This window comes from Schistocerca piceifrons, chromosome 2 (genome assembly GCF_021461385.2).
Source record: "Schistocerca piceifrons isolate TAMUIC-IGC-003096 chromosome 2, iqSchPice1.1, whole genome shotgun sequence".
NCBI classification, from domain to species: Eukaryota; Metazoa; Arthropoda; class Insecta; order Orthoptera; family Acrididae; genus Schistocerca; species Schistocerca piceifrons.
In genome coordinates this window covers 382,634,945-382,779,123 of record NC_060139.1, presented here as the reverse complement: position 1 = coordinate 382,779,123, position 144,179 = coordinate 382,634,945, and the positions used below count along the sequence as shown (strand labels likewise).

General features: G+C 41.7%; 1 pseudogene; it reads right to left on the bottom strand.

Moving 5' to 3' along the window:
• Positions 1 to 55,472: 55,472 nt before the first annotated feature.
• LOC124778635 lies at positions 55,473 to 55,590 on the bottom strand (annotated as a pseudogene).
• Between the last annotated feature and the right edge of the window lie 88,589 nt (positions 55,591 to 144,179).

Here is a 144,179-nt window from a genome sequence, read left to right as displayed (position 1 = left end):
ATCTACATTGGTCCTTACTAGCGACAGTATTGAACGAAGCACTTATTTAGGAAAGTATCCGGAACTTCGGAAAGTGGCTAGAGCTGTGTCAATAAAGAAAGGGGAAGACGAGAATCCTACCGAACCAAAAAGTTAAAGACCGATATGTCTGCTTAATAACCTGCCTAAAATGGAGGAGCGTCTTTTTTGCGACAGGCTAAAGTAGCACAGGGAACTCTTAGGCTTCAGTCAGACTCAGTCTGGTTTTCGAAATGGAGGATCAGTTGAAGACCCCATCAACCAAGCTCTTTAAGTAGTGGACTCGATCCTCCACAGGTATGCGACTCCAATATTAACAGATATAGCTGGGACTTTTGTGGATGTATGGTGACCGAGAATCCTTCAAACACTCAGTAATATCCAGACTCGTAAATGGCTCTACTGCAGTCTTTTGGAGTATTGTAGGGTCCGTACTGTAGAGTGGGCTGCAGGACTGACGGAAGACCAAGATACTCAAGAAACTTACTAAAACCTGACCAGAGGCGTCGGTTTGCGACCCCATCTTTCGGGATGTAACTATTGAGGCGCTTCTGCAAGTACTCGAAAACGATGAAGACGTAGACGACGTGGTGACGTACGCCGATGATGTTTTAGCAGTAGTATGCAAGTTCTACTACCAAACTGAGAGGAAAGCAAGTCGTACGCTCTCTGAGATACAAGCTTCGTGCACTGACTATAAATCAACGCTGTCCATAGGACAACATATGTGTTACTAAAGGCAAATTTGTCATCTACGATAAATTCCGCATTAAACTGAAACGCGTTCCAAGTAGTCCCACTAACACAACCCGATGTCTCGGCGTGCTACTGGATTTCACGGCGCTTATGACACCGACAGTCACACAAAAAGCACAGCACATTATGCACAAATTAGCATATATAACCGCAGCTCAATGCAAACTTTCACGGAATGGTGTGGGAACATATTATAGTGCAATTTTCTCTGCAACAGCATAGTTCGAAGAAAGAGACTGGGCGCACCAGTCCCATTTTGCCAATGTTACAGAAGCGCCCTAAAATTGGCCCAGATGGTGTACTTCTTCGGCTGACTGGTGTCTTCTGAACGAGTTCTTGCGGAGTATTCTTGGTTATAATAGGAACTGAACCTGTGGACGTAACTGTTCAATACCAAGCAGATAGGTATTGGCAAAAAATGGGAAATCAGGAGAAGGTCTTTTGTATTACCAAAAGTAGAGTGGATATCAAGCTAGGCCTGCGGAACTGGAAGATATAGGAGTGGCAGTGTGGGTAGGCCCTATTGGATACAGGGTGCAGCGTTCACGCTATATTTCATAACATCAGAGAAATACTAAAATTGAATCATATCAATCTCAGTAGGGGTATACTTCAGAACAGGACACACCCCAGATCCCATTTACTTAAAAAAGAATTAAAAAGGGCACCACAATGCTTTGTGGCTGTGGTCACGAGGGAACACCAGATCACGTTATGCTGCAGTGTACGAACTACGATGCAGTCAGAACGGCAGTAACATGCAATATCACAACGGATCTGCAGTTGATATGAGTAGACACCACCAGAAATAAGGTACCTTAAGAATAAATTTAAGTCATCAGAGTTTGTGAGAAGTGGTGTCTGAGGAGTCATCATAGAAGACAGAGGGAAACACTATAGAGCCATGTACTGTCATAACAAGTCCTGCTAGAAGGCTGAGCCTCCTGCAGCTCCGACAGCACAAGTGCTGATGTACGCGAATCGCAAACGCTTCCTCTGGGTCACACTCAGAGGAGGTTTGCATCCTCCATGAGGCCGACGAAATCTTGGAACTTGAAGAGACAAACAATGATTTAAACATTCCAGAAGACGAGGACAGTACATAAACCGTAATGTGAAAGTTTCCATTGTTTATTGTCCTATATAGTAGTTCTAGAAAGAGCTGTAGACACAGAGATGGGCCTCAAAGACCTTGTAGTGGCTTCTCCCAAGAAACACACTCCAGAAGTTCGTAGTAGTACAGCTGTTGGTCGTAGTGTAACGGGCATTTGATGGAAATGGCAAGACCTGAGACACGTTCCAGGGCATCCATTAGTTTCATTGAGTTCAGTCTAGATGTGGAATAGTTGTAAGTTTAAGTTATCATTGTAGTACATGCTATGTTATACATAACGTATATAATGTACAATTGAGTTCTTTTTTAAAGTTGCAAATGTTATATACAGTTATGATTTGCTATATCTTTCTAGCGACCACGTCACTGTAGTGTATAAGAAAGTAAACAAAAAAATATACCTATGAATATGTCTTCCAGCAAAAAAAGCCCATTTCCTAACTCGAGGTGCGTGCCGCGACGTAGAGATCCTATTCAGCAAGGTGGTGCAGTGGTTAGCCCAGTGGACTCGCATTTCGGAGGACGAGGGTTCAAATCCACATTCGGCCATCCCGATACAGGTTTTTCTTAAATTGCTCCAGGCAAATTCTGCGATAATTCCTTTGAAATGATAAGGCCGAATTCTTTCCCTGTCCTTGAAACATTCCAAGCTTGCACTCCGTCTCTGACGACCTCAGTACATCATTACTTGATGGCGAAATAGATCCATGGTAAAGGCAGGCGACGATTCAGATTTGGCACAACTTTGAAATATAGAAAGGTCTTAATCTCATAGTTCTTTATTAAGCGATACATGTTTCAAAATTTCATCGTCAGACTGAAGCTGTGTAACAAAGAGTACAATGAAAATATCTACAGCAGATATTTACATAATAACATAAATACGCATCTTAGTAACCAATATACAGAATTTTCAGTTGAATCAAACTTCAGTTTTATTTCAAATTGTTGCCACTCATTTAGTGTTGCCTAATTGGTTCTGTTGTATGCTATCCATTACATGTTCAATTATTGTAATTTGACTACAGTTGATCATGCTCTTATAATATCTTAGTCTCTGATAGTTTTAAACGGATAAAAGCTAGACTGTTTTATGATCTAATACTATACCATTAAGATGTTTTTAAAAAATTAAAGAAATCCTTTTAACTGTAGTAATAGCTTCCTTTTTGTTTCAAATTGTTGGCACTAATCTAAACTTAGCTAAATGATTCTGTTGTATGTCATTTATTATATGTTCGACTATTGTAATATGACCACATTTGGTGATACTTATTTTTGCATTTTATACATTTTATTTTGTGACAGTTGTAAACTTATTCTTTCACAATTTGTATTTCCTTTCTGATCTATATCGGTTTTATGTTTATATTGTGCTACACCAGTTAATGGTTGCAAACATGTTTTCTGGTTTGATTACTGACTAGTGGCTATCTCTGTTACGCTGTTCACCATGCTACCTAAAGACGCACATTTCAAGCTATCTAAATTTGATCTACTGTCAATATATGAGTTACTCGTCCATAAAAGTAGCAAGAATTTATCTTTGCTCACTACATTCTAACATGTAGTTCACCGCAATGTGTAATTCTTTGTAAAGATGGCTCCTTGACTTCATTTCTATGGTCAATGATAGAGCCACCTACCGTCATTCGTTTACTTTTTAGACAGCTTAGTCGCCACAGTGAGTATGGCACCGGTTGTCTTCAGATAGACAGCAGCACTGTGAAATATCCCAATATGAGGTGACATCTGTATTATATTCACATACAGACTCACTTTCGTGAGCTTTTTATTAAAGTTTGATTTAACTGTAAGTAAAATATTAATTGAAAATTCTGTACATTGTTTACTAAAATGCATACTTACGTTATTATGTACATGTTTGCTAACTTTAATTTCTTTGTACACTTTATTCCATAACTTCAATCTGATGATGAAAGTTTGAAGTGCGTAACGCTTAATAAAGAATGTGGAATCAAAACATTTCTATGTTTCGAAGTTGGACCTCATTATCGATAGGATTTCAAACCCCAGCTTTCTTTCTCCCTTTTTTCGATCCTGCATGCCAAAGCAAACAATGTCTGTGTCCTCTCCGGCGCTAACCGCTTGGGGCCGTTGTTGTATAACGTGAGTATGGCCCTCCTGAACTAGTTAATTCCATATTTGCGTGACTGTCGAGGGACATGACCAACGTAAGCAGAAATATCGCGAAACGATAATCTGCAGTCTCCATAAGTTACGATCCTGCTGCAGTCGAACTCAGAAACCTGGTGGTAGACCTTCCTCTTCCCTACGTGAGACATAACATGATCTTCTCTCAAACACTCAACATTCTAATACCAGTTACGAACGAGGAACCGGCTGTGTAATATGGCGTTAACCCTTATTTTGTGCAGCTGTGGTGAAATACTAATCATTTACACTGCAAGAGGCCTACTTGAGCTAATCAACCTTCTAGTCATTTAAATAACCTGTCCCACCTGGGTCAACAGAGAGACAGATTGCTCCCCATATATCGAAGTAGATCTGTTGCGCAACTGTCTGAATAGTGAGAAAGATTGATCCTCGGATATGAGTTGTGGTTGTCAGTTTCTACAAAAATATTGCGGGTTATAAATTGAAGGGAGTTTACCATCTACTGGATTGAATGTCTTGCTCCGAATTGACTCCAGTTTCATTTGCTCTTTGTCAGTACACAAGTGAAAAAGGAAAAGACTGTACACATTAATAAAAATAGAAAGGATACAAAACAAACTAAAAGGATGACAAGCATTAAACATAGGCACAATTTAACTGAATATCGCACTGGCTTGGCAAGGCCGACAAGGGATAGGTAGGATGCAAATAACCATCACATCAACAGGCCGTTCTCTAAAATTCATAATCACAGCTGGATGCGTATTTAAACAAGGTGCAGGTTGCACATGCAGATATCTCAGCCCCCTCAGTCGTGTATAAGCCCACGGCTATGAGACTAGGTTGAACTCCGCTGGCAAATTATATTTAATGTGGGACAAACTGTATGCATATAATCCTGATCCTCCCGTGATACCCAGATACTCTCACCAGAATCGACGACTAGTGGAGACAAGATCTTCATCTGCTGTGGTCTGCCAGTGGCTGCAGCTCGTCAGTAATGGTATGAAGACTTGATTCTCAACATACCAGTCTGAGACTCTGGCCGAACCTCCCAACCAAGTATGTCCTCTCTGCATCCGTGCCTAGAGCCTGAGTGTCCTCTATCACATTCCCATGAACAGCGTCCTTAAGATTCCACACTTTACATCTGCGCAGTTGAGTTTCCACCAGTGGGCCAACGATTAACCTACAAGATTTTCCTAAACTGCATTCTAACGTCCTACCCAGAAAATGTCGTTCTAGTCGCCGAATGAAATCTCTTACTGCACATGAATTTTTGGAAACTGAAGTTGAAACGTCCCCTAAGAAAAATTAATGAATTACTGTGCTGATGAACCTCTTACATTATTTGCTTTTCAAACAGCAACTGAACGTACTCAGACATTTCTCTCTTTACATATTCTGATCAATACTAAAATGACACACAATATACACTCCTGGAAATTGAAATAAGAACACCGTGAATTCATTGTCCCAGGAAGGGGAAACTTTATTGACACATTCCTGGGGTCAGATACATCACATGATCACACTGTCAGAACCACAGGCACATAGACACAGGCAACAGAGCATGCACAATGTCGGCACTAGTACAGTCTATATCCACCTTTCGCAGCAATGCAGGCTGCTATTCTCCCATGGAGACGATCGTAGAGATGCTGGATGTAGTCCTGTGGAACGGCTTGCCATGCCATTTCCACCTGGCGCCTCAGTTGGACCAGCGTTCGTGATGGACGTGCAGACCGCGTGAGACGACGCTTCATCCAGTCCCAAACATGCTCAATGGGGGACAGTTCCGGAGATCTTGCTGACCAGGGTAGTTGACTTACACCTTCTAGAGCACGTTGGGTGGCACGGGATACATGCGGACGTGCATTGTCCTGTTGGAACAGCAAGTTCCCTTGCCGGTCTAGGAATGGTAGAACGATGGGTTCGATGACGGTTTGGATGTACTGTGCACTATTCAGTGTCCCCTCGACGATCACCAGTGGTGTACGGCCAGTGTAGGAGATCGCTCCCCACACCATGATGCTGGGTGTTGGCCCTGTGTGCCTCGGTCGTATGCAGTCCTGATTGTGGCGCTCACCTGCACGGCGCCAAACACGCATACGACCATCATTGGCACCAAGGCAGAAGCGACTCTCATCGCTGAAGACGACACGTCTCCATTCGTCCCTCCATTCACGCCTGTCGCGACACCACTGGAGGCGGGCTGCACGATGTTGGGGCGTGAGCGGAAGACGGCCTAACGGTGTGCGGGACCGTAGCCCAGCTTCATGGAGACGGTTGTGAATGGTCCTCGCCGATACCCCAGGAGCAACAGTGTCCCTAATTTGCTGGGAAGTGGCGGTGCGGTCCCCTATGGCACTGCGTAGGATCCTACGGTCTTGGCGTGCATCCGTGCGTCGCTGTGGTCCGGTCCCAGGTCAACGGGCACGTGCACCTTCCACCGACCACTGGCGACAACATCGATGTACTGTGGAGACCTCACGCCCCACGTGTTGAGCAATTCGGCGGTACGTCCACCCGGCCTCCCGCATGCCCACTATACGCCCTCGCTCAAAGTCCGTCAACTGCACATACGGTTCACGTCCACGCTGTCGCGGCATGCTACCAGTGTTAAAGACTGCGATGGAGCTCCGTATGCCACGGCAAACTGGCTGACACTGACGGCGGCGGTGCACAAATGCTGCGCAGCTAGCGCCATTCGACGGCCAACACCGCGGTTCCTGGTGTGTCCGCTGTGCCGTGCGTGTGATCATTGCTTGTACAGCCCTCTCGCAGTGTCCGGAGCAAGTATGGTGGGTCTGACACACCGGTGTCAATGTGTTCTTTTTTCCATTTCCAGGAGTGTATTTTAGCGCAACGCAATCTGACTTTCAATAATCCCTACAAAAGAATGGCCCTGACTAACAATAACCTATACCTTTCACAAATCACTTACCTCATAAAAATCTTCGTTACTCGAACTACTGCAATACAGCGAGTGTCACTACTGCCAGCTAAACAAAAGATTCAAACTACTGAAGGCACTAACTACTGATAGGCATAGTTAGCAAATGAAATATTTTGATAGGGAACAAACAATGTATTTACCTTAATAGTGTTCAAAAGTCATATATAGCAGTTCATGACATCCAGTCTTACAAATGTACTGTCTCTGATGGATACACGTCCAGATCATCCGCTCTCAAAATTCCGCCATCTCTCTTCCCACAGCCACCACTGCTGGCGGCTCACCTCCAACTGCGCAATGCTATGCGCTGTTAACATCCAGCTGCCCAACACTACAATGGCAGACAACAATGCAAACTAGCCACAGACTGCACACAGCACAGCCAGTGATTTTCATACAGAGCGCTACGTGGCGTTACCAATAAGAAAACCTAAACAGCCTACTTACATAGCCCCCATGCTCCCCACAAAAAATTTTACAAACTGTTTTGGGCACTGGCCAATACATATTTGTTAAAAATTTTTTCGCAATTACACTAACAAAGAAATCGTATGCACACACTTATTGATACAATGTTGGTCAAAAGCTAATATTTTCTCACAGTCCATAAAGACAGTCCTGATCGTTCATCACAGTAAAAGTTCAGTGTTTTTCTCAAAGTCTGAGCAGTAAAAGAAAATGCACGCTGAAGTAGTGGATTTCCATGCAGTCTTGAAGAAGTAGTGTTGTCCTTCCAATGGAAAGACAGTGCTGACTCTTGACATGCAGACAGGTAATGGGCGACAACAAAGCAAACCCACAGCAGAGTCAGTCGAAGTTTGAAGAATACTGGTAGGTAGGTCATCACAGAGCAGACCCACTGTAGTCCTGGTAGAGATTATGGTATTAGTGGGCCACCAGAGGTTCAGACCCACTGAAGTCCTTGTAGAAATAATGGTACTGGTGAGTCAGCAAAGGTGTACACCCACCGTAGTCCTTGTAGAAATAATGGTATTGATGAGTCATCAAAGGTGTAGACCCACTGTAGTCCTTGTAGAGATGGCTAGCAGCCATCTGCTGTGACTGTGCGGGTGCACAATCACCATTGTAGAGTCTTGCAGAGAATATAGCAAGTCCATGAACCACCACTCGTGCACTCACTAAACTTTTTTTTAAATGTCCTTAGAATCAGCAATGCTGTTATCCAGTCCCTTGCTGAATTATTAACACACGTGCAAACACTATCAGTCCCTACTTCTCACATATTGCCCGTATACTATGACCAACAGAAACGTGTGCACTGAAATGAAACTTAATTTGAAGAACTGGTGTCTATACAATTATAAATTTACAACATAAGAATACAATTACGAAGGTACAAAATATATCATTAAAGAACATAACAGTACAGATAACATTTGTAGTAATACATGATTTACAAAAGAATCGAAATGACATGTACATCAGTGTTACAGGAATTATGATATAAGTACATACATAAAAGATCAGAATAACTTTTGAAACATCAATATCACACATGAGCAACAAAACAGAATAAATAATGTCTAAACATCTTTACAAAGTAAATAACATATTTTAAATGCAAATTATATTTGAGGATAACAGTATTCCTCATCATAGTGAATGTAGCTGAGTACTAGAAAAATTCTACAACATAAATCTTATCAGCTAAACACATAAAGATACGAAAAACACAAATACACAAGAGTACACAAACACATAGCAGAATAACACAGGAGGAAAGGACAGGGTTTGTTTTCAGTGTAACATTTGGTACTGCAGTCCAACCCAAAATCCAATCCAAGCATGCTTTCTGTATTTATGTTCACATATTTCTTACCTCATTAATTATTTTCCATTATCTTACCTCATCATTTATTTCCAAGAAAATCCTACCTAAACCTGTTGTCCCTAAACCCTACTTTTTTGTTCATATCCTCTTTCAAAATACCTTTTTGGCCAAACCATTTTCTTATAGCTTCTCAATGCATTTCTTCCAATTCATCACAACTCGTTCTCTTATATAGCCTACCCCATCTTAAACTAACTTAAATCTACTGACATCAGATGCATAAACTAAGGGATGAGGCAATGCAGCAGCACAAAACAATTAATACAAACAACAATGAAAAAAATGGAAATTGTCAAAGCAAGCAGCAGCAAATCTAAATTAGCAGAGGAAATGAAACATTACAACTAATATGAGCCAATGTGCAGCAACAAGAAAAGTAAATAAGTAGTAAGACTAGCTTAACAGAGTAATGCTAAGTGACTTTCAGTAGCACTATGCATGGCAAACAGCAGCAGCAAATGCTATAACTTATACCTAAATATGGTAAAGCTCAAGCAGAAAAAATATTACACTAAAGACAACAATGCATATAAGGGAAATGTCTATTCGCATGTTAATGTCTATGTAATTAAAGTGGTGCTCCACGACTTATTCTACGAGAAATATTACCAAGTAGTTGAAAAGAAAATTATGTATGCTAGTCCTGTAAAGGGAAATGTCTTTTCATGCTCCTTCGTTTTTTTTTAAGTAGATCATAAAGTTATTATTTGCTGGATCTGTAGGCATAAAATATCTATATTAGTGCATCTATAAAATTTTAATTTAACCAATGCTGCAGTGCAGCTAGAAACTAGATATTAAACAAAATGAGCAAACTCTCAACTAGAAAGACAATAGATGTAAAATGTTTCTCATCATTTCATTAGGCATTTTAGTAAATATCATAAATTAAGAGCTCCACAGTATAATCATATGTTTTCAAGTTTGAGCGTGTCGTATTTGTGATGCTTTCTACAAAGAAATGTCAATAGCGAGGTTAATGGCCTCCTTTTTTCTCCACCTGTACCTCTGAAAGGCACACACTAACGACTTTTTTCCAGGCGACTGTCACTCAGCCGGGTGCCCACTACGCATTACGTGAAGGTGTTCACTTAACTTTCTTACCGAAATATTTACGACACCAGTTTGCACTACAGTGACAGTCTCATATAAAAATTTCACGGGTCGAGAATTTGCGTTGCAAATCTGTAGAAACAAAATCCTATAAATATAACAGTGTCCAAAAAATTTTCGCCGGCATTGTGATAAGTTCACACATTTACACACATTCATAACTCTTAAAGTACAATTCTTGGTTTCCAACATCCTTTTTCACAAGTCAGAGTCCCTAACCATTACCTATTATTCCTTACCTTATTACACATATACATATTCGTCGACACTTCTTCAATATTTCATCATAATAAATATGTAGCATAACCAAATTCCTGATATAGCATCAGCTTATTGGTCATAAACATACCTCAACAGCATAATACACATTGTCATCATAGTAATAACATCATAAAAACTCAGTCAAATCTCAAAATCGTCGTAGCTTCCTCCAATAATTTCAAAACCTAAAAAAAAATTCTCTGCTCATTTCAATAGTGTCATCTACATTAAACATACTTTAAAAATCATGATCCCATACCAAATACATCATTCAAAGCTATCATAGTATCACAATGGTGCCAAAAAAAATATGAACAGTTCACACAGTGCAAACAAAATACAATTTCATAAGTGTGAAATTATCCAACTGTGTAATTGCGTAAACATGTGTCACTGACATAGTAAAAAATTTTTTTTTTCTCTGTTAAATAATCAGATAGCTGTGTAATTCAGTGTTAGAGAAATATGGTACCGATGTGTATAGTTGTATAAGCAAATATCATATTAGCTAGGGCTCCTTGTGCTTGCCAAACACATGGTGCACAAAGTAAGCGTGTACCCCCCTGAGGAATAATGTAATTGTACCCTCAGGTGTTACAGATTACAGCAATGAAATGAAATGTATCACGGAAAACCTATGTATCATTGTAATTCAATAATCTTTAAAAATAAATGTTTTAAGTACAAGATTAATCACTCAAATGCGTGTCCTGTACCGCTAAACTGTGCGTCTTGTTGTAAGATAATCTCTGTGGAAGTGTCATAGTTATCGTCCTCTGAAAGGTAAGTTCAACAGAAGTCAATGTACTTACCTCATGATAAACAAAAGTGAAATGCTTTGCGTATAGATATCTTACTTATTACGCTTATTGCCGTGATGAAGAAAGTACTGTGCTGTAACATATTGTTGTGCTACGGAAAAGGCTGTCTCATTGTAGCTATACCACAAAAGTTACTACTAAAACATGTTTTCCTCTCCAGAAGAATTCAGGAAAACTGTGCAGATATAAAACAGAAATACCGCAAAAGCAACATTGTAAATTGTCATTCATTAGTAGCGTCGTGATAAAAACGTGTAGCTGTCACATAAACTAACCACTGTGTCATCTGGTATCTCACAGAAAGTACTTTAAATCCAGAATGTATTTTCAAGTAAACCAAAATGTTGCATTAAAATCTCATTAGCAGTACCAGTATATGTTCTAAGTATGTAAGCCTGATAGTCGTTACGTAATCGTGCAACTAACAAGTAAGAATGTACAAATAACAACAATGTGTCGTCCGTTCACTATAACAATGCATTCGTATTTTCTGTTTAAAAATATTCTCTAGGTTCTAGACTGGATAGTTAACTCCAAAACATTGTTGCATGTTAACAGTTTCTCAGTGTGACAAATTGTACCAGTAGCGTGAAGCGAAAAGTTTTATGGCAAAGACTAAGTTAAAAAACAGATTATCTCTCAATAAACGGTTTTACATGTGAAATGTGCTGCAATCCTTTACCCTTTCTAGTGCACAGAGTTTCAGCTTCAAAGTAATTATCATGTTGTATACGTCAGTAAGGAATGCTAAAATTTTTCTCAAGGTTAGCGTCTATGTTATTTTTCTCTGAGCCAGACGGCGCACGTGCCTGCCTGCGGTGCGAGCCATTGTCTGTCTCTTTGTTGGCGTGCGTCGTTCCCGGAATTTGGAGATCTAACTTCTACAAATTCACCTTGACGAGAAGGCCCGGCCCTGTTTGAATCTCGCCAGTTCTGATGAAATTCAGGTCTGTCGTTATGGTTATATCGTCTGTCGTCATGTCGGTAATTTCTGTAATTAATTTCTTGTCGGTCACGTGGTGGAGAACTTCTCCCTGAGTCGTAACTGCGCGGTGGACTGTTGTGTCCGAAGTTATTCTGTCTCCCTTGATAATAATTGTTTTGGTTCCCATATTGTCTGTTTCTATGGTTGTCTCTGTCACATTCATTACTATGGAAATGCGATCTTTCTCTGTAGTTATTACTACTCTGCCAAAGGTTATCATACGGGTGGTGTCAGCTTTGTCACGATTTGCGTTGTAAGAATAGCGTTGTCGTGTCCAGTTATTATTTCTTTCATCGCGGAATCGTGATGGATGTGACCTGTAATTGTTGTGTTCCTGTTTTCGCGTCCCGCGATTGTCAGTGTCAATTTCCAGTTCTTGTAACAGTCCCTGATAAGCTTCAATGTCGTCTTTGCAACATCCTGCCAAAATAATGTGTCGTAAATGTTCAGGCAATTTGATTAAGCAAATGCGGATGAGTTCTGAGGGGCTGTATGAGTTTGATAGGTACTGATTCTTATGCAACATGTCTTGAAAATATTTCACAAGACTGGAAAATTCAGATTGTTCGAAATATTTCATCATTATGATGCTATGTTTTACTCAGTCTTGTGTAGCTTGAGACCAATATGCTGAGAGGAAGGCATGATAAAATTCTCCTTCACTGTGACAATCGTGAGTGACCGATCGCATTCTTACAGCTGGTTCATTCTCTAAGTAGCCACACATAATTTCTAATCTGTGCTCTAATGACCAGTTGGGAGGAAAACAATGAGAGAATTGGTGGAGCCACGCTTGTGGATGAATGTCGTTGCCAGAATTCTTAAGTGTTTTGAATTTACGTGTAGTAATGAACAGCTTATAGTCAAAATCATCGTGTCGGCGAGTAGCATATCGGTCATTGTTACGTCGTGTCGGCGGTTCCATCTCAAAATTCAGTACACCTTGCCAACTTCTTTCATAATTTCCGAAATGCCCTGTGTTATTATTTTGCGGCTTTTCCGTATTTCTAAGTCCCTCTTCCCGTGTTGAAGCGCGAGTGTCCTCTGAAATATGTAATTTTTGTATTACATGTGCCAACTTATCTTGTACTTCCCGGATTTCTCTTTTGTGTTGCGTATTAATTTGATTCTTATTTTGTTTGAATTTCTTAATTTGTTCATACTCTTCTGTGTCAGTGATGGCTACAGGTCTTGTGTCATTCAGATCATCATCTACCTTCGCAGATTAGTTAGTGAAATGATCCGAAATTTCGGCTACTTTCTCCGATAGTGTATTTATTTCCTCAGTGTGTCCATTTGTGTTGAAATCGTATCTACTGTGTCCTTTAAGTTTTCCTGAGTTTTTGCAAGTTGCGTAACCGAATCGGTAGATGCAACTGAGTCAATTTTAGCTTGCAAGGTCTCATGATTTTCACGAACAATAGTTTGCAGTTCTTTTATGGCTGCTTCGTGATTCTGTAATGTATTTTCATGCCGCGAAAAAATAGGTTGGAAATGCTGACAAATTTGTGTTCTTTCGTCATTACAGACTCTTTGACATTTCGATTCGATTTTATGTAACTCAGTAGTTAAATCTTCACGTGTTTGTTCAAGCGTATGTTCCACTGAGTCTAACTTTTGAAGCTTTTGTTCCATTGCGTCTAACTGTTGCTGTGTTTGCCTCTGGTGTTGTTCCATTGCGTCTAACTTTTGAAGATTTTGTTCCATTGTGTCTAACTTTTGAAGATTTTGTTCCATTGTGTCTAACTTTTGTAGCCTTTGTCCCATTTGTTGTATTAACTGAAATAACAATGCACTGGTGTCTGAAACATGTTCCTCAGTGCTTTTCGGCAGTGAAGTTGCACCGGCAACATTCACATTTTGACAGGCAGAAAATGTGTCTTGACTTATTTGAGGAAACGGTAAGGACCCAAAATCTGAATCTGCAGTATTTGCAAGATTGTATCCTGTCATTCCCGATTCCTGAGGCGGGCTGTTGCTGGCCGATCGATCGATAATGCTTCCCTGCTCACTAATTGTTTCACTGTCTACACCATTGTTTGCCGCCCGCTCCATTTCCCTATGCACAATTACCAAATTACTATGTTGAACATTAGTTAATTCATTACACGGTGGCGCTAACACACTGCTTTCGTCTTCACTGTCATTTCTCAGTTTACTTTGGAGCCTAGTATTACGTTTTTCACACGCCATAATTGTCACAATATTTCACACGATAACACAGAAAAGCACAATTTGAAGAGCAAAAATAAGAAAACACATTAACATAACACTGAAAATAATATCTAGTTAATTGCAAGCGTAGCTGCGAAATACTTGGTGCAAATCTACATGCATGTCACAACTGTTTTACTGTACAACAATGAAAGACTGCAACTACAAAGGAGTTTCTCTCTACAATTACGCGCTAGCAATAAATAAAAGCTACACTAATTACACAAACAATAAGAAAAAATCAGAAGATTCCAGTGATGTATCCTCGGCTAAGGGTCGACATATGAAACGTCCCCTAAGAAAAGTTAATGAATTACTGTGCTGATGAACCTTTTCGCTTTTCAAACAGCAACTGAACGTACTCAGACATTTCTCTCTTTACTTATTCTGATCAATACTAAAATGACACACAATATTTTTTAGCGCAACGCAATCTGACTTTCAATAATCCCTACAAAAGAATGGCCCTGACTAACAATAACCTATACGTTTCACAAATCACTTACCTCACAAAAATCTTCGTTACTCGAACTACTGCAATACAGCGAGCGCCACTACTGCCAGCTAAATAAAAGATTCAAACTACTGAAGGCACTAACTACCGACAGGCATAGTTAGAAAATGAAATATTTTGATAGAGAACAAACAATGCATTTACCTTAATAGTGTTCAAAAGTCATATATAGCAGTTCACGACATCCAGTCTTACAAATGTACTGTCTCTGATGGACACACGTCCAGATCATCCGCTCTCAAAATTCCGCCATCTCTCTCCCCACATCTACCACTGCTGGCGGCTCACCTCCAACTGCGCTACACTACGCGCTGTTAACATCCAGCTGCCCAACACTACAATGGCAGACAACAACGCAAACTAGCCACAGACTGCACACAGCACAGCCAGTGATTTACATACAGAGCGCTACCTGGCGTTACCAATAAGAAAACCTAAACGGCCTACTTACAAAGTTGCAAACTCCACATAGCTGATATTTTTGAAGTTAACCAATGACCTGCCTTTCTGAGTTGTGAGACACAGAAATTTGCAAGCGGCTTATAATGGCACCAAACCTCCACCACTAGTAGTAGAAAAAATGTTTTTAACTATGGCTGTCCCATAGCTTCCCACCATAATTTACCGTAAACTCTCAGCAGCCGACATTATTACTCCCCAATCATCGAACCACCCACACTCACAAAAGCAAGCAGCACTTCGACATATGCTCCACAGACTCAACACATTGTCGTTCAGTAACTATCGAAAAGGATTTGACATAATCATGCACATAGCCAAATACAATGGTTACAGTACTAACATAGTTACAAACCTAAAAACCAAAATTAAAAGAAAAATAGAAACAGGAAACTCCATACCACAGGCAACAACACAACACAACCAAATACATACACTCTGTACTGTAACAACTACACTGAATAATCAGGAAAAAGTAAGAGAAGACCCAATATGGTACACAATGACATACAAACACAAACTCATACATAAAATTAGCAAAATTTTCAAAAGACAGAGCTTAGATATAGCATACACAACAAACAAACCAAAACAGGAAGACTTTAAATCGCAGGTTTCGGTAAAATGTTTACAACTAGTGACAGAAGACTAATAGTGCTCCAGTAATTAGCGCAAAGAACATGGATACTGGGGGAAGTTCGTAATATGAAAATGGTTCAGTTTCATAACTGAAGTTATAGTGCAACCTTCAGCATGTGACCAGATGCCAGCCAAAAACTCGAAAAGCTGTAATTAATCACGTATTTACGTAAAAAACAAGTCGTGATCTGTTTTGGTTCAAATGGCTCTGAGCACTATGGGACTTAACTGTTGAGGTCATCAGTCCCCTAGAACTTTGAACTACTTAAATCTAACTAACCTAAGGACATCACACACATCCATGCCCGAGGCAGGATTCGAACCTGCGACCGCAGCGGTCGCGCGGGTCCAGACTGTAGCGCCTAGAACCGCCGGCCGTGATCTGTTTTACAATGCGCAAATATCGCATATCAAAACAAAACTGTAGCATTCTAAATTCCATCGAAGATGCCTTAAAGTAAAAAACGAAAGTTGTCTGGAGCAAATACAATACATTGAAGGCGGTTTTTGTTTACAAAATGAATATTTTATGAATGAGTTGGTGAGCATCATAATATGTGATATAAATGACCGTATCTCTTGACTGCACTGACTTAGAAGCTAACGTTTATTATACCGCCAAGGAAACATAGACTTTAGAATGTGAGATAAATTTCAACTTGATACATCGAGCCGTTCCTAAGAAAACGGTATCGCAACAGACGGACGTACAGACAGAGCGTCTGATAAGAAATGACGATACAATCGTTTCTGGTGGGATATATTTACAAATTTACAGTTTTAGAGTTTTTCCTTTAGTTGTAGTGTGAAACCTTGCTTCATGGTAAATTTACGATTCTAGGCCAAAGAGCAGTACACTGTAGGTTTTGATGAGTGAATTTGCGAATATCAAAATATGAGACATAAATGTCCGTATCTTTTGTAACTTTGACGTTGAAGCTTCACATTTTTACATCGCCAAGGGATCGCGGACCTCAATATCTGACAAAATTGTCAAGTTGATACGTGTACTCATTCTTTAGAAAAACACTTGTGAATAGTCGGATAGACAGACAGATGGACCGCGAAGTGATCCTATAAGGATTCCGTTTTTGCTGACTGAGATACGGAACACTCATACAGAATGCAAAATGAACTGAAGTGCATATTAGCGACTTGATTCTTGCAATCAATGACGCAGTCCATGATATCAGCACAGAGATCTAGCAGTGGGTAAAATCTTTATATGGATTTAAATAAATTGATATAATAACAGTGACGTATGAAATGTATCACATTAAACCTGACTGAGGCATTTCAACATAACCAAGTATATCCTGACAGTTTGCGGTTGTTTCATGCCGCCTTCACGGTGTTAAAGTTTTAATGGCCAACAGTGTATAATGCCGGAGCTCATGTCAAGCTATGAAAAGAAGCTTTGTCGAATGTACTGATATCAAGTTTCACACCTTCGAATAATATTACAGAAGTTTCAGATACAATAAAATTATTTGCATCACTGAAAAAAATCCTTGATCTTTGCTGATAGTTTTGTTGTTTGCATAAATCAATACATTTACAAAACATATACAAACAAATTGGCCAGGTGCGAGTAGGACATAAATTCCCATTCCGGGAATCGAGAGTATCGACCGTTTTTGTCTGTTATCGACGCTGATACTGCCAAGATATCGGTTCCAGGGATTCCGAGATTTTCGAGAATGTTTTAATTTCAATAATACAAATGTGGCTCGAAGACTTCTTAAATGATAGAATCCAGTGTGTTGTTCTAGACGGCGAGTGTTCATCAGAGACAAGGGTATCAAAAAAATGGCTATGAGCACTATGGGACTTAACTTCTGAGGTCATCAGTGCCCTAGAACTTAGAACTACTTAAACCTAACTAACCTAAGGACATCACACACATCCATGCCCGAGGCAGGATTCAAACCTGCGACCGTAGCGGTCGCGCGATTCCAGACTGAAGCGCCTAGAACCGCTGGGCCACCTCGGCCGGCCGACAAGGGTATCGTGAGGAGTGCCCCAGGGAAGTGTGACAGGACCGCTGTAGTCCTCTATGTACATACATGATTTGGCGGGGTGGGCAGCAATCTGCGGTTGTTTGCTGATGATACAGTGGTGTACGGTAAGGTGCTGAAGTTGAGTGACTCTGGGAAGATACAATGCGACTTAGACAAAATTTCCAGTTGGTGTGATGAATGGCAGCCAGCCCTAAATGTGGAAAAATGTGAGTTAATGCGGGTGAGTAGGAAGATCGAACCTGAAATATTCGGATACAGTGTTACTAGTGTCCTCCTTAACATAGCCAAATCGTTGAAATATCTGGGCATCACATTGCAAAGCGATATTAGGTGGAACGAACATGCGAGAACTGTGGTAATGAAGGCAAATGGTTGACTTCAGTTTATTGGGAGAATTTTAGGAAAGATTGGTTCATCTGTAAAGGAGATTGCATATAGGACGCTAGTGCGACCCAATTTTAGTACTGCTCGAGTGTTTGGGATCCGTACCAGGTCGAGATGAAAGAACACATCGAAGCAATTCAGAGGCAGGCTGCTAGATTTGTTACTGGTAGGTTCGAACAACCCGTAAATGTTACGGAGGTGCATCGTGATCTCAAATGGGAATCCCTGGAGGGAAGGCGACGTTTTTTTTTTTCGAGAAACGCTATTGATAAAATTTAGAGAACCGGTATTTGAACCTGACTGCCGAACGACTCTACTGCCGCCAACATACATCCAAGATGGTAAGATACGAGAAATTAGGACTCATACGAGTACGTACAGACAGTCGTGTTTCCCTCGCTCTATTTGCGAATAGAACAGGAGTGGAAATGGCAAGTAGTGCTACACGGTGCCCTCCGCCACACACCGTACAGTGGCTTGCGGAGTATCAGTGTAGATGTAGATGTAGATGTGGATGTGACATAAAGCCCTGTAGGAGGCAGGCGACCAATGTTACAATAATGAGTAGTTCTCCGGTCAGGCTGACTCGGTCGCTATGGTAAAAGTCAAACATCAGGCAGGAAATAACTTTGTAGCTCGTGTGACGTGTTTCGGAATTTAATCATCATCAGATATCCAGGAGCGATTACTGCACATTGACATGTATGCGAAACAAACATTCGCACAATATTTAAACAACATTGAAACGACATATATATGTGTACCAATATTCCTGCGTATCTGATAAATTCCGAAACGCGTCATATGTGCAATAAAGTCATGCCATGCCTCATGTTCGACTTTTGCCATTGCGATCCAGTAAGGTTTACTGGAGAACTACCGATTGTTTTAATTTCAAGTTTGATGTCGGATAACAATTGACAAAAGAAATTTTTTTTCGTGCGATATAATTACATATCAGCAATTTTCGAATTTCTTCCTTTACTTGTGCTATAAAATATTGCTCCTTGCAACGTTTCATTATTGTAGGTCAACGGGAGGTACCCTACAGGCTCTGATGAGTGATTTCGTGATTATCAAAATATATGACATTAATGGCCGTATCTTTTGACTACTTGACTGACAATCTTCAATTTATTACACCCTCAAGGGACCATAGGCTTTAGTACGTGACAAAAATTTCAGCTTGATACGTCTACTGGCTCCTAAGAGAAGGGAGACCTAACAGGCGGACGAAGAGACGAAGAGTTAGATCAAAAACGACAAAACAATTTTTTCCTGTGATATAATTACAAAATTATAGTTTTCGGATTTTTTTCTTTGCTAAAAATGTAAATGTCATGTGTCGAGAGCCTCTCGTTGGGTAGACTGTTCGCCTGGTGCAAGTCTTTTCAGTTGACGCCACTGCGGCAACTTGCCTGTCGATGGGGTTGAGATGATGATGATGATGACGACAATACAACACCCAGTCTCTGAGTGGAGAAAATCTTCGACCCAGCCGGGAATCGAACCCGGGCCCCTTAGCATGACATTCCGTCGCGCTGACCACTTTATTTCGTAATCTGATTTTGTTCGTTTTCGTTCGTCGCTACCGCTCGGGGTGGACGTCGTAAGACATCCGTTTAAGTTCGTCGTTGATCCATTAACTCAGTTTTTTTTTATTACAGAGGGCAGCTAACCCTCTGACCGAACACGCTGAGCTACCATGCCGGCATTTTTGACTTACACATTACTTAAACCAACTTATGCTACGAACAACACACACACACACACACACGCACACCTATGCCCGACAGAGGACTCGAATCTAAGGCGGGAGGCCACTCAGCTACCGGGGCGGACTTTCCTTTCGTTGTGCTGTGAAGCTTTCCTTTCTACCAAATTTCATTACTCTAGTCCAACGATAAGTATCCTATAGGTTTTGACGGGTGAGTCGCATCTTTTTATTACATGGTCTAACAAGCTTCAATGATTTACACGCCAAGAGACAACAGACCTCCATATGTGACACAAATTTCAACTTCATACGTCTACCCATTCCTGAGAAAAACCGTTTTTAGCTTTCGGAGAGACAGACGGACAACAAAATGATGCTTTAAGGTTTTACCGACTGAGATACGGAATCCTAAAAATTAATGCCAGGAAAATGAAGAAAATCACAAATGAGGTGTTAAGCGATAGATGAAGGTGTCGATCGTCATCACTGATCGCCTAGTATAATTATTTCAAGTACAATAAATATTTCCGCATATATTAGTTATGTTTGATTATGCATTATACCAAGGGCGGGTAACTAGCGGCTCGCGGGCGGGATCCGGCCTGCAGTTACTTTTAATTCGGAGTGCGATCAAAATTCGTTGGACAGAAAGCGAGGCGCTCGCATTGTACTCCACGCGTAGACTGTAGTTGGTGAAATGGAAGATAATTTATAATGAATTAGCTGCAAGCAGTTGCTTTTACAGGCATTTATTTTTCCATGATGACATTTCAAGATGCTTGGCATCTCATCTTCGAATGTTTAAATTTACTGGGTGATAAAAAAGTCAGTATAAATTTGAAAACTAAATAAATCACGGAATAATGTAGATAGAGAGGTACAAATTGACACACATGCTTGGTATGACATGGGGTTTTATTAGAACCAAAAAGTACAAACATTCAAAAAAATGTCCGACAGATGGCGCTTCATCCGATCAGAATAGCAAAAATTAGCATAACAAAGTAAGACAAAGCAAAGATGATGTTCTTTACAGGAAATGCTCAATATGTCCACCATCATTGCTCAACAATAGCTCTAGTCGAGGAATAATGTTGTGAACAGCACTGTAAAGCATGTCCGGAGTTATGGTGAGGCATTGGCGTCGGATGTTGTCTTTCAGTATCGCTAGAGATGGTCGATCACGATACACTTGCGACTTCAGGTAAACCCAAAGCCAATAATCGCACGGACTGAGGTCTGGGGACCTGGGAGGCCAAGCATGACGAAAGTGGCGGCTGAGCACACGAGCATCACCAAACGACGCGCGCAATAGATCTTTCACGCGTCTAGCAATATAGGGAGGAACGCCATCCTGCATAAACATCGTACGTTCCAGTAGGTGTTTACCAGCCAGGCTGGGGATGATGCAATTCTGTAGCATATCGGCGTACCTCTCACCCGTCACGGTAGCAGTTTTGCTGTCCAGCACCTTCTGTCGGAAATTGTGTGAACTTTGTCTTTTTTTGTCTCTAATAAAACCCCGTGTCATTCCAAGCACGTGTGCCAATTTTTACCTCTCTATCTACATTATTCCGTGGTTTATTAAGTTTTCAAATTTATACTGACTTTGATCACTCGGTATTTACTTGTCTTGAAACTTTTGTTTTTTGCTAACGACGTTTAAGATTTTGCTACAAAAGTTTTTAAGGCAGCTATTGTAAAACACTAGAAGTAAAGGAACAACGTTTCTGACGCGTAAAGCAATGTAAAAATCTGAAGACTGGTGAAAGAAAATGAATGTACTCTCTAAAAAGCCGGTTTTGGGGTATAACTTGTTTACGTGGCTTGTGGGGAAAGAGGTTCCATTCATATCAGTGTGTTACTCCATGAACATTGACGTCATGGGCCTTATAGTTTCCACTTAATGCGCTAGGAGCACTTCTGTTGCGTCACGTGACGAGGCTGATCGCGAACGTGAATGAAATCCGCAGCTCACCAAAGGTTTCAATGCCAGCATTATCCTGTACACCACTGTGTAGCCCTAACCAACCCTTTCCCGCTGATGTATCATATAGATTTAATACATATTTAGTATCAAAAAATTTTAATGTAATGTTTATTTTTTCGTCGTTGTTGCACATACCATAAAAATGTGCAACTGAGATAGAAAAAATAAAATAATAAAATTTTTTTAAATATCAACATAGTTGCTGAATTCTCTCGCTATGGATTTGTCGGAAAAGGGATATATATTGCGGCTAATAAGTCATTTTTCATTCTGACCAGTACTACAGAATTTCATTTGAATATGGCGCAACCTGTGTGAATCCTGAGAACACCATTCAAAAGACCTCAAAGAGTTGCTCAATATAACCAGGCCATATTTATCTATATTTAAGTATTTAATGGGCTTCTACTGTTTAAAGCGATGAGCATATGTGTCCGAAAGAAGTATTTTTATTCTTTATTAACGAACCAACAAGTACGTGTAGGATAACGTTAGAGGTCGGAAAATGACCAGCGAAGACTGGCGCTAGTCTCATATTAGCTAAAAGCGTCACTATCATGATAATTAAAGCCTTAATTTATTCTAAATGTGAGTGGTAGACCATTTTGCTTAGTTCTTGCCGGATACATTGAAGCTGGGACGATGTGGTTTCCGTAGGTTTATTGGGCGTGTCTGTTCATGCTCCCTCGTACTTTCACATTTTATGGTCTCAGGACAAAGAACTGCTGTTGTGCCATGACCCTATCCTTACATATTTTGCGATTGGCTGAGCAGCTAACGCGTCTCGACGAATATCTATGTTGCTTTTGCTGCTAGACTAAGCTATTAGACTTCGAGTTGTGTTTTAGAGTATTAAAATTTGAACCTTTGTGAAGCACAGGCTCTTTTAATCAGAACACTACTTCTTCAATAAGTCCACTGCATAATCTTTAAATCCGTATTGCTGTAACTGATACTCTTGCCTTCATTCTGTTTCCAATTTTTTGCGCATTGGCTACATTAACTACTATTGCTGTTCCAGCGTGACCATCTTAATATTCTGTCTCCACCCACTCAAATGACACACTGACTGTATATGAAAATGCACACGAACTCGAATGAAAAACCATGCTTTGTCAGCACTACAATACCGAATGCGTGTCTGCTAGTTTACATAAGAACGTACCTCGATACGTGAGACGGAATGTAATGTATCGTACGTTTAAATTTCAGATCGATGTGCGCTTAAGTCCTTGAATAGTGTTGGATTTCCATTGTACAATTTATTTTCATTATTTTCAAAACCGTTGATAGCAGTTTGTCAGTGGAAAGTCTCAAAGGCAGTATAGTTTTAAAATATTCACATCCACGCAGTGCTTAATGTAAAAAAACAACACAGCACCAGAAAATATGTGGTGTATCGTTGAGTGAGGAAGTCACAAATCTTCCAGAGATGATATAAACGTGAACAATGAGTTTACTTGTTGACTATTAAAACCGTCTGTTCGTATCTACGAGTAATCCTGCGATATCGGGACGGAGACAACGTCCAACGCAGTTACCAGCACAGAATGTGTTGATTCATTCCTTATTGGAAAAAATATTAAATTATGCTGTTGTTTAGTGAGGCATGAAAGGACTGACAAGATACCTTGTGATCTCACGTTTCCAGCAGTCTGTTGCAGTACCGTGCATGGAGTGGTTACGTAAATGTGACTCATTTTGAGGCAAAAGGGGTCTTACGTAACGGATATCCTGGCCACGGTGAACTGTGCTGGATTCTCAGGCGGTGTGGAAAGTTTGCCGTCCACTACTTGAGAGATTAGCGACGTGAATGATGACTGAAGCAGAAGTCCTAGAAAAGTGAATACAGAAACCGATACAATACAGTAAATATTCCGCCATCGAAAGCAAACTGCCTTGAACATACAGAGCATGAACTAATGTAATATTTTGTGCAATTCCATTTATCAACCAAACTCTTAACGTCTTTAATATAAAACGACAAGGAACTGAACTTTTCTGGTATCCAAGCGAACTGTAAGTGAAACTATCAAATAAAACACATTCATTCTATGGCAAAGTGATATGCTGCACAGCCATTTGCTGTGCTATCTGGAAATTCGCCAGGAACGTTTCGTATGCTGACGTCCAATGAAGGTTTCGAATATGACTTGCCTATTGCAGCCAGCACTCATTCAGACTTTTGAGACTGACTGCAGAACGACCCTACTGCTGCCAACTTACATTTTGCATATGGACCACGAACATAAGATAAGAGAAATTAGGGCTCTTACGGAGACATATAGATAGTCTTTTTTCCCTCGGGGAGGGAAATGACTAGTGCTGGTACAGCGTATTCTCGGCCATACACCGGACGGTAGCCCGCGGAGTATGTCTGTAGATGTTGATGCTATCGTGTTCGCACACTACGTATTTGATGCTAAGCATTGCCTTGAGTGAAATAGGGCGTCAAAGAGAGAAGAAACGGAATAATGGATATAAGAAGGTTACAGTTTAACGTTACATGTATCCAGGGCCGGATTGGAGAGGGTGGACGTCGTGTCCCCATTTTTCCATGAGGGGTGTCCCGTTCCAGTACTACTTTATATGGAGAAGATTTTCTTACATAGTAATTCACTTTCATCGTCTCTCTTAGTTAAATTATTCTCAGTGCTGATTTATAACTCATAGATCACATTAGCTGCGAAGTCAACTGAGAATTGATAAATGGCCCAGACGATCAACGCAATAAAAAAAGAACAACGAACATGAGGAACGTGCGGTCGGGCATACGCCGAGCTAGTGCACGATGTCACTTTAGGAACATGGTGTAAGATAAATAGTGTTCTTCGTCGCATTGATGCTGTATTCTTTAAAAATGCTACCAAACTTGACCCCTAACTGAAATCTATGGTGTAAGACATGCATTCTTCAAGGATATAACAGCAATGTCAAATATCGCCTTTTGACCTGACCGTCTGCTGTGATATTATTACCTTAACAGTAGGCCTATTTATTATTTTCTGTTGTCATCTTGCCTTTCGTTTGTGCGTCTGATTGTTAGCAGCTTTAGTCGTTAGTTACGGCACGGGTACTGCGACTCAGTTTTTTTCTCAGTGAAGTTAGAGGTATTGTAGCCAACACTTCTGTTGACCTCTACGGCTTTAGGTATTACTTTGCTGTTTTAAAACCTGAAATAATGTATTTTAAGTGATAATAATTGAAAGAGTCATTTTTCAGACGGACACTCAGTATAGCAGGTTATTTCAGAAATCTAGTTCCGGCGTTTCAGCTACAGAATATGGTCCAAGTGGTTCAACAGAACGTGAAACTGATAGCGGCCTATCTACATCTTAAACGAATAGTAGCACCGGAACGGGTATTGAGGGAGATAAAAGCCTATCATGTATCCTCGTTGAACATCTAATTATTGTATATTCTTGACACTGTCAGTACGGGGTCGATCTCCAATGTGTAACTAAAGAAAACTTCACAAGCCGAGATCGATAAAAAAGCATTTTATTGGATGTCCGATCTCGACAGAGCTATACTGTAATATTTTGAAGCATAAGATACGAAGATGACAGCATAGCTCTGTCGAAAGCGGTCGTCCAAGAAAATGCTTTTTTAGCGATGTTGGCTTGTGAAGTTTTCTTCGGTTACCATGTATCCAAGTATCCTGTTCGTTGGAACGACTGTAAATGGAAAGAATGTAAGACAAATTCTGGTGTGTAGGGAAGACAAGTTGGGGGGCTCAGTGTGTAAGGATTTCCATAATATAAGAGTGAGTAAATCACGGGGAGGGTACATTCATAAAGAATGGACTAATATTCGGGCGAATTCAGTTTGGCTAAGTAAACAGGCTCAGTTAACATCAATGCGATGTATGATACATAAACATAAGAATTCCAAAACCCATTTACCTGCATGCAGACAACGAAAAAAATACAAGACAATGTTATAGAAAACCTTGCAGTTGAACAGTAGAAAGACATTTTTGAAAGTACAAGGAAGTGTTTCGCACAACCAAAATTAACATGTTGTATACAGACATTCGAAAGCTTGTGAATTTGAAAATTCGCCAGCCAGAGTGGCCGAGCGGTTAAAGGCGCTACAGTCTGGAACCGCGCGACCGCTACGGCCGCAGGTTAGAATCCTACCTCGGGCCTGGATGTGTGTGATGTCCCTGGGTTAGTTAGGTTTAAATAGTTCTAAGTTCTAGGGGACTGATAACCACAGCAGTTAAGTCCCATAGTGCTCAGAGCCATTTGAACCATTTTCTTTTTTTTTTTTGAAAATTCAAAGTGGTCTCTACCCGGGCAAAACAGTGTACAGTAAACTCAGTTGTTCCAACATCATAGACTGCATTGCGAACAATATGAGGAAGAAGCTCTTTCCACCCATACTATCGAAGAATTCCAAGATCTTTATATTCATTGATGGGTCTACATTCTTGGCCTCACTATCAACTTCAATATTATATTTAAGTGAAGAAATCAGTGATGGTAATGTACGACGGAGTACTAAAAGTAATTCCACCGAAGTTATTATGAGAAAACTCTCAAAGCTTTTAAAATAAAACAAACGTCTTTAAATTTCTACATCTTTATTCTCTGCCGCTAGAGGTCTCCGAATTGTAGCGTGTAACATGGCGGCGTGTAACGTAACTCTCAGTACTTGAGAAACAGGCTGCTATAATAGTTTCGAATTCGTATAGTTCATCCACACAGGGAGCTCCCTGTGTTTCAGCATGACAATGCACGAGCACACACAAGCCCTGCGACATCTCTAACAATCCGATGCCTTGGGTTCACAGTCATCGATCATCCTCCGTACCGTTCCCGATACGATTTCCATCTCTTTCCGAAATTGAAGAACACCTTCGATCATTTCAGTTTGTAAGTGATGAAGCTGTGTCAGCAGAGGTGAGGTTTCGGTTGCATCAACAAAGTCAAACATTCTACAGTGACAGTATCAACACACTGGCCTCTCGTTGAGAGAAATGTGTTCGTTGCCGAGGTCACTACGTTGAGAAATGAATATGTAGATAGGAATAATAAAGATGTCGAATGTTAATAACATCCGTTTTATTTAAAAATATTTAAGAATTTTAACATGAAAAATTCGGAGGCATTACTTTTCAGCATCCCCTCTTAAATACCTTCTTCTTAGATATAAACGAATTTCAAAACACAGATAGCAATAATAGAACCTGAACTTTAAAAAGCCTCTCGAAGCATGGTTTTACTTCAAGTTATTTGAATTACAATTTGACTGGAGCATGCAGTGATGGTACAAGTGTAGTTCTAGGTACGAATTCAGGTGTTTTATAACGACTTGAGGAAAAGCACAAGAAATTATTCAAATGGCTTTTTTGTGCTACCGAACTGAATTAGCAGTTGCTGATGTTTTGAAGAGATCCCTGGAATAAATCATATTTTCATTTTTCTTAACAAGCTATACGCATTACACGAGCAGTCTCCAAAGAATCAACATGAACTGTCAGCTGTCGCAGACGAGTTAGGTGCAGAACTTCAGAAAAAATCTTAAGTATTCTCAGTCTATTGGGTAACCACAAAATTTAGAGCAGTGCAATCCTGTCGGTTTTGTTACAGTCGATCAATCGAAGCGATTGCCATACCAGACAACCAGGAAACATTATAATTCGAAGTTACCGGATTTATAAAGCTCCGTAATTCGAAGTGTTTCGTAAATTGTTTCCATATTTAATTCGTCACTCAACTCTTGCAACATTCCTTTGTTTTACTTAACAACGCATAACGAACTACAGCAAGAAAGTCAGTTGCAAAAGTGACTTAAAATTAATACTACTGTTTGACTCTTGCGGAAAAGGAGCAGTTTCTTTAGCCCGTGGATGTGGAATGTAAAAAGACAGAATGTGATTCCGCCATCCATGCAGTCGACAAAGCTGAAGCAAACGTGGCAGCGTGAGTTCCTGTATGTTACTGTAATTGCTTTAGCCACTGTAGAGGACGAAACATACCCGTCGGAGGTTATACACTGGCGGGAAAAAAAATCACAGCATCAAAAAGGAGTCGTGCGACGTAAACGAAAGCTGGGAGGCGTGTTTCTACATCTGAAAGGTGATGTGTATTCAAATTTGACGCCAATCGCTCGAGGATAGTGATTGTAGCGCCACTATGAGGATACAAATCAGGTTTGCTTTAAATACACGCTGTAACGGTCGTGAGCATTAGTTACCTATGACATTGGATGTTGTAATTTGACGTTAGTCAATAATGCCTTTAAGGCGTCAAAGACGACATTATCAACACCTCACTGAGTTTGACGGCCGGAGTGCCCGAGCGGTTCTAGGCGCTGCAGTCTGGAACCGCGCGACCGCTACGGTCGCAGGTTCGAATCCTGCCTCGGGCATGGATGTGTGTGATGTCCTCAGGTTAGTTAGGTTTAACTAGTTCTAAGTTCTAGGGGACTGATGACCTCAGAAGTTAAGTCCCATAGTGCTCAGAGCCATTTGAACCTCACTGAGTTTGAACAAGGTCGCGTAACAGGGATACGAGAAGATGCATGTTCCTTCTGCAATACTGAAAAAAGACTTGGCAGGAATGTAGCCACTGTACATGACTGCTGGCAGCGATGGTCACGAGAACGTACAGTCGCAAGAAGACCGGGCACCGCACGGCCACGAAACACTACCGAGAGTGAAGACCATCGAGTGTGGCTCTGGCGCAGCGTACTGCACCTGCGTCAGCATCAGCAATTTGAGGAGCAGTTGGGACCACAGTGACACAACGAATTATCATTAATCGGTGACTTCGAGGACAACTGTGAGCCAGACACCCTGTTGCGCGCATTTCCACTGACCTCAAACCACCGCCATTGGCGGCCTCAGTGATGTCAAGCGTGACTTCACTGGAGGGCAGCGCGGTAGTCTGTTGCGTTTTATGATGAAAGCTGGTTCTGCCAGTTATGGGCAGTTGAGGGTCTGCAAGCAGCCTGTCTGTATGCTAGACACACTGGATCTACACCTGGAGTTATGGTCTGGGGTGCGGTTTCGAATGACAGCAGGAGTACTTTCGTGGTTATCCCACGCAACGGGACTGCAAATCTATGCGTTAGTCTGGTGATTCGACTTGTTGTGCTGGCTTTCATGTACAGCATTGCAACATTGTTTTCCAACAGGATAACGCTCGCCCACATACCGCTGTTGTAATGCAACACGTTCTACAGAGGCCTTGGCCCGCTAGATCGCCAGATCCTTCACCAATCGAGCACGTACGGCACATCATCCGACAACAACTTCAGTGTCATCCACAGTCAACATTAACACTTTGCCGACCGGCGACACCACAGTGGTGTCGTGCGCGAAATAGAGGTCAACGGCCGGCGACACCACCGTGGTGTCGTGAGCATAGTATCGGGCAGTGGGTGGCAGGTGACAGCACTTTAGTATCTTTTTCATTCTGTTGGTGTTTTGTTTAGGTAAAATAAGTTACACACGTCAACAAGTTTTTTGTTTTTATAAGTATATGCGCACTTTCGTCATGGCATACGAAAGAGACGATACGATTATTTACGATGAATGCGCGGACGTCTTGTCTGACGTTCCGGACGTCTTGTCTGACGTTCCGGACGATTTGACCGATTGGGAAGAAGACATTGGATATAAAAAAAATGAAAGTGAAGCAGAATCGTCGGAAGATAATGAAATACGTCCAAGAAGAATTCGGCGAACGCTGCGGTTGCCATCTGATTCGGATGAATCAGACGAAGAAGACAGACTATGATTTACTGAGGACCAATAATAAATTTGAAGGATCTCCGGGTCCACACATATTTCTCAAAGAAACACAGAGCGTCGTGGATATCGTAGAATTATATATTGGGAACGATCTATCTGAATGTATTAGGAACGAAACCAACAAGTATTACAGTCAAAATTGCAACACAAGGAAACTGGATTAAAAAAAAATGCCATATTCATCGACGTTACGGGATCCGAACTTAGAAAATGGTTTGGGCTTGCTATTCTTATGGGAATTGTAAAAAAAAGCAAGGATCGATGATTTCTGGTCAACGAATCCGTTGATAGACACACCGATATTTCGCAGAACGATGTTCCGCAACCGATTCAGACAAATATTGTCATTTTTACATTTTTCTGACAGCAACAATAAACCGGATAATGCCGACCGGCTTTTCAAAGTGCAACTCGCAACTGATTATTTTTCCAAAAAGCGTAAAGAAACGTTTGGATTGTATTGTATTGTAACCGGGGACCTAGAAACGACGGAGAGGTTCCGTCCCCGCCGCAGCCGCAGTGGTCCACAACCTCACGACGACTACCGCAGTCGACTTCACCCCTCCGCCGCCCCACACCGAACCCAGGGTTATTGTGCGGTTCGGTCCCCCCCCCCCCCCCCCCTTCCCTCAGGGAACGTCTCACACCAGACGAGTGTAACCCCCCATATTTGCGTGGTAGAGTAATGGTGGTGTACGCGTACGTGCAGAACTTGATTGCGCAGCAATCGCCGACATAGTGTAACGGAGGCGGAATAAGGGGAACCAGCCCGCATTCGCCGAAGCAGATGGAAAACCGCCTAAAAACCATCCACAGACTGGCCGGTTCACCGGACCTCGACACAAATCCGCCGGGCGGATTCATGCCGGGGACCAGGCGCTCCTTCCCGCCCGGAAAGCCGTGCGTTAGACCGCACGGCCAACCGGGCGGGCTAAAGAAACGTTTAATCTAAGCCAAAACATCTCAGTTGACGAAGGAATGATACCATGGCGTGGACCGTTAAATTTTAAACTTTACAATCCTTCGAAAATTATGAAATATGTGATACTCATTCGGATGCTGTGTGATTCGAATATCGGATACGTTTCCTCGTTCAAGATATATTCCGGCGCTGGACAATCTTTAGCAAAAACAATGATGGAACTATTGACACCTTCTTATGGAAAATGGCATCACCTCTACATGGATAATTATTATAACAGTGTAGAACTTGCAGAGAAGTTACTTGAAAAGGAAATTAGAGTTTGTGGAACGATACGGCAAAATAGAGGATTTCCGGAAAAATTAAAGCGCGCAAAAGTCAATGTGTTCAAAGCTTGTCATCAACGGAAAGGTGACAAGCGGCCGGCGACAAGCCAAATAATCCGAATTAGCGCCGCCGGCGCCAAGCGAATAAATTTGCACGAGACGTGCGGAAGGCAAAGTGTTAACAGGCCCTTTAACGTCCGACAAAGTGCAACAGGCATCGAAATCCGTCCCATAAACTGACGCTTGCATCCATCATCATTCAACATCCTGGCGGTTACTCCCGTTATTAATGTACCAGGATTACACATTTGCAATGGCTTATCTCGTACTGAAATTAATCTGTGATCTTAACAAAGTTAATAACTTAAATGTTACCTGGACAAATTTATACCTGCAGTTTCATTACTGTACACTAGTTTTTTGGTGTTGTAATCTTTTTTTCCGTCGGAATGCCTCAACAAAAACCTAAGTCGTACGCTGTTAGTATCGGCACTGAGATATCCTCCTTAGCGAGGATGGCTCTAACTTAGAAAAAAAAGTGTATGTTGATAGTGAGCGTGGTATTTTTTGATGAGAAAAAGGCTGTTGTTGTCGCAGTTCAAGGTATTGAATTGTCGGCAGGAAGTAATACAAGAAGAGCCGAAATTTCGGCTGCTGACATAAAAAGTAGTTTGCTCGTACTTCTGCAGAAGGCGCCTTGCTACGCCATAGCACTAGATGAATCATGCGACGTTGTTCATAAAGAACAAATGCCCATTCTAGTGGGATTTTTCGATATTGAGAGTAAAGAATTTAGGGAGGAATTACTAACAATATTGCCGTTTGAAAGGCGAGACTCGCGGAGAAAATTTATTCAAGGCTTTTGATGACTTCATGACAAAATCAAACATTAATATGATGGAATGGTGTCTCTTTCGACTAACTGGCCCCAGCGATGATCGGCAAAGAAAAAGGACTAGTAAAGAGAATCAAAGATAAGAATGCTGGGCTACTGTCTAACCAGTGCACAATTCAACAGGCAGCCCTTTGTGGAAAACTTAGTGTGACTCTGAAAGACATAATGGACAAGTTGGCCAAGTTAATTAATATTATGAGGTCTCGTTCTGCTCTTCAACACAGACATTTCAAAGAGTTTCTTCTGAGTGTGATTCGGCACGTTTCTGACTTACAGCAGTCCAACGGCGTTTGTTGGCCAGGTAAAGGTCAAGTGATGAGACGTTTCTGACGAATAAAAAGAGAAGTAACATCCTTCTTAGAAAACTTGGATTCACAAGAGGCGAGAAACTATTTGGAGATACTAGCAAACGAAAGCAACACGCTATCTGTGGTTTTCTTAAGAGACATTCTGGAACATTTAAATGCGCTCAATACCGAGCTACAAGAAAATGGCAAATTAATATACGATTTGATACAAAATGTCTCATCTTTCCGCCGCAGCTGGATTTCTTTGAAAAAGACATTCCAAGTCACGACTTTTTTCACTTTCCAACAATTCTTGAATGTAAAAATAATTCTGAAACAGACGTTTTAGGATTCTCAAATTCTGTGTCATATCTTAAGCAGAAGTTTGCTGCAAAATTCCAAGACTTTTCGGAGATAGAGAAGTTGTCGCAGTTCTCAAAATCGCCATTTGAAGTTTTCCAGCTGCAGAGTGGACAGATATGGCTGTGAAATTGTTCTGCTTTCAAAACCTTAACTCCAAACGGAGATAATTACTTACTGGAAGATGTTTCCTTGCAAACGTATAAAACTGCATCCGCTGAAGAATTTTTTAATAAACATGTCCCAGAAAAACATGAAAATTGCAAAAAATTAGCCATATACATGAGTACTATGTTTGGCTCCACATATATTTGTGAAATTTAATTTTCAAAAATGAATTTTTTGTAGAATATGCATTGGCCTTCCACCTCGAAGACACTATTCGCATAAGCTGCTCCCCACGTGAACCTGAAGACCGCAGATGTAATTTCTCCCTTTATTTTTTAATACAAATATTCCTATCTATCATATATCACATTATTTTGTGAGTGAGAATTTAAAAAAATAGTGAGGAATATGAGGTTTTTCTTCTGGACATCGATAAAAATTTTCTAACCTCAAGTTGCTTCGCTGTAACATCTTGCCCGTCATAGCTATTGTAAGAGGTTCACTTCTCATTTCAATGGAACATGGTGTTCGTGAGTTTCCACTTCACAGTGATACAATTGGTCCACTTAAAATACAATTCCGTCAAGTGGCTTATGAGTATTGTATTATATGTGCAGATGCAGTAAAACTGTTGTACTTAGCCGAATAATTACCTACTGCGTTGTATTTCACTTAGGAAAATATTTGTAAAGACACGCCAGGTCAGGAACAATGACGTACGTCGTGGGTTATATGTCGCCGACGCCAGGAATAAGACAAGGTCGAAGTGGAAAGTTTTCCCTTACTCGGCATTCTGCATTCTGGCCAAGAGGAAGGTCAAAGGAAAAAAAAAAACTTTCGTACTGTACCGTGTGGACACGGCTTTGTCAAGTTAACAGCCAGGGGCTAACTGCCCTTGATCGATCGGAAAGACGCTTCAGTGAGCGCGGCTTACTTTTTAGATGTGATCGCCTTCTTTGGAGGGAAGGCAGTCTGTCAAAGGAGATCAAATTAATACAATTGCAGGTCAGGGTGAGCCGGCCGCGAACCAAGGCGTGACGCGAAGGCATGTTGTAGAAGGTGCCTGCTGCCCACCGCTGAAGGGGAAAGACAGGTTACAGAATATGCTCGCCCAGTGCACGTGCATTGGTAGCTACATACTTACCATGGTGGAGAATTCTCCAGCCACCTATCCTCTATAGGCGTTACAGACTCCCCATCTTCTTTGTGGGATTCTGCTTCAGAAGACAATTTAGATCATACATTGTTTTAGTGTGAGTGTTCTTGCGATCAGCAAATGATTTCGTGTGAGGGAGAAAAAAACGAACTGAAACATCGGTTTCAGATAATATCACCTCTACGTTAGCGGTAGAAAATGCCGATACTTCCATAATAATCATAGACTTTTTAAGAGACTATAACTTTCCCTTTTAGTTGAGCGCAATCCCACGGTAAACATTTGAACTGCCTATCAAGCAACAGTGCCATACGCATATATTGCTTAATTTTTTGGTTCAAATGGCTCTGAGCACTATGGGACTCAACTGCTGAGGTCATTAGTCCCCTAGAACTTAGAACTAGTTAAACCTAACTAACCTAAGGACATCACAAACATCCATTCCCGAGGCAGGATTCGAACCTGCGACCATAGCGGTCTTGCGGTTCCAGACTGCAGCGCCTTTAACCGCACGGCCACTTGGGCCGGCAAATTTTTTGGAATCCATGGTATAACCAGAATATAATGCCCCGATAGGACTCCAGAAAATCTTTTCCAAAAAACGGAAGTGTTGCCCGTTAGCATGACGTGCTGCTTTGATCATTTATTTGTATGTAGTGGCAAAATTTTAATTTTGTTATAGTCATTAGATATACTACTACAGCAAAATTGTTCTAGCTGCTTTGTATACTCACCAAATTCCAGAAAAATAAAACAAATACATATAAAAAAAGGCAGCGCGTCGTATACTGGAGATAAATGCATCGCTTTTCCTTGTTGTAATTCAGAGGGAGGCAGATGGAACAAGTCATGTACTGAGAGGAAAATAGAACTGGAAACATGAGTGAAACATTTTAAGATTCCCCTGATTTTCTACATCTACATGATTGGTCTACATTTCACATTTAAGTGAGTGGAAGAGAGTTTTTTCGACGACCTTCAAGCTAGTTCTCTACCGTCCCAGTCTCGAGCAGCGCTCGGGAAAAATGAGCACTTAAATCTGTGCGAGCTCTGATTCCTTTTATTTTATTGTGATGATCATTTCCCCCTACGCAACTTTGCGACAGTAAAACATTTTCGCACTCAGAGGAGAAAGTCGGTGATTGAAATTTCGTGAAAAGATCTCGGCGCAACGAAAAACACTTTTGTTTTAATGACTACCACCACAATTCGCATAATTTAATATGTGGTATTGTCTCTCCTATTTCGCGATAATACAAAACGAGCTGCCCTTCTTTGAACTTTTTCGATGTCCTCCGTCAATTCAGTTCGTTGCGGATCCCATACCGCGCAGCAACATTCCAGAAGAGGACGGTCAAGCGTAGTGCAGGTAGTCTCTTCAGTAGATCTGTTGAATCTTGTAAGTGTTCTGCCAATAAATCGCAGTCTTCGGTTCGCTTTCCCCGCAACAGTATCTATGCGATCGTTCCAAATTAATTTGTTCGTGATTGTAATTTGTAAGTATTTAGTTCAATTCACAGCCTTTAGGTTTGTGTGAATTATCTTGCAATAGAAATTTAGCGGAAGCCTTTTAGTACTCATGGCTGACTTCATATTGTCCAATATTTAGAGTCAACTGCCATTTTTGCGCCATACAGATATCGTGTCTATATTATTTTGAAATTTATTTTGATCATTCGATGAGTTTACAAGATGGCTGATGACAGCATCATCTGCAAAGAATCTAAGACGGCTGCTCGGAATGTATTCTAAAGCGTTTATGTAGATCAGGAACAGCAAAGGGCCTATAACACTTCTTCAGGGAACACCAGATGTTGACTTCCTGTCAATTGCTCTGTCTATTACAGGAAGGAAAATGATAGCATCATCAGCAAACAATATAAGAGTGCTACTCCGATTCTTTCCTAAATCGTTTATGTAGATCAGGAACAGCAGAGCGCCTGTAACGCTTACTTGGGGAACGCTTGATACTACTTCTGTTTCACTCGACGACATTTTGTCAATTACTACGAACTGTGACCTTTCTGACAGGAAATCACGAATCCAGTCGTACAACTTAGACGATACCCCGTAGGCACGCAATTCGATTAGAAGTTGCTTGTGAGGAACGGCGTCATACTCCTTCTGGAAATCTAAAAATATGGAATATCTACATCGACGTAATTTAAAGGAATAAAGAGAACTGTCGTCTGCGACGTCATCATCAGTCATTTGATATTCATTGTTACATTATCACATCGCCAAGACATTCCCTTGTATTACGGTCCTTTGCAATAGATATCCGCATTGTCCCCGCACGTTTTACACAATGTAGAATTTTGGAACACGTATTATGTTCGAGTATAATGACTTTTCTGGAGACTAGAAATCTACTCTATAGGAATCAGCATGGGTTTCGAAAAAGACGGTCGTGTGAAACCCAGCTCGTGCTATTCGTCCACGAGACTCAGAGGGCCATAGACACGGGTTCACAGGTAGATGCCGCGTTTCTTGACTTCCGCAAGGCGTTCGATACAGTTCCCCACAGTCGTTTAATGAACAAAGTAAGAGCATATGGACTATCAGACCAATTGTGTGATTGAATTGAGGAGTTCCTAGATAACAGAACGCAGCATGTCATTCTCAATGGAGAGAAGTCTTCTGAAGTAAGAGTGATTTCAGGTGTGCCGCAGGGGAGTGTCATAGGACCGTTGCTATTCACAATATACATAAATGACCTGGTGGATGACATCGGAAGTTCACTGAGGCTTTTTGCAGATGATGCTGTGGTGTATCGAGAGGTTGTAACAATGGAAAATTGTACTGAAATGCAGGAGGATCTGCAGCGAATTGACGCATGGTGCAGGGAATGGCAATTGAATCTCAATGTAGACAAGTGTAATGTGCTGCGAATACATAGAAAGATAGATCCCTTATCATTTAGCTACAAAATAGCAGGTCAGCAACTGGAAGCAGTTAATTCCATAAATTATCTGGGAGTACGCATTAGGAGTGATTTAAAATGGAATGATCATATAAAGTTGATCGTCGGTAAAGCAGATGCCAGACTGAGATTTATTGGAAGAATCCTAAGGAAATCCAATCCGAAAACAAAGCAAGTAGGTTACAGTACGCTTGTTCGCCCACTACTTGAATACTGCTCAGTAGTGTGGGATCCGTACCAGACAGGGTTGATAGAAGAGACAGAGAAGATCCAACGGAGAGCAGCGCGCTTCGTTACAGGATCATTTAGTAATCGCAAAAGCGTTACGGAGATGATAGATAAACTCCAGTGGAAGACTCTGCAGGAGAGACGCTCAGTAGCTCGGTATAGACTTTTGTTAAAGTTTCGAGAACATACCTTCACCGAAGGGGTGAAGCAGTATATTGCTCCCTCCTACGTATATCTCGCGAAGAGACCATGAGGATAAAATCAGAGAGATTAGAGCCCACACAGAGGCATACCGTCAATCTTTCTTTCCACGAACAATACGAGACTGGAATAGAAGGGAGAACCGATAGAGGTACTCAGGGTACCCTCCGCCACACACCGTCAGGTGGCTTGCGGAGTATGGATGTAGATGTAGATGTAGATGTAGATGTATAGTCAGTGTTTTGTCACTCCGAGAAAACGTTCTTCAGAGATTCTATCCGCCCTGAGGCTGCGTGTTGTGTTGTCCTCATCATCATCATCATCATCATAGTCATCACTGACACGCAAGTCGTCGAAGTGGTGTCAAATAGAAACACTTGCACCAGACTGCCGAATTATCCCATATACTATCGCCCGGCCAAAAATACCGCACAGACATCTTATTTCTGACTGGAGTCATGTGGCCCACCACGGCTTCCTGTCTTATGCCAGCGTCTCCATCTCGTTGTAGTACTTTCTCTCAACGTACCCAATTATTTGTTGAACTTATTCCAGTTTCTGTCTTCCCATATAGATTGTATCCTCGACAGCCCCTCCTAGAATAGTGGTCCCCAATCTGATAATTCTCCCTTGAAGGGTAAAATGTAATTTTCAAAGGAGTAAAAACAGAAGGGTTCAATTGTATTCCCGTCAAAAAATTGAATTATTTTTAAAAGATCATTAACATTATCACTTTTTCGTAAGACGGTAATACCGATTACATAAGTTACCAGAAACTTTTTCTTTTTTTTTTTTTCAAATGCTTTCATTAGCACGCAGCACAATGTAGTGGAGGTTACTCCATCCACTACATATATATTTTGCACCATGAATCTCTGACAGTGAAACATATATATATATATATATATATATATATATATATATATATATATGTATGTATGTTTCACTGTCATATATGCAAATGACAAATGATTAGCTTTTCAGACCATCCACACAAGGTTGGCGCCGGTGGCGACACCTACAACGTGCTGACATGAGGAAAGTTTCCAACCGATTTCTCATACACAAACAGCAGTTGACCGGCATTGCCTGGCGAAACGTTGTTGTGATGCATCATGTAAGGAGGAGAAATGCGTACCATTACGTTTCCGACTTTCATAAAGGTCGGATTGTAGCCTGTCGCGATTGCGGTTTATCGCATCGTGACATTGCTGCTCGCGTTGGTCGAGATCCAATGACTGTTAGCAGAATGTGGAATCGGTGGGTTCAGGAGGGTAATACGGAACGCCGTGCTGGATCCCAACGGCCTCGTATCACTAGCAGTCGAGATGACAGGCATCTTATCCGCATGGCTCTAACGGATCGTGCAGCCACGTCTCGATCCCTGAGTCAACACATTGGGACGTTTGCAAGACAACAACCATCTGCACGAACAGTAGAACGACGTTTGCAGCAGCGTGGACTATCAGCTCGGAGTCCATGGCTGCGGTTAGGTTACCCTTGACGCTGCATCACAGACAGGAGTGCCTGCGATGGTGTACTCAACGACGAACCTGGGTGCACGAATGGCAAAACGTCATTTTTTCTGATGAATCCAGGGTCTGTTTACAGCATCGTGATAGTCGCATCCGTGTTTGTCAAAATCACGGTGAACGCACTTTGGAAGCGTGTATTCGTCATCGCCATACTGGCGTATCACCCGGCATGATGGTATGGGGTGCCATTGGTTACACGTCTCGGTCACCTCTTGTTCGCATTGACAGCACTTTGAACAGTGGACGTTATATTTCAGATGTGTTACGACCCGTGGCTCTACCCTTCATTCGATCCCTGCGAAACCCTACATTTCAGCAGGATAATGCACGACCGCATGTTGCAGGTCCTGTACGGGCCTTTCTGGGTACAGAAAATGTTCGACTGCAGCCCTGGCCAGCACATTCTCCAGATCTCACACCAATTGAAAACGTCTGGTCAATGATGGCCGAGGAACTGGCTCGTCACAATACGCCAGTCACTACTCTTGATGAACTGTGGTATCGTGTTGAAGCTGCATGGGTAACTGTACCTGTACGCGTCATCCAAGCTCTGTTTGACTCAATGCCCAGGCGTAGCAAGGCCGTTATTACGGCCAGAGGTGGTTGTTCTGGGTACTGATTTCTCAGGATCTATGCACCCAAATTGCGTGAATATGTAATCACATATCAGTTCTAATATAACATATTTGTCCAATCAATACCCGTCTATCATCTGCATTTCTTCTTGGTGTAGCAATTTTAATGGCCAGTAGTATATATATATATATATATATATATATATATATCCCTGTGAAATCCTACATTTCAGCAGGATAATGCACGACCGCATGTTGCAGGTCCTGTACGGGCCTTTCTGGGTACAGAAAATGTTCGACTGCAGCCCTGGCCAGCACATTCTCCAGATATATATATATATATATATATATATATATATATATATATATATATATATATATATATATATATATAACATCGAGTATGCTTAAATATCTCTTGGAAATGCCTTCACCACCTTTTAGGTAGTTCCCACAATATATCAGAATTTGCTTCATTATTCGCTTCACAAAAATAAACTAATTGACAGCACAACACAACAAAGACCACCATAATACACTGCTGTGGGGCCTACGCCGTATTATTCTTGTTATTAGTGGCAGTAGTCAGACCCAAAGCTCTGGCAGCCTGAAGTCTTCCAATTTCTGCCAGTCAAGTGATTTAGAAACAGTAGGTCAAAGTACAGTTGATATTCACTGGAGTACTGGGAGTAGGCGAAGCAAGAGTTGGTGAGGAGAGGACTTGTGTTGTAACAAGTGTCTATCTTCAGTGTGAATGGCTAACCTTCTTTTCTGAGGCTAGTTTCATCAGTTTATAAGAAGGATGTTAGAAATAAACAGTACCAATTATCTCATTAATTCATCAGTTACAAGTTTCATAAAACACCTACAAAAACTAAATACGTACATTTTGGCTATTTTAAAAATGAATATGTTCAAAGACAATTCTTTTTGATTTTTAAAGTTAAGTTACAGCTTCTTCTTCTTCCCAACAAGGAGTAGGCCTTCGTGACCTATTTAGACTTCATAGTATTTATTCCCATATTTTCTTTACTCGCCCCTCATTTCTTCTTCCGACTAGCTTTTAACTATTTGCTGCTTTTGGTGATATTCTTTCACTTGCACGTCCTAAATCAGTGGTCGCCACACTGCAGCCCACGGGCGGCATGTTGTCCAATCAAGTATTGGTGCGGCCCGCGGTTCTCAGCCGTATTTTATAACACTACGTGTTAATCAACTAACAGCCGAATGCAAAATCGTCATCTAATTTTAAGAGCTTCTTAAAATTGTATTCTTCTTGCTTAGTAACAAACAATAATTCTTGACATTGGTGAAATCAGCAGTGAGCTAAGTAAAGTTTGCCGCTTACGTCAGGGGAGAGTGGTACTAGAGCGGCCACTGCAGGGTTAATAGAAGTGAGAGGAGAGGGAGCACCATTTATTGTTTTCTTGCAATGTTGTCAGCTCACGAGCGTGTGCAACTAGCACCGATCAGAAAATTTGGTATAAATGTCAACCGGAAGAAACATGGGTTCGTGAATGTAAATTACAGAGAGGATGATCTTCCGATGTGGTACATGTCTTTAGCAAGTAATATGGAATCAAATTAAGGCTGCTGTAATACAATGCAATGAGTAAAAGAAAGGTTACACTTAAAACATTTAGTAAACATTTTGATCGTGTCTCATAATGCAATTATTGTTATCAATTAATATTGTATACTAATTTATGTAGGACAGTAAGATCAGTAGGAGGAGATGTGATAAAGTGGCCAGGACGATAAAACCCTCACATATAAAAAACCATCATCCACCATTCTGTTCCTTTGTGACAGTTTTGAATTAATAATGTTATATTACTTAAAACTGTTATTGTTGTGTTATATTTGGCATAACACAAATGTTCGACTGAAAACGGTCTGCCGTTTGCTCTCGGTATTCTTCGAGACAGTAGGGCTTGATAACGCCTACAAAATGTGCCCAGGAATCAGAAAAACAAACATGGTATGCTGTTGCAATGGCACTGGTCACAGTACCCGCCTTGGTACAAAAAACTGGTCAGTAAGTAAGCCTTCAGCAGAAATTCTTGTAGTTCCAATATACACTGAAGAGCCAAAGAAACTGGTACACCTACCTAATATCGTGCAGGGCCCCCTCGAGCACGCAGACGTGCCGCAACACGACGTGGCATGGACCCGACTAATGTCTGAATTAGTGCTGGAGGGATTTCACGCCATGTTTCCTACAGCACTGTCCATAAATTCGTAAGAGTACAAAAGGTTGGAGATCTCTCCTGAAAAGCACGTTCCAAGGCATCCCGTATTTGCTCAATAATGTACATGTCTGGGGAGTTTGATGGCCAGCTGAAATGTTTAAACTGATAAGAGTGTTGCTGAAGCCACTTTGTAGCAATTGTGGACATGTTGGATGTCGCATTGTCCTGCTGGAACTGCCCACGGCCGTCGGAATTCAAAATGAACATGAATGGATGCAGGTAATCAGACAGGATGCTTATGTACGTGTCACCTGTCAGAGTCGTACCTAGACGTATCGGGAGTCCCATATCACAAACTGCGCGCGCCAAACACCATTATAGAGCCTCCACCAGCTTGAACATTCCCCTGCTAACATGCACGGTCCATGGATTCATGAGGGTGTCTCCATATCCGTACATGTCCATCCGCTAGATGCCATTTGAAACGAAACTCGTAGGACCAGGCAACATGTTTCCATTCATCAACAGTCTTACGTGGGTGTGTGTTGATGGCCCTCTCTCTCTCTCTCTCACTCTATCTCACTCTCTCTTGTCATTATCCATGACTCACTTCCATAAAGTAGCCCAGGGACAGCCATTACCTTAGAGAACATGTCCTGAGCGTCCTTCCGCGTTTTGCTCTTAATGTTCTTTTTATAGTGCCGCATATCATTTGGAATTCTTTTACTGTATTATCTACGTCTCTACTATCCTTAAAAATATATTACATCCAAGGGAGCTAAACTTAGGGATTTTTTCAATTAGTTGACTGTTTATGATTATTTCTGCTCTTAGGGCGTTTCTTCCAATAAAAACCATCTATATTTGAATTGAGTACAGATGCAACATATGTGATGCTCTTTGCAATACATTTTCTGTTTCATCTATACACAGCAGTTCGTCAGCAAATAACAGCGAATTAATAAATTCGCTTTGTCCTATGTTAACACATTGTGTTGGAAGCGTACTTTGCCACACACAAGTGGTGCCGTCCAAATAGATATTAATGTCTACCAGCTTGTCTACATCCTTGTCTTACTCTCTGGCTTAAAATTAATATCTGCTGCTCTCTTTCTCTCTGCAGAACTATATGTATTTAAAATGCAGACTCTTTATTGTAGATGTAAGATGTGCAGAGTATCCATGTCTTTGTAAAATTACCCATAGTGCCTTCCTATCTACCTTTAGAACGTCAATTCGAAATCGAGGAAGACTGTATTTTCTCCGCTTCTCCAACTTTGTGTTTGTTGTGTGCATATTATCTGATCAAGATCTTCGTTTACTAAACCTATTTTGAACTTCATATAACTTGGCTTCTGCTATTGACTACAAACAAGCATTGAGTGCCTTATTATATATTTTGCATCCTGTGCTCAAGATACTTATTGCACTGTAATTTTTTGCGCTGAATCCGTCTACTTTATCGGAAATTGGTAATTCGTTTGCTATCCTTCATTGTTCCGGTTGGTTGGTTGGTTTTGGGGAAGGAAACCAGACAGCGTGGTCATCGGTCTCATCGGATTAGGGAAGGATGGGGAAGGAAGTCGGCCGTGCCCTTTCAGAGGAACCATCCCGGCATTTGCCTGGATTGATTTAGGGAAATCACGGAAAACCTAAATCAGGATGGCCGGACGCGGGATTGAACCGTCGTCCTTCCGAATGCGATTCCAGTGTCTAACCACTGCGCCACCTCGCTCGGTCCGTTGTTCTGGTATCTTACTTGCAAGCCAGCACATATTTATCAAATACACACATAACAAATAAATTAATAAGAACCCCATGAACCATGGACATTGCCGTTGGTGGAGAGGCTTGCGTGCCTCAACGATACAGATAGCCGGACTGTAGGTGCAACCACAACGGAGGGGTATCTGTTGAGAGGCCAGACAAATGTGTGGTTCCTGAAGAGGGGGAGCAGCCTTTTCAATAGTTGCAGGGGCAACAGTCTGGATGATTGACTGATCTGGCTTTGTAACACTAAACAAAACGGCCTTGCTGTGCTGGTACTGCGAACGGATGAAAGCAAGGGGAAACTACAGCCGTAATTTTTCCCGAGGGCATGCAGCTTTACTGTATGATTAAATGATGATGGCGTCCTCTTGGATAAAATATTCCGGAGGTAAAACAGTCCCCCATTCGGATCTCCGGGCGGGGACTACTCGAGAGGACATCGTTATCAGGAGAAAGAAAACTGGCGTTCTACGGATCGGAGCGTGGAATGTCAGATCCCTTAATCGGGCAGGTAGGTTAGAAAATTTAAAAAGGGAAATGGATAGTTTAAAGTTAGATATAATGGGAATTAGTGAAGTTCGGTGGCAGGAGGAACAAGACTTTTGGGCAGGTGAATACAGGGTTATAAATACAAAATCAAATAGGGGTAATGCAGGAGTAGGTTTAATAATGAATAAAAAAAAAATAGTAGTGCGGGTAAGCTACTAAAACCAGCATAGTGAACGGATTATTGTGGCCAAGATAGACACGAAGCCCACGCCTACTACAGTAGTGCAAGTTCATATGCCAACTAGCTCTGCAGATGAAGAAATTGATGAAATGTATGAAGAGATACAAGAAATTATTCAGGTAGTGAAGGGAGATGAAAACTTAATAGTCATGGGTGACTGGAATTCGACAGTGGGAAAAGGAAGAGAAGGAAACGTAGTAGGTGAATATGGATTGGGGCTAAGAAATGAAAGAGGAAGCCGCCTGGTAGAATTTTGCACAGAGCATAACTTAATCATAGCTAACACTTGGTTCAAGAATCATGAAAGAAGGTTGTATACATGGAAGAACCCTGGAGATACTAAAAGGTTTCAGATAGATTATATAATGGTAAGTCAGAGATTTAGGAACCAGATTTTAAATTGTAGGCATTTCCAGGGGCAAATGTGGACTCTGACCACAAGCTATTGGTTATGAACTGTAGATTAAAACTGAAGAACTGCAAAAAGGTAGGAATTTAAGGAGATGGGACCTGGATAAACTGAAAGAACCAGAGGTTGTACAGAGTTTCAGGGAGAGCATAAGGGAACAATTGAGCGGAATTGGGGAAAGAAATACAGTAGAAGAAGAATGGATAGCTTTGAGGAATGAAATAGTGAAGGCGGCAGAGGATCAAGTAGGTAAAAAGACGAGGGTTAGCAGAAATCCTTGGGTAACAGAAGAGATACTAAATTTAATTGATGAAAGGAGAAAATACAAAAATGCGGCAAGTGAAGCAGGCAAAAAGGAATACAAACGTCTCAAAAATGAGATCGACAGGAAGTGCAAAATGGCTGAGCAGGGATGGCTAGAGGACAAATGTAAGGATGTAGAGGCTTATCTCATGAGGGGTAAGATAGATATTGCCTACAGGAAAATTAAAGTTCTAAGCAAAAAAGGTAAAGCAGAAAGGTGGAAGGAGTATATAGAGGGTCTATACAGGGGCGATGTTCTTGAGGACAATATTATGGAAATGGAATAGAAGGTAGATGAAGATGAAATGGGAGATATGATACTGCGTGAAGAGTTTGACAGAGCACTGAAAGACCTAAGTCGAAACAAGGCCCCGGGAGTAGACAACATTCCATTAGAACTACTGACAGCCTTGGGAGAGCCAGTCCTCACAAAACCCTACCATCTGGTGAGCAAGATGTGTGAGAAAGGCGAAATTTCCTCAGACTTCACGGAGAATATAATAATTGCAATCCCAAAGAAAGCAGGTGTTGACAGATGTAAAAATTACCGAACTATCACTTTAATAAGTCCCAGCTGCAAAATACTAACGCGAATTCTTTACAGACGAATGGAAAAACTGTTAGAAGCCGACCTAGGGGAAGATCAGTTAGGATTTTGTAGCAATGTTGGAACACGTGAGGCAATACTGACCTTACGACTTATCTTAGAAGAAAGATTAAGGAAAGGCAAACCTACATTTCTAGCATTTGTAGACTTAGAGAAGGCTTTTGACAATGTTGACTGGAACACTCTCTTCCAAATTCTGAAGGTGGCAGAGGTAAAATAGAGGGAGCGAAAGGCTATTTACAAAAAAATGGGTCAAATGGCTCTGAGCACTATGGGACTTAAGATCTATGGTCATCAGTCCCCTAGAACTTAGAACTACTTAAACCTAACTAACCTAAGGACAGCACACAACAACCAGGCTATTTACAATTTGTACAGAAAGCAGATGGCAGCTATAAGAGTCGAGGGACATGAAGAGGAAGCAGTGGTTGGGAAGGGAGTGAGACAGGGTTGTAGCGTCTCCCCGATGCTATTCAATCTGTATATTGAGCAAGCAGTTAAGGAAACGAAAGAAAAGTTCGGTGTAGGTACCAAAATCCATGGAGAAGAAATAAAAACTTTGAGGTTCGCCGATGACATTGTAATTCTATCAGAGACAGCAAAGGACTTGGAAGAACAGTTGAACGGAATGGACAGTGTCTTGAAAGGAGGGTATAAGATGAACATCAACAAAAGCAAAACGGGGATAATGGAATGTAGTCGAATTAAGTCGGGTGATGCTGAGGGAATTAGATTAGGAAATGAGACACTTAAAGTAGTAAAGGAGTTTTGCTATTTGGGGAGCAAAATAACTGATGATGGTGGAAGTAGAGAGGATATGAAATGTAGTCTGGCAATGGTAAGGAAAGCGTTTCTGAAGAAGAGAAATTTGTTAACATCGAGTATAGATTTAAGTGTCAGGAAGTCATTTCTGAAAGTATTTGTATGGAGTGCAGCCATGTATGGAAGTGAAACATGGACGATAAATAGTTTGGACAAGATGAGAATAGAAGCTTTCGAAATGTGGTGCTACAGAAGAATGCTGAAGATTAGATGGGTAGATCACATAACTAATGAGAAGGTACTGAATAGAATTGGGGAGAAGAGGAGTTTGTGGCACAACTTGACTAGAAGAAGGGGTCGGTTGGTAGCACATGTTCTGAGGTATCAAAGAATCACCAATTTAGTTTTGGAGGGCAGCATGGAGGGTAAAAATCGTAGACGGAGACCAAGAGATGAATACACTAAGCAGATTCAGAAGGATGTAGGCTACAGTAGGTACTGAGAGATGAAGAGGCTTGCACAGGATAGAGTAGCATGGAGAGCTGCATCAAACCAGTCTCAGGACTGAAGACCACAACAGCAACAACAACAACAACAACAACATGGTACTGATCCCCCGTGGTACATTAAACGGTTAAAATACCGTTGCAGAAGCAACGAAAAAAGCATGCCCAATTTAAGAGAACGCAAAACCCTCAAAATTGCCGAAACTTTACAGAAGCTCGAAATATAGCGCGAACTTTAATGCGAGATGATTCACACTTTCCACAACGAAAACTCTGTCTCGAAATCTAGCAAAAAATCCAAAGAGATTCTGGTCCTATGTCAAGTGCACCAGCTGGAAGAATCAATCAATACCGTCACTGCGCGGTAACACTGGTGATGTTACTGATGACAGAGCCACTAATGTAGAGTTATGAAACGCGGTTCTCCGAAACCTCTTAAGACGAAGTGCACGATAAATCACACAAATCCAAAGGCTGTAAATTCAACTTAATACAGGGCTATTACAAATGATTGAAGCGATTTCATAAATTCACTGTAGCTCCATTCATTGACATATGGCCACGACACACTACAGATACGTAGAAAAACTCTAAGTTTTGTACGGCTGAAGCCGCACTTCAGGTTTCTGCCGCCAGAGCGCTCGAGAGCGCAATGAGACAAAATGGCGACAGGAGCCGAGAAAGCGTATGTCGTGCTTGAAATGCACTCACATCAGTCAGTCATAACAGTGCAACGACACTTCAGGACGAAGTTCAACAAAGATCCACCAACTGCTAACTCCATTCGGCGATGATATGCGCAGTTTAAAGCTTCTGGATGCCTCACGGTTTAAAGTTTACGGCCCCTTTTTCTTCTGCGAAAAAAACGTTACAGGACACGTGTATCTGGACATGCTGGAAAATTGGCGCATGCCACAACTGGAGACCGACAGGGCCGACTTCATCTTTCAACAGGATGGTGCTCCACCGCACTTCCATCATGACGTTCGGAATTTCTTAAACAGGAGATTGGAAAACCGATGGATCGGTCGTGGTGGAGATCACGATCAGCAATTCATGTCATGGCCTCCACGCTCTCCCGACTTAACCCCATGCGATTTCTTTTTGTGGGGTTATGTGAAAGATTCAGTGTTTAAATCTTCTCTACCAAGAAACGTGCCAGAACTGCGAGCTCGCATCAACGATGCTTTCGAACTCATTGATGGGGACACGCTTCGCCGAGTGTGGGAGGAACTTGATTATCGGCTTGATGTCTGCCGAATCACTAAAGGGGCACATATCGAACATTTGTGAATGGCTAAAAAAACTTTTTGAGTTTTTGTATGTGTGTGCAAAGCATTGTGAAAATATCTCAAACAATAAAGTTATTGTAGAGCTGTGAAATCGCTTCAATCATTTGTAATAACCCTGTACTCAGGGATTAAGAACAATTTAAATTGGAACGATTGCATAGACAATGTTGAGGGTAAAGCAAACCAAAGACTACGATTTATTTGCAGAACACTGACAAAAAGTGACAGGTCTACTAAAGAGACTGCCGATACTGCCCTACTGGAGTACTGCTGTGCGGTATGGGACACGCATCAGATAGGACTGATGGAGGACATCGAGAAATTTCAAACAAGAATAGCTCATTCTGTAATATTTCAAAATAGGGAAGAGAGCGCCACGGATATAATTCGTGAATTGGTGTGCCATTCATTAAAACAGAGGCGTTTTTCGCTGCGTCAGGATCTTCTCAGCTGGCCAAAGTGGCCGAGCGGTTCTAGGCGCTTCCGTCCGGAACCGCGCTGCTGCTACGGTGGCAGGTTCGAGTCCTGCCTCGGGCATGGATGTGTGTGATGTCCTTAGGTTAGTTAGGTTTAAGTAGTTCTAAGTCTAAGTGACTTGATGACCTCAGATCTTAAGTCCCATAGTGCTTAGAGACATTTGAACCACTTGGCTCTTCTCATGAAATTTCAATTGCTAGCTTTCTCCTCAGTGTGTGAAAATATTTTGTTGGTGCCCACCTACATATGTAGGAACGATTATCATAATGAAATAAAGGAAATCAGTGCTCGCACAGAAAGACTTATTCGTTTTTCCCGCATCCAGTTTGAGAGCAGAACGGTAGGCAATAGCTTGAAGGTGGTTAGATGAACCCTCTGCCAGGCACTTGACTGTGAACTGCAAAGTGATTATGTAGATGTATATATACAGTTACTTCTGGACCGAGAGTCTTTCTGTTTTTTGTTCCCCGTACTGCGCATTCCAGCTCTTCTCTGGTTATGGTATATAAGCCTTTGGTTTCCATCTTTACCTCGTCTTCTGTCAACTGATTATCATTATACCAAAGATTTTTATAATGTCACATCCAACCCTGAATTTGTATTGCATCCATCCTCACAGTATTTCTCTCCATCTTATTCAGATTTCTCAATAATTTATAACAGAAGTCCATGCGTCCATGCACATCGTCTTCAGTTTCTATGAGAAACCTAATTCAGCTTTCCCCATGTGCATCTCTTATTATTGCTTTTGCTTTGTCCGATGTTGCCTGTATTTTTCCCTCGAATCTTCGAGGCAGTTTGTATAAAATTCAAACAGGATTTCTGTTTCTTCTCTTTATGCCTCTTTTATTTCTAAATTCCATATCTTTAAACCTTTGTTATTTTTATTTATTCTATTTTTCCCCTCTAGAACTACTGAAGTTATTCCCTGAAGTCTTAATTTGTGTTATCATTATCCTGTCCTTTCTTCCTGTCAGTGTTTCCATGACATTTCTTGATTGTCGATTCTGCGAAGAGCCTCATCTATAGACCAACAACTCCATCTCTCGCTTCCCACATCCCATGGTTCCCTTCCACACAAGCTATGCTCCAGGTATATGTTCCAAGAAATTTCTTCGTCAAACTAAGGCGAATGTTCGATACTAGTAGACCTTTTAGCCAGGAGTGTCTTATTTGGTTGCGATAATCTACTTTTTATATCCTCTTTGCTTCGTTCTTCACTTGCTATTTTATTTTTAAGGTAGCAGAGTTCCTTCACTTCAGGTACATCGTGATCCCAAATTTTGTTGTCAAGTTTATAACTGTCCTTTTTTACGCTGTTCCTCATTACTTCCACCTTTCTCCAGCTTACTTACATTTTGTTCTCAGTAGTTTGTTCCGTATGTTCTGTAATTCTTCGCTTTCGCTGTGTATAGCGATGCCATCAGCCAATAATATCTTTGATATTGTTTCACCCTAAATTTTATTCACTCTCATGAAGCTAAATTTTATTTCCACCATCGCATCTTCAACGTGCAGATTCAGAAGTAGGGGAGAAAGAACGTTTTTTCTAGATCGACAAAACGAAAGTGACTTGCTTTTCTTATGTACTGGAACCATTACAAAGCGTAACGTGAAATCTGCGTCTCTGGTGCCTTTCCCATTCGCGAAGCCAAATTCATCGTCACCTACAGGACCACCAATTTTCTTTTCCAGCACTCTGTATATTACGCTTGTCACTAACGTGGATTAAGAACTGTTAAGCTGATTGTGTCACAGTTCTCGCTTATGGCTTTGCCGTCTTCGGAAAGTGTGATAGTATGTCTCCAATCCCAGATACTTTACAGCAAGTTGAAATAGTCGGTTGGTTGTCGTTCCCCTGTGATTTCAGAAACTCTGTGGGAATGTTCTTTGTCCCTTCTGCATATTTGATTGCTAGACCTCAAAACTCCGTCAAACTCAGAGTGTCACAATTGATTCCACTCGCCATCAAAAATCGACTTCACTGTCTTGTTGCCTCACGTCAGGTTTTACACTACTGGCCATTAAAATTGCTACACCAAGAAGAAATGCAGATTATAAACGGGTATTTGTTGGAAAAATATATTATACTAGAACTGACATGTGATTACATTTTCACGCAATTTGGGTGCATAGACCCTGAGTAGTCAGTACCCAGAACAACCGCCTCTGGCCGTAATAACGGCCTTGATACACCTGGGCAATAAGTCAGAGCTTGGATGGCGTGTACAGGTACAGCTGCCCATGCAGCTTCAACACGATACCACAGTTCATCAAGAGTAGTGACTGGCGTATTTTGACGAGCCAGTTACTCGGCCACCACTGACCAGACGTTTTCAGTAGGTGAAAGATCTGGAGAATGTGCTGGCCAGGGCAGTAGTCGAACATTTTCTGTACCCAGAAAGGCCCGTACAGGACCTGCAACACGCGGTCGTGCATTATCCTGCTGAAATGTAGGGTTTCGCAGGGATCGAATGAAGGGTAGAGCCACGGGTCGTAACACATGTGAAATGTAACGTCCACTGTTGAAAGTACCGTCAATTTGAGAAAGAGGTGACCGAGACGTGTAACCAATGGCACCCCATACCATCACGCCGGGTGATACGCCAGTATGGCGATGACGAATACACGCTTCCAATGTGCGTTCACCGCCATGTCACCAAACACGGATGCGACCATCATGATGCTGTAAACAGAACCTGGATTCATCCGAAAAAATGACGTTTTGCCATTCGTGCACCCAGGTTTGTCGTTGAGTACACCATCGCAGGCGCTCCTGTCTGTGATGCATCGTGAAGGGTAACCGCAGGCATGGTCTCCGAGCTAACAGTCCATGCTGCTGCAAACGTCGTCGAACTGTTCGTGCAGATGGTTGTTGTCTTGCAAACGCTCCCATCTGTTGACTCAGGGATCGAGACGTGGCTGCACGGTCCGTTACAGCCATGCGGATAAGATGCCTGTCATCTCAACTGCTAGTGATACGAGGCCGTTTGGATCCAGCACGGCGTTCTGTATTACCCTCCTGAACCCACCGATTCCATATTTTGCTAACAGTCATTGGATCTCGATCAACGCAAGCAGCAATGTCTCGATACGATAAACCACAATCGCGATAGGCTACAATCCGACCTTTATCAAAGTGGGAAACGTGATGGTACGCATTTCTCCTCCTTACACGAGGCATCACAACAACGTTTCACCAGGCAACGCCGGTCAACTGCTGTTTGCGTATGAAAAATCGGTTGGAAACTTTCACCATGTCAGCACGTTGTAGGTGTCACCACCGGCGCTAACCTTGTGTGAATGCTCTGAAAAGCTAATCATTTGCATATCACAGCATCTTCTTCTTGTCGGTTAAATTTCGCGTCTGTAGCACGTCACTTCGTGGTGTAGCAATTTTAATGGCTAGTAGTGTAGTTGTCTCCCTCTTAGGAGTCTTCATTGTACTCTTGCAACCTGTCCGCTTATTCCTCTGCCTTTAATATTGAAGGGGGAATTGAAGAGCCCACTCCGTACGCCGAAATCGGAGTTCAGACACTTTTATTGTGCCAAGGTTACCGGTTTCATCAGTCTTACGCTGCCATGTTCTTATCGTACGGAACTTGTTATAAAGTTTCCATGTTACATTACTTGAAGTCAAAACAGAAAAAACGCTTTATACGTATACATACCTTGATGAAAACCCAAATGACAAAATCCTCCTAGCGTCCATGCATATTTGCGGAGAACTCCCGAGCTCTGCGCACAGCATTCCGCCGACAGTAGCAGTGAAAGCACTACTTAACACTGGGCAGTGCGCCTTAAGAATAACTTAGTACTAGGCAGCTTTAGGTTTTTGCCACGAGCCTTATTAATAATGAGTTAAGAAGGTAGTAATTTGTCTAGCCAAAGACGGAAAAGAAGCAAATTATAATCCCTTAACCCTTGTTTGACGCCTGCGCTCTTTTTAAACCACAAGGCTCTTTTAATTAAAAAGGAACAGTAGGCTTCTCATCCTCCATATATGATTTTATGGAATTTTTTTATTATCACTGAAAAAAATGTTTATGGTTATATCACTGATCGTAGTCAAGTAATTTGAAATTTTTGCAGTTGGGTCGGAAAATGCGCTAGGCAATCAGTACGTGAGTTTCAGTGCTATATTTTTACGAAAATAAAGACTTGGCAACAATTCACCTTACCAATTTACTTTTATATGTCCATTGTTGTAACTAAATCGTAGAGCATACATGCAAGTGCATTGTTGGAACAGATTCACAGTTAGAAAGTGCGCTTTGTCGAACTAAGTCGTGGTTTTATATTTTATTCATAATGGATTATGATACACGCTACAAAAGGGACTACATTCTCCAGCAGGGTTTAGCACATACAGGTCACTAAGAGTTACAGAGTTAACTGAATCAATTTTTGAAAATGTGAATGAGAGTGATGCTGTTGTAGATGTGATAAAGGAATGTACACATGTCGGAGACGAGGTAGATGTAAATGAATGTGAAGACGATGAATAATGGTATTCAGGAAACTAGGAAACATAATCTTGTACCTAGAAGTGGATAGATTATACAATGAGGCACCAAAGAAACTGGTACAGTCATGTGTATTCAAATACAGAGATATGTAAACAGGCAGAACACAGCGCTGCGGTCGGCAACGCCTATATAAGACAAGTGTTCAAAAATGGCTCTGAGCACTATGGGACTCAACTGCTGAGGTCATTAGTCCCCTAGAACGCAGAACTAGTTAAACCTAACTAACCTAAGGACATCACAAACATCCATGCCCGAGGCAGGATTCGAACCTGCGACCGTAGCGGTCTCGCGGGTCCAGACTGCAGCGCCTTTAACCGCACGGCCACTTCGGTCGGCAAGACAAGTGTCTCGCGCAGATGTTAGATCGGTTACTGCTACTACGATGGCATGTTACCAAGTTTTAAGTGAATCTGAACGTTGTGTTATAGTCGACGTGATGGGGCACACCATCTCCGAGGTAGCGATGAAGTGGGGATTTTCCCCTACGGCCATTTCATGAGAGTACCGTGAAAATCAGGAATCAGGAAAAACATCAAATCTCCGGCATCACTGCGGCAGGAAAAAAATCCTGCAAGAACCGGACCAACGACCACTGAAGAAAATCGCTGAACTTGGTAGCAGTGCAGCCCTTCGCAAATTGCTGCAGATTTCAATTCTGGGCCATCAACAAGTATCAGCGTGCAAACCATTCAACAAAACATCATCGATAAGGGCTTTCGGAGCCGAAGGCCCAATCGTGTACCCTTGATGACTGCACCACAGAAAGCTTGAAGCCTGCCGGCCTCATCAACACCGACATTGGACTGTTTATGACTAGAAACATGTTGAGTGGTCGGACGAGTCTCGTTTCAAATTGTTTCAAGCAGATGGACATGCACGAGTATGGGGACAAGCTCATAAATCCATGGACCCCGCGTGTCAGCAGGGGAATGTTCAAGCTGGTGGAGGCTCTGTAATGTTGTGGGGCGTATGCAGTTGGAGTGATATGGCATCCCTGATACGTCTAAATACGACTCTGACAGCTGACACGTACGTAAGTATCCTGTCTGATCACCTGCATCCATTCATGTCCATTTTGCATTCCGACGGATTTGGGGAATTCCATCGGCAAAATGCGATACCCCACACGTCCAGAATTGCTACAAAGTGGCTCCAGGAATATGAGTTTAAACACTTCCGCTGGCCATCGAATTCCCCAGACATGAACATTATTGAGCATATCTGGGATGCCTTGCAACGTAGTGTTCAGCAGAGATCTCCACCCTTTCGTACAACCCAACAGGATTCGTAGTGTCAGTTTCCTCCAGCACTAATTCAGACATTAGACGAGTCCATGCCACGTCGTGTTGCGGCACTTCTGCGTGCTCTGGAGGGCTCTACACGATAATAGGCAGGTGTATCAGTTTCTTCAGTATATATGCCGTAATACTATCCGATGCGCGCAAGCGGGCGTCATGGAATATAATACGTGAAACTGTGCATTTTCTGTATCACCTTAGACGATAATTAAAAATAATGGTATATTGTCTCAGATTTCTTATCACCAATCACAGGCAGAGTGTAATACTCATGCATACCAGTAATTCTGCAGAAGACAGCAGAATTCTACACCCATATCTTCAACGCCGGATTGAACTTGACTCTACACAACTAAAGGCATTCTTTGGGCTACTAATAATAGCTGGTTTACACAAGACCCATGACAAACCTTTGAGTGAATTTTGGCCAGAGGAGTCAATATGAGCTTTTCAAGATTTCATGATATTCTGATGTGCCTCCAGTTCGATGATAAACTTACAAGAGAAGAAACAAAGGTCATTTCTGGATCAAAATCTGAACCTGTACGGGCTTTGTTTGAAATTTTCGTCCTTCTTATATCACTGGGCATTATATTATAGTTGATTAGCACTTGTGTACGTTAATGGGACAGTGTCCATTCAAGGTGTGCATTCCTTCAAAATATGAAAAGTACAGAATAAAAGTGTGTGCTGTTGTAGATTGTGAGACCAATTATATCATAAATGCACAACTGTATACAGGGAAATCTGCTGGAGCGAGGGAAATAAATAAACGGAAACGAGTGGTACATAATTTAGTAGAGAAAGTGGTAGGTAAATTACCACTGACAATTTTTTTTGCCACTTTTCAAACATAATTATAGCATCGAACAACAATGTGGATGGGTCTCATAATATGTCATTATTATTTTTGTGGAAATATTTTATATTTATCGGCATATAGTTACTAAAATGATTTTGGGGTCGAAAATGACCCCATACGTGTCACATGTTTTTCCAGAGCTGGTACTATGCGAGGATTACTTAATGAATACTGAGGGGCTAGTTCCGTTCACCATTCGGATCTTATACTAATAGCCTAGAATTACAGAGCCCACGCAACGTACTTGCGTGTGGCCACGCTACTTGTAGCTTCCTTATGGAACCAGAAACTCCTCCCGAACAGGTCATGAAGGCCCAAAGGTTACCGACCGGCCGCCGTGTCATCCTCAGACCACAGGCGTCACCGGATGCGGGTATGGAGGGGCATGTGGTCAGCACACCGCTCTCCCGGCCGTATGTCAGTTTCCGAGACCGGAGCCGCTACTTATCAATCAAGTAGCTCCTCAGTTTGCCTCGAAAGGGCTGAGTACACCCCGCTTGCCAACAGCGCTCGGCAGACCGTATGGTCACCCATCCAAGTGCTAGCCCAGCCCAACAGCGCTTAACGTCGGTGATCTGACGGGAACCGGTGTTACCACTGCGACAAGGCCGTTGGCAAGGAACCAGAAAGCTGGTTCTTTAATACGGGTAACCAAATCAACAACCGTAAGAACTGCTGCAACCGCTATTCGCACTAGCCATCACTGAGTACTTTAACTTTTGGTACACCCATAGGGTAGCCCCTCCACAATAAAAGCCAGCACAATGATCTGCTTACATATGTCTTGACAAATTTCAGCCACATACAAGCAAAGCTGAGTTCAATGTTCAGACATGAACAAAATAGGTTAAATCACTCATTGTTCACCAAATGGAATACCGCCGGCAAGTCGCATCGGTAGCCCACTTGGGCAAACTGAACTAAGGCCGCTAGCACAGGAGCAACATGGAATCGACTGATTTGTAGCAAGGTTAGAGGTTAGCGAAACAATTCCAGAGCACGGGGATGCTCAGGCAACGATGTCGTGTGATAGTAAGTAATAACCTAAGTAATACATAACGTTATCTGTGACGGCTGTGCTCGATGAGAATCACACCTTTAACCGCAGCTATTTTAGTCCGTAGCTATTCCGTTGTCTGAGTAGGGCAAAGATTTATGTACAACGTCAATTCTCATAGTTGTAACGTCATTAGCAACCCCATGGTTCACAACAAGACCATACCACTTTGTAGCAGGAAGATACAGCCACACACAGCAAACAGCAAATAAGCAGATGCTCAAAGGAACTGCCCAATGTAGAAACCTCCTCAACACAAATTTAGGAGAAAAGACAATGCTGCCTGAACCTGAGCCAGTATAAACCCTGCAACCAAAGCATCGACTCTTGTCGTGTTCCCTAAACGCAGGAATACTACAGCCTATGAAACATCCTAACTGGAAATGCTTACTGGTCCAACGAAGCCGCCTCTGGCATTCTCTACCACCAGACTGTGGCTGTTCTGCAGAAGTTTCACACCCTTTCACACCACGTGACGGAGAGAGAGACTACGTCAGCCGAGCGGCGGCATCGCACTCCATAAACATGGCGATTCAGAAGTGCCGGACGGTTGAACACCTTGCACTCTCTCTTGTCAGACCTGTAGAAAACAGAATTATAATAATGTTCCTGCATGAATAAAATTTTATTAAGATGGGTTAAACGTAATGTTTTTGAAGAATACACGTTCAGTGTCCTTGAAGAAACCCTTCACATTCATTCGAAAGGCATTAACCGATAGTGCAATATGTAGAAGAGAAAAGTCCTAAAAATTAATCATCAACAAATGGAACATCGCCTGATCTCTGTCAGATCCTCACCCCCCGCCTCCCCCTCCTGCTTTGACAAGGCTGTTGGCAGAACGAGTGTTATGTCGTATGCAGGAAGTTTTCGGCCACCACTGCTGGTATTGATGATAATGACGATTTATAGCAGAGGGCGCTAAACAGCAAGGTCATCAGCGCCTTTGCATTAATGATATACCGAAGAAGATTGTGAAAATCTATGGAAAAAGAACAATAGACTGGGAAACTACGTTTCATCCCACTACAGGAATCGTAAAGCGTCCCCAAGCAGGTGAACTTCAGAAAAGTCCGTAATAAAAACCCAGTGAGACATAGTGGTTCAAATGACTCTGAGCACTACGGGACTTAACTTCTAAGGTCATCAGTCCCCTAGAACTTAGAACTACTTAAACCTAACTAACCTAAGGACATCACACACATCCATGCCCGAGGCAGAATTCGAACCTGCGACCGTAGTGGTCGCGCGGTTCCAGACCGTAGCGCCTAGATGCTGCGTACATCTGTCCAATAGCGAGAAGGGCATTTTGAGAATCGAAGCAGATGACACATTTTTTAATCACGACCCAGTTTATTTGCTCCATTGTCCTCAGGACAGCAAACAGTTTCTCAAAATAATCTGAAAACTGGTCTGGGAGCCCTATTCTGAAGACAATGTCGGGGAACACAACAGAAGAACCTAAAAAAAATCTTCCTGCTTAGAACCATCCGCGTAGACAGTAATAAAGTCTGTGTGGCTATGTAAAATCTCATTAAATTTATCTTTAAAAACATAGTCTGGGGAACAACGCTTCTTGTAAGCAGTCAGTTCTAAAAGCTAAGTGGGCCTTGGTAGTAGCCAGGGGGATGCCCTACTCCACCCCTGGCTTTGGACTTGAATGCCCCTCATCTGTAATAACTCAAGGCTCTCCCTTGCACGGATCCCAAATGGCCGTGTTGCTTGTGGCCGATGAACGAACAGTCGTTCCAGAGGCGGCTGGACAATGTAGCTGGATGCTGGCGATGTAGGAACGGACAGTCCCCTATATGCTTGGCGTACCTCGAAAAGAAGACGTAGAATACAATACACAGTGGAGGCTCACAAGCCTCAGCAGACAAACTAACAACAGGGCTCGTGCGATAGGCTCCTGTTGACAGCCTAATACCCTCGTGGTAAACTGCATCCAGCAGTTTAAGGTACGAAAGCCTTGCTGGCCCATAAATCTCACATCTCTATTCAAGCCGGGATCGCACAAAGGCCTTATAAAGTTGGCGCAGACGTGCAAAGTAGAAGCAGTGACTGGTTTAGACTACTAGTCAAAGTTGCTACCCTCAGACCAACATATGCGAACATCTAACAAAGGCTCAGATTTGTAAGTACATCACCTTGTAAGACGAATTTTATTGAAGCTGACTGTCTATAAATGCTTATAGAGAAACAATTGGTGCTTCATTACTGCTAATGTATGCATCCATAATTGTTAAGCTGTGTATACAGGTCATTTAGCGTCATATGTTTTCAGCTATAAAAGTTGTCGGATACCATTATGTCACACAATGTGACGTAGGAATGCTTGGAGACTGATCGGTGTTTTTTAAGACCGATAAAGTGGCTGCTAAAAAAAATTATTTGTTGTGAAAATACGTACAAAAGCATCAGCGGTTTTATGTTTTTCCCACGTCTTCTTTTATTCAGGCTATTCACTCCTCTTGTAAGCAATTACCTCCTTACTGATATCTACGTACGACTGTCAGATTATAAGCAATTAAATCTGTCACAGTACGATCTGATCGTTTCATCAGAGAGGATTCCTTTTCACCTACAACACTCAATACAGTATTTGCAAGATGTCGAAATACGTATTCATCCGATACGAAGTACTGCACACAATTAACAGTAAGCCATCGGCGAGGTAGTGCTGAAAAGTTTCTGGCTTTGACCCATTCCTACTGAAACAGAGAAATGCATGTGGCATCAAATGAAACTTACTACACAGTTATGTACGTTTGCAAAAATCTGGTGTTTCTTATTCTTATAACAATTTTTAATCGGGTAGAAGGTGAAATGAGCAAGGCTCAAGTAAGTTTCAGCGGTGTCATGAAGCATTTGCCTGTCCGTGGAAAGTCTGTAAAGGACATCCAGAATGAGATGTTTAAACCACTATGGGAGCAGTGTCCTTCCCAGGACACATTCAAAACCTACTAGCTGTTTTGACACATTTCGATGCTATAAAGGACTTTTTGTCTAGATTATTGGTTGAGAATGAAACAAGGGTCAAAGTTTATGCTCCGCACACCGACGAACAGTCAAAGAAGGTCCTCATGAACATTAAGTCTCGCATCCAGAAAAAGACATGACACCCGTTTTCTGGGATACAGCAGGTATTGTGATGGCACACTACCTACGTCAGTGCTTTAGTATACTTGAGACTATTACACTAACTTCCTCGAGCAGCTGAACGAGGAATTTAAAACAAAGTGCCTTGGATAATTAACCAAAGGGATCCTTTTGTTGCAGGCCAATGCAACAACTTCTTACACGTCCCACATTATGGCCACCAAACTGAAGGTCCAGCGTTTCCAATTGGTCTATTATTCCTCTGTTTACCTGACCTGGTCGCTCCGGACTACCATCTGTTTCCTGACTTCAAGAAACACCTGGCCCACCGTCATTTTGACGACAATGAAAACGGCAAACATGCTATTGAAAGCTAGGTTGATCGCCTATCACACGATTCCTTTTTTAAATTGATTAGATAATAATCTGCAACAACGAATTAAGAGTTGTGTCAGTTTAGGGGTGGTGAGAGGCAAGACGAGGAGGGTGGGGAGATATGTTGAAAACGTGTGATGCAAAACTGTCCTATTTCTGTACAGGTCAGGAAGTTTTCAGAATCCCCCTATGCACAAGGACTAGCGAGTCACTCTTACCACTTTCCTTCTTCTTCCTCCTCCTTTTCTTCTTCTTCTTCTTGCTATTTTTGTAACAAGTTCGTTTGTGTGGCCATTATTCGAAGCAAGCACAGAACTATTCGTTTTGTAAATAAAAACCGCCTTTCCTTGCTGCAACGTATTTCATTTCTTCCAAAGACGTTTCGCCTTTTACTTTAAGTAAGGCTGAAACGTGTCTGTAAGAAATAAAATGTGTTGCAGCAAGAAAATGTGAAAACAGTTACGAAACAGTTCTGTTTTTCATTTGCAGCTCAGCTGTGGAAGGAAGATGACATCAGATTTCGAAATCGCTAGCAGTCATGAGAGTAATTATCAGGAAGCAAACTGTGAGAAAACACAAGAGTGTATACTTTGTGGATGAAAAGGTACCAGAAGCTGCTGAACATTACTTGTAGAGCACACAACATGCGGTCTGTTGGCGACATTTCGTAACAACCAGAAAACAGCCTTGGCACAACACTTGTCTTTCGTGTATCCTGCAAGTGAACGGACTTCAAAATGTATGCAAGAAGCAGTTAGAATTGCGACAAGCAGCATTCTAATAGTGCCGCCAAACTTATACCGCAGACGTGGTCTCCCAGCGAAATAGATAATTATAGAACTGAGTGAAAAAGCTCGCCTCGTCACGCTAGCATTCCCATTATAGTGGTCTACAGAGTGCAACTCAAATAGCTTCTCCCGAATTGGAAATCGGCGCCATACCACTGCATCGTCCTCGCTTGATAAGATAATAATAGTACGTTGTAATAATAGCCCAGATATTTTCGTTAGTACGATTTATGGGAAAAAGCAGCAACGTAAGTTCTTTTTTTAAAGAGCTGCGTCATCATGAATGAAATATAGGATGTGGTATGTCAACAGACATTAAACTGTAAAATATGAAGCTTCCGATTCGATGGGCACAAATGATCAGTACCTCGAACGTTGCAAGAATCTACAGGTATATTACTCGTACTAAGCGACTATCCCGGAACCACGTTCCAGCTGCAGGTTGCCTAACTAATGTCCCCAAGGGATAAGAAAAATCTGATTTTCAATACTTCGCGTAATTATTGACCGAATTTAAAAATTTAAAATGCTGTCATAATCTACTCATTTAAAGGTATAATCTTCTGTTAAAAGTTTGACACAGTAATACTAGGATTGCAGTTAGAAGCCGTGTGTTTCTCTTGAGGTGGTGTGTCCAACATCTTAGCTTACCTGGGCCACTTTGGGAGAAGACGAGTATTTTTGAGCCGCACAAAAAATATTACATAACACTAACAATAACCGCTGAACAGAAAGGGAGAGAGCATCGTGTGGCGGGAGTTTCAAATCTAAAATATTCACTTTATCATAACTTTACATAAACACACTTTCACGGATTTTTTCCGATCGCGTGCCCCACTGAAACTTGCTTTGGACCGCATACGGACTGGGCCGCGGGTTGGATACCCCTGGTATTGAGACAGTGTTAACTGACGGCGAGCAAATAGCCGGACTTTATTCACCCAGTATTTGACAATGGGAGCACTCCGCGACTTCCAGCAAACGCTACACATAGTTTCAAACCTTCACGAATGTTTCCCCCCCCCCCCCCCTCTCTCCCCCCTCCCGGTCACCCTCTCCCCCCGCAAAAAGATGATGAGATAAAAAAATTATCGCCTACTACGTACTTGTTACTCATGTAGTAAAACTTCAGCATAGGGCATGACGTTTCCATTTATTACTGCTTTACTCCCGACTTTATTCACAATCAGTTGCAGCCAGTACCCACATATATCACTGAATGTATCTGCATAATTATATCATTGCACCGAACGTAGTTCAGGAGATGTGACGTTTCAGATATCGAGATGCGTTTTTGCTTAAAATGGAATGAAAATTGCCGAGACTATATTCACCCAGTGTATCATAATGAGATCACTTAGCGCCTCCCAACAAATTTTAAGCACAGTTTCAAACCTTTTCTAAACTTTTTCTCGGTTATGCTTAGCGTCAAATATTTAACTCACTAAGTAATTTGTAAAGTAATCAGACGTTGGGCATTTGATTCTTTAAAGAATCGGGGGTTTAGTGGTTGTATCTATTTTCTTATTACGTTTTCTTACTACGTTCTAAAGTGGTGGGACTGGAGGTGAATAATATCTTATCCCAAGTTCAGCATTCTCCATCGGTTTCTGCAGCGCGAAGTATAGCTGAATGGGGCGTACTTCACGTTAGATTTTCACATCTTCAACTAGATTTGCCAAATTTAGTATAATGAAATTCATCATTCTATTTTAATTATATTTCTTAAGCTAAATTTGCCATGAATATCCGTATGCACCGTTGGCGATCGTCTGATGAGATTTTTCATTTCCCTGCTCCGTACAAGTAGATCAGCTTTCCTTGACGTCCTTCAATATACTGTATCAATCCCAATAGAAAATGAGCCCGTTAATATGTCAAGAAAATCGTGGTTCGAGCATAATGCTGCCCTTGCATCATGTGGCGCAGCGAGTAAGACACTTGATGCTTATTAGGGAGAACGAGGATTCATATCCCTGTACCGCTAATTAGATTTAGATTTACCGGGATTTTCTTAAAGAGCTTTAGGCAAATATTCCGGGTTGGATCCTGTGAAAAGAATTAGGATGACCACGTAACATCCCGCCGACAAGTTCATTCGATACGCACCCATATCTCTGACTAGAAAATTATGACAAATGATATCAGCCGTGACATTTTAAAGGAACCACCCGAGAATTCGCTCTAACTGATTTAAGTACGTCCGGAATCAATTGGATCCCAGTTCCTCCAATCCGAGTGTAACGTGCTAACCACTACACAACTTCTCTCAGTAAACAAATACGGCAAAAGCCGTGTGTAGAACCATGTGAACAGTGGCATACTGTGTATGACGTACACAAACACAAATGTGACAACGCAAACACGGCACTTAAGCAAGGAATGTCTTACTAATTCGCAAGTGGAAAGAGAGAAAAGAAACTGTTGGTAAGCGGTTGCCCTAACAGGTCCAATTAACGAAAGTTCAACAACCACTGTCGCTTTTTTGACATACCCGTAGAGGCAGCCGAAATTTCATTACGTAACGGAAAACCGGTTGTAACTTGATTCACTCGCAGGGCAGCGAAAGAATTGTCTCGGGCCCATTAGTAGCTCGATTATTTATCCACTCTTCATTTCTGCGTGTACAAGTACTCTCTGAAGGCAACTTGAGTCTTGTTTACGCTATGTGATCAAAAATATCCGGACACGCTATGTAATGTAGAACTGACGACCAGATCTCACGAGAAGCGGAATTGCCAGTACGAAAGTAGGCAGGGAGTATTGTGTTGTCAGTAGAGAAGCAGTTACAGCAGGGTGGCTCGGCCAGCAGAGCTCAGTGACTTCGAAAGCAGATTAGTCAGTGAATGTCACCTGAGTAACAAATCCATCAAGGATACTTCACCTCTTCTATAACTGCCCAGGTCAACTGCTTGTGGTGTGATTGTTAAATAGAAATGCGAAAGAGGTCTTTCAATTTGACGCCACTTCGGCGACCTGCAGTCGATGAGGATGATGATGAGGACAGCACAGCACCCAGCCCCTGGGCGGAGAAAATTCCCAAACCCAGCCGGGAATCGAACCCAGGCCCAGAGGATTGACAATCCGTCACGCTGACCATTCAGCTATCGGGGGCGGACGTTTTTGTGCTTAATGTTAAGCGACGCATGGGGTGGTGTAATGAGCAACACTACTGGACAGGGGATGACTGGAAACGAGAGATTTGGACTAATCACGCTGTACTCTACGGCAACCCGATGTTAGGGTCTGGATTTGGAGAATGCCTGGTAAACTTTACCTGCCATCACGTGTAGTGCCAATGGTAAAGAACGGAGAAGGTAGTGTTATCGTGAGGGGAGGGGGGCGGGGGGGGGGGGGGAGGCTTCCGGTTATGGTGTGGTACCCTTATTGTGCTTAATGTACAAGTATTTTACAGCGTTGTGTACTGCGTATAGTACAGAAACAGTTCGGAGACGATGATTGTTTGTATCAACATTAAAAATGTTACAAAGCAGTATCTGTGAGACGATTGTTTGTGAACAATACATTCCTCAAATGGACTGGCTTCACAGAGTCCCAATGGAACACTTTTGAGATGAGTTCCACGTCGACTTCGAGCGAGACTCCCACTGTGTGGCGGCGGGTAAAAGTTAAACATTACTTTGTTCGCCTTCTTATTCATGCCTGACAACTAATTTTGTGGTCAGCCAGAAAGTGAAGGGAAACATACTGACCTTAGTTTCCAGCCTGCACGGCCACATTCTGGTCCAGTCTACTGAAAGAAAAGTTTCTATTCTCCTATTTCTTTGCTGGATCACGACTATGATTTTAAATAAAAACTTTAAGTTCCAATCAAAATTATATTACGTAAGGTCTCTCACATACAACACATGGAAATTCACTATTTTCAATTGAAAGCAAGTCTTAAATTCTAACAGCACATTTAGCAGTTCAGAGGCGACCTCTACGGTATGTTCCTATCAGATTGTCTTTCGCCCTGACTAGGATTACTCAATGAAAGATGCCATAAATGATCAAAAATAATGCTCGCCATAAAAGTGGAAATAAAGTCACCATTTGCCACACGGAATTGTAATCCACACGGACGGCCCACTAACAGTTACTTTGGCGAATTCTGAGCGATCCAGGACGGTGTACAGTCCCCGCGAGTTCACTATCCGTTTTTACCGCAAAATACGCTCTTTGACACAGTTCGGCTCTGACGTCATCCGAGGCAGAGCGCGTTTCGACGTTTAACAGACGTGGATCTTACCGTGGCTGATGGCGAAGTGAACCTTCCTACTGGCCGGCCGCAGTGGCCGTGCGGTTAAAGGCGCTGCAGTCTGGAACCGCAAGACCGCTACGGTCGCAGGTTCGAATCCTGCCTCGGGCATGGATGTTTGTGATGTCCTTAGGTTAGTTAGGTTTAACTAGTTCTAAGTTCTAGGGGACTAATGACCTCAGCAGTTGAGTCCCATAGTGCTCAGAGCCATTTGAACCAGCCACCTTCCTACTGCCTCTCGGGCTGTATTTATAAAGGTGCCGGAGCGGACGGCCGAGGGAACATCTGCTGTCTACGGTTATCTGCATACTGCAGCAGCCTCCGAATGACTGCTTTCTCGGGCACATAATCTTTAATAACATAGTCACAAATTACTTAAGAAAGTTCTTAATTTTTACTTGTATACAGTTAAGTTGTTTGAAATCACAGAAAAAGTTTCAGCTCGCTAGACTGAAAACTTTGCCTTCTAGAATTTTTATAGTGCAACTAACAGTAGATCGTTACCTCTGAACCATACCTTTACTAGAACCTATATCTTCTGTTATTAATACTACAACTCTTAAATTTGGTGTTATTCTATCATTTGGAATATTTTATCATTCACTTTAACCAAAATTCTCTATCATTACAATTACAGATACTTAATCTACTACGATTAGGTATAATTTAATTGGCCGGCTGGAGTGGCCGAGCGGTTAAAGGCGCTACAGTCTGGAACCGCACGACCGCTACGGTCGCTGGTTCGAATCCTGCCTCGGGCATGGATGTGTGTGATGTCCTTAGGTTAGTTAGGTTTAAGTAGTTCTAAGTTCTAGGGGACTTATGACCACTGCAGTTGAGTCCCATAGTGCTCAGAGCCATTTGAACCATTTTTTATAATTTAGTTACAAAATTGGTTTTTACTTAATTACTCAAAACCTATAAGAGGTAGCTTAACGTGGTGTCTCAGTTATTATTTTTGGGGTGAACTGAAGCATAAAACAAATTTTCATGTTTCTAAATCCATTAATTAGTGTTTCTGATTTTTCATAAAAACGTGGATTCCGGTGTTAATTTTTATTTTATGTTTTTGGAAACCTGCACCACTTTCTTATGAGTTCTAAAGCACCTTCTGACCAAATTCTGGCTTTCTAGCTTTATTATTTAGCGCCACTTCTTTTTCTCTTAAAACGGCCTTTTTACGTAAACTGTTAAGTCTAGAACATAAAGACTTGATATTTGGTCATCATTACACTGAACTAAACAAAGTTTTAAAAATAAATTTTGATTTTTAATTTCATACTTAAGTGTGATGCAATACCTGCGCGCTACGTGCAGGCGCGGTAAGGTGACGTGGCGCTACTAGCAGTGAACTGGGGTAAGTCCTCGCCTCTGATTCTCACACACGATACAGCGCTTGCTTTGCTTCACCACGTCGAACATCACTACATTCTCTGATTTCACCTCTTGAGAAAAAAATGTGGCGCCATTTCCTCATAGAAAGCCAAACACGTGATTGAAAGTGTCCCAGCAGAGGCGTTATAAACGTGAAACGCACCATGTTAATGTCTACTAATAGGTGTTATCATACTTTTCATCAGATAGTCTATATTGTTTTGAAACAGCAGGAAAGACACTCGGTAACGACAGTGTGACAACGGTCACATCGTTCGCCATTTAATGGAACTGGTAATAAGTTACTGAGAGATGTGGGAAAAACAAAAGAACGCGAGTTATTAGATAACCTCTCGGACGAAGTTTGGTCTTCAGAGATGAAGAGATAGGTCGTAAGGGGACAAGGATGATTGGTCACTAAGGCTGTGGGGAAGTAAGCAGACGAACTAGAAAAGTAAAGAAGAGAGGAATCTTACAGATTAACTTTTCATTCATTTGGAGGTCATTGGAGAACACCGCTACTCAACGTAAGTTGAGTGCCTTAACCACTGTGCCACCTGGATCGGTAATAGCTATAGGACTCTGCAAGGTGCCATTGCCACAAACACCGGTCTGTCTCTCTTCTATTTATTTATTTACTTATTTATTGAGGATGTCCTTCCACAAGCGATGTCGTTGGTCCCATAAGATGAAATCGGCGCGTACTGAATCTAGGAGAGACGTGGAGTCTTGTATGACTTTCTTACGCAACAATACGACTGTTTCACGCCTGTCCCATTTAGTGTTTATAATGTTGTATTAATTACGAGTCAGACGTGACATCGCATGGTGCTACAGCAAGAGCTGAAGCTTACTGTCACCGTGGCAGTTTACTGCTCTCAGCAGATCTTAAGAGTAAACAATGCGGGGTCCTGACGAGTCCACTCTTAATGTTTTTGTTGCCTCCAGCTCGCCACGAAAGTGCCAAGTCTCTGCGTTCTAAGCCCCGAGAGAGTGACACAGCCTTTGAAAGCTACGGTTTTGTGTGCGGCCAGTCGCCCTCAACCCCCTGCTTAACTCAAAACGAAATTTAACAAAACTTGCTTGCTCTGAACGTCTTTTCCGTGAAACAACTCCCAATGACGTCACAACTGTCGAACCTCAGTTTTGACGGTTTAAAGCTCACCTCAATGCACCTGAGTAAGCGTTTTAACTTTCGGAGATTTCGTGCCTAGTGCCATGGAATAAGCTAGACCCAGCTGCGGAACGTGTTAGTAACAAAGCACGGGTGTCCAATGTTTGTATTTTTACGGTGTATGCGTAGCACTATGCAAAACAACGTAAAAAACAGGCATTGCGAACTTGTAATCCAGGCCACACCAGGGCAGACACGGTGACAGTAACATTGTCATTCCTTGTGCATGAATCACAAAAGTAAGTGTACGAGAATGGGAGAGTGAACACTGTAACATAAGGAGGTTTCGGTCTGTACGTGAAGCGTGCACGGGTAGTTAAAGTCGTTAAGGAGACCGCTCGCATTATGCGAGAACAACGGTTTCGAGTCTAGACCCGGCACAGATTTTCATATGTTAATAATCATTTGTACAGCTGATGGTAATTACAGCTGATGGATAATCGCATTCGAAACTTGTGAAAACATTTCTTCACTTTCAGGAGTGTTTGCGAGTGCGCAAGATATTGTTACTGTTTGTATTTCTGTAAAATGACTTCATGCAAAGGGCTTTACTTAACGAACATTTTTGACGATATACCAATTGTATAGCTTTAACAATATGAACAAAATCTTTATGTATTACCTTTCCAAAAAACTTTTACATTAACTAGACGTCGTCGTGGAATTGTTAGTACTACAGAGTTCACAATTATTTTATGAATGTCTCAGTTTCTACAGTTTTCATCACTTGCCTTTAGCACTATCCAGAGCGCAGTACCGGTGCAGCTTAACCTTGAGCTACACACTGAACAATTTTGTTGTACTAGTGAACTTGTAATGTTAGCGTATTTGGGAGGCAACATAGAATCACAGACGAATAATCAAGCTAAAGTCATATGGCATGAGTAACTGGGACGGGAAGGTTCAGCCACCTATTGGAAAGGTTGCTCCAATCCACCGCGCCCACAGGCACCATTCCTTATACGAAAGTTGTGTGTTTAACTGTAGCTAGTAAGTAATCGTTGTGTGTGTGTGTGTGTGTGTGTGTGTGTGTGTGTGTGTGTGTGTGTGTGTGTGTGTCCGTAGTGTGGTTTCATGTTTGTGACGGATAACGAAGAGACGAGAGAGGGTGAAACCCGTTGTCGCCACATAGCCCACTCCTCTAGAATAGCATCAGTGGAGCCGCCGAGCTTAAAGTTCCCATCCGACGGACGGATCACCGTCAACAGTGTGACATTCCCTCACATCAAGAGTCACTGTTGAAAGGTTCGGAATTTAGTCCAGGACATCGCCGCAAATACGCAGTGACAGTCTTTACGCCACATCCCCTGCCGTGACGGCAAAGGGAAAGTGCCAACAGAACGCGGCGTACCCAGACGGTTACTCATCCAAGTACTGGCTGGGCACTACGTTGCTTAATTTTGGTGACCTGACGAGAATCGGTGTGCTGGACGAAGCAAAGCGGTTGGCAGAAGAATGATAAAATAACCGTTTCAACAACAGTAACATTATCAAAATATGCTCTCATATTTGTAGTCCATATATCGCCAGAAAAGCTTATGATATGAAAAACAAATAAATATCGCTGAACAAAAATTTTACAAACCATTTACTTTGCCAAACATGATATAGTCAGCTGCAGGTGACACAGCAATTTGTGTTACTGACTAAAAATTTTAGTGGTCTTATTCGCAATACGATACAGTAGTTTAGTTTGCATCGCTGGCTAGCGTGGTGCTAGTTCGAACGCGACCACCAACAATTATTTGTTAATACCATCAATCTGAAATATTCGATGTTTGTATAAATAGCTGTATTCTCCGTCTAGCTGGTCAGTTTTGTTCTGGCTGTGCGTTTGCAAGGTTCAAATGGCTCTAACCATTATGGGACTTAACATCTGAGGTCATCAGTCCTCTAGACTTAGAAACCTAACTAACCTAAGGACATCACACACATCCATGCCCGAGGCAGGATTCGAACCTGCGACCGTAGCAGCAGCACGGTTCTGAACTGAAGCGCCTAGAGCCGCTCGGCCACACCGGCCGGCCCGTTTGTAAGGTTGCGATTACTTTATGGAATAATATATAAATGTCTCCCCCTCTATCTTCCTTCTTAATTGCATCAGAAACAATAAGTAATTTTTAGTAATAATAATAATAATAATAATAGTAGTAATAATAATAACGCTTCAGGTTAAGATCTATTTATTTTGATAGTAATCTACGGAACGTAATAGAGGACAGTACCTCTGTTACAGTTCGTTGGCTTTCATTCAGTTTCACAAGCGAGTACATCTTACATGACTGATGCGTGCGGAAGCGTATATGCAGTGGAGGGGATCCCAGCTAAGGTGTTGGCGCGCACGAAACAGGGAGTTGCTAGTGGGCTGCCTTAGAGACGGAACGAAAATGAAGCATCACAGTGTAAGAGGTATGCGCTGATTGTCTGTATTTGAATGATTGTCATCGTATTTTTCATTGAGTTGTTTGCACGATTCATTAAGTTGTTTAAAATGGTTGTCGTGTTTTTCATTCAACTGTTTGGAATTTTCATTAAGGTTGTCTTGTTTTTCATGAATTTGTTTGAAATTGTTGTTTAGTTTTTCATTCCACTGTCCGAGATTTTCGTTACGTTGTTTGTACGATTCATTAATTCGTTTGAGATTTTCATCACGTTGTTTGTGCTCATTGTCTAGTTTTTCATTGAGTTGTTGTAATAATGCCATAACTTGATCCCAGCCAAAATTATCGGCTCTATTCTCTGTACTGTGTAATGGTGTATCTGCAATTATCACGTTTTGTGTAACCATTTGGTTATTCTGTGATTCTTGAAAATGTTTGCTAATCGGATGTGCACTGTTGGTCACTAAATCGGAATCAAATAAATTTGACGTACTTTGAGTACATTGTTCATTTTCGTTAGAAACATTTATCTGTTCATTACGTAAATTTTGCAACCCGGGTGTGTCAAGCTGGGCAGCGTTCATTGTATCAGAACGTGCCGCGTCATCAATTGTTACATTTACTGTGGATATAATTGCATTTGTTTGCTCATCATTAGGATCAAAATCAATGTTAGTGATCGGCACGCACTGATTGTCTGTCAATGGAGGACTATCGCTATTACACAGAGTGTCGCAAGTATTATCGGTCAAACTATTCGAGTCGGCTATTTCACTCATTACACATCGCGATGCACTGTTAACAGTTTTTCGCGGCATTTTTCACAAATCAAAATTAAGCACAAATGAAACAAGGACAATGCAAAAATGCAACAAACACAATTACAACAAAGAGCAACAAATTGCCGATGATCTGTGAAAGAAAGAGTGACAAATTAGTAAATGCGTTGCGCCAGATGCAAACTACGTTTAAATAAATAAGAGCAGATATATGACTACTTCTCAGAGATTCACAAAGAAATACGATCCTGGCCGGATCTCGCCAAGTGTAATCTCCCCACACGTAATAATAATAAAATGAATTTAAATATGAATAAATGAATGTGATTCTATAAACGAATTTTAAAAGTATGAGTAAAGAATGTGATTCTAATTTAATGTAACCTCGGAACAAAATTGGTTCCCATCTATTATCTCCGTGCAGAAATGCATTCACATTTGATGTACCCACAAAATTCTTTTCTCATTTAATGTTAAGTTCGAAACAGAAAAATTCCTAAACCCCGAAATAAAATTTAAAAAAAGATTCAGTAACCTGGTAAATTTTAGGACGACAGCAACGCTGCGCCACGGCCCTGTATTCTGAATAAAAAAGCAAAAATTCTTACCTCAATAAAAACGGCGAATATATCTGCTCTTACCTAAAAAATTTTTGGCACAGCTCCGTGCAATGCTGGCCTATACATTTGTGATTCGTGAAAGGAATGATCATGCATTGGATAAATTCTTTAAATTGAAATGAATGCTTTTTTTAAAAAAAGTACTTTATATTATAAAAATTATTATTAGGGCATTTTTTAAAAAAATTTGGATGACAGTTCACATACAGTACTAGATTGCGCAAGGCTGCTTCTTTACCTTATACAATAATACTCATCCTCCAGAGGCCCGACCAGAGCAGACTGCAGACAAGCGCAGACACGTGCAGCCTACCGACAAGCAACAACTAACAACATACTGCTCTCTGGTCAGAGACTCTCCTATGCCTTGCCTATTGCCGGCAGCGCATACCTCTTACAACAGAAATGTTCATTTCGGATTAAAGTAGTACTTTCGGAGTACCAACGCCTTTCGGACACTTGTCCGAGAGTGAAACAGCATCTCATCTCAGTAGCTTCAGTTTATTCGGCAAATGTGACGCGCAAGTGTTGTGTACGAGCAGGAAGTGACTTTGAATGTGTATGTGTGTGTGTGTGTGTGTGTGTGTGTGTGTGTGTGTGTGTGTGTGTGTGCGTGTGCGCGTGTATCATTTACAACTGTGACGATGTTTAAGACGACGGTAGGATCGCGTTCTCATGTCATTATGCCGTCTCACAATGATGGGTAAGTGATTCCGGTGCATAGCTTTGCACTTGTGAGAATTTCTGATGTGTCTTCAAAGTTTAATCACGGAAATGGCTAACTAATCGCATATTTGAAGTGTTGAATCCTGATTATTTGTTCAGTGTTATTACGAGCAGACGAGCTAGAGTTTACTTTAGAATCATTATGAAAGGATCCACATGTCAGAGTAATTTTAATTATGGCAGTGCAAGTCCAATTAAGTATTGTTCCCTGTGTTATTCCTATTTCAAATTTCAAAGTGTATGAGGTAGATTCTTGGTGTTCTAGAAACGGCTTTGTAGTGAGCACTTAATTGGTGGTAAAGATTATACGTAACATCACTGACGAAGTATCATTAAAGACATGTGAGGCCTTACAGTCACCTGATACCGCTGTCTTTCGTGTAATCTAGTTTTAAATAATAGTTGCCAAACGCAACTGTAACTGTTAATCCCTACTAGTACTTTTATTTGGACGTCGGAGTCGAGCAGTGGTTCCAGACCAACGAAGAAAAGTTCAATAACTAGGGCAAATTTTAGGCCAAACTTAAAAAACGCTTGGAGACAACCAGTAGCAAGTCCTCTCAGCAGAAGAACGATTAAAGAACAGAGCCCAACGTTGTGGCGAAACGACGCAGTCATAAATACAGAATGTTTTCACCCTTTGCAAAAATTGAGAATCTAAAATTTACAGAAGACAACAAAATCCCACATTTCATGAAAAGAGTCCCAAAACAACTTACCAAGCTCTTCTGGTGAAGACTGTTACAACAACAGAAACATTCATTAGGTTGTGTGAACTCATCGAGGAATTGCAACAGAAAAAAAGAAGAGTCTGACGAAAGAGGTGTGATCGATTCCCCTACGTGGTCCCAACGCCAGTTATGGAAGACCATTATGACCTCGCTTCTCTCATACGCCACGTTGTAACAGAAAATATACAGCAATTTATGGATCATTCACATAAAAGGAGAGAAGAGAATTGGTTGAAGGACGGGTGTATCGATCTTTGGCACCAGTCTCCACCACCAGACGGATGCGCCGTGAAGAACTGATTCTATCAACTCGGACTTAACGCCACCGCCGTCAAACGACAAACCAGCGTTCGACCAACCATTGTAAAACCAATCCGTCCTTAAAGTAAAGCGCTTTGCAGAAGAACAATCATTTAGAGGATGCAGGACAATACACCAGTCGGTTTTCATTGTGGACGTCCTGAACACGATGCGCACTACAGCCGAGAAGGAAGACGAGTGTTCGACAACTATTACGCCACAATACGTCAACCATCACAACGGTGAATTCACGCCAGTCGACTGTAGACATAGTCGACCTGTGGGCCGAAACTCATAGCTGAACCCTGAACGAAGTCGGTCTCCATCGCTGTGCAGAAGTACCATCCGCTTGCTTAGACGCCGAAATCAGGAAAACTAAGCAAGGTGATCATCTACAGAGGTGTGGCTTCCCAAGATGAAAATAATTCATGGACGATAGTTATTAAGGTTACAGGAAATCTCATCAGTCTCATCATCGACGGCCGAAAATTCCAGACGTTAGTCAGGCTAGGATAATTTTTTCTGTAATGTCGAAAGTTTGTCGTCGCCAGCTAAGGCATACTATGTTCCGTGATACGAAAGCGATTGTGCTGAAGATTGCAAATCGGAAATCAGCAGACAGGAACATGTATTGCAAGCGTAACTATGAACGACAGAACACTCCTTCGAATTTGACGTTTTAGGACTTATATCAAAAGCAAACATAGATTTCCAGATTGACGAAGCTATTCCAACAAGCACACATAAAAAAGATAGCTCGGAGTGGTTGCTTGCTGTTGAAGAACGTTGGTGATAGAGACGAGTTCCAGTCGTCAGTCGAGATGCACAGTTAAAACGTGAAACTCTTGTCGATTGCAATACGCTACTCAGGTTCACAAAAGTCATCTGCATACCAGTGACGAACATAAGTATTGTGAGTGTACTGTGCTATGCCACTTTGATCTGTGCTGAGTGGCGTGTCGAGACGTGACTCTAATCTGTATACTGACAATAGCTCTGCCTTCAAGACTAGACACACCTCGTCCCAGTACTAATATAAATCGTTAAATTTCAGTCCAAGATGTTTAACTGAGTGAATGTAATAGTGCCTGCGCACAAACTAAGCATCGGACTAAACACAAGTACACAGGTTACATACCTCTTCTACATTGTTCACACTCTGTCAATACTACGCTCGTCAATAATGTTAGAATGCGTTGAAGTGGTGACGGATCAACACACTTTAGTATCAGTACTTACCGTTATAGTAATTAGAATTTAATTAAATCTTGTGTACATTGCGCACTATCTGAACCTAAATACGCTCGTTCAATGAGCTGTAACGTGGGTTGCTAATGAGAACGACAGTTTAACAAATCAGTAAGATTGCATACGTTATAATTCGTAACTTGCGTCGTTTATGGCTATTATTAATTATTCAAACGATTAAAATCTCTTACTGACATCAAAAAACTTTATAACCCGAAATAACTATAGCTATCACTGGTTATTTACGTTATTCATGCTAACGATCAGTATAGTTTGCTACGCGAAGATCTTTCACTCACTACTATAACACAAAATCACCTAAAAACGCGTAATAAACATTTACAGTGACCAACGTTTCACTTACCTACGGTAAATCTCAATTTCGTACTGCCTTTTCAGTAAAATTTAATAAACGGTTTCTTCTTACCATAATTCCGAACGTAGGGATCAACGTTATAATCTCATTGCAAATCAGCGATATAGCGAGAGCCAACTCTGCGATGCTATTAATTCTCTTACGATTTATAAACGTTATTTCAAGTCGTCTCTTTTCCTTATTTCTTTCTCCTTGATCCTTGAAATAACCGTTAAGTGAATAAAGAAGTTAACACTCTTCCGTTTTCTTTAATGGAATCTAATTTAGTTTCTTTTCTCTAATTACTAATTTTTAAATCGTAATAAAATCTCAGTATGATATCGGTTCTTCGAGTCTAGTTCTTTGACATAGAGTAACTGATTTATCTTTGCAAGACTGACTTGTAACTACTTTGCATCAATGTAGCTCTTCGTTATTTACGACATTTGTGTATTTTCAGTGGGGATTCAATCCTTTTCACTATATAATAAGACTCGGAGCTCAGAATTCAGTTTAATTTTTCTTTATCTGAATGAAATTAATATCTCACACAAAGTTTCCATGTGAAAGAGTGACATTCAAAAAATCCAAACCCCACACAAATCGGTACAGAGAAGACACAACAAAAATTAAAAAATCCTATATGCCACCACCATTTTTGTACTAATTTTAATACAACAATCTAGGGTCATCCACTTCAGGTGTCGGCAAACGCACTCCCTCTAACAGTCCCTAAGTCAAATCTGCCATTCGTCACCCTACCAAGCAATGAAACTAAAAAGCGTCGGATAATATTAATTGGTTCCGCTAGGATACGAAGTCTATTTTCATAGATTAGTGCCTCAAATTTCCCACTCGTCATCCTACGAAGCAATGAAATTGGACATCGGCGAATAATATTATTTGGTTCCGCTATGATACGGAGTCTATTTTCAGAGATTAGTATCACAAATTTTACGGACTACAATAACTGTGTCATCTTTTACATAAATCGTGCCGATCCTGGTTCCTGGCTTTATAAAACACCAATTGAGACTTAAACTTAATGGTACACAAAACTACAATTTTAAATGAACACAACGCTATTTGACTGTCTTGTTGTTTATTTAATTACGACCCAGGTTTCCTCCTTTTAAGCCATTTTCAAATGACTGAGTTTGTGTCATTAACATGTATTGCAAATTACGGTCCATTTATTTAAAAATTATTGTATGGCTATTGCTCAGCAACATAAAAAATCACGAGTATTGCGCCACTAACCCTGTAGTGCATACTCAAACACACCACCGTGAGCCGCTCAACACCAACTGCCTTAGAGTGGGCGCCCAAAATCACAAAACTACCGCAATGCTCAATTACTTTAGAGCGCGCGTGAATACAACATCCACCAACTTAAACCACAACGATTTGTAAAGTATTGCGTGCGCCAGGAATACCAACAATCACACTTTAAGTCCAGTCCAATTTATTTTATTTAATCGTGTGGCTGGGGCCCCCCGTCGGGCAGGCCGTTCGCCGGGTGCCGGTCTTTCAATTAGACGCCACTTCGGCGACCTGCAGTCGGTGAGGATGATAGGATGATGATGAGGACAGCACAACACCCAGTCTCTGGGCGGAGAAAATTCCCCGACCCAGCCGGGAATCGAACCCGGGCCCAGAGGATTGACAATCTGTCACGCTTACCGTTCAGCTACCGGGGGCGGACAGTCCAGTCCAATGACTGATTGGCATTTTCAAACCTCAAGTCCTCCAAATATGGAACACAGTTACATGAAAATTAGAGCGCAACTTTAAAACAGCACACTATCCCGTTACTTCCTACACAACGTGATCACTATAAACTTTATACACGCTATTGCGGCGTCAATTAACAAATTCCTTCTTACATACGATCATAGCAAAAATCTCTCTAACACCACGACCCAAAATACATTCAAATCAGTTTCTTTAACGTCCCTACTTTCTCTCGCGGAACAATATAAACTGAAGTAGGTACACTGTTAAACACATCTAACAACTCGGTCATACTGAGTTCTGATCTACAACGCCGACCGAATACTAGTTCAATAATTCAATACAACATTTTGACGAATTCTCACAAAATTTATTAGTCGCGATCCCATCTACATCCACAATCTGTTCTCTTTCCCTGTGACTGTTAGACACGATAATTATTTACAGCTTGCGCCTACCACCTCTAGCGTTGGCTTCCCTAGCAAGACTCAAATCAGAACTGAACTTCTAAATCCCAGAAACCAGAGGAGAAACAATTTAGACAATCACTTCGTAATTCCATTGCTTTTAACAATTAAATGTAAGTTCTTCGACGGCCATCACCTTGTTGAATAGCGGCCAGCTCGATGTTATATCTCTGGCTCGGACTGCTGACGTCTGCTGCTGCCGGCATGAGGAGACCCTTTTCCGAAACTTGCTCGTACTGTCAAGCGCGGTCGAAAGCTCGCTTTTCTACAACATTTGCACACATACAGATTTTAGTCGCAGAACACACGTGCATTTATAACCTTTCATCGCGTATTTAATACTGTACTTGCCTACCTCTAAGTCAATACGTTGAAGCGAATCAAAGTCTGTGATGACAGCCGAAACTTTTGTACCGTCGCACGAGTGGTCAGGAAAAACTTTGGATCACTTGGTCAAGGTAAACCTTGGATCACTAATTGTTACGAGCAGCTAGAGTGCAGCCCTAAATATATGTTCGTAGGGACAGGTGAAACTGTCCAGTTAGGGTAACTTTAACCTCACCGATGATGAACAGTGGTCCGCTACCACTACAGACAAGACAGGGGAGGAAGCTAATATGTAACTACCAACTGGACCTGGCCTGAAACAATGTCGGCAAGTGACAGCCACTTACCGTCAATTTTCGGATGCTTTCATGTCCGGAGAGGAGGAAAGACACCAGGCGGCCCCTGACAAATTTGGTCACTGGGGATCATCTACCAATTAGCTATCGCTCATACAGAGTGTCACCGGCTGGACATCTACATTTACATCTAGATCGGTATTCCGCAAGCCACCGTACGGTGTGTGGGGGAGGGTACTTGGTTTACTACTGTCCCTCCCCCCTTTCCTGTTCCAGTAGCGAATAGTTCGCGGGAAGAATGATTCCCAGTAAGCCCCCATGTGCGCTCGTATCTACAAAATTATATTTTCAGGGTCTTTTGGCAAAATATACGTAGGAGGAAACAATATACACTGCTGGAAAAGGAACTAATACAGTCTTTTAGAAGTTTCCGATTCACTTAAAATTTATTGTTGCAACAGTATGTACGGAGTACATGAAATGATACATTTATAGATCAATAGCACAAGCAGTTCTGAGGTACCAGGTGTTGACTCATGTTGGAACAACCATATTTGTACTTAATGAAGCCTCCACGGTGGACAATGCAGGCGCTGACTCTGGCATCTAGTCAATTGTGCAGATGGCGAATATTGTCCTCGGATACGTTATGCCACGCCTCCTAGATCTGTTCACTTAGTTACGTAATAATTGTAGGTTTGCGAGTTACAAGAGTCATTTCCCGTCCCATCATATCACACACGTGCTCGATTGGGAAAAAGTCTGGAAATTGTGCTGCCCAGAGAATTTGCTGCACGTCTTGCACAGTGCGTTGAGTTTCAATGGCAGTTTTTGGGCATGCTTTATCCTGTTAGAATAACACATCACCTTCCTGTTGCAAGAACGGCGCCGGCCGCAGTGGCTGAGCGGTTCTAGGTGCTTCAGTCTGGAACCACGCGACCGCTACGGTCGCAGGTTCGAATCCTGCCTCGGGCATGGATGTGTGTGATGTCCTTAGGTTAGTTAGGTTTAAGTAGTTCTAACAAGGGAACCTCCCCATCGCACCCCCATCAGATTTAGTTATAAGTTGGCCAGTGGATAGGCCTTCAAAAACTGAACACAGATCAATCGAGAAAACAGGAAGAAATTGTGTGGAACTATGAAAAAATAAGCAAAATATACAAAGTGAGTAGTCGATGGCTAAGATAGGCAATATAAAGGACGATATGAACCCAGGAGCACCATGGTCCCGTGGTTAGCGTGAGCAGCTGCGGAACGTGAAGTCCTTGGTTCAAATCTTCCCTCGAGTGAAAATTTTACATTCTTTATTTTCGCAAAGTTATGATCTGTCCGTTCGTACATTGACGTCTCTGTTCACTGTAATAAGTTTAGTGTCTCTGTTTTGCGACCGCACCGCGAAACCGTGCGATTAATAGACGAAAGGACGTGCCTCTCCAATGGGAAACGAAAACATTTGATCGCAAGGTCATAGATCAACCGATTCTTCCAAAGTAAAACACGTCTGATATATTCTATACCACACTCGTGGCGGCATGTGCGTCACATGATTGGAATATGTTGTCGACCCACCTAACTTGTACACTTGGCGAATGGGTAAAAAGATTTTTCTACCTTGCCCGATTTAGGTTTTCTTGTGCATGTGATAATCACTCCCAAAAAAGTGATGAAAACATAAGAGTTTGTCACATAAACTGAAAATAAAAAATTAAAATTTTCACTTGAGGGAGGACTTGAACAAAGGACCTCTCATTCCGCAGCTGCTCACGCTAACCACGGGACCATGGTGCTCCGGAGCATACATTATCCTTGATTTTGTATATCTTACACATGGACTACTCAGTTTGTATATTTTGCTTATTTTTTTCAGAGTTCCACACAACTTCTTCCTGTTTTCTCGATTGATCTGTGTTCAGTTTTTCAAGGCCTGTCCACTGTGCCAACTTATAACTAAATCTGAGGGGGGTGCGATGGGGAGGTTCCCTTGAAAGTCGAGGGGACTGATGACCTCAGATGTTAAGTCCCATAGTGCTCAGAGCCATTTGAACCATTTGAACCAAGAACGGCAAGAGAACGGGTCTAACAACGTTCTGTACGTACCAAGCGCTGTTTAGTGTCCTTCGAGAGTCGTAGCTCAACGCACCTCAGACCATAAGGCCGTTTGGACGTCCAGAACCTCGTCTACGGCTGTCGGAATGTTCGCGTGAACACTGATACAATCCTCGCTGCACAACTGACGCTGAGTGTCCAACTCGTATGACAATTCTCTGAAAGGGCCATCCTACCAATCGGTAGGCTAGTAATTGATCCCTTTCAAATTCGCTTAGTTCGCTGTAAGTAGCAGGAGTGCGCCTCCGTGACATGGTTGCCTGCTTGCTTCACAAGTTTGCACCACACTGAGCCTTCTGGCTGTGAGCATTCGCTATATAAATGTAAATGTCGTGTGACTAGGGCCTCCCGTTGGGTAGACCTTTCGTCGGGTGCAACTCTTTCAATTTGACGCCACTTCGGCGACTTGCAAATTCTCTGGGCAGCACAATTTCCAGACTTTTTCCCAATCGAGCACGTGTGTGATATGATGGGACGGGAAATGACTCTTGTAACTCGCAAACCTACAACTATTACGTAACTAAGTGAACAGATCTAGGAGGCGTGGCATAACGTATCCGAGGACAATATTCGCCATCTGCACAATTGACTAGATGCCAGAGTCAGCGCCTGCATTGTCCCCCGTGGAGGCTTCATTAAGTACAAATATGGTTGTTCCAACATGAGTCAACACCTGGTACCTCAGAACTGCTTGTGCTATTGATCTATAATGTATCATTTCATGTACTCCGTACATACTGTTGCAACAATGGGGATGAAATAATGATGATTAGGACAACACAACACCCAGTCCCAGCCGGGAATCGAACCCGTGCCCTTAGGATTAACATCCTGACGCGGGCTGACCATACTTTTTTTCCCGTTCCCGCCCTCCCAGCGCCAAGGAAAGGAATGGGGTTCGATAGTATCTAGAGAACTTTATTGGATCAAATTCTCCTATTTATAAGTATACGTCTATATATATTTCCCAAGTATTTATTTAGTTTTATATATATTTTACCGCCACCAGAAGTTTCCGAGTCGTCTTCGCGTAGTGAATTAAGGGGGACTTCCTCTAATCCGTTTGCTCTGAGGATCAAACGTGTGCCGTGAATAATTTGTAAGTGTGCCTTCTAGACCACTCAGCTACCGGGGGCGGACAGCATTCGCTATTAAATGGTTAGACACAAATGGCGCACTGGTAGCTATGCCACTGCGCTGTTTTTTGGGGACGACAGTGAAACTCTTATCAGTACACCTATCCCCGAAGTCGCATATGCCGTCATCAGAAAAAAATCGACGTCATCTTTCCAGCTGCACTATTTTGTTCTGTCAGTGTTTTTGTCGACTCTTCTAGGAGCTTTAAAGTACCTGAGGACAAGGAACTTGTTCATCTGGACCTCAAAAGCCTTAATGGGATAGGTACAGCTTTTGGACGGATATGACTTCCGATGCTGGAAGAACTTGTGAAAATATTTTCAGATTCAGCTCTGCTGAATGATTACAATCTCAGTCTCCACTTGAGAAACTATATGCTCAAGTTGCAGTCACTAGTACATAATAAATTATCTTAGCCAAGATTTTACAATGTACTTGAGCCATGGCGGCCTTAATTTTGGCGACCTGGCACTCCGCTGGTGCCGCTAACTACTTGGGTTGCCGGTATCGATCTGATAATATGTCGCAAACAAGGGTCTTTCGTCGAAGCGTGTGTTGTTGGTTCGGCGGGTCCTAGTATTGGCAGTTAGGTGGAGGGGACGTGGCAAGTTGTTGCTTTTGAGGGGCTCCACCTGTTTGATTGGCCTCGAGAAGCCGCGAGTGGTTAAATAGGTTGGAGGCAAACTTTGCTGGCTTACATAAGGATTGGTAGCGGCGAGTTGCGGGATGACAGCTGACGTCCCGTGGAACCTGGTCGTTAAGTCCCTGGCCTACTCTATAAGCTTAAATTGTATGGCACCTCGAGGAACGCCTGTACGAACTGGAGGTAATAACGCCCCTACCTGGAATCCTGGAAATCACAGCTCCGTCACATCTGAGTGGAGCCAAGTGTTGCTTTCTTGTTTTTGGGGTTCTTGATATTGCAAGGCCAAAACTGTGTTAATGTGAAATTGGGCCTGCTGCAATAACGTGCCTTCTAGCGATTGTGTGTATCATCATCAGTCAGTGTGTAACCTCCACACAGTAATTTAAAAGACAATGACAATACTTAATACAAATGGGAGCCGAGTGTAACCTCCCCACAAAAATTTGAAAGAAAGAAATATGACAATATTTAATTATGAATCCTAATGGACATTGCGCTAAGCGTAACCTGCCCACAATGAAATGTACTGACAATGGCAACAAAAATGTGAAATTCGCAATCTGACTCAAATATAAATTCTTCACCAAAAAATTAAAGTCCATTCAGTGATAAGAAAATTCAATTAAACCGAAATATCGGTCTTTGGCCCTGTGTAAAGCAATCAGAGTTAAAGTCTTACCTCAGAATAAAATGGATGTCACATTTCTGCTCTTGTTGTTGCGCTCCGCTTGGAGGAACTGCATTGCAAATAATAATATTCTCTTTTTTTGTGATTTTTGTGAAATTTTTCTTCAAAAGAAGTGGAATGAAATGGGAAGTGCAACGAAATCTTTAGTTCAATAAAAAATTAAATTTTTGAAAAAATGCTTTTGAAATAAAAATTATTATTGGGGCACTTGTTGGAGAATAATTACAATAAATAAAATTTTTCATTATCTAATGATTATATTAATTACAGTATACCTTATTCACCATCTTGACCAGTGTTGCCGACCGCCTACATCACACAACCGCACTGGGCTGCTACTACTGACCGACCGCTCTGCATGACGACTATTAGCGTACTACACGCGACGACTACTGACAGAGTACTGCTCTCAACTAGACAGAGCTACAGACTCGCAACGACTAACTGACAGACTGAGAACCGCTCGCAACACTCGCGCGGTCAAGCGCAAACTCTCTGGTCACAGATGCTACAATGCCTCGCCATCGCTGCTATGTTACATACGTGTTTCATAACCCTCCACTGGGGGGGCAAAAATTTGGCAGCGATGGTGAGTCATTTGGACTTGCCAATCGCGGCAAAATTTTTAATTAACTAATAAACTTCTACAATTTACAGAATAATTAGATGTAGTACATAAAGTAAATGTTGTGCACACGCACTAAGTACAAGATATATCAGACAAAGACAAAATGTGAGTACAAAACATAGTAGCAAATCAGAAAAATGTATATACAAATTATTTGACAGAAAACAAAGTGCAGAGGCACTGAAAAAATTCATTGGCATATTCAGAACAAATAAACAGACTGGCAAAAAATATTATGTTGACAAGTGACATGAGTGTACTCGCACTGGAGTTGAGAACATATCAGTAAATGATGAAATGTATATACAATTAGTAACAAATGACATAAGTGCATACGCATTGAAGTATTGAATATACAGAATAGTAGAAAACATATTGAAAAATGAGATAAGTGTACAGGCACTTAAGTTCAGTAGAAAACATATTAACACCTAACAGAAGTGCACATGCACTGTAGTTCAGAACATATCATAAAAATAAAAATGTATATACAATATAAAAGACAAGAGTGTACATATACTGTACTTCAGAACAAATCGAAAAATGTCTTTAGCATTTTCGCAATAAATAAACATAATGACAAAAAACCATGTCCAAAGTGCACACGCACTGAAAAATGTCTTTAGCATTTTCACAACAAATAAACATAATGGCAAAACATCATGTCGACCAGTGACATAAGTGTACTCGCACTGGAGTTCAGCGAATCGAAAAAAAATGTATAACCTACGAACAGAAATGATTTTCATTATGTGACAAGAATTAGGATAGGAAAGGGAAGGATTGCATCATGGTTGTAGCACTTTAGATTGCACACAGCTGTTCTGAAAGTCCATATCTTTCCACAGTAGTACAACACCAAGTGACACAACTTGAAGTTCTTTTCCCATCAGAATTTATCAGCGTAGCCAACACACTGAACTGTCGTAGTAATGTTCCATGTTTTCATTTTGGCAGTACATTAGGTACATCAAACAGTGGGACCATAATAACGTCTTCATCGCTCACGGTGGTGGACAGCATGTCGTGTCAACACCACTCTCTTACAAGGCACACCCACGTAGAATTAGTGCAAAACCAAATATAGTGCTCCATGATCACTAGGATAAACAGGACAAATGGACATTGCAATAATTCAGGGTAGTCAGCTTATGAGGTGAAGGACATCAAGTCACATAATATTGACAATTAGAGACTTAATTAGTTTGTGGCATTCATAGCCCAGTTATTGAACATTTCTGTACCAAGTATGTAGTATTACAGAAAAATGTTCATTAATTGTTTTACATGGAATCAGTAGCCTTCTTTTCCTGGTTACAAAGCATTATTAAATAATCGCATTCTTTTCAGTTACAGAGTGTAATTAAGAATCATTAACCTTCTCCTAATTACAGTTAATTAATCATTTGTCATTCCAATAATAATCATTAGCCTTTTCCTAATTACAGTTAATTAATCATTTGTCGTTAATTAATCATTTGTCTAATTACAGTTAATTAATCATTTGTCGTTAATTAATCATTTGTCATTCCAATAGTAAGAATTATTAGTCTTCTCCTAATTACAAAGCATTATTAAACAGTACCATAGTTAATTAATTATGTGTCATTCCAATCTATTAAGAATCACTAGCTGGCATCATGGGTAATCGTATTACAATAAACAGTGGCGGTCCTTGGCCAGTTACAAAGTATATTTAGTATGACAGAATAATGTTCATCAGAAGTCTTAGTTGAAAAGGAGAGTCAATTATTGGCCTAGCATTAACATAATACATTGAGTGATACAAATTATTGGCACTCATTGGCCATTAACCAAAACATTAAAACTCAACATGGAAAAAAAAGGGCTAATTAATGGCATAATTAATAACAATTCTTCAAGTGACATTAATTATTGGCACTCAGTGGCCAGCAAGTATTGAATGGAATAAAACATAGTTCATCATTCAGTATTACTCAGATCATTACGAAGTCATTATTAAAAATCAGTTAATTACAATCAAAGCATTAATAATCACAGGCATTATAAGTAGTCTCATTACAATAAACAGTGTTCCTCATTCAGTAGTATACAGATAATTACAAAGTCATTATTAAAATCAGTTAATTACAGTCATAGCATTAATAATCATGCGCATTATAAGTAGTCTCATTACAATAAACAGTGTTTCTCCTTCAGTAGTATTCAGATCATTACAAAGTCATTATTAAAATCAGTTAATTACAGTCAAATCATTAATAATCACAGGCATTATAAGTAGTCTCATTACAATAAACAGTGGCAGTTATTAGCTAGTGACAAAGCATTATTTTAAATATATACTTTTTTTTGTCTCATTAAGAAGTCATTACTCAAGTGACATACTATTCAGAGCTAATCAGCATTACTCAGAACTTTCTCAAACTGGTATCACTACTTGGGACTGGTAATACATTTTTCTGTTAGCAATGCATTGCGTTGGGATCGATAATTAATTGCTGAGGCATAACACTATTTGCTTTTGACCTATTGCTGCAAATGAGGATAGGTAACGTCATTCGTCATGAGTCAGCTGTAGCAAGGTTATGCAACAAGGCAGTATATGTGATCACATTCATAAATGATAAACACAAATGGGTAAAAAATAAAAATGCAAGTACTAGAACAGGTATAATAAGTAACAGGTTTAGCAAGTATCATGAAAAGCTTCTCTTGAAAAAATACAAAATGGATTATTGACCTGAAAGAAGAAACGCACACTATGCTGAAAAGTAGTGAACTTCGAATTAACAGGTAGTGAAATGTGTATAAATTGTGTTCCATAGCTGTCCTTTCCAAAACTTTCTGTCATCCTACTATGCAATGTAACACCTGCTGTCAAAGCAAACTGCAACAAATACTTAAATAACTACATAGCATAAATACATAACTTCAACATTATCCTCATCTGTAAAGAAAAAAAAACTTCATTATCAATCACTTCATTATCCACATTACCATAACTTCATTATCATCATCACCTGTAAAGAAAAACTTCATTATTCATAATACCATATCCTTCATCATTATTCATTATCATCTGCAAAAAATCACTTCATTACTCATTATACAACTATTCCTTATCTCTAGCATATTTCATCACTAAAACTAAGATGTGTAGTTCTCTCTGACAGCCTGCATCAATCACCTTGTATTCTGAAAGAAAAAAATTAGTTAAGACTGCTATTCTACGATGAGTATAGTATATTCTTGTTAATGCCTGCCAATCCTGATCCATTTACTCTTCCTCATAAAGTTATTGCATCTTCTTTCGTTTATTCAGTAGGTGAAATTCCCATTTCTGTTGAATTTATATCTTACATGCATCATTTCTTTCTGAAATTCATGAACTAAGATTAATGTCTTGCATTTAAATCCTATACCCACTAAATAATGACTGGTTTATGGTGACACAATTAAGCATACAGCATAACATGACAGATAACGTAATATGTCAAAGACATTGACAGTGTTCAGATGCGAAAATGTACACAGAATAATACAATGCAGCAGCAAAAATGTAAAACAGTCGCGATGTTGAGATGTCATAAAGCAAAAAATGTCAAAATCAACTGGTGTGTGTTATATCTTAACTATTTCACAGTGCATACTAACAAAACTAGAATACAATCGTACATAAAAAGACAAATGTGACGTTCGTTGTGTTCAGCTTGTATGTAGTGTAGTTAATAGAGGCGAGAATTAAAGACTTTAATGAAAAAAAATGTAATGAAATTAACATGTCATTAGCTAACATTGCATAATTAGTCATAAAATACGTAAGTGTCTGGAAAAGTATGCACGGTCTGATGTGTAACGACAAGAAAAGCGACCTGCTAACCTTACCTTGTCGGGCACTTGCCAAAAAAATACGATAATCATCAGTAATTAGTCAGGTGAAATAATTGCGTTAGTAAATGGCATCATAGTGTGTTGAATCATACAGTGGTTTCACTCAATAAACGGTTTAATGTTTGAGATATGGTGATTGCCTTTCGATTTTCTGGTTCTCAAAGTTTCGACGTGTACAACATTGGGGTGAGGGATGCTGCGAATCCGATATGGACCTGCGTATAGAAGTTCAAATTTACTGCACTTACCTTTTAATTTGCTGGATAAATAGTGTGTACGTACTAGTATCTTCTGTCCAACGTGAAAGACGCGGCGTGTACAAACCTGTTTTTGCTGTCTTCTCCGGCGCTCTGCGGCACGTTTGATGTTGTTCAGCGCAATGTCAATTATTTCGTGGTGTCGTAATCGACGAGATGTAGGAAATGTTATTAATTCTTTAATTTTGTTAGGTGGTTCAGCATTTTTCAGTATAACAGACGGAGATAGCATAGTGGATTCATTTGGTATGGAATTAATTACATCTTGGAATGAGAATATGTGTGTGTCCCAATCAATATGTCTTTTGTGGCAGTATATTCGGCACAGCTTACCAATTTCTTTCATTAATCTTTCACAAGGGTTCGAAGAAGCGTGGTACTTGGATATATAGATCGGAGAAATGTTTCTGGCTCGTAACATGCGTGTCCATACGCTACTACGAAATTGAGATCCATTGTCAGAAATTACTTTCATTACATGCCCTACATGAAATAGAAAATGTTTTACAAATGCTTTCGAAACAGTTTTAGCAGTAGCTTTGCGTAACGGAGTGAAAGTAACAAATTTTGAAGTGAGCTCAACAGCGACAAAGATGTAGCAAAAACCTCTGTTAGTTCTCGGAATCGGACCAAAAATATCTACTGCGGCCATGTGTCTTAACTTAACAGGTATAATGGGATATAAAGGAGGAATATGTGAAGTGGTGTCAGATTTAGCTTTCTGGCAAATTTTACAAGACGCTAAAACTCGTCGTATACGTTTCTCCATGTTGGTAAAATAACAGTTCTGTCTCAGTATAAGAAAACATTTTCTTGCTCCGTAATGTGCGTAACTTAAATGAGTGTACCAGATTAATTTGTTAACCAGTTCGTCAGGAATGCATAATAACCAGCTGTTGCTGTCAGGATGAGAGCGGCGAAACAGAATGTCATTGCGTACAGTGTAATGGTTTCTAATCGTAACATTATTCCTATCTTGCCAAAGGTGTTTAATTTCTTTCCACACGTTGTCTTTATTTTGCTCTTTTGCTATGTCCTGTAATGACGACGAAATAAAATTTTCAAATGCTACTTGTTGAATGTACATGACACTGAAATTTGCTTTGCAGAAGTTGGTTGCTACGTCTTGCTGATTGTTGCCGAGAGAACGCGATAGTGCGTCTGCTATAACATTTTGTGTGCCGGGAATGTGAACAATCGTAAAATTAAATTCCTGTAAATACAGTTTCCATCTACTTAATCTATCGTGAGTGAATTTGGCCGAAAGTAAAAATTGTATCGCTCTGTGGTCAGTGTAAACAGTGGTATGTCTGCCATAAAGAAAGTGCCTAAATCTCGTGAAAGCCCATACAACACATAATGTTTCAAGTTCTGTAACAGAATAATTTCGCTCAGCAGGTGGCAGAATGCGACTTGCAAATGCGATGTTTTTAATTACTATTGAACCATCTTCTTCAATTTCCTGGAAAATATGTACGCCTAAAGCGGTGTTGGAACTGTCGGTAGCAATGGAAAAATTTCTAGTAAGATCTGGGTGCGATAAAAGTGGAGCATTCAACAGAGCATGTTTCAGGTTCATGAATTCAGAGTGTGCTTGCTTATCCCAAGACCAAATAGTGTTTTTACCTGTTAATTGGCACAATCTGGGTGTGTCTAAAGCAGAGTGATGAATAAATTTACGAAAAAAGTTAATTAAGCCCAAAAAACTGCGTAATTCCTTCTTTGTCGTAGGAACGGTAATGTCACGTAGAGCTTGAAGTTTTTCCGGATCAGGTGCAATGCCTTCTGCTGAAATTACGTGTCCAAGAAATTTTATAGAAGTTTTGCCAAAGTGCGATTTACTAAGATTAACTGTAAGTCCTTGTGCATGAAAAGTTTGTAACAGTTGTTCAAGAATCAGATTGTGTTCGGACCAGTTAGCTTCTGCGATAAGAATGTCGTCTACGTACGTCGTAATTCTGTCTTCAAGTTCTGTCGGAAGTATTGTGTTCAAACCGCGAATAAAAGCTGCAGAAGAAATAGTTAAGCCGAACGGTAATTTGCAAAATTGATAACAGTCGCCGAAACAGAGAAAAGCTGTATATTTTCTGCAATTCGGATGAAGTTGAATTTGCCAAAATCCCGATTTCAAATCTAGTGTAGAATAAATAGCTGTACCATGAAATTTCTGTAAAAGTTCCTCTAGTGTCTGTGGTCGATCTGTTTCATTAATAATAATGTCATTAATGTGACGTGAATCAAGTACAAGGCGAAGTGAGCCATCTTTTTTCTTAACAATATGTAGCGGGTTTATGTACGGACTAACTGCTGGTTCAATAATTCCTTGATCAAGCATATCCTGCAATTCTTTTTTAACTTGTTCTCTGTGAATATACGGAATGGGATAATGCTTAGCTTTAAATGTATCGTGCTGTTTGACTTGAAATTCATACATAAATCCGGACATAGTACCAGGAATGTTGTCAAAAACTGGAGCTTGCTGTAAAAGAATTTTATGTAATTGCGTTCGTTCGTCGTCTGTAGTTGCACTGCTTTGTCTAACTTTATCGGAAATCATTTGTATTACGCCGTAGTCCACTTCGTCTGGAGTATTATAGTTGTGTACGTACGTATCCGTGAACAATGTACGATTACAGTCTATGTCACGTGTTGCGGAAATGACCTCTGTGCGGTTAATTGTTTGCTCTTCCGCAGATAGTGAGTGCTGAAATTCTAAAGCAAGTTGTACATTTTCATCCTTTAACATTAAATAAGAATTCTGAAAATCAATAACTGCGTCGTGTTGTACCAGAAAATTCGTACCTAAAATAATGTCTGTTGTCAATAAAGGAACAATCCAAAAATTAGAGTGGAAAGTATGACCTCCAATACAAAATGATAAATGCGTCTGTAATTTAACGTCTACACCTTTACTCGATACTGCTCCTTTCACTTTTGTTTTGCCTAAAGGTAGTGTCGGATAGGTATTCTCTTTGTTGCACTCATTAAAAGTCTCTTCATTTATTACTGATATCGGTGAGCCGGAATCAATTACTGCTGAGAAATTCGATGAACCAATTTTGATTTCGATAACAGGATGTGAAATAGATTTCTGAATAACTGGTCTTTCCTGTAAAAGAGTGTCTCTGATGTCGTCAAAAGTAATTACATTTTCGTGAACAACATTTTGCGTGTCTAAAGTAGTGCTTGTATTATTGGAAGATGCGTCCTGTGCAGTATCTAGTCAGATTTTATCTGACGTGTTATTATTATTAGGAGGGTTCTGTGGCATTTCTACTATTTGAACTGTCCTATTACTTCTTCCAGACGTGTTACGCTCTGGATGGTACCTACTGTCGGGTTCATTCATGAGAATATGTTCTTGCGTATGATTTTGTTGTTGGTGAGACCGACTGTTATTATATGTACGCTGGTAATTGTGCTCATCGTTTTTACATCTGTCGTAATAGTCATTCCTATACGGTGTATTGCGATGGGAATTGAAATACTGTCTTCTTTGTACATAGTTGTTTCTCTGCTCCCGTGCGTTACTATTTGTTGGACCAGGGACTATACGTCCACGCGGCGAAACATTAAAGCCTGGTTGACCTTGTGTATTCCATTGTTGGTTATGTATTCCAACCGGCTGACTTTCATGCTGTTGTGGTGGAAAACGTCTATTGTTACCAAAATGTGTTTCCTGTTGCTGAAAATTTTGACGATATTGATAATCTGAATTTTGTCTGTGATTTAAGTTCTGGTAGTTATCGTTCCTAAAGCGTCTGTTACTTTTTCTATTGAAATTACGTATCTGATCATAATTACCGTTAGTCTGTTGACCTTGGTTATTATACGAAAAGTTTTTGTTTACAAAAGAATAATCAGATTGTTGTACTTCCAAGAGCTGTAACAAATCTCTGAATGCTGAAATATTTTCTTTTTGCTGACCCGTTAGAAGTGACACTCGTAAAGACCGTGGTAATTTGGAAATGCATAATTGTATAAGTGCGGATTCACTGTACGGTTCACTTAGGTACTGGTTTTGTTGCACCATGTGCTCAAAAAATTGCGTCACACTGGGAAAATTTGAGTTCTCGTAATTCGCCAAACTAATTAACTGATCTTTAATTCCGCGCTGTGTCGTCTTCGACCAGTACGCAGATAGAAAAGCATTCTGAAATTCCTCTACTGAGTAGCATTGCCTCGCGATCGGTCTCATACGAGTTGCCGGTTCGCCTTCTAAAAAACTGCAAATAAATTCAAGTTTGTGTGTTACAGGCCAATTCGGTGGAAGAGCAAAGCTAAATTGTTGAATCCAATCCAGTGGGTGAATCTGCGTTCTATCGTTTTCGAAAACTTTAAACTTTCTCACTGACAGAAAATGTTTGTAGTCGAAATTATCATCTCTGTGTGATGGAACATGTTCAGGATCGTAAGAGTATCTATTGAACTGTGGTTGATCGCAATCTAAGTCCCGTACTCTCTGTAGATTACCCAAATTATACGCGCTGCGTGTATCTGACAAATGTTCATAAAGTGGTGTCTGTTGTATGTTATTAACTGAAGTGTTTTTCATTTCTGTTACTTCTTGTTGTAAACTTGACAACTTCCTACGTAACGTGTTGTTAGATGAATCGATCTCATTAATTGTCTGTTGTAAGTTTTGAAATTCAGGTGTTTGGTTAAATGAAATCGGTGCAGTATCGTCTGATTTATTATCATTAGCACTTTCGATAGCATCAATACGACTGGCCAATTCATCATATTTTTCAGTCAGTATTTTTGCCTGATCGTCAGTTTTAGTGTCAGTAGCATTAATCTGTTTTTGCAATTTACGCGTAGTTTCATTCAGTTTTTTAACGTCAGATTTGACGACATCGCAATCCTGTGTTAGTTCTAATTGTTCGAATCTGTCTGTCACTGTTTGAATATCTACTGTGTGTGTATCTGTTTTTGATTTAAGACTGGAAATTTCGTCACGTAATTCTGTGTTCGACTGTTTGATGGAATTAATTTCGTCGGACACTGAGACAATATTGTTGTCTACATACGTTTTTGCCTTCGCAAACATTTTACGTTTGTCTTCTTGTCTCTGAGCCGTGATTGTTTCCATGACTTGTCGTTTTACTTTGTTTTGATCCTGAATAAATTTACGGAAACGCGTATCACTGTTTTGTATGTGAACACTAAGACGTTCGTTAATTTGAGAGTTCTGTTGCTCGAATTTTGCGTCTATCTTTTCATCCATTGTGCGCGAAAGTTCCGCTGTCATTGTTTTAAACTCGTCGCGTAATTGTGTAGCTTTTTCAGAGCATTGTTTAGCGACTCCGCTAATTTCATCTCTGAGTGTTTCTGTTGCGGCTGTTTGCATTTCCCTTAATTCTTGCGCAACAGACTTAATTTCTTCGCTATTTTTTCGTGAACAAGCCTCAATTTCCGTGCGCAACTGTTCCTTAGTGTCATGACACTGCGCGGCAAGGGCTCTAATTTGTTCACTAAGCTGTCTGGAATTTTCGTCTAATTTTTTATTAAGCTGTTTGTTCTGTTCCCTAAGTTGTTTGAAATTTTCGTCATTATTGTCAAGTTTTTCGTTCTGTTGTTTGAAATTTTCATCAATTTTATTAAATTTTTCATTAAACTGTTTGAAATTTTGTCGCAAAAATGCCATAATTGGATCCGATTCAAAATTAGCATTTCTATTCTCTGTGCTATTCAATGGTCGATCTGGAATTGTCTCGTTTTGCGTGACCATTTGGTCATTCTGTAATTTACAAAAAGGTTTGCCAGTTAAACATACACTGTCAGTCCCTATTTCGGAATTAAATAAATCCGTCGTACTTTCACTACACTGACCATTTTCATTCGAAAAATTTGTTTGTATGTTACTTAAATTTTCCAAACCGGTTGTGTTAAGCTGGGTAGCACTCATTACAATGGAGCGTCCCGCGTCATCAATTGTCGTCAAATCAACACAAGACACAATCGAGTTCGTTTGTTCATCATTAAGACAAAAGTCATCATTAGTGGTTGGAATACACTGATTGTTAGTGAACGCAGGATTGTCATCATTACGCTGCGTATCACAATTACTATCGGTCACGTTGTTTAAGTCGGTAATTTCATTCATAATACTTCGCGATACACTATTCACAGTCTTTCGCGGCATTTTTACAATAGTCACAATTTTTCACAAAACAAATAATCACAAATGCAAAAGCAACACACAATTACAACAGAGCAAAGAATTGCCGTTGATCTGTGGAAAGAGAGTCACAAAATTAGTAAAAGCGTAGCGCCAAATCCTAATTATAGTTAAGCAAATAAGAGCAGATATCTGACTGTTTTTCAAAAGATTCTCAACGACATACGATCCTGGACTGGGTGTCGCCAAGTGTAACCTCCCCACCGTAATTTAAAAGAAAGAAAATATGACAATATTATTTAATACAAATGGGAGCCGAGTGTAACCTCCCCACAAAAATTTGAAAGAAAGAAACATGACAATATTTAATTATGAATCCTAATGGACATTGCGCTAAGCGTAACCTGCCCACAATGAAATGTACTGACAATGGCAACAAAAATGTGAAATTCGCAATCTGACTCAAATATAAATTCTTCACCAAAAAATTAAAGTCCATTCAGTGATAAGAAAATTCAATTAAACCGAAATATCGGTCTTTGGCCCTGTGTAAAGCAATCAGAGTTAAAGTCTTACCTCAGAATAAAATGGATGTCACATTTCTGCTCTTGTTGTTGCGCACCGCTTGGAGGAACTGCATTGCAAATAATAATATTCTCTTTTTTTGTGATTTTTGTGAAATTTTTCTTCAAAAGAAGTGGAATGAAATGGGAAGTGCAACGAAATCTTTAGTTCAATAAAAAATTAAATTTTTGAAAAAATGCTTTTGAAATAAAAATTATTATTGGGGCACTTGTTGGAGAATAATTACAATAAATAAAATTTTTCATTATCTAATGATTATATTAATTACAGTATACCTTATTCACCATCTTGACCAGTGTTGCCGACCGCCTACATCACACAACCGCACTGGGCTGCTACTACTGACCGACCGCTCTGCATGACGACTATTAGCGTACTGCACGCGACGACTACTGACAGAGTACTGCTCTCAACTAGACAGAGCTACAGACTCGCAACGACTAACTGACAGACTGAGAACCGCTCGCAACACTCGCGCGGTCAAGCGCAAACTCTCTGGTCACAGATGCTACAATGCCTCGCCATCGCTGCTATGTTACATACGTGTTTCAAGTGTAACTGATCGAATTTTGTTGTTCCAGGCCATATCCCATGCAAGTGTACGAGTATTCTCTGCTATAAATCGAATCAGTGGAATTAAATTTGTAACATAATCCGTGTCAGAGACAAAGCACCATTTGTAGATGACTATGTCTTAATCATTGCATCAGTGGGTGCTGATATTCCGTGTTCTAACTTACAAGTAATTTTAAGGAGTGTTACGCTTGTAACTTGTATATATAGTCGCTTACGCGATAAATTGAGATTTCCTACATCTTTGGCATTCTCGTCTGTAGCTTATTTGCCCAGATTACTGTTCCCTTCTGGTGTGTATTGGCAGGGTAGCTTGGCAGTGGACGACGCGTTCCTACTGGGTGATCAAAAAGTCAGTATAAATTTGAAAACTTAATAAACCACGGAATAATGTAGATAGAGAGGTAAAAATTGACACACATGCTTGGAATGACATGGTGTTTTATTAGAACCAAAAAAAAAAACAACAAAGTATTGCTAGACACGTGAAAGATCTCTTGCGCGCTTCGCTTGGTGATGATCGTGTGCTCAGCCGCCACTTTCGTCATGCTTGGCCTCCCAGGTCCCCAGACCTCAGTCCGTGCGATTATTGGCTTTGGGGTTACCTGAAGTCGCAAGTGTATCGTGATGGACCGACATCTCTAGGGACGCTGGAAGACAACATCCGACGCCAATGCCTCACCATAACTCCGGAATGCTTTACAGTGCTGCTCACAACATTATTCGTCGACTACAGCTATTGTTGAGGAATAATGGGGGACATATTGAGCATTTCCTGTAAAGAACATCATCGTTGATTTGTCTTACTTTGTTATGCTAATGATTGCTATTCTCATCAGATGAGGCGCCATCTGTCAGACATTTTTTGAACGTTCGTATTGTTTTGGTTCTAATAAAACCCCATGTCATTCCAAGCATGTGTGTCAATTTGTACCTCTCTATCTACATTATTCCGTGATTTATTCAGTTTTCAAATTTATACTGACTTTTTGATCACTCCGTATTTCCTGGGCCCGGAGCAGGGACGTGTTTGCTTTCTCCTGCAGCGGCACTTTTGTCGTTGCATGACATCTGGGTTGGCCGGCAATCTGGTGCCTCTACCAGTCGCGTTGTGGGGGCTCAAATTAAGTATAGTTGATTGTTTGATGTGTGCCATGGCAGAGTGGCGCCGATTAATTGGGAACATTAGTCTGTCTTATTTCATTAAGCTCGTCGGGTTTAAAGCATGTTCGGCATGCCCGAAGTTCGTCCTCTCTATACCTGCTCTTCAACTACTTGTTTCAACCTTGCAACCTTATTGCTACTTATGGAGTTAAGTTTTAAGGCCTTTTACTTTTCAATATAAACTGTTGAACCTTTCCTGTGACCCACAGTCATTAGCTAACTACACTCATTGTGAAACTTGCCTGCTTGTTTCTTGTTGGCTGTGACAGCCATCTGCTGTGGTTCTCACCTTAACTTACATTTTGGGCAATTGTATATTTATTAAAGGTCATTGTCAACGTTTCTGCTGGGGTGTACCAGTTGGGAGTCACATTTAAATTGCATGTCCTCCCGACTTATCTTGTATTTTGGTGATTGTATTTTTATTAAGGGTCATTATCAATGTTACTGCTGGAGTGTGCCAGTTAAGAGTCACATTTAAATTATATACCTTCCCAGCTTCGCCTGAATCTTTTTTTTTTAGGGGGGGATGGTGTATTTATTGCTTAAGGGATTTTTATTACGGCTTATACATTGTTAAGGGCTTCCCAACAGCCACAGTCAATGGCGTGACTTCTTACCCTTTCTGTATTTTGGATGGGCGTTGTCCACTTGTGTCACGTCTTACCCATGCTTGGAAATAGTTAGTACATTTAGTGCCTGTCATTGTAATTTATTTTACTGATAAAAGTGTTTGTGAAACCCACTTGCAACCACGCCTAGATGGTGTGACTCCTTTGCTGTGTCTGGGAAATGTATACCCCTGGTTTCAAGCCCTGCTCTTAATGGTATAAATTGTTAAAGTTTGTTATTAATACATTGAGCCTGTTCAAGTTTTTAAAATGATTGTGAAAGTTGTTATTCTTTTAAAAGCGTTTTTTAAATTGTGACGATAGTATTGTTGTTAAGCAATGAAGTGTATTCCATGAAACAATAAATGAAGAAATATGTCGATCCATCGTCCATGCGTTTTTCCTTAAAGCTGTCACAACCCTAGTTGTGAGGTATCAGTACTGAACAATGCCTGATACAAATCAGAATATTTATGGGACCTATTTTGGCTCAGTTCCTGTGGCTAAAATGATGGATGTACTAGCCGATGTCACAGAGGACGAAGTCCACGGTGCCTTCAAAGCGGGTTCTAAAAACAAGTCGCCCGACGCTGACGGCCTCCCACTAGAGTTTTATTGGACATTTCGCCGTTGTGGACGGAAATGTGTCGAGACTTTTTGTCACTTGTCATGCAAATCCCCAACAGTTTCCTCGACAGTCTCCTCATTCCCATCCACAAGCCTCGGGATACATCACGGATATGCGATAAAATGAAATGTCGTGTGGCGAGGGCCTCCCAGTAGGTACATTCGATCGCCTGGTGCAAGTCTTTTGAGGTGACACCGCTTCGGCGACTTGCGCGTCGATGAGGATGAAATGAGGATGATGAAGACAACACAAACACCCGGCCCCTGAGTGGAGAAAAATCTCCAACCCATCCAGGAATCGAACCCGGGCCCCTTGGACTGACAAGCCGGCGCGCCGTCCACTCAGCTACGTACTCCAACAGCGACACGAATATCTTCATCTGTTGGCTGCATGGCTTAAACGGACATGTCGGTAGGTGGTTGTCAGTGATAAATCATCTTTGGATGGTGCCAATAACATCCACATTGCCCTCTTTTGCTATTGAGACACACTCGCTGTTGCTCAGCCTCGTCATGTGCCTAGGCTAACCGAGCGAGATGGCGCAGTGGTTAGCATACTGGACTCACATTCAGGAGGACGACGGTTCAAACCCGCGTCCGGTCATCCTGATTTGGGTTTTCTGTGATTTTCCTAAATCGCTTAGGGCAAATGCCGGGATGGTTCCTCCGAAATGGCACGGCCGACGTCTTTCCTCATTCTTCCACAAGCTGATGGGATCGATGACGTCACTGTTTAGTCCCCTCCCTCGAATTAACCAAACAACCACTCCACACAACCCGCCCATACCTAGGCATTTGCCCGATCTTGACTTCAGCCAGGCTTTCGATAGGGTATATCACGACTAACTAGAAGGCGTGCTTCTCAATATGGGATACCCTGATGTTAATGTCGACGTCGTAAGGCGTCTCCTTCGCTGAGTGTCGTCCCATGTACTCTTCAACGGCCGTCTCATTCTTCCCATCTTGATTCACCGTTCCACAAGTCGAGGTTGCCCGCTATCTACGCTGTTGTATAATTTCGCCGTGGAATCATTGCTCTGCTTCCTCCGTCAGTGCCTGTCTGGGATGTCTCTCGGTAGATGTGTATTTGCTGCACTGTTTAGGCAGACGTTCTCGCTCCCGTTCTTCGTAACGCTGCCGACATCAGGGAGTCCTTGGCGTGGGTTATCACCTACGGGGAAGCTTCTGGTAGCTGCCTTTACGTCCACAAATCGAGCGCTATGGCTATAGATGCAGGGCTTCCTGAGTACAGCGCTGCTCCAGTATGTATAGCTGCCACTGTCTGATGCTTAGGACTCGATTTGACGGGTGATTTTGGGCGCGCGATTGCCCTCAACTGCCGATGCCTTCAACCTCATTTACGAGCTGGGCTCCTAGATCATTATTTACGAGCTCTCGATCTTCTGCGGCGGACGCAATATGTTAATGTACACTACTGGCCATTAAAATTGCTACACCAAGAAGAAATGCAGATGATAAAGGGATATTCATTGGACAAATATATTATACTAGAACTGACATGCGATTACATGCCGACCGCTGTGGCCTAGCGGTTCTAGGCGCTTCAGTCCGGAACCGCACTGCTGCTACGGTCGCAGGTTCGAATCCTGCCTCGGGCATGGATGTGTGTGATGTCCTTAGGTTAGTTAGGTTTAAGTAGTTCTAAGTCTAGGGGACTGATGACCTCAGATGTTAAGTCCCACAGTGCTTAGAGCCATCTGCGATTACATTTTCACGCAATTTGGATGCATAGATTCTGAGAAATCAGTACCCAGAAGAACCACCTCTGGCCGTAATAACGGCCTTGATACGCCTGGGCATTGAGTCAAACAGAGCTTGGGTGGCGTGTACAGGTACAGCTGTCCATGCAGCTTCAACACGATACCACATTTCATCAAGAGTAGGGACTGGTGTATTGAGATGAGCCAGTTGCTCGGCCACCATTGACCAGACGTTTTCAATCGGTGAGAGATCTGGAGAATGTGCTGGCCAGGGCAGCAGTCGAACATTTTCTGTATCCAGAAAGGCCCGTACAGGACCTACAATATGCGGTCGTGCATTATCCTGCTGAAATGTAGGGTTTCGCAAGGATCGAATGAAGGGTAGAGCCACGGGTCGTAACACGACTGAAATGTAACGTCCACTGTTTAAAGTGCCGTCAATGCGAACAAGAGGTGGCCGACACGTGTAACCAATGGCACCCCATACCATCACGCCGGGTGATGCGCCAGTATGGCGATGGCGAATACACGCTTCCAATGTGCGTTCACTGCCATGTCGCCAAACACGGATGCTACCATCATGATGCTGTAAACAGAACCTGGATTCACCCGAAGAAATGACGTTTTGCCATTCGTGCACCCAGGTTCGTCGTTCACCATCGCAGGCGCTCCTGTCTGTGATGCAGCGTCAAGGGTAACCGCAGCCATTGTGTACGACCTGATAGTCCATGCTGCTGCAAACGTCGTCGAACTGTTCGTGGAGATGGTTGTTGTCTTGCAAACGCCCTCTTCTGTAGACTCATGGATCGAGACGCGGCTGTACGATCCGTTACAGCCATGCGGATAAGATGCCTGTCATCTCGACTGCTAGTGATACGAGGCCTTTGGGATCCAATACAGCGTTCCGTATTACCCTCCTGAACCCACCGATTCCATATTCTGCTAACAGTCATTGGATCTCGACCAACGCGAGGAGCAATGTCTCGATACGACAAATCGCAATCGCGATAGGCTACAATCCGACCTTTATCAAAGTGGGAAACGTGATGGTACGCGTTTCTCCTCCTTACACGATCCATCACAACAACGTTTCACCAGGCAACGCCGGTCAACTGCTGTTTGTGTATGAGAAATCGGTTGGAAATTTTCCTCATGTCAGCACGTTGTCGGTGTCGCCACCGGCGCCAACCTTGTGTGAATGCTCTGAAAAGCTGATCATTTGCATATGACAGCATCTTCTTCCTGTCGGTTAAATTTCGCGTCTGTAGCAAGTCATCTTCGCGGTGTATCAATTTTAATGGCCAGTAGTGTATATTTGGCGTCATGTATACCTCACGTGACACGAACAACCCCAATTCCGCCATCCATGGCCCGCCGCACGCTAGAGGTATTGGGGTCGTAAGTTTGCTGCGGTTCGCTGTTCAAGATTCGGTACGAGATTCTCACCCTCCCGTGGTACTGTGTCGGTTTAGGCCTGTATCATGTCCCTGACAGAGTGATAGCCCTTTTCGTCAGCTCTCAGATGGTGCTGTGACGCCGTTGTTCCAAAACCACGCCAGCCTGTTGCTGGAGGTCCTCCGTCCACGCTCTCTGTCAGCCCCTGTCCAGCTTTCAGACGTCCCGCTGCCCTTTCGCTTCCCCCCCCCCCCCCAAACAGATCCATGTTCGTAATGGCTACTCCAAACGTGCTTGTTGTTCGCGAAGGCTATCTATGGCTTCAGGAGGATATCGAATGTGATTGAGGGGAAGTATCCCCATGTCTACTGGAGTGTTATTTGGCAATCGGTGTGCCGTCCTTATCTTCCCACTAACGTCCAGTGTGCATTGTACTTAACGGTCAATGGAAAGCAAGCATGCCGGTCATGCCTTCACGGCATTTACCTTGCAGACCCTCCAGTGTGTGTCGCCTGCGATGTTCTGGGCACGGATGAGCATCTTGTAGGGTGCAGATCGGCGACAAGTGTCTGGTTCTTGGTGCGATAGATGCTGGTCTTTATTACCTGTTTGACTCCTCATCAGATGCCTCCTCACCTGCTCCTCTTTCCAGACTCGGGATAATTTCCACACACGGAGACGAAGTCCGTGAAGTGGATTTGTGGACACACGGTTAGCTACTTGTTAGTTGATGACGAGAAAAACGTCCTTGATTTTTGACGCTTCCTGAATGAACGACATTGTGCAATATTTCTCGATCCCAAATAGAAACAACTTTTCTCTAATCATATTTCTAGTGGTTTCTTTTCCGCCCTGGAGTTGGGGTGTTATTACAATGAGCAGTTGATCCACGCATTTTCCACTCTTAGTACCGATTATTCTTTGGTCCCTGTAATGTTTTCTTCCAAGAAACTACGCATCGACAGTCCCACCAAGTGTGCGAACTGACCCTCCCTCCTCCTCGCGATGTCCGTTTCCTGCTATGCGTGGTGGTGTTAAAGACTAGAAAGGAAACCGTTGTCTCATTGACGAACTTTGTATCTCTGCTACTCCTCGTTTCCCTACCCTTTCCTTGGGTCCTGGGGGAGGAAAAGGGACGCTGTGACAAGGCCTCGGGTTGCGACCCTGCTCCTCCCTTTGAGCGCCGGGAAGGTCCCACTGGAAAAAAGTTGTTAGAGCACTTGCGAAAGGCAAAGGTCCCGAGTCTCGGTCCAGCGCACAGTTTAAATCTGCCAGGAAGTTTCAGTTCAGTGCACATTCCACTGCAGAATGAAAATTCGTTCTGGAAACATTTACCCATATCATTGGAAATCCAGGTGCTGCAACAGTAGGTAACGAAAAATAAACTAACCTGACGATAACTAAAATGAAACATTTGCCTTTGACACGTCACCCATTATGTCGCCATCATCGTGGATCTCGCGTAGTGATACTGAGAATAGGACAAGATAGATTACGGCATGTACATAGGCAGTCATTCTCCGCTAGCTCCTGTGAACAGAATCTACATATGTAGCCTCTGAGAACCCCTCCATTGGACGCAGCAGCAAAGACAAACCATAATTTAGGTGACGTCATACTTTTATTGTCTCATTAGCGAGTAATCGACAATCTACCAACAGGGTGTTACCGTGTCGTGACAAACAGCACTTGTTTTCCCTCTGACTCCAATGCGGCCATGCAGTGTGAGGCAAATATAGAGTCCTTGCGGTCGTTAATCAATCGGAAAGTCTTCTCTTCGGAACATGGATAGTAATTTCAAACATCAGTTTACTAGAACAACGAAAATATATTAATGGTATTGGATCTAAGAGCACATTGCCAGGTCCCTTTTTCAATTTTCAAACTGCTTTACTGCGCCTTCTGTCCATTGCACAAAATTTAATTGCTTATCTGAGTTCTTCTCTCAGAAATTTGTGGCACGGAATTGTATTTGAGAGTGTTGAAAGACGAATTTAGCTTCCCGTGGACAGCAATGAGTGATGTTTGGACTTGGAGAGATCCCGAGGACCACGAAAACTAGAAATATTTTGTTGTGACGTAGAGCTCGGAATAAGTGGTGCAATGCTGTAGGGAACTAGGTCTATCAGAGCGTCTCGAGTTGTAGAACTGGTAACATTAGGAGCGTAGCTCTGGGCAGAAGCTGCTCCCTTATTACAGCAGCTTTATATTCCCATGCTACAGCAATGATAATGAATACCACAGTACATGATTCAGCTTTAGAGGACTGAACCTCTTTGGAAAGGGCAGTCACACAAATCCGACAGACAAATAAGGTACAAAAAATGTTACTGCCAAGAAACCTTGGGTAACAGAAGAGATACTTCAACCGACCGACGAAAGAAGGAAGTACAAAAATCTACAAAAAAGACAGTATTACAGCAATTTGATATACTCAGGAATGATATGAACAGCAAGTGCAGGGAAGCTAAAGCAAAATTATTGCAGAAAAAACGTTAATGAATCGAGAAAGAAACCATCGCCAGAAAGAAAGGCTCAGCATATAGAAAAGTTAACACAGCCTTCTGTGAAATTAAAAATAAGAGCGCGAACATTAAGAGAGCAAGACGAAGTCTACTGTTAAACACAGAGGAAAAAAAGAATACGTAGAAAGACTACATTGAAGGCTTCTTCAAGGGGAAGGCACTGTCATTAGACAGTGGTAGGGGAAGAAACGTAAGTTGATACGGAAGGCATAGGGGATTGGGGATCCAGTATTAGCGTCAGGGCGTAATCAAACGATTATTCAAGTCTGTCTGTGGAATTATGAATCTGGCCACATACCATCAGACATTCTAAAAAAATATCATCCATACAATCCAGAAGATAGCGTGGGCAGAAAAGTGCGAAAATTGTCGTACAATCTGCTGACGGGAACTATCACTGGGACGAATCAATGATCCTTTGGCGTGGAAGATAACTTTGCCGCCAATACATCAAAAATAAAAAGCACAAATATGGCATAAAGCTATATATTTTGACAACTCCCACTGGAATGGTCCTAAAATTCGCGGTATACACTGTACTGCTGAACGATTTAGGAGGAAGAGACCTTGCGCAAAAAATTGTTCTTCATTTAGTGGATGAAAAGTTGAATGCTGGTCACCACGTGTACATGGACAATTACTATAATAGCTTCGCAGTAGCTAAGTTGCTCCTGGATAAGAAGACCCACTGCACGGGAACTCTGAGGGCGAATAGGAATGATACAGCCAAGGAAATACAGAAAGCAAAATTACGAAAAGGTGAAGCCGTCGCCAGATTTACGGATGGAGTTATGACAGGTAAGTGGTGTGATAAGAGGAGGGTTTGCTACATTTCTAATGCATTTACAAATGCAACGGTTGAGGTTGAAAAGAAAAGAAAGGAGAAGAAATCTCAGCCCTTGATCACTGTAAACTACAATAAATTTATGTCGGGAATTGATCGGCACGATCATATGTTATCATATTACCTCTCGGAACGAAAAACCGCATACGCTGGTGGCACAAGAAACTTTTTATCCACGTTATGGAAATGATGCTGACAAACACGCATGCCCTACACAAAAATATTCTGGCACGAAAATGCCCCTCCAAGAATTCAGACTCAATATTATAAGAGAACTATTGCCACAAAAGCAGGTAGAACGGCCAGTCAGAAATCCCCAACAGGTTGTGGTAAAACGAGGATCAACTGGAAAATCAAAAACACCGAGAAAAAAGTGCAGATCATGCGCCAGCCGAGAACAGCGAACAGACACGATTTACGAGTGCTCACATTGCCCAAATAAAGCAGGGTATTGTTTCAATTGTTGTGTTATTCACCAACTCTAAAGGCAGAAGGAACTTTAATGTTTTGACAGTTATGTGTAGCTACTATTCTTGAACTGTGTATTTATTTTATTTGTTTGAGTGTAATCGGTAAAGTTCTTGATTGTATCTTTTCTGAGATTTGGCATACATTGTATTTCAGAAGTTTCTTCAAGATCTCGTGTTTGCTTTTGAATGCTGTTTCTACTATATTTTTTGTTCAATAAATATATCGTTATCAATAGGATGTTTCGTTTTATTTTTGAATATAAAATAAAAATGTAGTACTCTAAACTGTCACAATTTTCAAGAAAAATAAACAAGACGCACTAGCGCGTCCATGGCCACCCGCTACAGAATGTGGCCTGATATGCCGCTGACGGCTTAGTGCGCCAAAAAAAAAAAAAATAAATAAATAAATAAATAAATAAAATAAAATAAAATAAAAAATAAAAAAAATTGATTCACGAGAGTAAATTTTGTCTTTTACTTATAAAATAAATAAATTTTATATTGCTTTTAGCAATACAGTTTGAGATTCTATTACAAAAATAATTCGTTACGTGGCAACGTAAGGCCAATTACAGTGGCAGCGAACGTGTTAACAACTTCATTTGTGTTACACCATGTTGGAAGGCAAGTCAGATTCAAGTGTAACTTACAGCACGAAGTGCAACAGTACATGGCCAGAAGAGTAATGTGACTCCACGAGTGTCTAATCGTTGTCTGTGGTCGTGACAGCAGCCGTAAGTAGTAAGGTAAGAACGAAGGGAAGACGGTAATGATTCCTCGAGATAAAGCTGTACTAGAGACGAAACGATAGATAAGTGGTAAATAGTAGGACAAGCAATTAGACTGCGCCACGTGGCTCAGTGGGCCCCACGTGGAATACTGGGCTCCCAACGAACTTGTGACGTCACACTAGTCAGCTTGTCCGCCACGTTTGGCGAACGCTCGGCTCCATGCGGGGTCTACGGGAAATCGATGTGGAACTGAAAAGGTACCCACTAAAGGTCTTAACTTTGACGAGTGCTATCGAGAAGTTGCACGCAGTTAAACGCGCACGCAAGGATTATTAATCTCGCCTGGAATAGTTTTTCACTCCCCATCGGAGACAGCTGCCGGCACCCGAAAGACTTGCAGTGTCACGTCGAGGCCCGTGTCACGTGCTCTGGCGTACGCGGCGCGGCGTGTCTTTCCGTGGGCTCTGCCTCAGGGTGTGACATAATCGTATGCACTGTGTAACGTAGAGATAAAAGCAGCATCAAACCGCACTATTTCCCCAGTGAAATTTTGTTTAAATCAGTTATTAAATTGCTTTTTTTCAGTTTATTACACCAAGACGACTCGCTCTGTTTCGAAGTGTTGGGCCTTTTTTTTCATTATTCTTTTTATTTTAACAAAACTATGCGTCTGCAGTAAAAAGCGTAAAAATTGAAGTTGTGTATCTGATTTTAACACATGTAAAAAACTGGTTACGATTGTTATTTTTTGCACAGAAGATAATACGTCCTCTTGCTTTTCTTATCTGGAAATCAGTTCTCAACTTTTAAATCATCCCGAGGTTTTCCATTTGAGTTAAACGAACTTACTCGTGTGAAAGTCTTTCAGTTCAAAAGGTCTTTGCTACTGTCACATTTTCGTAGGACGTAATACTGCTTATAACTTACCACTAATTATACTTTTCTGAAACTCACTCACGCGCGAACAATATGGTGGAGCTGATATACGAATGTATGAATAACATGTTCCTTGTTCCTCATATAATCGACCCAATACTTTTTAATTTTTATACTGTACCGTGCAACTATGACAGTAAAACTGAGACATATGTTCTTGAATATCTCATGAAAATACCTTCTCCAAGTTGTACGTAGTTCCCGCAATGGACCAGAAATTGCTTCATTAGTCGCTGTGTAACATATAAATGAACTAATTGACAGCACATCAGTAGTAATGTAATGCCTACTACATTTCTCTAAGGCCTATACAGTGTTATTATTATTATTGTCATTATTATTAGTGGTAGCGGTGAGATACAAAGCTTTGGCAGCCAAGGCTTCGAATTTCTGCCAGTTAGAAAATAAGGAGTCCAGCAATGAAGTGATTCGCAGACATGTAATGCGCACATTTTTAACTTGATTTGTTTGTAAGTAGGCTATTTATGTTTTCTTATTGGCAACGTTACGTAGCGCTCTGTATGAAAATCACTGGCTGTGCTATGTGCAGTCTGTGGCTAGTTTGCATTGTTGTCTGCCATTGTAGTGTTGGGCAGCGGCAGCTGGATGTGAACAGCGCGTAGCGTTGCGCAGTTGGAGGTGAGCCGCCAGCAGTGGTGGATGTGGGGAGAGAGATGGCGGAGTTTTGTAATTTGTCATGAACTCCTATATATATTATGACTTTTGATGATATTAAGGTAAATACATTGTTTGTTCTCTATTAAAATCTTTCATTTCCTGACTATGCCTATCAGTAGTTAGTGCCTTCCGTAGTTTGAATCTTTTATTTAGCTGGCAGTAGTGGCGCTCGCTGTATTGCTGTAGCTGGAGTAACGAAGATTTTTGTGAGGTAAGTGATTTGTGAAAGGTATAGGTTAATGTCAGTCAGGGCCATTCTTTTGTAGGGTTATTGAAAGTCAGATTGCGTTGCGCTAAAAAAAATATTGTGTGTCAGTTCAAGCACAGTCATGTATAATTGTTCAAAGGGGACGTTTCATATGGTTCCACAAGCATGGCTCCATCAATTCTCTCATTGTTTTCATCCCAACTGGTCATTAGAGCTCATATTAGAATTTCTGTGTGGCTTTTAGAGAATGAACCAGCTGTAAGAATGCGATCGGTCATTCACGATTGTCACAGTGAAGGAGAATTTTATAATGCCTTCCTCTCAGCATATTGGTCTCAAGCTACACAAGACCGAGTAAAACATAGCATCATGATGATGAAACACTTTGAACAATTATACATGACTGTGCTTAAACTGACACACAATATTTTTTTTAGCGCAACGCAATCTGACTTTCAATAACCCTACAAAAGAATGGCCCTGACTGACATTAACCTATACCTTTCACAAATCACTTACCTCACAAAAATCTTCGTTACTCCAGCTACAGCAATACAGCGAGCGCCACTACTGCCAGCTAAATAAAAGATTCAAACTACGGAAGGCACTAACTACTGATAGGCACAGTCAGGAAATGAAAGATTTTAATAGAGAACAAACAATGTATTTACCTTAATATCATCAAAAGTCATAATATATATAGGAGTTCATGACAAATTACAAAACTCCGCCATCTCTCTCCCCACATCCACCACTGCTGGCGGCTCACATCCAACTGCGCAACGCTACGCGCTGTTCACATCCAGCTGCCGCTGCCCAACACTACAATGGCAGACAACAATGCAAACTAGCCACAGACTGCACACAGCACAGCCAGTGATTTTCATACAGAGCGCTATGTGACGTTGCCAATAAGAAAACATAAACAGCCTACTTACATGTTTTAAATGAGGGCATAGAGTGTAGCCGAAGCAAGTGTCGGCAGGCAGTGGTTTGGTACAGGTAAAGCATTATTGTAATAAGTGTCTACTCTCAGTGTGAATAGTTAACTTTCTTTTCTGAGAATGAATTGTAGGTAGCACTTCCGATCCAATGAGAATTGCTTCGTCTTTCTATAGAAACGGTCGTTGGAAATAAGTAGTACCAATTGATTCATTAGTTAGTGGTTTTATAAACCACCTATTAAAGCAAAATATCATTAATCTTTCGTAATTTTAAAGTTTATTTTCTCGCTAATGCCCGTGTTAGTGGTGGGAAGGAGGGTGGGGTACTAGTTAATATCTGATCAGACTCAGCGGTAAGAATCGTTGGGAACCACTGCGTGCAAAGGATTTCGTGATGGTGCGGCCAACGATTTAGACATCTGCTGAGAGGAACTCGTTCATATCTCGCTTTGTTTCGGTGTGTTATACAGTAATCGGGATATTGTGTGACTAGTCGTTGAGGCTATTCAAATTGTGAAATGTCCGTAACACTGACGTTATTTGGCACCAAATTGATACATATAAATAATCGATACGTACGACAATGTCCTGATACCCGAACTTATCACCAGTTTTCAACTGCTGAATCTCCCGGGGGTGATTTTACGGATTATGTACAGTTTCCTTGGTTGTCGTGTCGTGTATATCCGCGACCAGGACAATCTCTTGCATGGACCCCGTCTAGCGTCTCGTGGCGTCTCGCTGGGCGCGATGCTGAGTCCCCTACTACATTCCCTGTATGTTTCCGACCTAGAGACTTTGTTCAGCCCCACTTTGAAAATTCTTCAGCATTCGGATGACATCTGTATACATGCTCAGTTGTCGTGCTTTTGGGTGACACGTCTATGGCCTACTGACGATGGGAAATGCTGGCCACATAAGAGTGCAAAAATGGGATCACTATCTCACCTGACAAATCAGTTGTGATATTCACGCGGGAACGGCGTAATAACTTCTCATCCGAACTTCATATTGGCCTGTCCACATTTCCCATTCGGGTACATGCTTAGTTTCTTGGCGTCTACTTCGACAGGAAACTCACATGGACGCTACGTTTTGCGTACCTCAATGGGGAGCGTATCTGATTATGCTCGTGACTCTGTATAAGTTTTTGATCCGTTCTGACTTACATTATGGTAGCATTGTGTACTGCACTGAAGCGCAATCAACTTTGTCAAGCACGATGCCGTCCACTATAGAGTGACTCGTCTTGTCCCCGCAGCCATGAAACCAATGCCCACCAACGCCCTGCTAGTGGAAGCACGTGTCATGACGTCCATCAGACGGCAGATGTTGTCTGATATTTTTCTCCTCAATTGATCTGATTGTGCTTCTCTCAAGACGGTGCTTCGATTCTGGAGAGTCATAAAAGCGTCTAATGGACGACGAATGACCATAATTCCGTTACTATTTCGCAGCTACGAGAAATGGCGCCATCTCTTTCCACTCGTTCTACAGAACACAAAACTCCCCTGGTTTCGTTTTTCGTTTAGTCTATTCTTCACTCCAGCCCCAGTGGCATACCTACCGACCGCTTTCCGAAAGGAGACCAACATCACTCGCGACCTTGACCGTTTTCTCACAATGGTAGCATTACGCTCACATCTATACGGACGGTTCTGAATCTAAGGCGTGTATAGGATACGTCTTCTTTTGCCCTTCTAAGGCGCCTACCAAATATTAGCTCTTCCACCTGAATTTTCTATCTACACAGCGAAGCTACTGACGATCAGGGAAGCTACTCAATCTGGTACCCGGACATCTAAGTTCATCTTCATAACTAACTCTCAAAGTGTGCTGCAGAAATTGCAACATCCGGCGTTTGATAAATAGACCAACAGGTATGTTCTGGACTTCTTGGCGGCCATAAGAGACGTGCAGACCTGGGGCGTTACCGTTCAATTACTCTGGATTAAAGGACATCAAGGCATTCGTCATAATGAAACTGTTGACTGCCTTGCCAGGAGGAGTATTACAGAAGGCATGTTACGTCCTACGCCGATCCCTTACACAGATCTCACATCGACGATACGGATGGTTGCTTATCATGCTTGGAACTTAATGGCATGTCTCTCAGCACTCTGAGGGCGGCTACCTTGCGGCCATACAACCAAATATCTCTTCTCAACCATGGTTCGCCTCGGTGCAGCTTCGTAGACATCATGTGGCTTCTATCATTCGCGTGAGGCTGGGACGCGGGTGTTCCTCCGCGCACCTGTATCGGTTGAAGATTATCACGTCTGGACACTGCGACACAACCGCACTAGCAGATCGTAACCACACCATATTTGCATGTTCCAAGTACACGACTGCACAATCTGACTTGTGCAAGAAACTGATTGCAGAAGTTTATCCCCTCGCTACCAGTGATCCTGTTTTACTCCATCGTTTTGATAAATATAACTTGCTCACATACTATTTGAAAGCCACCGACATCCAAATTTAATTTATGAGTTGCCGAGGTCTTCATTTTCAAATGGCATCAGCCCGGTTCGTAATCAGGTGCGTAATTTTGTTTTCATATTCATTGTTGCCCTCTTGTGAATTTTATGTCAGTGTCCTATTGCCATTATTGTACATACCGTTGATTGTATTGTGTTCGTCATTTTGGGTTTTTCTTTTACTTTAAGTGCGTCTATCTGTATGCTATAATTCTCACATTGCTATTTGATGTGATTTGCAATTCTTTTTTCTTCAACTATTGTTGTGCTTATTGTGTGATGTACGGTGTTTGACCTTTAATGTTTTGTCTTTTCCAGAAGAGTACATGTATGTATGTCATAATATTGCTGTATAGTGCTGTTCGTGTCCTCAGGGAGTCACACCTAGTGATACGTGGCTGGCGACCACGGGGCCCCGAGCTGAGTCCTGGCATTGCTTCCACTTACTTATGCCAGGCTCCTCACTTTTATCTTTCCTATCTGGCCATCCCCGGCCAGCTCTTGTTCTTTTCTGACCCTGACGCTATTAGGTTTCGAGGGCTAGGGGTCTTTCATTTTCCAACCTATACTTCTCATGCAGCGTCTGACCCGGAGCGGGCGGCTGCAAAAGGCGTCTGTATCCCATGTTAGGGGCGGCCTCCAGAACTGCGGAAGGCAACGGAATACCACCGCAGATTATATTCCCTGCATAATGCAGTCTCCATTTTATGCACAAAAAATGGCTTCCTCTCATGTTAAATCAGTGTCCGGAGGTAAAATAGTCCCCCATTCGGATCTCCGGGGGGGGGGGGGGGGGACAACTTGAATGGAGGCAAAAAATCAAATCGAGAATTGGTACCTGGAATGTCAGAACTCTGCTACATGCAGGAAAACTAGAAAACGTTAAAAGAGAGATGGAAAAGAATCATATGGACCTCGTAGGAGTTGCTGAAGTAAGATGGAATGGACATGGAGAGTTGCAGTCAGATGAATATGTATTCTACTACTCAAGAGGAAAAGTAAAAGGAATTAATGGAGTAGGAATGATTATGACAAAGGAATTGGCTAAATGTGTGGAATATGCAGACTATGCAAACGACCGGATTATTGGTGTACGGCTGAAAGGAGCACAAAAAGATTTACTGATTGTCCAGGTGTATATGCCTACTTCAGAACATGATGACCAAATTGTAGAGGAAACGTACAATGTAATAGAGAGAATAATAGACGAAAATAAAATATGCTGCAAAATAGTAGTGGGAGACTGGAACGCCATTGTGGGAGAAGGGAAAGAGGGAAACATAGTAGGCAGTCATGGTCTTGGAAAGAGAAATGACAGAGGTGAATGGTTAATTGACTTCTGCAGGGAAAGGCAGCTGATAGCGGCAAACACATGGTTCAAGAACCATAAGAGGAGGCTCTACACTTGGAAATCACCAGGGGATAAATATAGAACCCAAATCGATTTTATACTGGTAGAAGAAAGATACAGGAATGGAATCAAGAAGGTGCACACATTACCAGGTGCAGATATTAATAGTGACCACAACTTACTTATGGCAGAAATAGAAATAAGAATGAAAAAACTGAAAAAGGCGACAATGGTGAAGAAGTGGGATATAGAGAAGATAAGGTCCAACAAAGAACAAATTACAGAAATGCTGTCTCGGGACTTTCTAAACACATTACGAGACAAAGAAGCACCTCATAATGCCGAGTACTGGAATATGCTGAAAGAAAGAATCATTAAAGCAGGACAGCAAAATATAGGATATGTAAAAGGGAAAAGGTCAAAAAAACCATGGGTCACACATGAAATGATTTCCAAGGTGGAGGAGAGAAGAAAATTGAAAAACAAGAACACTGAAGATGCAAGAAAGATGTACCGAAGGTTAAATAACGAACTGCGAAGAGAAACAGAGCAGGCTAGGAAAAAATGGCTAAAAGAGGAATGTGATGAAATTGAAGAACTGGACAGGAAGGGAAGATACGACTTACTATACAACAGAGTAAAGACTATGACATGGAAACAAACCAGAGCAGGAAGTGCTACTATGGAAATTTTGAGTAAAGACGAAGAGGTAGTGTACAAAGATCGTGACGATGTCCTCCAGAGATGGGAAGAATATATAAAAGAGTTATATGACACAAATAGCAAACCAGAAACTCTGGAACTTGAATCACACAACAGTGTAAGTGATGAAGAGAAAGGACCGACCATCATAATGGAAGAAGTAAAGTCTGCCATTGCTACAATGAAAAATGGCAAAGCAGTAGGTACAGATACAATACCGGGAGAAATACTAAAATGCTTGAACCACAATGGAATAAGAGAAATATTGAGATTATGTAATAAAATATATGACAGTGGTGAATGGCCTGAGGACTTTCTGACAACAGTAATGATTCCATTACCGAAAAAACAAGGAACCAAGAAATGCAGCGAGCACAGGACAATCAGCCTCATTTCACATGCAGCCAAAGTCATGTTAAAAATAATTAATAAATGACTTGAAAAAGTAATAGAGGAGAATCTCGGCGAGGAGCAGTTTGGCTTTAGACGGAATACGGGCACCAGAGATGCAATAGGGCTCCTACGAATCTTGGGAGAAAGGTTTATTGAAAACGGAAGAGACCTATATATGTGCTTCATCGATTTAGAAAAGGCATTTGACATTGTGGCTTGGGACAAGCTGGCGACTATTATGAGGGAAAAGAGAGTGGACTGGAGAACCAGAAGACTTATAAACTCATTGTACCTTAATCAAAAAGTTTCAGTTAAAGTGAGAGGAGAAAGTACAAACTGGATCAGACTAGGGAAAGGAGTAAGACAAGGATGCTGTTTATCACCTACTCTTTTCAACCTGTACTTGGAAAATATGATTGACCAATGCTCATTAGATGACAAAGGAGTAGAAATTGGAGGAAGAAGAGTAGGGTGCTTGAGATTTGCTGATGACATGGTTCTTCTAGCCACAGGGGAAAAAGAATTACAGGATTTGGTGGACACCATTGCAACTAACGGAAAAAAATATGGAATGAAAATTAACACAAATAAAACAAAAGTATTGGCAATAGGATGAAATAAGGAAATAAAAATTGTGCTGAATGGAGAAACACTAGAACAGGTGCAAAATTTTAAGTATCTTGGAAGCAGGATAGACACCGACTGGAACTGCACCACAGAAATTAAAACAAGAATAGCAATGGCAAAAGAGGCGTTTTATAAGAAAAGGAGAATCTTCTGCAGCGGTCTGGACAGAGAAATCAGAAAGAGACTCATAAAATGTCTTGTATGGAGTGTTCTTCTCTATGGCGCTGAAACATGGACTATGAGGAAAAAAGACAGAGAAAGGCTGGAGGCTTTTGAGATCTGGACATGGCGGAAGATGGAAAGAATAAGTTGGATGGACAGAGTAAAAAATGAAGAGGTACTGAGAAGAGTGGGAGAGAAAAGACAGTTACTAGATGTAATAAACAGAAGAAAAAGAAACTGGATTGGGCATATATTAAGAAAGAATGACGGTCTGATAAAAACAGTTTTAGAAGGTTATGTAGAAGGGAAAAGGAAGCGAGGAAGGAAGAGATTCCAGATACTGGATGACATGATGGACGGTACAGCATGCAGCAGCCTTAAGAAGGAAGCAATGGATCGCAGAAAATGGAGAGGCAAAGGACCTGCCAATATAGCAGATAACTGATGATGGGTGCTGATCGTAATTCTGCTGCAGTGTCACTGTCATCACTGCCGCCGGCTCTATGGTTTTTGTCTAATTGCGCGTTTATTTTACTTTAAGAATGTGCTTTTATGAAAACTTCGTAATTTTGTGCTATTCTGCTTTTTTGCGATTATGTTTCTTTGGCACTTCGTAAAAGTTGTTGGCTGTATGGTCTTTTTAATCCAAAGACAAAATAAAGAAATAAAAAAAATACATGGCCTTTATAAATAACTGAGTACACAGCGTTAGCTGGGTATGTATTTATTCTATTTCTATTAGTCCAACTCCTCCTTCGTTCTATTTCTGTCCGCCTCCTTCTCCCCCCTCTGCCTAGTCCCCCTCGTCCATCCCTCTCCCCCATCCCACCCTCCCCCTCTCTCAAACAGTCTCTTCCTCCACCCCTCTTTGTCCATCTCCTCCTCTTTTCTTTCTCTGTCCATCTCCTCACCCCATTTCCTCCTTTTCCATTTCTCTGTCCATTTTCCCCTAACTTTCTCCCTGTCCATTTCATCCTCCATATTTGTGTTTCCTCTCTCTGTCTCGGCCTCCCCCATTCGCTCTCCACATTATCACCCTCGCCCCAATAGGAGGTTCCTGGTTGTTACTCCCACAGTATTTATTTACCGATAGTAAGTAATACGTGTACCAAGTTTGTATGAAAGGCATTTAGGAGGAGCTTTTTACCCGCAACTTTGCTGGCATACGTATATATCACATAAATGTCACACACATTAAAAACAATTCACAGACACATTTATTTCCTCCATATCCTTAAGGAGTCCGCATCTCGTGGTCTTACGGTAGCGTTCTTGCTTCCCGCGCACGGGGTCCTGGTTTCGATTCCCGGCGGGGTCAGCGATTTTCCCTGCCTCGAAATGACTGAGTGTTGTTGTGTCTTCTTCATCATCATCATTCATCTCCATTATGGTCGGAGGAAGGCAATGCTAAACCACCTCCGCTAGGACTTTGCATTGTCGGCGGTGCGGGTCTCCCGCATCGTTCCCTTCGCTCCTCGGAGTATGGGACATCATCATCATATCCTTAAGGAATTTCACCCTACTGTTTCTTTGTCATACAGCACAATGTTTATGACATTATAGCACGTAAACTAGGTATTGTAAAATAATTTTGCAGCTACATCCAGTGTTATAGGTGGATGCTCCGAAGAGAGTTAGTAGTAAACAAGAAATAAATGATACGTCGTGCATGATGCGGCGCTTTTTCACGCATCTCAGTGTTTATGATATCATATCTCCTGAACACAGTGTCGTACAGTGATATATTTTTTGGAGGTACATTCAGTGGTGTATGAATTCTGCCTGCAAAATGTATTGGAAATGGAGTTATTAGTAAAGAAGTAATAAATTAAAAGGTCATGTCTGAAGCGGCAGTTTTACTACATGAATACCGAAAATGTAGTAGGTAATAAACTTCTTCCTTTCAGCATTTTTTGGGGGATTTTCAGCGAGAAAAAGTGTCGTAAGTCTTTGAAGTTATGCCTAAAGTCTGTTGCAGGTCGGTGAGTGCTCTTACTCACAAATACTGGCCGTCTGCACGTTGTGAGCTACGTTTCTTTTTCACCCTTACCCGCATCCCTTTGAGAGGTTGGTGGTCCTTAGCCTCACAGGCGTCGTTTATAGGCAGGAGATGATACGTGTACCAAGTTTAGCTAAAATCGAACCAGTGGTGTAGAAGGAGATGTGGGACATGTATACAAGCATGCACTTTTATAATATATAGTATTGGATATCAGGCCTAAAAGCTTGATATTATACATCAGCCTAAAAACTGCAAACACCAGCAAGACGAAGAAAACACCAAAACACACTAGTTTTCGCCTTGCGACGAATTTAGATCCGGCATTATAAAGGCTACGCGAGCACGTGGATTTATAGCATGAGCTGCAGAATGCAGCACTGCATTGCTGTGTCAGAGGAATCCGCCGCCACTGCGTAACCTCTGGTGAAAGGGGGACGGGATGATCATCTCACGACACCGGTGCCTTCGCAACACGCTCTTTGCGCCTTGAGCAATTTAAAGCTATGATTACGGTACCGCAGAAGCCAGAGACTTGAAGTTTACCAGCAGATAGATATTCTGAACATTAGCGTCCTATGTCTCGCTACACATAGGAATACGGTAGAGAAGCGTTTCGAAAAGTAGACCCCTGGGGGTCAGGGGGCTTAGCTAGGGGATCCGCGACGCCTAAAAATTGAAATGCGCTGTAATAAGATGGAACTCTCAGCTGTTATGCAAGAAGTATTTCTTCAGTCACTAAAAAGAAAGCAATCAGAAATTATACCCATGTTTGTAATTTTAAAATTTTTCCTTCTTTACTAAGTTTCTGCCCTGAAGCTAGTCAACCTTTATAATGGACTACTTTAAGTGAGAGAAATTCCTTCTTTGTTAGGGCACTTTTCTGACAGCAGTTGTAAATTAACTCTACAAGGCCTCGGAATTTCGTGGATATCATCTTCAAGTGGTGGAAAGCCCCCACCACTACCATTAATTCCAGTTTTATTTATTTTTTTAAGAGAAGGAGCTAAATGTTAGACATTCCTGTGCTTATAAACATCACCCTTCCCTCCCCCAACTCCTTATTTTCTAAAAAAAGATGAGAAATCACTCCCAAAATATGTTCCCAGATCGGTCGCTGCGAGTAGCTCTCGACACAAGTTCGGTTCGGTTAATGTGAAATTGTCTTGGGTGATAGATCGCAACAGAGAAGTAAGAACGTTGCTTTGATTAATACTATTTGTGAAAATATTAAAAAATATTGCAATGACATACACACACAACATTAATTCTTAACTGCTTCCTTTTCAGTAAATGTTAGAACAACTCTGAAACAATAGTATGGCACTGCGATCTTATTATTGTGAAAGCAAAAATTCTCTGCTTCTTTAATTTTTCGTGAGTGATCAAATAAAAATAAAGAACAATAAAACTTGGGAATTGCTGTATTGTTAAACAGTAAAGAGAAACTACACCCGATGTTGTTATTTTTTCTTCAGTAGTAAGATCATGTGGTTATATAAAACATGGTTGAACTAGTCCCTCTCCTTTTCAAGCTTTTATCGCCACTTTACAGTTCTAACCCCTTAACGAGTTTACCGTTTTCAAAGCTTTATCACGCCCATTTTCTTTGTCAATATAACTAGAGTGGGACTTAAGTACGCCGTCACCACACACACGTCCAGCCGCAACGATGCTTTTCCCCTTCAACATTTCATTAAACAATAGACGAGAAAAAAGTCTTACTGGAGAAAATTGGTATTAGAAACAGTCATAGATGTCAAGCGTTCATGGCATGACACATGCCACGTGAGTGGAGAAGTATAAACGCCACAGGTATACACACACTAATTTGTCATCAGCTATTAGTTTCCTGATCTGCTCAACATTCTTTTGTGTGGCTGTATTTGTTAAGTTCGCAATGGATCGATGGTTGCAGTTGTCTGCAGTGAAACAAAAGACTATTGGTAAATCGGACAATGTTTTTGAAAGTGAACCTTCATGTTCGCAAGCTACTACAAGTTAACGCGAAGGAAAGAAGAGAAAACTACGCAGGTATTGCGCTGACCATCTTGGTTATGTCTTCACATACATAGGCAACAATGACAGCCAGCAGCCTCTTCAGCGACGACTTTTGGAGAAGAAACATGAGGGACTACTTGGTAGGTCGACAGATTTTTTTTAATAACCAACTCAGGGAGATGAAACGCAGTAAAAGTGTAATGTCAAAGACTTGAATGATTTGTAATACTAACGTGAAAGCTACTTCTGCGTCGTACCATGTGTCGCTGCTAATTCCTACATCTGGAAAAACCACTCCTGTTGCGGAAAATTTAATCCGACCAGCTTCGAGAGTTATGTGTGAAATTATAAGTGTTGCTGCTGCTAAGGAAATAAACTCAGTTCCCATTTCCCAAGATACGGTTAAAAGAAGAATTTCAGAGTGAAAGAACATTTAATTTAAAAAATTCAAGGTAGCTCATTATTCCTTACATCTTGATGAAAGTACAGACATCGACGGAAAAGCAAATCTGTTGGTTTTCATCCGCGTTGAGCGTAAAGAAACAATTTTGAGGAGCTTCTGTTTTGTAAGCAGATTCTTCGAACAGCGGCATAAGATGTGTTTTGTGCACTTAATGAGTTCATGACAGACAACAGTATTAGGTAGGATAAATGTTTAGCTATCACTACGAACGGAGCACGTGCTTTTACAGGTCTGAAGACGGGCCTAATGGCTCATGTGAAACGTTTAGCGCCAGAAGTACATTCTGCTCACTGTGTCATACACAGAGAAGCTGTAGCAGCGAAAAAAAAATGCATTAGGATTTGAAATGAGTTTTGGATGAATTCACAAAACTTTTTAATTTCATTAAACCACGGTCTCTAAACTTCCGTCTTTTCACAGTTTTAAGTGAAGAATGTGGCAGTGAACACACTACTTACACACTGATGTGCGTTGATTGTCAAGAGCGAAAAAGTCCTATGTTGTTTCTTTGAGCTGCGCGACGATGTGCTCTTATTTCTTTTAGCAAGTAACATTCATTTCCAAGCGAGAAATTGTTTAATTTTGATTGGCTGTGTAAAGTGGGCATTTGGCGAATACTTTTTCCTTTCTCAACGAACTTAACTTAGGCCTACAAAAAAGAAATGTTAATATCTTCAGGTTGAGAGTAAAGTTGAAGCTACAATTAAGAAACTGCAGCTGTAGGAAATACTAGTACAAAACAATAACTAACTATTCATCATTTACAGTGCTCAAAGACCTCATTCATTCTTCATCTGCAAAACTCTCCGCTGAACTGCAAAAAACAGTTGTAGGACACTTGAGAGCACTGGCTGCAAGTTTTCAAGAATATTTTCCTGTGCCACAACCTGGTAATTGTTAGACTGAAAATTCTTCGCTATGTAGAAATCCAAGACATACAAGATAGGAACCTCTTTGATACGGAACAAGAACAACTAATGGAACTATCCCGAGATACTTAATAGAAAAATATTCTCAAAGAAAATGAACTTTGGGATTTTTGTCAGCGTGTGCGCTGTGAGCGTGAAGAGTTGTCTAAAAAGGCGATGCAGCATTTAATGCCTTTCCCTACTACTTACTCATGTGAGTAGATCTTTTCTGCCCATTGGAGTATTAAAGTCTTGAAAAATATTAATGTGGAATCGGAGCTAAGATTGATGGTGAAAAAACTTATTCCATATTCCAAAAGGAATTATGGAAAAACACAAAGAATTTCGGTCTTCATATTAGTGACCCCACATTTAAGAACATTGTTCATCAAGTGCATTTCCTTAGGAAAAAAAAGAGAGAGAGATTTGTTTTCAGTTACTGTACTATATTACTGTATTTTCAGTATTACTGTAATACTGTACAGTTCCTGTATTACTGAAAGTTACTGTATTTTCAACTGAAATTTCGTTCACTAGTCAACAATCACGTCTCTTTAGAATAAATTACTTATTACATTATTTTTCTTGATCTTTTTCTTGTCAGTGGTAATTCTAATGCATACATTTTTAATGGCATGTGAAACTTCATGTAGCATTGCAAGAGGATCCGCAGATCACTTTGAGAATAAACAGGGGTCCGCGTTATGGGATGGTTTGAGAACCACTGCCCTAGATGTATAAACCTTTTTGCGTGAACGAATAATCTGTAATTGCAGTATACTGATTTGGTATGGGACAGCGAGATGCGTCACAAATGAGATTTTTTTCTTATATACGTCGTTGCAAGCATTATCTTGAATCCGTATTTTGAGATAAGAGCGTTTTCCAGAAAATTTATAGATTACGCAAAATTTTTTTCGCATATTTGGAAATGTGACTCACTTTTCTCATCAGAGGTACCACAAAACAACCTTGATTAGTGTTGGCGCAACCTGGGATTCCGTGGAAGTGCTGGGTGCGACCAAAATATAGTTTGAGACATATGATACCTTGTATTACCTCGTTAGCATAATTTTCTGATTTTCGACGATTACAATCTCTGCTTTCGATACCATACGAATCCAGAGGCATCATGTGCTTGTATTTTGAGTCTTCGTCTCTCTTCTTCTTTCGCTCACCACGTTACGAGTAAATGTATAATATTGTACAGTCATTTTGCGTCCCATTCTAATGGCTGTTGCCACGTCTGTAAGACATACTATTTGTAAAAGTGTTTGCATTCTAATTACCTTAAATAAATTGTTGGCAATTGGTGAGCTAAATATGGTTAAGTAGCTCTCTATAATTTTTGTATTTGGAATATCAGTCAGAGATAAATGAAAGTTGGTTGCTTTATTTTTTTAATTTTCAGAGAGTATGTAAGTATTACAGTGTGTAAAGCAATTAATTAAGACGTTGTGCATTTTTGGACCTGCATGTTCACGATATCTTTCAGCGACTTCATTTATTGATGGCTGACAACCAAATTGACATACCTCATTGTTATAAGTCGTCAGATAGTACGAAGGAAAATTACATCTCTCTCCAAATATTACGCTTTATAACCTGTCGAAGTTTTCCGATAAAATTTATAGATTTAACCATTTCGGCAAACATTTCTATAAAACTCAGTGTTCTGTCAATGAAATTTGATATTCTTGGAATAAAACAATTTAATTATCACATCACAATTTGGAAACCAAAAGGGTCACTCAACTGAGAACGCTATTTAGACATTAACTCATCAAATATTACAACTCTCAAATAACAAAGCATCGGCGGTTGGTATTTTTTATAATCTTTCTACGACGTTTGATTGTATAACTATAGATAATATTCCTCTGTTAGAAAAATTAAATTTTATGCAACTCAGGGCATACAAAGAGAAAATTTTAGTGACTGGGAAGAAATCACGAAGGGAGTCCCAGAGACTTCAACTTTGGTCCACTAATATTCATTTCATTCTCCTGAGACCTGACGGCAGTCGTCATGAATTTATTTGAAACGGACTTTATGTACCCGTTAAAAGTAAGACAGTGACATGGAATTTACAAAAATTTCAGAATTTAAAAAAAATCATGATTTTCAGGAGTGTCCGTTACAATGGACTCTGGCTATTGGTAACATAAAAGTAAGCATTAGAAAGAAAGCAAAAAGTAAGAAAGTACTTTATTCGTTGTTTAGTTAATAAAATTTAGTCTTCTTAGGCAGATACCACTTACACACTGATTATAAATTTTGAAAAAAGACGTTAATTGTGACAATTTTATGTCAGATGATAGTCGAGAAACATTTGTTCTTTTCAGGTTTAATAGAGGGCCAGGCAGCAGATGCATCTCGAAGCTTTTGTATTATGTATGGGGAGAGCACATCGTGCCAAAATAGTCAGAAAAGTATTTTCTACATTAGCTGTCGTCTGGTAGTGGCATTTTATTCTTCTTCAAACCTTGTTTGACAGCTTTAAGTCAGAACAAGTTTTCTACATGCATGTAATGAATAAATTGAATGTGCAATGTGAGACTGTTATAGATCACATCAGAGAATTCGCATATATCGTTGATGATTAATGTCTCTCTCATGTTTAGTATTGTTTTAACAACACTAAAAGAAACCTTACGAAAATTGTGCACTGTATTAAAAGAAATGAAATAAAACTACCCACGATAACCTTACGACGAAAGTCTGTTTTGATAAAACTGAGTATCAGTACACAAGCATACCTCTATCGGCACGAATTAGTAAATTACTACTCACTTAGATTTCGATTGGGTCTGTGTTTAATTGGTATGCTGTGTCATACTCAACAGGTATGCAAATGTGGCATTTCATAATTAAAGTTATGTATTCCTAGAGACCCAAAGTTTGCTTGTCAGCAGCGGAACAAGGCGTTACCTGTTGTGCAGCATTGATGATCTGCTGAAACGTTTGAGTTCAGCTACTTATGCAATAAGGGTCATTGCAAATTTTGGTGATAAACATCTTAGTAAATTAACTTACTACGCCTATTTTCACTCATTGCTTTCATATGGCATCATATTTTGGGGTAATTCATCACTGAGGAATAAAGTATTTATTGCACAAAAGCGTGTAATCAGAATAATAGCTGGAGTCCACACAAGATCATCCTGCAGACATTTATTTAAGGATCTAGGGATATTCACAGTAGCTTCTCAGTATATATACTCTCTTATGAAATTTGTTATTAACAACCAAACCCAATTCAAAAGTAATAGCAGTGTGCATAACTACAATACTAGGAGAAAGGACGATCTTCACTATTCAAGATTAAATCTAACTTTGGCACAGAAAGGGGTGAATTATACTGGCACTAAAGTCTTTGGTCACTTACCAAATAGTATCAAAAGTCTGACAGATAACCAACAAGTATTTAAGAAGACATTAAAAGAATTTCTGAATGACAACTCCTTCTACTCCATAGAGGAATTTTTAGATATAAATTAAGAAAAAAAAGAAAAAAAACAAAAATATTAAAAAAAAATAAATAAAAATAAAAAATAAAGAAAAACAAAAAAACACAAAAAAATAAAGTTGTTATATTAACTTAAGTATGTTGTTAAATTAACCTAATTATGTCATGTATTGGAAAATTCGACTCGTTCCACATCATTACGAAATATCGTATTCATGATCCATGGAACTAGTATTAATCTAATCTAATCTAATCTAATAAGTTTTGACCATTGCACTATGAGCTCAAAGTATTTTCTTGCGATTTCCTTATCGATGTTTGATCTGACTGCTTGTAGCTCTTTCACAGAAGGGATAAAAACGGTACATTCAGCGAGACTGGAACCGCGAACATAACAGAAGCTTTTTCGGAGGTCAGCACGTGACCACAGAGCTAGCGAAGAGTTATGTGTTGTACAGTACTCTTACGAAACCAGTAGAGTCTAGAACTCGTAAACTGCCATTTAAAGGACGAGTTTAGTTGCGATTTGCACGTGCAAAGAGTTTCCTGGGCTGAAAACCGTAAATTTACAATATTTTGTTACACCTGAAGCGATAATAACTCAGATTATTCAATGGAAATGACAGCAAAAATCAAGTGAACTTTGAGGCTTAATTCCGTGCACACCATGAAGTAACTCGTCGATCACAGAGTTGCCAAATATACCTTGCCTTGTTGCCAAATCTCGGTTACAGTACTAGCCGGAAGAAGATGAACCGATGTGCTCCTACAGCGGGCTGGGAAGTGACCACAGCTGGCCTTTCAAAGACGCGGCTGCGACGGCCTGGAATACGTAATGCGTCTGATTCGCATTTCTGTAACCAGGTTTAGGGACTGGAGCGTAGTTACTAATAATACTCAGAACTGACTGCGAACTAAGCATCATAAATCAGTAACTCTCATAGTTGTTTTTATATTTCTTTCGGAACTGTACTCAAACCTAAGAAAGTCGTTCACATACGTTTTCGTGCCTCGCCTATAGCCGAATACACCAAACAAAGCAAAATAAAAAAAAGAATGTGTGTGTGTGTGTGTGTGTGTATGTGTGTGTGTGTGTGTGTGTGTGAGAGAGAGAGAGAGAGAGAGAGAGGGAGAGAGAGAGAGAGAGACAGAGAGATAGAGAGAGAGAAAGAGAGAGAGAGAGAGAGAGAAATAAAGAAGAATGAGAGAGAGGGTAAACAATTGTAAAGAAATTGAATACCGGTATGTAAAGGAATCTTTCATTAAAATAACACGTTCCACATCATTACGAAGTGTCGTATTCATGATGTATGGAAAAAGTATTAATCCAATCTAATCCAATCAATCATTTTGCTGACTAGCCGTGAAGAGTCATTAATTACCGAAATTTTCACCATCATCAGTAACCAAATCTAATCTTGAAAACTAAAAGACGACAGTTTTTGTAATAAATCGGGACTCCTATCAAGAACCTTTCATCCCTGTTAACTAACCAAGAAAGATGTCTGATATACCTCCATTGAGAAGTAAGAAAGTGTGTATGCATTTAAAGATGAAGTGCATGATGTGAAGTTCTGTGACGGAGGTACGAAACCAAAACGTAATCGGATTGTTAACTAAGTAAAATCAAATGTTACGTATCGGTTTTTCTTACCAGCTGCTAGGTGTTTGAATCTAGAATAAGGATACAAATTTTTGTGCCTGAGCGACAATCGAACCGCACTCCTATCGTTCTTCCTTATGGTCCACGAACATAGGTGAAGTATCAATTGCTTACTCACCAACAGTAAGATGTGTGCGTGTTTGACCAGAAATTGTTGGCAACACATGAACAGACATAAAAAATACACGTTAATTTTCACTAGCAGGTCGGTGTGCACGTGATAGGGCTTGAAATGAAATTATGAATATTCTTGTATTGGATCAGGAATCAGACCCATATACTTACCTTTGGAGGTGACCTAGAGAAGATTGCAGTCTTGGAGAAAGGAACGAAATGTAAGTAAGTTTATTGGTGATAGTATTTCTGTTTACAGTGACCTCCGCCTACGTCATTTTCCAAACCAAACCGGCTCTGTCCAGTTGGGAATGAAGTAACGTGATGTTTAATGCGGATTCTGGATTATAACGTCTTTGTCTTGAGGTTACCGAAGGTAAAGTAAATCTATTTATGCCTCTTAAAAGTAAATGCTTGTACCCACGCATTGCACTTGTGATAGTTCGTTCCCCCAGACCACATTTCCCAGCCCCAGGAGTGTGCTGTAACGGATGATATGCTTAGCTTACAAAATTAGTCACGGTGGAAAAAATGCGGGTCTATTAAATGGTTAAGTAGAAGGAATCTTCTGACGCGGAGATTACGCTATTCTCACGTTAGCACTGTGTAAAGACTCTTCTAAGCTTCATAGCCTCGATTTGAAGCCATTTTGAAATTTTCACTAATTCAGGATATACCTTAGGTCGAGAAAATCCACCTGAGTTCATCCACTAACTGAGGCGTATTTATAATACAAAGCTAGATTGTGTATCGTTGTCTTCCTTGAGTGGGCATCGGAAGGGGGTTTACACACACGTATACAATATAATGATGGCTTGCAGAAAATAAAGGCGAAATACGTATGACACTAAAATTGTGTTTTATTCAGTTGCTGTCAGACGGTCCATAAGTAAAAATTATCAATATACTGTAATACAACTTACTGTGTCGAGCTACCAAGAGAATTAGATGTGTAAAGGTTTTCTCCTGATTTCGTTACAGAATTTTTCTGGAAATTCGCAGCCCCATAAAATAAATCAGAAAAAAGCTTGCACACGCTGGCCCTTACCACAGTTAGAACTGACGACTTATTGAGCCGTTGCGACACGAGACAAGGGCGGTACCAATGGGCTACGGACACACTGCTAACAACACCCCACTCTAATCATGGTGTAGGTCGCTCAGCCTCATAATGCATCATGAAATATCATAAAAGTTGCCACTTATATGAAGAATAGCATTTCTTTAGCCAAAAATTGAATTTTCTGACTCAGTGTCTTGGATTACATGAGGATTATATAGCACGAGTCATTCAAGTGGATAGGTGAGCCAATTCAGTATCATACGCGGAAGTGATTTCACTGTCACAGTGTTGCCAAATGTTTGTGACGATGTTGCCAGTTCTCAGCTGTGCTAGGAACAGCTCTGTAGCGTTATGGGAGGAGAATCCCGTGCTCATGATTGTATAGGAGGATACAGATAGGAGGCGGGGGTTTGGTTAATATGCAGCGTTTTCTCCTACCAGTTGTGTCAAACATTCAGGTGTGCAATCTTCCATCACGATTACAGTTTCCCACAATATATATACGAATAAAACACTTACCTTGTTACTTTGTGACAATAGATGGTTTCAGTACAATAAAAAGTCTTTGGAAATCAACTTTGCCCACTTTTCAGGAAAAGTAAGATAACAAACACTTTGCACCTCGAAATCGATTGCATCTATGTGGAATCTTGTGATCATACAAGTAGAATTTCATGAATTGTACAAGAATGTAGAAAAATGTTGGTGCAAACGGAAGCTGTAAGAAACACTGTTAACTAATTATTTTGTACCACGTAATAATCAATTCATTTGAAAATTCAGAAGAGAATAAACTAAAAATTATGCCCATTAAGACAGAAACTTAAGTGCAGATTTGGGCACTGTGCAGATCTGCACCTTTTCATCTTCAGATCTATGCAAGTAATGTATACTAACCAGGGTATTCATTGCTTTCGTAATGTTTCCCCCTTGCTTAGTCTTCTAGAGATGAACTGGATCCACGCCCATGAATCTGATTGTTTCTTTGTATCCTTCCATCTACTATCTTTGTGTGTTATTGTTCGGTGTTCAAAAAGCAAAATATTATGAGGTATTAAAACGAGGTCCCAAGAAGGCTAACGAATTATAATCAAAATACAGTGAGACGCCAATTTGTCTGTCTTCATGGTGTTAAGTCAACAGAAATAGTTGGGTGTTTTTGCCTGCATCACCGGTATCCCGTTGTCGTCTTCCATTATTGAGATTTTCATATTACCCTGAACAAAAGACGCCGAGATAAATATGTATATTCTCCGTGACGAAACGTCCCTTATTCATTCATCCTCAGCTATTCGTTGCATGCATCGGCAGCAATGAGTGATAGGGAAGATGTTATGAGCTGACGAATAACAATAAAAATGGTAGTAATAACGAATCAGTAATCAAAGATGTTACTGCATTACAGACGATTAACAAAATAACCAAGAAAATCTGAGTGTTTAATCGGCCCACTGCATAGGTGTTCTTACCAATTTGTTACTGAATTCTGTTCTGGTTGTTTGCAGAGAAAAAAGGAAGAACCCTGTAGCCATACATATCGCTAGTATAACGAGTACCTATCAACTATCCTTGCTTTACGTCACGAGACGAACATGGCGTCACCGAGCTGATATTTGAATTATATTTCTGTTTTCTCTCTCTGTCTTTCTTTTTTATTTTTGTTTTTATTTTTTTGAGGAAAGCATCGAGAAGCGCGAATAATAAGCAAGTAGGCATATAACCTGTTTTCTGTTATTTTCACTGGGATTCGTAATGCAAAAATACAACTTTTAAGTGTATTATTACGTAATTCCAGTTATTGACAGTCTATTCGTGAACTTCTCGCATTCAGTTGGAAGAAACCTATTGAAATACGCAGAAAGTCACATGGAGGTATTCCACTGAAACATAGCGATGACCAAGACTGTAACTGGGGTCGACTGCATCGTCGTCTACCACCTTGACAACTAGATCGTTGACAGTGCTCGGCCGGTTACTTACGTTTACTGGTATCAAAGGTACAGCATGAAAGCACAAAAATGTTAATAACCCGAAGATCATTAACTTTAGAACCCATAGGAAGTAAAGCAGTCAACAGTCGGAAGAGCGGTTTGAACACCACAGTGCTTTAATAGGCACGGCCTTGTTGGAGGTGGTATGCCGTTGCTTCCCTCCGACCTTTGAGTTGACTTACCCAGCCAGTTAACAGCGGAACCTACAGCTTAACGTGGCTTTCGGACCACAGTGCAACTCGGCTTTTTCACATCAACAAACACTGCCTGTCGGGAAATAAGTGTAAAATGGCACATAAAAATCATGGGCCTATCGACGGATTGAACCTGAGACCTTTGTATCCGTTCTCTTGCTCTTTATCACTTTGCAACTATGCAGATACTACTGTGGTTTTTGCTTAGCATTAACATTAAGGATCTCTCGTTTGAGCCTGCGTTGGCACATGTGTGTCCCTTAGGAGTCCTTACGTTTGGGATTACCCCCGTATACGTGTGTGTAAACGCCTTCCGATGCCCACTCAAGGAAGACAACGATACACAGTCTAGCATCAATATTATAAACACGCCTCAGTTTGTGGATGAATTCAGACTTAGGTTGATAATCATTCTGAATAATGAGCAGTGCTGTACGCACTGGTGTTCAACTCGTTTTCAACCAATGATTTCCACAGCTACAGGAAGACTACTTGTGATACCTCTTAGACAAAATACTTACACAATACTATCAGACGAAAAGATCAACACGACACAAACTGTGGGAAGTTTGTTTTACAACCTTCGTACCTGGATAAGGAGCTTTTCCTATTTGAGATATCTGTGAACGTTGCTGCATAAGACGATTTAAGAAGAAACCAAATTCCTTCAGCTACACCACTGTTTAAAGAAATCGTCTTAACGGCACTAGATCGTGGTTTGTGAATCGTTTTCGCTGGTTGGAAGGCAAAAAGCTTTCTTACAAATTTCACACGAGGAAAAGGGGGACGCGAAGTCTCGCACTGGAAGGTCATGCTGTTTTACTTAAATGATTACGAAAGCAGTTAAAACGAACAGTGAGATGGTCAGTATAAGCACATTACTGTTGTCAGTATGATGTTGCACCGTCCAGGGCCTGTATTGACAAAGGGCCCGTTTAGGTCAGTCATATTGTACACAGAAGTGGAAGAGAGAGCACCACTGAATTCTACAAACCGTATGCATTTCATACACACAGAAATTACTGTTACAGTGTACTAATGGAGCCCAATGAGTGAATTGCATATTTTCCGATGAGAAAGAGCACTGGGAAACAGTCTTCGCTACATTAGGTTACTTAAACTGGTGTCACTATGAGCTAGAATTTATGGTCAGCGACTAAATGTAAGGACAATAAGTCGGATGCGGGTTTTGCAACTGTGAAATACTTTCCTACATTATAGAAGCGAATATTAAATTTGAACTAATATTCCGAAAATTTTGAACTTGGATAGCTTAGAATGAAAATCTGTTTATTGCAAATAATACAATTGATTTTCTAAAACATTCTCTGTCATACTCAACTTGAAACAGGTCACATCGACCAAATCATATGGAAGAACTGACAGCGACGTATTTCGGAAGGCAGTAAGATCCCTTGGCTTTTGGTTTGGCAGTATTCGACAGCTATTTCTAGCCGCAAGTAAATGAAGAAAGGCAGCCCGTTTTTGTTATCAAGTAACGTCTTCATCAATTAATTTAGTTTTAATGTAATCTACGAGTAATTGCTGATGTTTGATATTAACATGAAAAGGATTCCGTAGACAGGGAAAGAACCTGTTCTTGGGCAACTACTTCCATAATGATCAAAAGACATTAAATGATCTTCAAGCACATGTGTTCCAGCAGCAGTATGAAGAAAATTATAGTAATAATTACGGAAATAATTGAATTATCCGATAACTTCACACTTCACAGTGGATTTTCTCGAACTAAGATATTTCCTGAATTAGTGAAAATTTCAAAATGGCTTCACATCGAGGCTATGATGCCTAGAAGAGTCTTTACATAGTCCTGACGTGAGAATAGCATAATCTCCGCGTCAGAAGATTCCTTCTACTTAACCTTTTAATAGACCCGCATTTTTTCCACAGTGACTAATTTTGTAAGCTAAGCACATCATCCGTTACAGCACACTCCAGGGGCTCGGAAATGTGGTCTGGTGGAACGAACTATCACAAGTGCAATGCGTGGGTACAAGCATTTACTTTTAAGAGGCACAAACAGAACTAATTTACCTCCGGTAACCTAAAGAGAAAGACGTTATAATCCAGAATCTGCATTAAACATCACGTAACTTCTTTCCCAACTGGACAGAGCCGGTTTGGGTTGGAAAATGACGTAGGCGGAGGTCACTGTAAACAGAAATACTGTCGCCAGTAAACTTACTTACATTACAAAATGTTATTTTATTTGATGAACTGATAGCCATTTAAAGGAACAGGGCTCTTATTTTACTTGTACTTGATTGAGCTAGAGACGCTGAAAAATTTGGTGCTGGACTCTGATTCGAATTCGTATCTCCTCTTTCGAAGATCCGAATCTCTCAGAACAGGATAGTTTAATCATTTCATCCTTTTTTCAAGACTGCAATCTTCTCTAGGTCACCTCCAAAGGTACGTATGTGGGTCTGATTCCTGATCCAGTAAAAAAATATTCATAATTTCATTTCCAGCTCTATCACGTGCACACCGACCTGCTAGTGAAAATTAACGTGTATTTTTAATGTCTGTTCATGTGTTGCCAACAATTTTTGATCAAACACGTACACATCTTACTGTTGGTGAGTAAGTAATTGATACTTCAGCTATATTCGTGGACGATAAAGAAGAACGATAGGAGTGCGGTTCGATTGTCGCTCAGACACAAAAATTTGTATCCTTATTTCAGATTCAAACACCTAGCAGCTGGTAAGAAAAACCGATACGTAACATTTGATTTTACTTAGTTAACAATCCGATTACGTGTTGGGTTCGTACCTCCGTCACAGAACTTCACATCATGCACTTCATCTTTAAATGCATACACACTTTGTTACTTCTCAATGGAGGTATATCGGACATCTTTCTTGGATAGTTAACGGAGATGAAAGGGTCTTGATAGGAGTCCCAGGTTATTACAAAAACTGTCGTCTTTTATTTTCAAGATTAGATTTGGTTACTGATGATGGTGAAAATTTCGGTTATTAATGACTCTTCACGGCTAGTCAGCAAAATGATTGATTGGATTAGATTGGATTAATACTTTTTCCATACATCATGAATACGACACTTCGTAATGATGTGGAACGTGTTATTTTAATGAAAGATTCCTTTACATACCGGTATTCAATTTCTTTACAATTGTTTACCCTCTCTCTCATTCTTCTTTATCTCTCTCTCTCTCTCTCTTTCTCTCTCTCTATCTCTCTGTCTCTCTCTCTCTCTATCTCTCTCTCACACACACACACACACACACACACACACATTCTTTTTTTTATTTTGCTTTGTTTGGTGTATTCGGCTATAGGCGAGGCACGCAAACGTATGTGAACGACTTTCTTAGGTTTGAGTACAGTTCCGAAAGAAATATAAAAACAACTATGAGAGTTACTGATTTATGATGCTTAGTTCGCAGTCAGTTCTGAGTATTATTAGTAACTACGCTCCAGTCCCTAAACCTGGTTACAGAAATGCGAATCAGACGCATTACGTATTCCAGGCCGTCGCAGCCGCGTCTTTGAAAGGCCAGCTGTGGTCACTTCCCAGCCCGCTGTAGGAGCACATCGGTTCATCTTCTTCCGGCTAGTACTGTAACCGAGATTTGGCAACAAGGCAAGGTATATTTGGCAACTCTGTGATCGACGAGTTACTTCATGGTGTGCACGGAATTAAGCCTCAAAGTTCACTTGATTTTTGCTGTCATTTCCATTGAATAATCTGAGTTATTATCGCTTCAGGTGTAACAAAATATTGTAAATTTACGGTTTTCAGCCCAGGAAACTCTTTGCACGTGCAAATCGCAACTAAACTCGTCCTTTAAATGGCAGTTTACGAGTTCTAGACTCTACTGGTTTCGTAAGAGTACTGTACAACACATAACTCTTCGCTAGCTCTGTGGTCACGTGCTGACCTCCGAAAAAGTTTCTGTTATGTTCGCGGTTCCAGTCTCGCTGAATGTACCGTTTTTATCCCTTCTGTGAAAGAGCTACAAGCAGTCAGATCAAACATCGATAAGGAAATCGCAAGAAAATACTTTGAGCTCATAGTGCAATGGTCAAAACTTATAATGCTGCACAACAGGTAACGCCTTGTTCCGCTGCTGACAAGCAAACTTTGGGTCTCTAGGAATACATAACTTTATTTATGAAATGCCACATTTGCATACCTGTTGAGTATGACACAGCATACCAATTAAACACAGACCCAATCGAAATCTAAGTGGGTAGTAATTTACTAATTCGTGCCGATAGAGGCATGCTTGTGTACTGATACTCAGTTTTATCAAAACAGACTTTCGTCGTAAGGTTATCGTGGGTAGTTTTATTTCATTTCTTTTAATACAGTGCACAATTTTCGTAAGGTTTCTTTTAGTGTTGTTAAAACAATACTAAACATGAGAGAGACATTAATCATCAACGATATATGCGAATTCTCTGATGTGATCTATAACAGTCTCACATTGCACATTCAATTTATTCATTACATGCATGTAGAAAACTTGTTCTGACTTAAAGCTGTCAAACAAGGTTTGAAGAAGAATAAAATGCCACTACCAGACGACAGCTAATGTAGAAAATACTTTTCTGACTATTTTGGCACGATGTGCTCTCCCCATACATAATACAAAAGCTTCGAGATGCATCTGCTGCCTGGCCCTCTATTAAACCTGAAAAGAACAAAATGTCGCAGAAGTTAGCCCTTTTCCCACATGCGGCTATTTTGTGTTGAGAAGTGAAGGTAGTTTTGTTAAAAGTTCCATTAAATTGGTAACTTCAGCAAACAGCAGAATTGCGTTGTAAAAAATGTAGAAGTGAATGAAATGGAACTCGCGACATCTCGTCTACAGTGCGTGACACTTACCGTAACGCTACTAGCTGTCATCTACCTCCAGCACCTCTAGAAGTCAACAATAGTTCCTCAGGAACTTCCGCATTCCTCTGTGCTGTGAGATAATGCATATGGCCGGATGTAGACTTCTGAGAGGCAGACAGTTACAGCTTTTCTTTGCCACTGCACGACGTTTTCAACAAACAGATAGCGCAATAGAGTAGCTCAAATGGAAAGAAACACTTCCACTTTAAATTTCTGCATCCTACACTGTGTTGGCAGTTCTGTGTAGGTGGCAGTTACATGATTTTATTTCGGTGATTACAAAATAGAGTCGAATGTATGCACTGAGTAGCCGAGGCAGCTAGTTCATGGCGATTCGGTCAACCTAGTAAATGAATGTACTGAACATGCTGCAAACCAGTACATGGAGTCTGTGTGTCAGAATTCTCATCGGGTGTGCCGCAAGGTTGTTATGAAAGAAAGATCAGTTACACACAAGGTGGTGTGGTGGTCTGTTGGATTGATGATAGATTCCCATGCTGATGGTCTGGTTTCTGTTCCAACTTCTGCCGTTGATTTTTAATAGGGAAAAATAGATTCTAATTTCTTCTGGTTACTCCAAGTGAAGAAAGTATAATGGCATTGTGGTCTGAAATTCACATTACACATGATATTCCTTCTCTACCAAGTAGTCGTTAGGTTGCACCACAATAAAGTCAGGAGTGGCGAAATGTGGGAACTCTGTCACCAGTAACCTTTCTTATACTAGTTACGTATTTAAAGTAACAAAACAAACGCTATGTAGGGTTACAGGACCCTTATTACATCTTTTATATGAGCTTCTGTATGTCGATAAAATTGGTTCTGAACTTGGAATGCAACTCAGACCGCCCTTAACACGGAATTTGATCCCTTCGTGACAATACAGATCGATTACTAGAATTTGTTGTTTGTTCAAAACTGCAGATTCCACAACATCTCCACATATTGCGCGTGAATGAGTTCGAATGCTGGCACGGCACTAAAGTTTTCATTATGTATTATCAAGCTCTAGCATGAGAACACCTATCTGCTGATGGATAATATTTTGCTTTTTAATGCATTTTCATTCGTTATCAACACTAACGATATCTGACGTTTTTGACTCCCAGTGAGACACAGAACTATTTGAGAGATCACTCTAAGTTCAAGGATGTTATTCCGAGCTGCTGGTGGAGAAAAATTCTGTAGCTGATGTCTCTTTCTGTGTAGTCACCAACGGTATGTGTGGGGTTCGATTCCCAGTCAGCATTAACAAATTAACACACGCAATACAAAGAACAGTAAACCACACTCTGTCTATTCTCAGTTCGGTAAATAAAGTGGCATAACTTAGAGCTCCCAGTTGGTGCACATCGACAGCGCAGAAAGCTTCTTTTCTGTGTTTACTTCGTAGATTCTTACTTAAATTGCGTGTCAGTTTCGTATACGAGGTGTAATTTCGAGTTTTAGTTACTGTAATCGTAAATTCAGGCAGATTGTAGTGCAGTCGTTAGACATTTGTACAGGTTAGTTCATACATTCTTTGCGTATTTCCGTTGCGTTATCTAGGCACAAACTCGTGTTTCAGTAACTGTTGTTCAACATCGATTAGAATGGACAGGGACTGTGATTGCTGTGTTTGGATGAGGGCTGAGTTGGCATCCCTTCGCTCACAGCTGCAGGCGGCGCTGACTTCGGTTGTGGGGCTTGAGGCTGTTGCCAATGGGCACCACTGTGGGGAGCCGGACTTGGGTATCACGGGGATGTCAACCTAGTCCCGTATGTCCCCAGATCGGTCTGCCACTGTGGTTGCCCCGGTTGCTGCCCGCAGTGGGGCTAAGCCCTCGCCTGTGGTTGATTGGCATGTCGTTCCAAGGCGTGGCAAGCAGCGAAAGACGTCCCCGGAGGCTGATCAGAAAGCCTCCCCAGTGTGTCTGACAAACAGGTTTCAGGTACTGTCTCTGGCTGAGCCAGATGCAGCTGCCTGCCCTGTTTCAGAGGATGATTCTCAGCCTTCAAGGTCTGGGCAATCGCAGAGGATGGGTTTATTGGTAGTTGCGAGCTCCGGCCGGCCGGAGTTGGCCGAGCGGTTCTAGGCGCTACAGTCTGGAACCGCGCGACCGCTACGGTCGCAGGTTCTAATCCTGCCTCGGGCATGGATGTGTGTGATGTCCTTAGGTTAGTTAGGTTTAAGTAGTTTTAAGTTCTAGGGGCCTGATGACCTCAGAAGTTAAGTCCCATAGTGCTCAGAGCCATTTGAACCAACCAGTTGGGAGCTCCAATGTTAGGTGCGTAATGGGGCCCCTTGGGGATATGGCGGCTAAGGAGGGGAAGAAATCCAGTGTGCACTCCGTGTGCATTCCGGTGGAGTCATTCCTGGTGTGGAAACGGTCCTTTCGGATGCCATGAAGAGCACAGGGTGTGGCCAGCTGCAGGTGGTGGAACATGTCGCCACTAATGACGTGTGTCGCTTTGGATCTGAGGAAATTTTCTCTGGATTCCAGCGGCTATCTGATTTGGTGAAGGCTGCCGGTCTTGCTTACGAGATTAGGGCAGAGCTCACCATCTGCAGCATCGTTGACAGAACCGACTGCGGACCTTTGGTGCAGAGCCGGGTGGAGGGTCTGAATCAGAGGCTCAGACGGTTTTGCGACCGTGTTGGCTGCAGATTCCTTGACTTGCGCCATAGGGTGGTGGGGTTTCGGGTTCCGCTGAATAGGTCAGGAGTTCACTACACTCAGCTGGCGGCTACACGCGTAGCAGAGGCTGTGTGGCGTGGACTGGGCGATTTTTTTAGGTTAGAAGACCTCAGGAAAGTACGGGGTGGGCTGCAATCTCAAAGGGTGCATGGCAAATACAGGACGTGCTTGGATCAAGGAACAGTCGGAAATGTAGTTGTAAATTGTTGTAGTTTTGCTGGGAAAGTCCCTGAGCTTAAAGCGCTAATAGAAAGCACAGAAGCTGAAATCGTTATAGGTACAGAAAGCTGGCTAAAGCCTGAAATAAGTTCTGCAGAAATTTTTACGAAGTCTCAGACGGTGTTCAGGAAAGATAGATTAGGCAGAATTGGTGGTGGAGTGTTTGTGTCTCTCAGTAGTGGTTTATCTTGTAGTGAAGTCGAAGTAGATACTCCGTGCGAATTGGTATGGGTGGAGGTTATACTTAACAGCCGAACTAAGTTAATAATTGGCTCCTTCTACCGACCCCCAGACTCCGATGATATACACTCCTGGAAATTGAAATAAGAACACCGTGAATTCATTGTCCCAGGAAGGGGAAACTTTAATGACACATTCCTAGGGTCAGATACATCACATGATCACACTGACAGAACCACAGGCACATAGACACAGGCAACAGAGCATGCACAATGTCGGCACTAGTACAGTGTATATCCACCTTTCGCAGCAATGCAGGCTGCTATTCTCACATGGAGACGATCGTAGAGATGCTGGATGTAGTCCTGTGGAATGGCTTGCCATGCCATTTCCACCTGGCGCCTCAGTTGGACCAGCGTTCGTGCTGGACGTGCAGACCGCGTGAGACGACGCTTCATCCAGTCCCAAACATGCTCAATGGGGGACAGATCTGGAGATCTTGCTGGCCAGGGTAGTTGACTTACACCTTCTAGAGCACGTTGGGTGGCACGGGATACATGCGGACGTGCATTGTCCTGTTGGAACAGCAAGTTCCCTTGCCGGTCTAGGAATGGTAGAACGATGGGTTCGATGACGGTTTGGATGTACTGTGCACTATTCAGTGTCCCCTCGACGATCACCAGTGGTGTACGGCCAGTGTAGGAGATCGCTCCCCACACCATGATGCTGGGTGTTGGCCCTGTGTGCCTCGGTCGTATGCAGTCCTGATTGTGGCGCTCACCTGCACGGCGCCAAACACGCATACGACCATCATTGGCACCAAGGCAGAAGCGACTCTCATCGCTGAAGACGACACGTCTCCATTCGTCCCTCCATTCACGCCTGTCGCGACGCCACTGGAGGCGGGCTGCACGATGTTGGGGCGTGAGCGGAAGACGGCCTAACGGTGTGCGGGACCGTAGCCCAGCTTCATGGAGACGGTTGCAAATGGTCCTCGCCGATACCCCAGGAGCAACAGTGTCCCTAATTTGCTGGGAAGTGGCGGTGCGGTCCCCTACGGAACTGCGTAGGATCCTACGGTCTTGGCGTGCATCTGTGCGTCGCTGCGGTCCGGTCCCAGGTCGACGGGCACGTGCACCTTCCGCCGACCACTGGCGACAACATCGATGTACTGTGGAGACCTCACGCCCCACGTGTTGAGCAATTCGGCGGTACGTCCACCCGGCCTCCCGCATGCCACTATACGCCCTCGCTCAAAGTCCGTCAACTGCACATACGGTTCACGTCCACGCTGTCGCGGCATGCTACCAGTGTTAAAGACTGCGATGGAGCTCCGTATACCACGGCAAACTGGCTGACACTGACGGCGGCGGTGCACAAATGCTGCGCAGCTAGCGCCATTCGACGGCCAACACCGCGGTTCCTGGTGTGTCCGCTGTGCCGTGCGTGTGATCATTGCTTGTACAGCCCTCTCGCAGTGTCCGGAGCAAGTATGGTGGGTGTGACACACCGGTGTCAATGTGTTCTTTTTTCCATTTCCAGGAGTGTAGTTGCTGAACAGTTTAGAGAAAATTTGAGTCTCGTAACAAATAAATATGCCACTCATACGGTTACAGTTGGTGGGGACTTCAACCTTCCCTCCATATGTTGGCAAAAATACTTGTTCAAAACCGGTGGTAGGTAGAAAACATCTTCCGAGATTGTCCTAAACGCTTTCTCCGAAAATTATTTCGAGCAGTTAGTCCACGAACCCACGCGATTTGTAAATGGTTGCGAAAACACACTTGACCTCTTAGCCACAAACAATCCAGAGCTAATAGAGAGCATCATGACTGATACAGGGATTAGTGATCACAAGGTCGTTGTAGCTAGGCTCAATACCGTTTCTTCCAAATCCACCAGAAACAAACGCAATATAATTTTATTTAAAAAAGCGGATAAAGTGTCATTAGAAGCCTTCTTAAGAGACGATCTCCATTCCTTCCGAACTGACTATGCAAATGTAGACGAGATGTGGCCCAAATTCAAAGATATAGTAGCAACAGCAATTGAGAGATTTATACCTCATAAAATGAAATGAAATGTCGTGTGGCTAGGGCCTCCCGTCGGGTAGACCGTTCGCCTGGTGCAGGTCTTTCGAGTTGACGCCACTTCGGCGACATGCGCGTCGGTGGGGATGAAATGATGATGATTAGAGCAACACAACACCCAGTCCCTGAGCGGAGAAAATCTCCGACCCAGCCGGGAATCGAACCCGGGCCCTTAGGATTGACATTCCGTCACGCTGACAACTTTTTTTTTTTTTTTTGCAGAAGCTCTATCCACCTTTGTTTTTTTTAATTTTTTTTTATTTTTTTTCCGTTTTTAATTTAATTTTCAAAAACTAACACTTGACTTGCTGTGTTCCTTCCTTGGTGACTGCAACAACTTAGAAGCTTCTACTTTTTTTTTTATTTGTACTTTTTTTTTATTTTTTTTTTTTTTATATGAAGGAAGGTAAGAGAAAGGAGAAACAGAAACCTTTATTATTCACAAAATAAACATAGTACGTCCTGACACATGATAACTGTCCTGGAAGGAACCTCGCTGCCGTCCTACCATGCAGCATGAAATAACAACAAAATCAAAATGGGGCCACTTCCGCCACCCTAAAGAAATGTATTTATGGATATGAAAACAAAATTTGAAGTACATCCAATTGCTAACTGTTCAAGCATGAGTTTTTCGTAGGTCGCATACTCGCATAGTGTTCTTAGTCGATCACATTACTTGGTCGGTTTCACAACGAAAGCACCGCCGCTCATCTTTGCGCACCCGGCACACCCCAAGTATATGGCGGGTCCGCAAATACCGTTACCAGGAAATTGGCATACCAATCCTTGTACTTTTGTAGCCGTAATAGTTTCGTGTGTCCATCTTGCAAGTATTGCCAGTAATCCAGGACGTTCAGTAAGTTCGTACGTGTGTCTCTATAGATGTAATGGACCGTCATACCTGTGATCCACGTCACTGCGTTCGTCTTATGACGCGGAAAATACGTTTCCTCTGGAAAAAATACTATGTCAGAACAGACTGCTGTATAGATAGTGCGCCGCATGAACGCTATTATCTTTCTTGCGAGAGTCCAGACAGCCAATGCCTCGCCGCAGACCAGCCGATGGTCGTCCGTATCCAGCACGCTGCATTGCTGACACAAGGGCGAATCCGCCAAATGTATTGCGTACTTTTTATCATTTGTAGGGTATTTTCTGTTGACGACAATGTACCATGTTGACCTGACAGATGTAGGTAGGTGGGGGTGGTGGACCGTGCTCCACACCACGTGCCAATTAACAGCTGGATGTTTGCGTTCCACCCTATTCCGGGCGATCTGTCGAAGAAGCAGATGGTACACGTCCTTCGATGTCGACTGTCGGGTCGTCGGTAAACGCTCTCGAACGTAACTGTGTTCCACGAGGCACGTGCGCACATACGTTAAAGGGGGTGATATATGGCCGACACTGACTGGAGGAAGATGCGATGTGGGTACGAGTTCTTCGATGATCGTCCCCGTAAGCGAGTGATTCCTGTTGCGCCACCGTTTGAGCATAGTATTAATATACATGGCACGCGCCTTCTCTTGTACGTTCACTAAACCAACGCCCCCCTCTCGCGCTGGGAGGGTAAGCGTGTTGTACTGTACCTTAAAGAGTTGTCCCAGGCACACATAGTACCCAAAAGCCGCCTGAATCCTCATAGCCATCGTGCGTGTCAAGGGAGGAAGGTGCGTCAGATGGCACATCATGGGCGCGAGATAAAGGTTGACGAGTAACACTCGCTGCAGCATATCCATCGACCGTAGGGCGTTTAGTCGTACTGCCGTGCGGACTCTGAGTAACAATCTTCGGTAGTTGTCCGCAGCCGTTCTCGCTGTCTCTTTATGAAAGGTGATACCCAAACAGCGGAGGGTTTCCACCGCAGGTAAGGGTCCTTCCGTTCCTGGTTCTAGTCCACGCCCCACATGCATGAGTTGTGATTTTCGGTAGTTGACCACACTTCCAGCTGCCATCCCATACGTCTGTAGCCAATCCAGTGCTGTTTGAGTCTCCCTCTCATTCCGTACGAGGAACACAATATCATCCGCGTATGCTCTGCATTTGAATGATAATTGCCGTAGGGAGATCCCGCTAAGACGGCGGCGAAGGCTTGCGAGGCACGGTTCTAAGGCGATTGCATAAAGGAGGATCGACGAGGGGCAACCCTGTCTCACTGATCTTAAGATCTTAAAATACTCAGTTCTCCCTCCGTTGACCACCATCGCTGATCTGGCGCCATGCAACAAACGCATCACAGCATTGGTCAATAATGGCGAGACACCCATCCTATTCATCACCGCCGCGAGGTACACATGATCCACGCGATCAAAAGCATGATCGAAATCTACTGCAACCATTGCCCCCCGGAGGCGGCATGCAGCCGCGAGGGCGACGACGTCACGATAGTCTCCCAAGGCTGTGTGGATATTACTGATGCCGCCAAGACAAGTCTGATCGGCATGTATTCGATTCTCCAGCGACTTTTTGATACGACTTCCCAGGATGCGCATGAAGATCTTGTAGTCACTATTAAGGAGGGTCAAGGGGCGATAATCACAAGGCCGTTTGCCACCACGGGGCTTCGGTATTGGTATCATGAGCCCTTCCGTGAATTGAATGTGAATCGGTACTTCTTGCTGCAGAAGCTCATTAAACATACATAGCCACATCGGTGTCATAATGGTCACAAAGGCACGGTAAAATTCCAACGGGAATCCGTCTGGACCTGGGGACTTGTTGCAAGCACCTCGTGTAATCGCTTCCTCCAGCTCTTCACACGTAATTTCAGATAACCCGTCCGCTTCCACGTTCACACTCGTCGCGTCTGGGATCTCTTCCAGGACGTTCCCCAGCTCCCTCTGACCCTCCCCGTTGCTCGCATAGAATCTGCTAAAATGATCCGTGAACGCCTGTGCTATGCCCCTCTGTGTTGTAAAACGACGGCCATCGCCGAGATCGATCTCATGTATTAAATTCCTGCGTCTTCTTCGTCTTTCCTTTATCACATAATGCATCGAGGGAACCTCGTTGGGCAGGAAATCCTGCGACCTCGCGCGTATCATCGTACCTGCCATCCTCTGCTTCGCAAGTTGTACCAGCTTCGCTTTAACTCGGTGGACGGCCGTCTGGCGTTCTGGTGTAGGTGGTTGTGCTAACAGTTCCCGGAGAGCCGTAAAGTAAAACTCAGTGGTCGTGCGCTGCCATTGAGAAACTTCCTTCCCGTAACCTATTAACGTCCTCCGTAAAGCTGGCTTCGCGCACTCGATCCACCACTGCAGGACAGAACCGAAAGAATTTCGTCGACGGAGGCAGCCATGCCACGCGTCCTCCACCATGCGTCGGCATTCTGCATCTCGCAGGTGGGAGACGTTCATCTTCCAATTACCCCTCCGTCTCCACACCTGCTGTCTATTAAGGTTAAACGTACAAATATATGCCTCGTGGTCTGTAAATGCCGTCGGCCATATTTCTGCGTCCACTGTCGACGTTGCTAACGCCCTTGAAACGTAGATCCGGTCCAAACGGCCCGCGGAGTGGCTAGTAAAAAATGTATATCCTGGTTGGTTTCGATACTTCAGGTCCCATGTATCGACTAATTCCATCCCGTTGACCAGCTCCCTAAGTTCTTGGCTAGTAGTATAGTTAGGTTGTTGGTCCTTTCTATCGAGCACACAATTAAAATCTCCGCCGAGTATGCAACCATCGTATCGTCCCTGGAACAACGGTGTAACCTCATGGGCGTAAAAATCTGCTCTGTCCCTTCTCTTATCCGAGCCTGACGGTGCGTATATGTTGATCAAACGTATTCCACCTATGGTCACGGCCGTACCACGGGCAGAAGGCAAATATTCCACTTCGTCTGCACGTATCCCTTCCTTTAATAGAATAGCTGTGCCAACGCCCCTCTCGTCACACGGGGAACAGTAAATGTCGTAACCGTAAAAGTCCGAAGGGGGAAGTACCCGAACTTCTTGTAGTAGTGCTATGTCTAGATCCGCAGCCTTTATCATGTCACTGGGCATCTTGATTTTTACCGGCGTCCCAATGCTATTGATGTTAACAGACCCTATCCGATAAGCTTGTTGCATGGCTGTCAACGTAGATAGGGCACCGTACGGTCGCTAATTCTTCCGTACATAGGCTGCTGTCGTACTAACGTCCCCCGCCGTACCCTCATATGGTCTGCCGTTATTCCGTGCACCCTTCCGGTCTTACACCGGGAGAGAGCGTGGGAGCAGTTCCTCTAGCATCATCAGTTCCCCACGGGGGTGGGTCTTCTGACCAGTCCCCTTGTGTCCCATCGTTGTCGTGCGGTGCAGGCGCCGTAGCCTCCTCAGTAGCCTGTTGCCGTCGATCGAGCGCCTTCGCTGTGTCTGGAGCATCGTCAGCGGTAGGTCGTGCCGCCGTCCCGCTGGCCACCGTTGCATCCACGCTAGGCAGTTCTTCTGTATCCATGGTCGTCTGTTCTGTACCCGTAAACTTCTCAGAATTGTCTGCTAGATCAGAGTGGTCGTTCTCCACCGTGAGGCGACGCTTCTTCCGGCGTTTTGGTGATCGCTGTTCACGTTGCCGGGCCTCGGAATCAGAGGTCATCATGGTCTCCAGTTGTTCGTAGGGGACGTCGGAATCATGCGCCGTCGTATGATCGACGTCTCCAAGTGCGTTATCTGAAGGGGCCACAAGCGGAACCGAAGAGAGGGCGTCCTGTGACTGCTGCAGGCGGTCCACCGCAACGTCGTCTTTCTGTGGCTCGCCACGATCCGTCGCTGTCTGTGTGTTCTGGTACGCGTCTGTCTCGCGGCCCACGTCATCGCGTAATGCGGCGACGTAAGTCATGGGGAGCACAGTCGGATGCGGCGTGAGGGGTGGATCATCCCGTGGCAGCTGTAATAACCTTCGTTGAGCACACTCAGAACGTATGTGTCCCTCCTTCCCACATCCAGAGCACGTCCTTGGTTGTCCGTCGTAAATGACAATCGCCCGACAACCGGCGATGTACAAGTATGACGGGACGTGTTTTCGGAGTTCGATCCGTATTTATCTGACGCCATTGAGGACAGGATACGTCTTGAAACTCGCCCATTTTTCAGCCACGTGGGATAGGACCGTTCCGTAAGGACGCAGGGCGTCTGTCACCAATTCTTCTGGCACTTCGAATGGAAGCTCAAATACGCGGATCGTTCGGAGGCCCATGCCGGCGTGTTCAACAGTTACCGCTCCAACATTCCCGTCCGAATGACAGAAACGAAGTCCTTGTCGGTGTCGAAGTAGTAGTTCGTCACATGCCGCTTCATTTATGAGCTTGACATAGACCACGCTGCTGACTATAGATAAGTGTATTCCAACCAGAACGTCAGGTTCGATTTTCACCTCGTCCCGTAAATAACGTTCGATCTCGTAAGCCTTCGGTCGAGCATATTCGTTAGCAAAACTAAATTTCAGTGTCGATTTGCGGAACGACAAGGCCATGATTCGTTCTATGTATTACCGCGACACACCGCTACACACTTAACGTAAACACCTCTCGCGCAGACGTGCGGCAGGGACGTAAACACCGTCCGAACCGCTGCGCCGCCGAAGGCTGACTTCACAAGGTCGTTGTAGCTAGGCTCAATACCGTTTCTTCCAAATCCACCAGAAACAAACGCAATATAATTTTATTTAAAAAAGCGGATAAAGTGTCATTAGAAGCCTTCTTAAGAGACAATCTCCATTCCTTCCGAACTGACTATGCAAATGTAGACGAGATGTGGCCCAAATTCAAAGATATAGTAGCAACAGCAATTGAGAGATTTATACCTCCTAATATGAAATGAAATGTCGTGTGGCTAGGGCCTCCCGTCGGGTAGACCGTTCGCCTGGTGCAGGTCTTTCGAGTTGACGCCACTTCGGCGACATGCGCGTCGGTAGGGATGAAATGATGATGGTTAGGGCAACACAACACCCAGTCCCTGAGCGGAGAAAATCTCCGACCCAGCCGGGAATCGAACCCGGGCCCTTAGGATTGACATTCCGTAACGCTGACAACTCAGCTACCGGGGCCGGGTTATACCTCATAAATTGGTAAGAGATGGAACTGATCCCCCATGGTACACAAAACAGGTCTGAACGTTGTTGCAGAGGCAACGGAAAAAGCATGCGAAGTTCAGAAGAACGCGAAATCCCGAAGATTGGCTAAAATTTACAGACGCGCGAAATTTGGCACGGACTTAAATGAGAGATGCCTTTAATAGGTTCCACAACGAAACATTGTCTCGAAATTTGGTAGAAAATCCGAAGAAATTGTGGTCGTATGTAAAGTACACAAGCGGCAAGACGCAGTGAATACCTTCGCTGCGCAGTGCCGATGGCACTGTTACCGACGACTGTGCCGCTAAAGGGGAGCTATTGAACGCAGTTTTCCGAAATTCCTTCACCAGGGAAGACGAATGGAATATTCCAGAATTTAAAACACGAACAGCTGCTAGCATGAGTTTCTTAGAAGTAGATACCTTAGGGGTTGCGAAGCAACTCAAATCTCTTTATACGGGCAAGTCTTCAGGTCCAGATTGTATACCGATTAGGTTCCTTTCAGATTACGCTAATACAATAACTCCCTACTTAACAATCATATACAACCGCTAGCTTACCGATAGATCTGTACCTACAGATTGGAAAATTGCGCAGGTCACACCAGTGTTTAAGAAGGGCAGTAGGAGTAATCCATCGAACTACAGACCTATATAATTGACGTCGGTTTGCAGTAGGGTTTTGGAGCATATACTGTATTCAAACATTATGAATCACCTCGAAGGGAACGATCTATTGATACGTAATCAGCATGGTTTCAGAAAACATCGTTCTTGTGCAACGCAGCTAGCTCTTTATTCGCACGAAGTAATGGACGCTATCGACAGGGGATCTCAAGTTGATTCCGTGTTTCCGGATTTCCGGAAAGCTTTTGACACCGTTCCTCACAAGCGACTTCTAATCAAGCTGCGGGCCTATGGGTATCGTCTCAGTTGTGCGACTGTATTCGTGATTTCCTGTCAGGAATGTCGCAGTTCGTAGTAATAGACGGCAAATCATCGAGTAAAACTGAAGTGATATCAGGTGTTCCCCAGGGAAGCGTCCTGGGACCTCTGCTGTTCCTGATCTATATAAATGACCTGGGTGACAATCTGAGCAGTTCTCTTAGGTTGTTCGCACATGATGCTGTAATTTACCGTCTAGTAAGGTCATCCGAAGACCAGTATCGATTACTCGATAAATAGTACAATTCTCAATCAAGGCTGTCAATTCAACTAAGTACCTGGGTGTTAAAATTACGAACAACTTCAATTGGAAAGACCACATAGATAATATTGTGCGGAAGGCGAGCCAAAGGTTGCGTTTCATTGGCAGGACACTTAGAAGATGCAACAAGTCCACTATAGAGACCTTACACTACACTCGTTCGTCCTCTGTTAGAATATTGCTGCGCGGTCTGGGATCCTTACCAGGTGGGATTGACGGAGGACATCGAAAGGGTGCAAAAAAGGGCAGCTCTTTAGTATTATCACGTAATAGGGGATAGAGTGTAGCAGATATGATACGCGAGTTGGGATGGAAGTAATTAAAGCAAAGACGTTTTTCGTCGCGGCGAGATCTATTTACGAAATTTCAGTCACCAACGTTCTCTTCCGAATGCGAAAATATTTTGTTGAGCCCAACCTTCATAGGTAGGAATGATCATCAAAATAAAATAAGAGAAATCAGAGCTCGAACAGAAAGGTTTAGGTGTTCATTTTTCCCGCGCGCTGTTCGGGAGTGGAATGGCAGGGAGATAGTATGATTGTGGTTCGATGAACCCACTGCCAAGCACTTAAATGTGAATTGCAGAGTAATCATGTAGGTAGGTAGATATACACTGGTGCACATTCGGATCTCTCGAAATATAAAATCCCTTCAGAAGTCAAAGTATGGTAACAGCCGTTCGCCGCCCAGATCAGTCACCTACATGATCGAATACCACTCTTACCACAAGGAAGCCTGCCTTCTT